Genomic DNA, 139,112 nt, shown 5'->3' on the forward strand with positions numbered 1-139,112 from the left:
GCCTGCCTCAGACCAATAGTAGAACAGTTAAGTGCGTCATTAAATGTTTTTTTGCCCTCCTGCATTACTTAAAACCTCTTAAGGATCGGACCCTATTTTTCAATTTTCGCCTGAAATGACATACCCAAATCTAACTGCCTGTAGCTCAGGGCCTGAAGCAAGGATGTGCATATTCTTGATACCATTTGAAAAGGAAACACTTTGAAGTTTGTGGAAATGTGAAATTAATGTAGGACTAGGATAATATAACACATTAGATCTGGTAAAATATCATACAAATAAGAAAACATTCCTATTATTTTTTGTTCCATCATCTTTGAAATGCAAGAGAAAGCCCAATATCTGATGTAGAAATCTAGGTGCAATTTAGATTTTGGCCAATTGATGGAAGCAGTGTATGTGCATAGTTTAAGACTAATTTAATGAAGCATTGCATTTCTGTTCAAAATGTTGTATCAAGACTGCCCAAATGTGCCAGATTGGTTTATTAATACATTTTCTGTAACTGTGCACTCTCCTCAAACAATAGCATGGGATTCTTTCACTGTAATAGCTACTGTAAATTGGACAGTGCAGTTAGATTAACAAGAATTTAAGCTTTCTGCCTATATCAGAAATGTCTATGTCCTGGGAAATCTTCTTGTTACCTACAACCTCATGCTAATTATATTAGGTTACGTTAGCTCAACCGTCCCACTGGGAGGACACCGATCCTGTAGAGGTTTTTTAATACACAGATCTCAGCTACACATAGAATCACATGGTTAATCCATCTCTCTGTGACCGCGGATAACATCAGAACAAAAGATGACTACAAATCAAATCAAATGTTAATAGTCACATGCGCCGAATACAATACCTTACAATTGTTTAACTTGGGTCAAATGTTTCGGGGAGCCTTCCACAAGTTTCCCACAATAAGTTGGGTGAATTTTGGCCCATTCCTCCTGACACAGCTGGTGTAACTGATTCAGGTTTGTAGGCCTCCTTTCTCACTTACGCTTTTTCCTTTCTGCCACAAATGTTCTATGGGATTGAGGTCAGGGCTTTGTGATGGCCACTGTTTCATCGGACCTGTGGACATTTCTCCAAAAATTACGATCTTTGTCCCCATGTGCATTTGCAAACCGTAGTCTGTCTTTTTATGGCGGTTTTGGAGCAGTGGCTTCTTCCTTGCTGAGCAGCCTTTCAGGTTACATCGATATAGGACTCGTTTTACTGTGGATATAGATACTTTTGTACCTGTTTCCTGTTTTGTACCTGCATCTTCACACGGCCCTTTGCTGTTGTTCTGGGATTGATTTGCACTTTCGCACCAAAGTGCGTTCAGAACGCGTCTCCTTCCTGAGATGTATGACGGCTGCGTGGTCTCATGATGTTTATACTTACGCACAATTGTTTGTACAGATGAACGTGGTACCTTTAGGTGTTTGGAAATTGCTCCCAAGGATGAACCAGACTCGTGGAGGTCTACAATTGAGTTTGAAGGTAGGCCTTGAAATACATCCACAGGTACACATCCAATTGACCCAGATTATGTCAATTAGCCTATCAGAAGCTTCTAATGCCATGCCATCATTTTCTGGAATTTTCCAAGCTGTTTGAAGGCACAGTCAGTTTAGTGTATGTAAACTTCTGACCCACTGGAATTGTGATACAGTAAAATATAAGTGAAATAATCTGTCTGTAAACAATTGTCGGAAAAATTACTTGTGTCATGCACAAAGTAGATGCCCTAACCGACTTGCCAAAACTATAGTTAGTTAACATCTTCTACAACCAAGCCATAAGACTCCTGAACATCTAATCAAATGGCTACCCAGACTATTTGCATTGCCCCCCCTCTTTTATACCGCAGCTATTCTCTGTTGTTATCATCTATGCATAGTCACTTTAATAACTATACCTACATGTACATATTACCTCAACTAACTGGTGCCCCCGCACATGACTCTGTATTGTTACCCCCCTGTATATAGTCTCTCTGTTGTTATTTTACTGCTGCTCTTGTATTTCTTATTCTTATCTGTACTTTTTTTAAACTGGATTGTTGGTTAAGAAGTCTCTTGGAGCTAGACTTGGCGCTTCGGTACCGCTTGCGGTGGGGTAGCAGAGAGAACAGTCTATGACTAGGGTGGCTGGAGTCTTTGACCATTTTTAAGGCCTTCCTCTGACACCGCCTGGTATAGAGGTCCTGGATGGCAGGAAGCTTGGACCCAGTGATATACTGGGCCATTCGCACTACCCTCTGTAGTGCCTTGCAGTTGCCGTACCAGGCAGTGATGCAACCAGTCATGATGCTCTCGATGTTGCAGCTGTTAAACCTTTTGAGGATCTGAGGACCCATGCCAAATCTTTTCAGTCTCTTGAGGGGGAATAGGTTTTGTTGTGCACTCTTCACGACTGTCTTGGTGTGCTTGGACCATGTTAGTTTGTTGGTGATGTGGACACCAAGGATCTTGAAGCTCTCAACCTGCTCCACTGCAGCCCCATCGATGAGAATGGGGGCATGCTCGGTCCTCTTTTTCCTGTAGTCCACAATCATCTCCTTTCTCTTGATCACGTTGAGGGGGAGGTTATTGTCCTCGCACCACACGGCCAGGTCTCTGACCTCCACCCTATAGGCTGTCTCGTTCTTGAGGCAAATACAAAGTTGTTGATGTTTTTGCAATTGATAGACCTATTAACAAGCAACATACAAAAATATGCTTCAAATGAAAACCGATATGACTGCATTAAAATATAAACAGTAGGCTATAGGTGTTTTTAATCATATTGAAATAGATTTCATGTTCAATCAATTGAGTTTTATTTTGCTAAATGTAGGCTACTTTCTGTGATTTGTCTCAATATGTTCCTTATGTGTATCTTGCTCAATGATGTTCGAAATCAGTGATTTTGTGCATTTTTATTGTGTAAATATTAAAATAAGCCACCTCAATATTTGCAGCCATAGGTGGTAATATCGCTCTATATGAGCTGATCCATCCTCAGTATTGTGAAATAATTAAAATATTTGAATTGAGAAAGCTGATCTGAGAGCAGCGCGTACTTTCTTTTGATCCTATCAGTATTGAGGCGTCCGCATGCTTCATGTACGAAACAGTTCGGAACAGTTCCTGCATAAATTATATAATGACATTTTGTGATGTCTTGGTCTTCAGAAAAAAAATAATTTGAACGTTTGTGCACACATATTTTTTTCTTGAGGCAAGCCGAAATTCGGAGCCGAAGTCCATTCCCCTTCCTCTGTCATTGGTCAACAGTAGGGATTCTTCAATTTAGTATTTGTTGTCGTTCAAAGATAGATACAGTAAAGAGGTCAATCGAGCCTTTATTCCCCTCAAACTCAACTCGACTAGGAATGGAAGAACCAGAGTTACCTCTGATGCAGAGAATAGGTTCATGAGTTACCAGCCTAAAAATTTGCAGCTCAAATAAATGCTTCATGTTCAAGTAACAGACACATCTCAACATCAACTGTTTAGAGGAGACTGCATGAATCAAGCCATCATGGTTTAATTGCTGCAAACAAGCCACTACTAAAGGACCCAAATAAGAAGAAGAGACTTGCTTGGGCCAAGAAACACGAGCAATGGACATTAGACCAGTGGAAATCTGTCCTTTGGTCTGGAGTCCAAATTGGAGATTTTTGGTTACAACCTCCGTGTCTTTGTGAGACGCGGTGTGGATGAGCGGATGATCCCTGCATGTGTATTTCCCACCGTAAAGCATGAGGAGGTGTGATGGTGCTTTGCTGGTGACACTATCTGTGATTTATTTAGAATTCAAGGCACACTTAACCATCATTGCTACCACAGCATTCAGCAGCGAAACGCCATCTGGTTTGGGCTTAGTGGGACTATCATTTGTTTTTCAATAGGACAATGACCCAACACACCTCCAGGCTGTGTAAGGGCTATTTGACCAAGAAGGAGAGTGATGGAGTGCTGCATCTGCAATCACCCGACCTCAACCAAATTGAGATGGTTTGGGATGAGTCGAACGGCAGAGTGAAGGAAAAGCAGCCAAGTGCTCAGCATATGTGGTAACTCCTTCAAGACTGTTGGAACTGGAGAATGCCAGAATGTGCAAAGCTATCATCAAGACAAAGGGTGGCTATTTGAAGATTCTCAAATATAAAATACATTTTGATTTGTTTAACACTTTTTTGCTACTACATGATTCCATGTGTTATTTCATAGATGTCTTCACTAATTATTCTACAATGTAGAAAATAGCAAAAATAAAGAAAAACTCTTGAATGAGTAGGGGTTCTAAAACTTTTGTCCGGTAGTGTACATACAAACCATATACACACACTCACTACTACATTGACACTCCCACACACATTCACACACTTTGACACTCATAAGTAGCTGCTGCTGCTCTGTTCTTTATTTTAAACATATTATTACCTATCCTGATGCCTAGTTACTTTACCCTGCCTTCATGTACATACACAATATATACTAAAGTATGTGGACACACCTTCAAATTAATGGATTTGGCTATTTCAGCCACATCCATTGCTGACAGGTGTATAAAATTGAGCAGAACCATTCAATCTCCATAGAGAAACATTGATAGTAGAATGGCCCGTACTGAAGAGCTCAGTGACTTTCAACGTGGCACCGTCATGGGATGCCACCCTTCCAACAAGTCAGTTTGTTAAATGTCTGCCCTGCTAGAGCTGCCCCAGTCAACTGTAAGGCCTGTAAAGTGGAAACGTCTCTGAGCAACAGCGGCTCAGCCGCAAAGTGGTAGGTCACACAAGCTCACAGAACGGGACAGCAGAGTGCTGAAGCATGTAGTGCTTAATAATTGTCTGTACTCAGTTGCAACACTCACTACTGAGTTCCAAACTGCCTCTAGAAGCAATATCAGCACAAGAACTGTTCGCCGGGAGCTTTATGAAATAGGTTACCATGGCTGAACAGCCGCACACAAGCCTAAGATCACCATTCGCAATGCCAAGCGTCGGCTAGAGTGGTGTAAAGGTTCTCTGGAGTGATGAATCACTCTTCACCATCTGGCAGTCCGACGGTCGACTCTGGGTTTGGTGGATGCCAGGAGAACGCTACTTGCCCCAATGCATAGTGCCAACTGTAAAGTTTGGTGGAGGAGGAATGGGGCTATTTTTCATTGTTTGGGCTAGGCCCCTTAGTTCCAGTGAAGATAAATCTTAACACTACAGCATACAATGACATTCTAGATGATTCTGTGCTTCCAACTTTGTGACAAGAGTTTGTGGAAGGCCCTTTTCTGTTTCAGCATGACAATGCCCCTGTGCACAAAGTGAGATCAATACAGAAATGGTTTGTCGAGATAGGTGTGGAAGAACTTGACTGGCCTTTACAGAGTCCTGACCTCAACCCCGTCAAACACCTTTGGGATGAATTGGAATGTCGACTGGGAACCAGGCCTAACTGCTCAACATCAGTGCCCAACCTCACTAATGCTCTTGTGGCTGAATGGAAGCATGTCCCCGCAGCAATGTTCCAACATCTAGTGGAAAGTCTTCCCAGAAGAGTGAAGGCTGTTGTAGCTGTTTTGCTCACAAAGATGCTTTCTCAGGTGACATGTAATAGTTTCAGAAGTGAGGTGTAACGTTCGTCTTCGTCCTCCTCTGGCGAGGAGTAAGAAATGTCAGACCAATGCGCAGCGGGGTAAGTGTTCATCCTTTTAATAAACTGAACTGAACACTAAAGACAAAGTAACAAAAGAGAACAAACGAAACAGCTCCGTCAGGTGCAACACACACTAAACAGAAACTAATCACCCACAACTCAAAGGCTCCCTAAATATGGTTCTCAATCAGGGACAACGATAAACAGCTGCCTCTGATTGAGAACCATACCAGGCCTAACACAGAAATCCCAAAACATAGAAAAAAGAACATAGACAACCCACCCAACTCACGCCCTGACCATACTAAAACAAAAACATAATAAAAGAACTAAGGTCAGAACGTGACACGAGGAAGAAGCAAGCGAGAGGGCTCACTCTCGCCAAACTGTCCAGAATAATCCCAATGCGTCTCTATGGGCATAATATGCAGACTTAAAATTGTCACCGGCCTTCCCGCTTTTTGGACAAAGACTCCCCTTATTAGGGCGGAGACATGAGTATCTCGTCATTATATACAGATCTATGGTTTCAGCCTCTTGCGAATTGGAAAGGAGAGTTAGCGGGTGCACAGTGCACTGTTAGAATGCTGGACTCCCCTAAAGTAAATTGATGTTTTGCCAAAATTATATAATTACTCCTGTCTAAATAAAATCCTTCTTCAAAATAATCCTCCTTCAAAATAATTCACCAGGGATCATTAGCTTCTTTTTTCATAGCTGTGGATTGTTTCAAATCCCAAGTGTGTTGGCCTATGCCTATTTGGGAGCAGTGGTGAAACTAGAATTTTATACATGGGGTGGCCAAGGCTAGTTCAGGGAGACCCCAACAGAAAATGTGTGTGTAACCCTAACCTGGCATCTAACAAGCATGAATGAATCCTATGATTGCTGATTAGAGGTAGAAGTGATAATTCACTTAACCCCGGAGTTCTTCAATGTGACAGATAGTGTGGTCCAAAAGGGTTACTTCACTAGAATTCTTTAACATACTATGAATAGTCAGTGTCTCTACCTCAGAACTGCAGCTCAATTTCTTTCTTTCTCTCTCACACACACATGCACATGTGCACACACACACACACACTGTACTCACATACTGCAGAGACTTGAGTCACTGTTTTCATGAATATATAATCTGGGTCTACGTGTTCAACATCAAAATATTTTCAGAAAATAAAGCTCAAGCCCCAAGGAGATAAGATAGCATTTGTGTGTTACATAAATTCCATAGTTAATTTACTTTTTAATTTTTTTTTTAAACACTGCAATTTGACATAACAGGTATCCATCAGAAATGGATTTGAAAATTAAAATAATTTGTGTCCATCAATATTACAAACTTACCGTATCATATTTAATGCTCATATATATTATGTTTACTAATAGCAAAGAAACGTTTTGGAATTGGGCTAATCAAGACCAAATTAAATCTGTGACATGCTACCTTTGGAATTTATCATTTTAAAACGTCAGTGTACTTGATAGTACACAGCTCAGGTTTTAATCATGACCAGAGGGACCTCCAAAGTGCTAAATTATCCTAGGTAGATTTAAAACAGCATAATTCTGCGGTTCTGGTGAGAACTGGCTAAATGTTTCACAAACATGTTGAGGGAGCATGCCCGCCTTGACTCAACACTGAGAATTCCGAGGTGACTTAACCTGTCATCAACCATTATTGTCTTAAGGTGGGTTTAATCCGTTTTAATGCTAAGAAGCGTCTCTCGCAAGAAGCACTGCTGACTGGTGTAAGAACAGAAATCTTACAGTCGAAATAGCCCATGGAAGACCTCTTTATAAGGTTCTAGAAACACAACAAAGTAAAGAAGAGTAGACGGTTTCTCTCTCCTATCAAGAAGCCACTTGGTTTGATGAACCTCATGTTTGAGGTCCTCTAAATCTGACTCAAAGGTCTGAGCAAAGGCAAACAGAGGCTCCTCATTCAAGAATGTTGTACTCTTTGGGTTGTGAGACTGGACCCCTTGCATTATCTCGCAATTCTTCTTTGAAAAACGTCTCTGCAGCTCAGCTGTGAGACTGTCAAGCACCTGATAAAAGAGAGCTCGTTGGAAGCTCTCACCATCACTTTGGTCACTATTTTTCTGTCCTACGGTGCTCATCATCAATGATTTGTAAAATCTTAAGCTTGTTTTAGGCTGTATTTTACACACTGTTTGTATACTTATTTTGCAGTGATTCTCTGCCTTCGAATGGAGCTTAAACCCAGAATCTTTGAACATGACCGTTTTCCAGTTACAAATATTCAAGCCATGAATTGTCCTTGTACCAGGAGCTGTTGAAAGCCCTTTTCCTAGTAGTACCATTCTGAGTTCTGGGAAATGTTTTCAAATTCTGCTGTACAGGACCCTCTTCTCTGGATCTTGAAATGTCTGAAATACATGTTAAATAATGTGTCATATCTCTATGGAAATGTATAATTAAGGGATCCACAAGATTAGATACTAACAGCTGCTAACTAAAATGTGTAGTTTAAAGTATAGGCCTGGCCTACCATTGGGTCCTTTTGGAACAGCATATCTGGTGCTTAACGCAGTTGCAAGGGGCTCGATGACATCTCCTGGCAGCTCTGGCTCACTGTCTTGCTCAGAGCCAGAGGTCTCTGTGGCATCCCTTGATACATCAATTACATTAAAATAACACAAGAACCATTAGTGTATAATAAAAATGGCACAGCCATCAAAACAATAACCCACATGAATCATCAGCCATAATTTTGAAGTGAGGCTTAATCTGACAAAATTACCTATTACAAACTGAAGCTAAACTTAAATTCTGAACTGGGCATGTGACTGACTGTCTGGTATCTCTCCCTTTCTTTTAATGTTTAATTGACACTGCAAAAAAAGACAGCCTATGGTTACATCTAAGCATCCAATTACCCACATTTTTGTCCAATCTCAATCTTAATTACAAATCCCCATTATCATGACTGTACTTTAAAATCAACTACCAGCCTAAATTACAAGTCAGATCATGGCTAACGTTAGCCCTACTCTGCAGTAAGTAATTTAGCTAGCTATAATTTCTTACACTTCTTTTACGATAGCAAACAGGCTATCTGCAAGTTGTGGTAATCTTTTGAGTAACGTTAACAGATTGATAATAAACAATTGTTCGTTTTGTGTTCAAGTAAGAACATCTAACTGAGTTCATGGATTTCAAATTGCTGAATGTTAACTTTCTTAACACTGTAGCCTAGTAGGTACCCCACATTAGCTAAACATTCGTATACTGTAACTTACAACACTGCACTGTATATGTGTGTATTACTAGCACAGATGTAAACATAATGTTAGGCTAACAGGCTGTTAACAGTCTGTTAATGGAGCCAAAGGTAACGTTAATTTACACATCGACTCAACTTTCGTAAAAGCTGTTCAGGAAACCTAAACCTGATGCTAAACCTTAAAACTTACTACAAATATCATGCTTTCGCCAATCGCGAAAAAAAGCTCATGGAGCTGTGTAAATATTCTCTCTTGTTCTTCTGTATGTTATACTAATTCTTCTGTATCTCGCAACCAACTAGAGCCGGCTCTTGTAGGTGAACGTTGGGAGCAGGCTCGCATACGCGAAGAGACGAATCTAGTTATAAAAATATTAAAACATTAATATATGAATAATCAAACGATTTAAATTAATATAATTAACTAATTCAAAGAACGAAAGAAGAAATAAAATTATATTGTAGCGACCCGCACAGACAGCTGTGTGTCATGTGTTAGGCTATCGGTTGTGTTGTACTTACTAGTAGTACCCAGTGTTCGCGGGCTCTGACATGCCAACCAACCTGCTACCTGCCAATCACGGGAATGCCTGGAATGTTCTCATACCGGGCATCCTGGTGGTTGGCGGAGTGGCGTGGAGGGGGGTTGGGAAGGGGGATGGAGCATTGGTTTTAAGACCAGGTTTAACCATTGTTCTTTCTCTTATGTCTGGGCTTCACAAGAGAAGGTCACGGTTGGTTTGTGGGGGTGTCTTTCATTTATTTGGCGTGGGCTACGGCCAAACAGTAGCCTGTGTAAAGTTGGGTTAATAAACCGTCAATTCGTAAACTCTATCTTCTGTCTGGACAATTATTCCTTTATGATCTAGTCAGGTCATTACAATATAGCCCTAAATGCTCAAGTGCACACACATTCGTTCTGACTGTCTGCTCAGACTAACAGTCTCACCTGTTGTTCCTGTCAATTAGAAACGCAATGTCAACCAATGAACCAAAGATGCGCGAGGGAGGGCCGAGCCAACTCACTCACAGTCACACACTTAGCAGCCGAGGAGTGTGAGGAAAGACAGCTGTGAAAACAACAGCTGGAAAATGAGTCGGAAGCACAGTAGCATTTGAATAATGTAGACAATGTTCGAGCACAGTGTATAATTTGCCAAAACAAAATCTCATATAAAGCCGGTTCTACGCACAACCTACACCAGCATATGCGAACTGTGCACCCAACTGTGAAGCTAGCTGTAGCGGAGCTTCGAAATATCATGATCTGATGATTCCATATATCCAGTGGAAACTTCATAAAAACAGCAGTCTGTCATGAGCCACTGGTGCTGGAAACTCTGAATAGGCTAGTTGATACAATGTTGCAAGTTCGCTAGGAACAAGTCAAGACAGATAGAAAGGGGTGCAGACAGGCAGAGTAGAGATATGTGTGATTGAAAGATCCATCACTTATCAGGATAAACAAAAACGTTATTCTTGAAATTAAACTGTTCCACGAAAATGCGCATATAACAACAATCATAATTGGCACGTAGAAATGGTAGGATACATTGTTATCTTCCACAACCTTGAAACTCACGAGCTGCCTATGGTCTTTCATATTAACACCCGAGGTCTCGTGAAAAAACGTGTTCACCTATGGAAATCAAAGGCCCATCCAACTGATTCGTTCTAGCGGCCCTACTTGATTGTAGTCTAATTGGGTGGCCCAGCCTAACCGAAGCATGCACAAGCATTTAGAGTCCGTTCTCATGGTGTTTTGTGATCTTCGGCAGTTGTAGGGAAGATACATCTTTCAAACACTTATAAACCTAAATTACATCACTATCGGGAAACTGGGCTCTGAACAATCGAGAATAGGTCTACCATATAACTGTTATGTACAACAGCAATACAATTAAGTTGAATCCGATTTGCACATTCAGAAATGAGACCATCCTTTATAATGAACGGGGGACACCTTTTCAAACGTTATGTTCTTGGTTAGTGATTAACGAATAGCTTTATTCAAATTCTTCAAATCGTTTGAACGTACTGGAGAATTTAAATTTGGTAGGTGGTTTTGGTATTCATGATTTGCGGGGAATGTAGTGCAAAAACCCAACTATTGGATATGAACGAATGAAAACTGTATGACAAATACACTACATATACCAGCATAACAATCATTAATTGCGCATGCCCATTGGCTCAGAATTTGACGTCATGTTGGATGTCATCAAGGAAAGAATTTGTCAACGACATTGGCAGAAGGAAATACGTGTCCGAATCTACTATCATCTGGTTGTATATACTAATTAATATAAAATGATTTACTAAATTAATTTCAACTAACAATCGGCCATTACAGGGTCTGCGATTTGGATGCTGTTAAGACTCACATAGGCGAAACAACTACGCCATTTGTTTCTAATCTGAATTTTCCTTGAGGTATCGTTAGTCCGAGAAGAACGGCCCAGTCACAGGAACTCTGATTGTTGTGCCCTCTGATAGCGAAAACCACAGCTTTCTCGTTTTTATAGCGAGAAGATATTGTGAACGGAATGGCTTGTGGGGCTACTTTGAAAAGGACTATGGATTTCGATCCATTGATTAACCAGGCGTCCCCCAAAAGGAGGAGATGCGCCCCAATGTCTCCAGCCGCGTACACCTCATCACCCCAGAAATATCTGCGTATGGAGCCCTCGCCATTTGGAGAAGTGTCGTCCAGACTCACAACCGGTTAGCAACATTTCATAGCTACTAGATTTGAGGCAGGCATGGGAATTTATTCATGAAATGTGTTGTTAGCGTACCTTCGTGTGAAGTTAACTGACAAATCGTTAGCTGGCTAGGAAACTCAATTGGTTTAACGTTACAACTAGTAATTTACATACTGATAAGCTTGTAAACACTGCATGTGTTGTTGGCTAGCTTGTGGTAGCGACAGACATACTAACTGTCCATAAATGTTGTTTGCTAGCCACTTAGCATGACAGCTAGGTCGGTCATAAACCTTCAACCAACAAACTAAGCTAACTACTGTAGCTAACGTTAGATATTTTAAATGAGCATCATTTTACATTTAGCTGAAACACTTTACCAGCAACATAGGATGATGCCATGTCACCATATTTTGGCAGTATAATACTCTTAACATGGCTAGGATTGGCACACCCCTTGTTCTCTCAAATGGCTGTGCACAGGAACTGCCTCGGGAGTGTTTGGGATTGTGTTCTCATTTGCTAGGGAAGTGGCTAACTAGAGTTTTACTGCTTCTCTTCTCAAATTAAGGTCATATTGTGGTTAGTTACTTTAAGTATAACTACACTAACAAAGTATATTACTAGAGTATGTTGTGCAAATGATATTTGGAATAATTTAACTTGCCCTAACCAACTATTGCCCTTGTTCTCCAATCCAGAGCAAATCCTGCACAATATCAAACAAGAGTACAAACGGATGCAGAAGCGAAGGCACCTGGAGAACAGCATTCAGCAGACAGAGGTCTGTTGTCCCCTGGAGTCACAATCGCATAGCTCCATCCTTAGTGGATCCAGTCTGCCAGGTATGTCCAGTCTGCCAGGTATGTCCAGTCTGCTTTTACTCAGGAAGGACATCTTAGGGTCTTCAACTGGATACCATTGGTTGTCCCACAACAATTTCTATCCCTTTTGTTAGCTTGCAGTTGTATGCCCCTTGGCTTCATTTAATGTCAGAATTATTTTAGGGTAAGTGGTTTTGCGAACGTTCTCCCTGATAATATACTCATTCTCCATACAGGTACTATCTCCCCATCTAGAAAAGAGCAGCCTCTGTTTACCTTGAGACAGGTTGGGATGATATGTGAACGACTGCTTAAAGAACGAGAGGAGAAGATAAAGGAAGAGTATGATGAGATATTGACAACAAAACTAGCAGGTATGTCGGAGAAACTTTCTGTGACTTGTTTTCTGCAGAAGAAGGTATGGCACACTCCATTTGTCTGACCTTTTGCTCTTTCTGCAGAGCAATATGATGCTTTCGTTAAGTTCACTCACGATCAGCTAATGCGGCGATTTGGAGAGCAACCTGCTAGCTGTGAGTAACAAACTTTATTAGCAACATGCCTCCCCTTGATAAACACCCCTGTCAATTCTGTACCATGCTGAATGTTAACCTTTGTTTCCATTAATCTGTATTTATAGTTGCTCTCTCTCCCTCTCCAGATGTTTCCTGAGTGAAACCCGATGTTTGATGGAATACCAGTTTCCCCTTTTTTTTTTTTTTTTTAAATCGCTGAAAACTCCTCAGCTGATTCTCTGCCAACTGTATTCTCCAGGGACTCAGTGGGTCTAGTTGAACTCGTAGCAGTGCCATCTCTCCTGTGGGCACAGGCTGCCTCAAACTTCTGTCAGTGGCAACTACGTTCTCTTCCTCTGGAATTTGGTATGTGTCCCAAATGGCACCCAATTTCCTGTATTATAGTGCACTACAAATGATTAGTGCCCATATGGCTCTTGTCAAAATTAGTGCACTATATAGAGGGAATATAGGGTGCAATTTTGGATGAAGCCTTGGCCTGCTCCTGGCAACACATCTGGACCTCTGCTACCTATTATTCTACCAGTGGCCTGTTTTCATTGCTGTATTGATATTTATTCAGGGTTTTTTCTGATGCCTTTTTTGTTAGTGACCTGCCATTCCCAACTCTGCTAGGCTTGTCACAGATGTTTGTGCTCTTGCCAAGGACAGCAATGAATAACAAGTTGGCATTATAGCCCAAACAGACTGGCACAGGCTGACTCTTCTGCCAGTTTTTGTTCCATAAATGTTTGTTGCAAAGATGCCACATTTTTTAGCAAATCAACATGCATCTTTGCAGGGGTGGTGGTCACAACAAAATAAATCAAAGAAGCTTCTGGCCTAGACTCCAGAAGAGAACATCCTGGCCTTTTATCAGTTGTGGTTAGATTGTACTGGTAAATGACTATGTACATTATGTAGTTTTGCTTGACTTTTGTTCACCATGTAGATTAATGGACTTGGGTTGGGAAAAGCTAAATAATAAAAGCTATACATTAAAGGGTGTTCTGATTTGACATTGTGGTATTTTTTATAAATTGTAGTTAACATCTCTGGCAATGCATAACAGTTCAGATTTATTGCCATTAACATTGAGGGTCAACAAATGTATTTTGAATGTTCAAAACAGACGACCCAAGACTGTATTATAGATAATGACAGCTACAACAATGACATGATTGTCAGCTGTGTATATACATTTAGTACTGTGACAAGTGGAATGACTGACAGCAGTAACACAGTCAACAAAAACAGGTCATTTCTTTGACTCAGCTCCACAGAATATTGAAGTGTATTTTAAAATCCCTTCCCTTAATTTCTGCTCCAGCATTAATAAATTAAAGTTCCTTGCCGACACTCTTAATCTATACGCAACAGAGGGCCTCGGGCAGGTCCAGCTCAGTGGTCAGGAAAGGCCATAAATGTTTAAGTTCTTCCAGGCCTCAAACAGTGATCAGTTTCTGCTTGGCATCATTGTCTGCTCTTGGAAGCTTGGTGGTGTCTTGTTTTGGGAGTCCATACAGGTATATGGAGATACACACTAGCATTGCTCCACTGGCAAAGTTAACAGCTGAAAGAAAAGAGAATGGTTACTGAAAACCTGCAATGGACTATAAATTCACTCAGCCAAAATATGTTGGTCAGATTCTTATATTAACACGAGTGTCAAAGCCCAGTGTCTGAACAGTAACTCATGATAGTCCCTGCCCACAGAGATCTGATTGATCAACTCACTTATCTGTAGCCCAAACAGAGCGACAGATGCCACAGTAGAGAGAACGATGGCGGCTGCAGCAGAGAAGCCTTTCATGATATTGTCTGTGTACTTCACCACCACTGATGTGTACAAACCACCCACACTGGCCAGAACTGGAAGGATAAAATAACAAATGTAACTTCAATGTACAAATTCAGGTTAGGAAAATAAAAAAACATCCCCAGGCATGGTAGAAAAGCAAGAAAACCTTAATTGCATAAAAATCTGCTTTGCTCTTTGGGGTTTTGGGATGGGTATCTATATAGCACTTTGACAACTGCTGCTGAAAAAAAAAAAACATGATTGTGTTTATGTATCAAGCTTAAAATTTGACTCACAAACTGCAAAGCACACCCAAGGCGTGTAACCGTAGAAGAAGCCTTTCTGTATAACCTGAGTACCCTCAGTCATGTAAACAACAGCGAAGGTGACCACGATGCCAGACAGGTACATCTGGATGTTCCGCACCCATAGGGATGTGTCTGAGCTCTTCAGGACCTTCTCAAAGTACACACCTGTTCAAACACAAAGTGACAGCATTAAATAACCTGCCATTATCATCATGTAATATTAAAGGTATGAAGATAATTAAGATACATTACCTGCAAATCCAGAGCAGAATACAGCGATAGCAATGGCCATGAACCCCCAAAAAGGGTTCTGCTCAACCTGATAAGATTAGAACATGTGTAACATCCTTATCAAATCCTTGGATTCTAAACAAGCCATTATGAACCTTGAATGCTGATTGGCTTATATCAAACTATATACCACAGGTATGACAAAACAAATATTTGTACTGTTCTAATTGCTTTGGTAACCAGTTTATAATAGCAATAAGACACCTCAGGGGTTTGTGGTATATTGCCAATATACTATGGCTAAGGGCTGTAACTAGGCCTTCCGCGTTGCGTCGCGCATAAGAAAATCCCTTAGCTGTGGTATAACTGCCATAGAGTGCATTCAGAACGTATTCAGATCCCTTCACTCTTTCCACATTGTTAGGTTACAGCCTTATTCTAAAATATAGATTTAAAACAAATTATCCACACACAATATCCCATAATGACAAAGCGAAAACAGAAAATAAAAACGTATTCAGACCCTTTGCTATACTGTTTCCATTGATCATCCTTGAGATGTTTCTACAACTTCGAGTCCACCTGTGGTAAATTCAATTGATTGGACATGATTTGGAAAGTCTATCTGTACAAGGTCCCACAGTTGACAGTGCATGTCTGAGCAAAAACCAAGCCATGAGGTCGGAGGAATTGAGCTCGAAGACAGGATTGTGTTGAGGCACAGATCTGGGGAAGGGTACCAATAAATGTCTGCAGCATTGAAGGTCCCCTAAAACAAAGTGGCCTCCATCATTCTTAAATGGAAACCGTTTGGAACAACCAAGACTCTTCCTAGAGCTGGCACCCAGCCAAACTGAGCAATTGGGGGAGAAGGACCTTGGTCAGGGAGGTGACCAAGAAACTGATGGTCACTGACAAAACTCCAAACTTCCTCTGCGGAGATGGGAGAACCTTCCAGAAAGACAACCATCTCTGCAGCACTCCACCAATCAGGCCTTTATGGTAGACGGAAGCCACTCCTCAGTAAAAAGGTACATGACAGCCCACTTGGAGTTTGCCAAAAGGCACCTAAAAAACCATGTGGAACAAGATTGTCTGGTCTGATGAAACCAAGATTGAACTCTTTGGCCTGAATGCCAAGCGTCACATCTGGAGGAAACCTGGCACCATCCCTGCGGTGAAGCACGGTGGCAGCACCATGCTGTGGGAATATTTTTTAATAGCAGGGACTGGGAGTCTAGTCAGGATCGAGGGAAAGATGAACGGAACAAAGTACAGAGAGATCCTTGATGAAAACCTGCTCCCGAGCGCTCAGGACCTCAGACTTGGGTGAAGGTTCACCTTTCAACAGGACAAAAACCCTAAGCACACAACCAAGACAACGCAGGAGTGGATTCGGGACAAGTCTCAATGTCCTTGAGTGGCCCAGTCAGAGCTGGACTTGAACCCAATCTAACATCTCAGGTGAGACCTGAAAATAGCTGTGCAGCGACGCTCCCCTTCCAACCTGACAGAGCTTGAGAGGATCTGCAGAGAAGAATGGGAGAAACTCCCCAAATACAGATGTGCCAAGCTTGTAGCGTCATACCAAAGAAGACTCGAGGGTGTAATCACTGCCAAAAGATGCTTCAACAAAGTACTGAGTAAAGGGTCTGAATTGTGTTTTTTTTATCAACTTGCAAACATTTCTAAAAACCTGTTTTTGCTTTGTCATTATGGGGTATTGTGTAGACTGAGAAAAAAAAACAATTTCATCAATTTTAAAATAAGGCTGTAACATAACAAAATATGGAAAAAGTGAAGGGGTCTGAATACTTTACAAAAGCCCTATATACCACACCCCCACGTGCCTTATTGCTTAATAAGATCATCAATGAACTCATCAATACACTTGACATGCCCATTGGCAAGGTCTCCCTTGTACAATAAGTATTCTGACATCAAATGGGTGTTTTTAGATTAATGCAGGTTAAATTTAAAAAATAATGCTAGAAAAATACCAAGGGTACCTGGACTTTAGTGGCCTCTGCAGGTTTCCACTGGACCAAAGCAACACCCCCACACAGCATGCAGACAGACAACCACTGCAGCCTGCTGAGAGAGCGGTTCAGCATTAGGACCATGCATAGGGCTGTGCACGGGATCTTCAACTGATAGGTCACCTTGGTAGGGAGATGCAGTGGAACAGTGAGCATATGAACCAGGAAGGAAGTAATACAAGTCAATTATTAATGTGCAGTTTTCCGAAGAAATCATTTAATTTCAAGTTAATACCTGATACACAGCTGCATCAAGATTGCTCAGGGCTATGAAGGCCATGTTATTCTGAATCGCATAGACCACAGAGGGAACACTCAGTTTCAGCAGCTCTTTTGGACACTGAAACACATGTTCAACTATGGATGCTTTTAACCTGCCAAAGCTGCCAGCTTCTCTGCAAGGTAAAAATTAAAACAAACATATACAAAAGTTGAGCAACTAGGGCATTAATTCTTTCAACAAAATACTCAATACAAGGCAGAGATTGACATTTAATGTCTGAAAGGCACTCCCCTATCGGGCAAGTCAGGAGTATTCTTTGGTTGCTCGAAGATTATGATCAGTTTAATTAAAGTAGCTATTTTCACCTACACACAGGAGGAGGAACAAATAGGACTACTGGAATACTTTGCATGTTGGTAATCAGTGTAACAAAAAAAAAAGATATATATAATCTGCCTAATGGGGCTACCAGAGGGCAAGGCTCAACTTACTTGCCCGGGCAATATGGCAAACTATTATGTCAATCCATTCAAGGGTATTCTATATATTTATTCAAGGCTGAGACCACTTGGATAGCAATCACTTGTTTAGTTTACACATGGATTATGGACATTATTTGGTCTGTCATGAAAACACAGGATATAGAATAGGTGGCAAAGCTGGGCCCTAGATAAAGCCTACTTACTTGGTCAACATCCCAAGGCTCAAGAACAATTTAATAACCTCTGTGACGCATACTGCTGTTGTAGAGAAGTACATAGCTGTTGATGATATGGTCCTTGTGTATCGTAATACCACAGTGTAAGTTGCTGCCACCATTGTCATCACTGACAGACAGTACACCTTGAACACCACACTCACTGGCTCTGTGGAGAGAGGACAGAGTCTTGACAGCAGAAAGTGTAAAGTTGACAGCAAGTAGGTCAGTGAGGCAAGGAACCAGAAATCACACATACTAGGCATGTTCACACTGCACCTTAGCCCAGGGCTAAGAGCCTACTTAGTCCTGGGCTAAGGGAGATTTTAGCCTGGGGCTAAGTGTGTTCACACTTGGAACATTCTAAAATGGGCTAGTACCAACCTTAGTCCAGGGCTAGTTGGCTCTGCTCAGGAGGAAGGTTAGCACTGACTTTTCGGGACTTGCCCCAGAAACACGATGCAAAAATAGCCAGTGTGAAAAGGGGTCAGAATAACTAATTTTCATTGTCCAATCAGAAAAGCTGCACGTTCACTTAATTTGCATAGGCTTGTGATGCCTCTGTAGCTATTTTGATAAGTAAATGTATACCCTTTCATCCTTCCATCTGAGGACAAAAACCTGACAAAAAAAACACAATACTTTCATCTGTGCAAATACATTGGTTGCTATGGCCAACAAAAACAGGTGTTATGCAGGCTGGCTAACATCTTCTCACATAGGCAGCTAGCCAACTGAAGCAATAAACTCCCAAGTATGGGTAGCAGGCGAGTGGGTGTGTCGAAAGTCTCCCAACTCTACAGCTGGAAGGGCAGCAAACGCTCAATATCACCTGTGTGAAGCTAGCCACAATAAGGAAGTCACAATAGTAGAATTTGGTTTTCGCATTAAAAATGAATGTCCCCCATTGAAAGTGATGCACACCTTTATTTAACTAGGGAAGTCAGTTAAGAACAAATTCTTATTTATAATGAAAGCCTACCCCGGCCAAACCTGGACGACACTGGGCCAATTGTGGGACTCCAAATACAGCCGGATGTGATACAGCCTGGATACAAACCAGGGATTGTAGTGACGCCTCTTGCACGGAGATGCAGTGAGTTAGACCGCTGCACCACGCAGGAGCCTTCCAAACAGAATCAAGCCATATTGTGCACCCATGAAATGGGGTATCAGCCTACTCGGTGACACCCACAGAACACAACTGAGTTTACACAAAGTAAAGCATACAGTGCAACTCTAAAACCAGTGTGAAATTAACCACATTAAGCCTATAATACGTGTCGACTGTTGAACTCATATTGGACAGTAGAGCCTAAGCTAGAGATTGTTCACCCATGAAATGGGGTATCGGTCTATATAAAGTGACACCCACTGAACATAACTGAAGAGTTTTCACAAATATTATGGTCAATGCACTTATTGGGGGGACTTTGAAAACGGTGTGAAACTAGCCACATTAAGTTCACTACTCAACCAACAGTGTATTTGAACATTCACCTTGCAATGTACAGCCTTACCTATGGATCTTAGGTCCACGGATATCAGCCTACTCGGTGACAGTATTTAACATACCCAATAATAAACAAATTGCAACAGAAATGTTTTATTCAGTATTTATTTAAAGAAACAAATTTCCAGAGAGAAGTAAAAAACAGTAACCAATTTGAGCCAATATAGGAGAAACTGACAAATTTGTCCCTGTTCTCTTTTTAATAAGACAACCGAGCCAGCTCCTGGAAAATACACAAATCAACATACACCCATGAAATATTTACAAGAAAATGTAGAATAAAGTAGATTGAAGAATAACAGTTCACCCATTTGGGCTTCTCTTCACCTATCAGGGCTGCCCCCACCTGCTCTTTACGAGCTGCAGGCTGTTCTACATTTTGTTCTCACCAGATTCTAATACTCTTGGTAATGTTGAGCAGTTGATTAGTAAAAAAAAAAAAAGATTGGTGTGGTAGAAAGGTGGCTGAACGTCCACCTCCCTGTCACACTGACCATCAAGGGTGATCCTGGGGCTGCAGATAACCGCACTGTTCACTTTACCCTGTAATCATATGGATATTTTAGGTGTCGCATTGATTACTAAATACTTTTCAACACATGCACACTTAAACATATATTGATGACATTTCTACCAATAACAGTAAATAACATACCCTGCGAGTCGGCTGAAAGTACTTATTTGCCTCCACATGGCTGAACTGATGGAACGACAGCCGCCGGGTGTCCAACCTTGCCTCTGCCCCCATGCTGTAATAATAGAGGTATTAGACACCTATAATTTCTGGTCTGGATAGTGCACAAGTGCAGAGAAAATAAGGAACAATCACATTCAATTCTAACATCTTACACTGTGGATCACAAGGCCAGCCATTGGAGGAGCAGGTGGTGCTGCAAGAGGGGGTCCTGCTGGGGGTGCACTAGAAGTAGTTGTCTTGGAAATCTGGCAAATCTTGCCTTCACTCCCATCCTGAAATGAATGCATTAGACACTTCATTTGACTGGACTATGCATAAATGCAGAAAAAAAGAGAAAAAAGTGATGATTAAAATGAGAAGTTATCTTCTTACACTTTAAATCCCAGCAGAAGTAGGCCTAGCAGCAGCCATGCATCGCAGTCTCTCAAACAAAGTGTCTGATCAGCGTGGCCAAAATTGCAATCCCATAATCATCACTCAGGTGTACTTTATTGTGGGACCAGGGGAACCAGTGGGAAGGCACAAGTCACACCTAGCTCCCATGCTTGGTCTTCATACTCCAATGCCAGCTGCTACTGGTACTTTGGATCCTTTACGACGTCAATGCGACGTGGGAAGTAATGTACAAAGACCTGCAAATAATTACATGTGACATTCCAGGGTTTTAGTCCTTTGCAAAACATGGTCGTGGAAATTGTGATTTTCACTTACGTCATTCCTTTATACTACTAGTAATGGTAATTAAGGATTTACTCAGTCCACTTGAACAGAGCATCATGGAGGAGTTCTTTAAACCTTTTCCCTGCCTGATCGATGGATGGCCAAAGGCAGGGACAAGGCCTTGTGGTAACACAATCCCATAAACATCTGCCTCCAGATGTGGAGCTCTGGCTCCAGGAGAGTGGACATGAAGCCAAGTCTGGTCAGCATGACCTGTGCTACCAGCTCGGTTTGACATGGGCACAATATTATCCACTAAGGCATGAAGATTAGAAATACCGACCACCAGGACAAACTAAGGAAATACATTTTTTGTAACAAACATTTTAGAAATGCATATCCTCAAACTAAATTAAGATTGTGGACTGTAGGTGTTGCTGTGAAATGCAAATAATAAGGGGGGAATAAAACCAAGTAACATGCAATACAAAAGAGAACATTCTTATTTCTAGTCTGTCAATTTTTTTAAAGCATTTAAACAGTTATGCAAATTAAAACAATTCTTGCCTCTTCACCCAAGATCTCTCAGCCATGGCAAGTGCGTCTTGTGGCGGGGGTTGTGTGGTGATTGGGGCCTATTGTTAGCTCTATGGCGGGAACCATATGCATACATGAAGTCTTGCATGATTGAAAGATGAAATGTCATTAAACATGATTTTGGGCTACATATCACTGACTACATGTCAAATCAAGCTTTACCACTTGCCCTATAATAAGAGTAGTATTTTGATTTAAGTAACAATTTTCTTACATGACTAAAAATAAATATTTTGAATGGGAATGTTACAATATAATGTTGAACATACTCTACAGGCATATCAAATTTCCAGACTTAGATCTCTGCTAGTTTTAAAGTTATGCCAATTTCTCTCTATAAAATGGATCATAGTAGGCAATCACAGCCATTCTTTTACGTGTAATCATTGCACATCCTGCAAATCACCAGCAGAGGGTACCAAATACCGTAGGCCTGTACATTTTGAATGACTAATAAAGAAACGAACTATTGATAACTGTCTACTTGAACAGAGTAAAACTGTAAATGAAGGTGAATTGGAGAGCCTATGGAACCATAATGGATGTTGCGCAGTGTGATCCTCATCTAAGTGTTGAATTTAAGCCTCAGGGTTGGGGTCAATTTGAGAAATTATATTCCAATTCAATAATTTAAGAGGTAGGTTCATCCATTTCCATTTACTTCTAAATAAGCGGACAAGGAGAAGCGATTTATGTCAAGTTCTCTCCATTTTGTAAATTCCAATCACTTCCTGAATTGACTGACTTCAATTCACATTGACCCCAACTCATGTCACGGTTAGAGCTACAAACATAAGCATTTCACTACACCCGCAATAACATCTGCTAAATGTGTATGTTACCAATACAATTTAATGTAGGCCTATTAAATTAACATAGGCCAACATACAAAGAGTACTAGTTACAACAAAATTGACCAATAACAAAAGCACCATTGACACCCTTCATACCTAATAAAGCAATGAGGCCTCTCTCCAATAATTGAGATCAAGCTGAAAGTAGCATTGCCAAGCTGAGTCAACCAAGGTATGAGTTCAACCAAAGTGTGTGTAAATGTTGTCCCATTTCTCTGGTTAAGGGGATACGACACCCCTTCCATTTTACAGGTAGGCCTATCAAATTAGAGATAGGAAGGGATGTTGTGTAACTGGAGGAGCACAAATTAAAGTCCTACTCCAGTCTCCTTTTCACTTGATTTACTTAAAAGGGGGGAGGGGCTTCTTATTTTGTTCCTCAAGCAAAGGGGGAGGCCGATGACATTAGCAGGCACCATCTGATCAACTCGGAATGCCCTGGCCTATTCTTTGAAGTCTGCAGTTGTGCTTTTTATTTTTTAAACAATTTTTCTTACATGTTTTTTTTACTCTTTAGTGTGTACTTTACTGTATCTATACTTATATCAGGCCAAGCGATTGACTTGATGCATTTTTGGCACATTTTTATTTTACCTTTATTTTACGAGGCAAGTCAGTTAAGAACAAATTCTTATTTTCAATGACGGCCTAGGAACAGTGGGTTAACTGCCTGTTCAGGGGCAGAACGACAAATTTGTACCTTGTCAGCTCGGGGATTCGAACTTGCAACCTTTCGGTTACTAGTCCAACACTAACCACTAGGCTACCCTGCCGCCCCAAGGCGGGCGTTGTGCTGATTTAAATGTGTAAAGGTGCATCACCATTAGGATAATATAGGTAATTAACAACTATGGCAGTCCATCATGGATTACATGGTCTTCGAAGCAGTTCGTTTTTCAAATAATTAGCTAAGATGCGAATATTTGTTTACAAACTCTACAGTTGTGTTCGGTGAGTGTCACCGAGTAGCATACCTTGTCCCGGACCTGCTGTTTTCCCTACTCTCTCTAACGCAAATTCCACTTGTGGCTAGCTTCACACAGGTCTCAATTTCCGTTGGTTTTCAATAATTTATTATGTTAACATTTATCCAGATATTACCATCCATGATAATGTTGTTGCATGCTTTTGCCTGGATCAGAAAAGTTGATGTCTCGTCCGTGAACAACATTCTCTGTGCAGGGGCAAGATCACATTTCGAAAGTGAAACCTTGTTTCCAAACATTCATTATTGGAAACAAAATGCTATGCTAGCAGCAAGGGGACCTAATATGCAAATAAATGCCTTGCATGTAACAAATGGTCGCATCAGCAAGTTACGTTTGTCCAGGGCTTTGGAATACACAAGTGTGAATCCAGGGATAAAAGCTTAACAATGCAGTTTGAAAAGGGCTGTGGACAGACACTTGACGTGATTCGTTATTTTCTGAATTCGTTTACAAAAACAATCTTTGCAGCCGGGGGATTGGTTTAGCAAGATCCACCTTGCTAAATCTGCACCTGGCTAACTAGCTAGCTACATAGCATTTGCGCTTCCATGATTCAGAGACGACTCTTTTCCGTTCGCAACATAAAAACACACTTTTTAACTTGCTAGCAAATAAATTCAAACTCAATAATATTACTGATTTAAACGCTAGCTTACTGTGTTTAGTTTCGAAACATTAAAGACTAGCTAGCCATCTAACGTTAGCATTACAAGTAGCTAAGAATTGCAAATTTCACTTACCGTTAGCCATGGTTAGCTAACTTGATTGTTATGGTGCGTTGTAAAATGAATGGGTATTTAACGTTGAACGAACCAGACTTCAAACCATTGTCATCGGTCTGCATCTAAGATGCATCCAGCTGCAGTCCCGGAGCCGAGCCGCCTGTCACCAAGCGAATCACAAATAGAACAATGAGACTGATTTTTTCACCGGATGTATAAATTTCAAGCATTCGCTTGATGTTTGTCAATTATATAATGGCAGTCCGCAAACCAACGTTAAATGTGCATGCCGCCAACTGTATTAATCTTTATTTAACTAGGCAAGTCAGTTAAGAACAAAATCGTATTTACAATGACGGCCTAACCCTGACAACGCTGGTCCAATTGTGCACCGCCCTGTGTGACTGCACATCAAATTCAGGAACTTAAACACCTGCTCCTGTATGCCCACTAACTGGGTCCTTGGATCCATCTGTGAAATGTAGAAATGGGATGCTCAACCTCACAACCTTACCCGAAAAGCTGACAATTTTTTTTACGGCATATATCCAAAAGCATCTCACCTGCCTCCACTAGTAAAGCACATACAGATGTTGATTTAAACGCATCAATACATATCCTTAAAGCTATTTACTGGATTCTGTCCAGTTTCTGAAGCCAAGTCTTCGCCGCCGTTCCATAAACGATACACCTGCAATCAATTGTAGTCCTGATCAGAGCTCTATAAATATCCATTAACGATGGTCTGTCAGCACCCCATTCGTAACCAGAGACCGAGGGCATAAGATTCACCACCTTCTTACACTTTGTTTCAACATGTATGACATGACCTTTCCATATATATATATATATCACTCATTGAACCATAGACCCAAATATTTGTACTTAGAAATCCTCCCCCATAGGCTGCCCATACAGAAACACCTGTATATTATCAGCAACTTTCTTCTTCGAGAAGAACATTCAAAGACGTCACCACTGACAATTTAAAATCCCAGTCTATCGACACTCTTTCAACATCCACTGCAGCTTGTTGAATAGATTTGATCACAAGATACATTCCTTCCCCTCTTCCATATAGCTCCATCAGCATATAGGGAAGCCCCAATACCCCTACCTACATTCAAAACACATTAATCATAATGTTGAACAAAATAGGACTGATAGCACTGCTTTGAGGAATACAATTGTCAACTCCATAGGCATCAGATAAAATTGATCCTATTTTAACTTGAAGAGCAATTAAATAAGGCGGCCAAAACCCAGTTATATAATCTCCACCAATACCAAGTCTCATTTTAAATTAGTAGGCCTTCTCTCCATAGCGTCATAAGCCTTTTCAATGTCAAAAAAGACAGTAGCCACTACTTCTTTCATTACCAGAGTTTTTTCAACTTCATTTCTCACCTTTACTAATGCATCCAAAGTAGATCTACCTTTACAGAATCCACTTTGACATCGACTCAATAAACCTCTATCAATCATCTTTTCCATCAGTTCACACAAGTTAGAGGTCAGTGCTATTGGTCTGTAACTATCAGTGCATGAAGGGTCCTTACCAGGCTTTACAAAAGGTGATATGACTCCACTTTTCCAACCAGAAGGTCTAAGCACCTCACTCCAAATCTTATTAAATAAGCCCAGGAAAACATATTTGACCTCATCAGGTAGATGCTTAAACATCACAATTGATCATGACCTGGGGCTGTATATACAGCCTATTAAGGCTGAACGCATCTCATGTATGGTAAAAACAGCATCCAAGGAAGAGTCAACAGTATCCCTTTTCTTATACACATTAACATGAGCATTTAAAAACTCCCACCTGCGTTGCTTATATACTTCAGCCAAATTAACCCAACTATGTACCCTAGCAAATGTCTTCCCCAACAAGTCAGCTTTTTCTATCAGTTCCGAACATTTTTTGACCCACAACCAAAACTATTGGGCTTGCTTCTTCCAGTCATCTTCTTCAACATAGACCATACATCCCCCAGTTCAGTACCCCTGCCGATTGTAGAGCAGAACTCTTGACAGACTTAATGATCCTGCGTTCTAAAAGCGCTCTTCCTTTGAAAATCAACATATTAACATCACAGTTCATGGTACACAAAATCAGAAAATGATCACTTCCAACAGTAGAATCATTCATTCCATTCACACAGATGCAAGAGTTAGAAGCCATTGTGAGGTCCAGGCAGTGTGTAACCCCTCTAACAACAACTCTTGTACCAGACCCATCATTAAGACATATGTTCTTGTCTCCATCATATCTTCGACAATAGTACCATTAGCATCTACATTGCCTTGCAAAAGTATTCACCCCCCCGTCACATTTTTCCTATTTTGTTACGTTACAACCTGTAATTTAAATGGATTTTGACTTGTATTTCATGTAATGGACCCCTCAATGAAGCACAAAATTCAAAATTGGTGAAGTGAAAAAAAAATACTGAACCCCCCAAGAAAAGTGGTGCGTGCATATGTATTCACCCCCTTTGCAATGAAGCACCTAAATAAGATCTGGTGCAACCAATTACCTTCAGAAGTCACGGAATTAGTTAAATTCCACCTGTGTGAAATCTAAGTGTCACATGATCGGTCACACATATACACTGCTCAAAAAAATAAAGGTAACACTAAAATAACATCCTAGATCTGAACGAATGAAATATTCTTATTAAATACTTTTTTCTTTACACAGTTGAATGTGCTGACAACAAAATCACACAAAAATTATCAATGGAAATCAAATTTATCAACCCATGGAGGTCTGGATTTGGAGTAGCTTTTTGGCCATCAAGGAAAATGCTGTCTGGCGCAAACCCAACACCTCATCACCCCAAGAACCCCATCCCCAGTGAAGCATTGTGGTGGCAGCATCATGCTGTGGGGATGTTTTTCCATCGGCAGGGACTGGGAAACTGTCCAATTGAGAAACTCAATCCAATGGAGAATTTGTACACTAGCGGAACCCATCCAACTTGAAGGAGCTAGAGCAGTTTTGCCTTCAAGAATAGGCAAGAAAATCCGAGTTGCTAGATGTGGGGGGTTCATGTTCAAGTTCTGTTATTAGTCTTATTTGTTTCACAATAAAAAAAATAAACATTTTTGCTTCTTCAAAGTGATACAAACCCCCCCAAAAAATATATTTTAATTCCAGGTTGTAAGGCAACAAGATAGAAAAAATGCCAAAAGAGGTGAAGACTTTCGCAAGCCACTATGTGTGCGTCCCCATAAAATATGTGCATTAAAGTCGCAGCACAATATCTCTCGAGCCCAATTTCATCAACATCGCTACAGATCATTTTTACAACACTTGTCAAATAACTTTATTACGACCTGCACTGTAGATTTCCGCCATCACACATTCATATGGGACAGTAATATTACAATATACAAGACCTTCCCTTATGTACGTAGCACACCTGCCATCCTGTCCAGTTGATATATCAAATCTGATTGAACAATAATAAAATCAAGATGTGGTCTAAGCAATGTTTCTTGAACACATATCACATCAGAATTGATCTCTAAATCTATTACATATTTGTTAAACTCCTGACCGTTAGCAATAAAACTTTTGTCGTTCCACTGAAGGATAACAAAAAACTTAATTCTATGGGCTCCTGAGTGGTGCATCAGTCTAAGGCACTGCATCTCAGTGCTGGAGGCGTCACTACAAACCCTGGTTCGATTCCAGACTATCATCACCGACCGTGATTGGGAGTACCATAGCGCGGCGCACAATTGGCCCAGCGCCGGGGTAGGCAGTCATTGTAATTAAGAATTTGTTCTTAACTGACTTTCCAGGTTAAATAAAAATTACATTTGATTTGATTTAGTTCCACCAATCTGCCCTGCAGACTCTGCATAAGATACATGAGTGATTATATATCTTTGGGCCTCTAGCCTTTTACTGCACCCCAGCATACATCCATCCCATCCCCCATCATTTTGTTCCCCTCCACACTTGGCACATATTTTCTTCCCTTTGCAGAGCCGCTACATGTCCCATTCTTTGGCATTTAAAACACCTTAGAGGTCGGACAAACACTTCAACAGGCAGAAATGACTCTGGATTGTCGTTTAACTACTATACACAAACAGTTTGTTCTAAGCATTTGTATGGTTGAAATCAAGATGTAGGATAATGTACATTATAATACGAATTTTAGGACGTACGACTGCTATTCCATTGATATGCTATCAATAGAATAAAGCTAATGTAATGCAACCTAACGTAATATATCATACTAAAGCATTGAACCACAATATATAATACTAAACGGGTCAATTCATACTGGTGCAAACATTATGTAAGATACTGTACGTCCTATAATTCATATTGTACGACCACTATTCCATTGGCAGCCTAATGTAATCAAACATGACATGCAATACTAAAGCATTCAACCGTAATATATAATACTGAATGAGTCAAAGCATACTGATGCAATTAAGACATCCAGAGCTGCAGCTGGATACTAGTTTGTCACTGAATGTGCTAGCTAATGACAGCTCCTGCAACCTTCTCCCAGGATGTAATGAGGAGCGGGGTGTTTTGGGTGCATTTGTTTTCAAGTCGGAGTTTGCCGTGCCACCGGAGGTCATGCCCCTCGAACTTGGCCTATGACAGGCTGTGTGTCTTGTGCACATAACTGACTGTAGGAGCAGGCATGTGGACAGTTTTGGCAGACACTGTTTTGACAAAGTGTAACCCACTATGTTATCCTTCCTCAGTTCAAACATTATGACATGTTTCTTTTACTGGCATACAACAATTTTCTGTGGGCATTAACAACCCTAGGACAATGTCAAAGCATTTTTAAAAACAAATAGACTGGCACTTCCATCAAAGTTATCTTTATTGCTTGAAGATAGACAGTTATTCACTTACTGATCTGGTCAAGTTTGTTTTGTTCATATGTGTAGTCTTGGTTTTCCCTCCTCGAAGACCAGCCAGGTAAACCTGAGGCTTGGGGACATTGCTATTGCCATCCCTCTTGCTCTGGCATGCAACATCTGCGAGGTGGTAGGTTTGGGTGACGTTATCCCTCCTCATGTGACTTAGATTAGTCTGCATTGAGTGGGTCACTTTACTACGAAGATTGGCCTGAAGAAACAACATACCCATTGCCAAAGGCAGGACATAAAAGTGAACCTTTTTGAATAAAAAAGATCCATGCAAGAAGACTATGGAAACCTACCACTGATAAAATGAAACAGTACACTCGAGTCAATTAAAATCACATACCAATTTGATTGCTTTTCTCCTCAGCTCCCACTCATTCCACTCATATGACTTCACAATGTTGGTCTCCAACAAATGAGTGTCTGTCTGAGTGCTGCTGTCACACTTTGTAATGGGTTTTACCAGCAATCTCTCCCCTGACTGCATCTACAGAGACAAAAATTTAAGTGAACAGTGGGTAAAAAAATATTACTGCAAGTTCTGAAGATGCTATGGAAGAATTATGACTGTTAGTGAACATACAGTACCTTCGGAAAGTACTCAGATCCCTTGACTTCTTCCACATTTTGTTAAGTTACATCCTTATTCTAAAATTGATTAAATCGTTTTTTTCCCCCCACATCAATCTACACACAATACTCCATAATGACAAAGCAAAAACAGATTTAGAAATGTTTGTTTATTTATTTAAATATATATATAAAATCACATTTACATAAGTATTCAGCCCCTTTACAGTACTTTGTTGAAGCACCTATGTCAGCAATTACAGCCTTACGTCTTCTTGAGTATAACAACACAAGCTTTAAACACCTGTATTTGGAGAGTTTCTCCCATTCTTCTCTGCAGATCCTCAAGCTCTGTGAGGTTGGATAGGGAGCGTTACTGCACAGCTATTTTCAGGTCTCTCCAGAGATGTTCGATCAGGTTCAAGTCCGGGCTCTGGCAGGGCCACAGAGAATTGGCCCGAAACCACTCCTGTGTTGCCTTGGCTGTGTGCTTAGGGTCATTGTCCTGTTGGAAGGTGAACCGTCGCCACAGTCTGAGGTCCCAAATGCTCTGGAGCAGGTTTTCCTCAAGGATCTCTCTGTACTTTGCACCGTTCATCTTTGCCTCGATCCTGACTAGCCTCCCAGTCCCTGCCGCTGAAAAACATCCCCACAGCATGATGCTGCCACCACCATGCTTGACTGTAGGGATGGTGCCAGGTTTCCACCAGACGTGACGCTTGGTATTCAGGCCAATCTGGTTTCTCATGGTCTGAGTCTTTACGTTCCTTTTGGCAAACTCTAAGCGAGCTGTCATGTACTGAGGAGTGGCTTCCGTCTGGCCACTCTACCATTAAGGCCTGATTGGTGGAGTGCTGCATTGATGGTTGCCCTTCTGGAAGGTTCTCCCATCTCCACAGAGGAACTCTGGAGCTCTGTCAGAGTGACCATCGGGTTCTTAGTCACCTCCCTGACCAAGGCCCTTCTCCCCCGATTGGTCGGTTTGGCTGGGCGGACAGTTTTAGGAAGAGTCTAGGTGGTTCCAAACTTCTTCCATTTAAGAATGATTGAGGCAACTATGTTCTTGGGGACCTTCAATGCTACAGAAATGTTTTGGTACGCTTCCCCAGATCTGTGCCTCAACACAATCCTGTCTCGGAGCTCTACGGACAATTCCTTCAACCCCATGGCTTAGTTTTTGCTCTGACATGCACTGTCAACTGTGGGGCCTTACATACAGATGTGTGCCTTTCAAATCATGTCCAATCAATTGAATTTACCACAGGTGGACTCCAATGAAGTTGTAGAAACATCTCAAGGATGATCAATGGAAACAGCACGCACCTGAGCTCAATTTTGAGTCTCAAAGCAAAGTGTCTGAATAATTATGTATGATATATGTTTTCTATTTTTTATAGATTTGCTAACTTTTCTAAAAACCTGTTTTTGCTTTGTCATTATGGGATAGTGTGTGTAGGTAGATTGCTAAGGATTTTATGTAATCCATTTTAGAATAAGGCTGTAAAGTAACAAAATGTGGGAAAAAGTCAGGGGGTCTGAATACTTTCCGAAGGCACTGTACCTCAGGATATGGAGTGACACAGGCAAACTGTTGGTGGAGTTGGAGGAGCTGGATAAGCTCAGGGGACTGCTTTGCTTTCTCTGCCACATGGGCAATGTACTCATCTGGCTTGGATCCAAATCTTAAAGCTGCCTCCTTGGAGCTGAAAACATAGTATTTCTCCCTATGTTTCAGGACTCCTATGCTTGGGTTGCCTGAAACAACAGTCTTATTTTATATGCAGCATTGGAATGTTCAGTTAGATGAAGACAAGTTGGCATATTACATCAATTCTGGTGAATATTTTCAATAAGGGGGGGAATGAACATTAGTTGTACAACAACGTATACAATTGCCACATCCAAAACTCCACATACCTGGCAGTAAAAGCCCATCCTTCTTCACAAGTGTATAACCACAAATTCCATTGTACTGCAGTGGTAATTTGTCAAAGTTGGCTGTTGTCTCAGGCAAGAGCCACTCTTGTGTTTTGATCTCATAGGGGCCAATACGGTTTTCTGACAAGGTGAATAACAAACAAAACAATTTATCTACTACAAATGAAACATGTAAAATCATTAGCTAATGATAGAGCTGTAGGAAATGCAGTGCTTTACTGTGATAGCCTGTGTTTATACCACCACAGTCAATGTCCTAAATAGTATCCTATTCCCTATGTAGTGCACAACTTTATACTAGGCCCCATAGGAAATAGTATACCATTTGGGATGCACACAGAGTACTTACCTGAAGACTCCTTCATTCTCTGCTCGTACTTCTTGATCTCCAACCCCAGTATGTCCTCCAACTGACCATCAGGGAAGAGCCGGGACTGAGCAGCCAGGAAGGGCTGCAGGTTCTCCATTATGTTACTCAGGATGCTCAACAGCACCATCTCATCTTGAAGACCTGACCAGAACTTTGCCAGAGCTGTGAAATGGGGCTGGAAGAGGATACATAGTACACGAGTTGAGGATTAGACATTGAAAGGCCCTTTTTCCAGACACAGGTTAATCCTAGTCCTGGACTAAAAAGCACTTTCTAATGGAGATGATCTATCGAGTAAGCTTTTGAGTCTAGGACTAGGTGTAATCTGTGTCCGGGAAACCGCCCCATAACAAAACAGCTCAAATATATATGTGCAAGATACTGTACTTACAAAAACCTGTGCAGTGGGTACTGCAGTCTTTGAATGTACAGTGACCCTCAAAAGCTTCATACGTGTCGCTAGTTCAGTCTGTAGGGTTTCAACTTGCTTTGCACATAGAATGACATCTGCCTGGTGAGGAATTTAATCAGAATATGGGTAAAATTATTATGCAAATCAATACTCTTGAAGAACTGCTCATAGGGACAATTTCATGTACTGACTTGAAGTCATGACGCCCATCACCTTCTAGCTAACTCACCAAAATAACTTTGAGAAAGGCTTCATGTTGTCGTACATTATAGAGAGCCTGTTTAAGCATGTCCAGGGGAACAATACATTCTCTGGTCTCAACCTCAGGGTCCAGGAGCCTCTCCAGCCAGGATGTGTACTGCCAGGCCAAACTCTGAGAAAGCTCCAGCTCCCATTCAATGTCTTTACTGGTGGATGGAATGGCTTCATTCAGAATAGCTGGCACTATATGGAAGTCGTGGACAAAATTGAAACACACATTTGGAGCTCTGAGAAATTGTTTCAGTTATCAAGGTCTATCAAAATATATATATGTGATGTTTTGGAACTTACAGTCGTCTATGCCCTCTCCTCCTTTCCTGCTATCTTTGTTGAAGAGACGGATGCCAGTCACAATCATGCTGAGGTCATTGAGCTGTTGCTCCTTGTCCTTCTTGATGAGGGACAGGAAGGTCCCCAGCTCTGACTGGGGAAAGACGCTCTGTAAGGCAGCTGCAAAACCACACACACAGTCAGTTGTGAGCAAAATAGAAACAAACTGATCAATGCTGGAAAATGTGATGATTCCCACATTGTAAAAACTCACTTCGATGGACAGTAATTACAATTGACCATTTCCTTTCCCATCTTTGTGAATAGTGATCCTTAAATTGTGGTACAAATTACAATACAATAGTCCTTACGATTACCTGTAGCCTCTCGCACTGTGGTGATGTCTGTGGAAGAGCCCAGGCCCGAGCGCAGCAGAACATAGCTGACGATCTTACGGTAAAGGCCCTCCAGATCCTCACGTGTTTTCACTCTGCTGTCAGTGATTTCTCGACTCACTGGGACTAGCCTTGACTGTAGTACCCGCTGGTGCTCCTCAATGAACTCACCTGGGACACAAAACAAGACCTTTGAAGCTAAACTGATGAATGGGTACAATACCAGTATCCCATGCCCTTAGACGTTACACATGTCCCAACAGCTAGGGTTTAGTTAGTACGCCTTATACATAATAAGTTAATGCATTCTTTGAGCATTTTAAAGCAACCACTTACGTCGAGATGTGTAATTCATGTCGAAGTAGACTTGCATCTTAATTGTGTCAAGGGAAGGGCTCCCCTGGTCCATGAGTTTGTCCACACACAACTGCAAAGGAATAACAGACGTCGAGCCCATTGCGCAAAGATCTCAGGCATGCTACCAGCCAAACCGGACACAGGGTCTTAGTTATAATTAAATGCACTTACTTCCACAAGTTTCCTAACATCTTGCTTGGTAAGAGTCCGATCAACGTTAAATAGATTTCGTGGGTCCAACACAACAGCTTTTACCTAATAGAAAAATCATTGATTAGACAACGTAAAACACCGACACATTACCACACACGGCTAGTTACCGAACGCTTGCTACGTTCCTAATTAGTAAGCCAGGTACCTACCATGAAAGCCACTAATGTTTCCGACACAGCATGCCCTTTTCCGGCACATTCTTGGGCGATTTCGCGAATTATGTTTTTTATCACACTTTCTGCTTGAGCACGAGACATGTTTCAAGCTACGGAGATCATGCAAATTCCCCACCGCGTCCTCCGAGTTCCCCGTCGGTTGCCATGGACACAAATGAAACACTGCCACAGGATGTAACAGTGGTATGTTTGTAATGCACATCTGACTGGTGAATCTTCAGTAACTCAGTGTTATTACTTTGCAGGTATTTTTTATGGAGGATGTAATGGAGAAATGCAACAGTCAAATAAATAAAAAATATTTATTCTAAAAAAAAAAAGACCTGACATACAACTTGGTTTAAGTAAATCATAGCAAGACTCGAGCATGGAATATACCATCAAAAAACGAGGCTGGGACTTCAATTCTACCTCTGACCACCAAGAACTAACAAATGAGCCGACTATTCATCCCTCTCCAAATTTAAGCCCTCTTAGGGCCTTTCCATTTCCCACAGGGAACACTTCAGACCTCCATTTAAAAAGACCTGTGATTAAGATCACATGGCAACCCCACTTCTTTAGAGCAGAAAAACATGGCAGTTCTAAAAACACATTGAAGAGAACAAGCAAAAATCGTGCCAAAATCAAAGGGCAGCTATGTAATGAGTGAGTCACACTAGATACTAGTAAGTCTACTGTAAATACAATGGGGTTGATCAAAATAAGTTAACTAATAAGGCCAATTGCTTGTCCATAGTATCCATAGGAAGTCAAAGAAAGCAAAAAAATGGTAAGGGCATAGCCAACATGGCTAACAGGTAGCCTCAATGAAACAAAAGTCAACATTCTCATCAAGTTCAGGTATTTGCTGTCAAAATAGTTAGAAAAACCATGCATTTAAGTCAGATATGACCCATTCATAAAAGTTGAAAGATCACTCAATATTAATAAGTCAAAAAAGTCAATATATTGTGAACAAACATGTAAAGTCAAATATGAAAATAAATAAATGTGAACAAACAAATCATACCAGTCAAGAATAGAGGTTGTTAGTACATTGAATCAAGGGCCAAATCAAACAAAAATGTATGTTAAGGATCAATGCACAATAAACAGTGATTGTATACAGCTGAATAATGACACTAAATTCAGGACTTGCGCAATATAGGCCTTATACTTGGTACATGAAACATACCCTAATCAACACTAAGTGCAGACTCAAGACAGAAGGAAAACTCAAATGGATAAGTAAAATGAACAGTCAGTCTACCATTCAGGCATGGTGGCATCAACATACTAAACTCTTCACCTGCATTGATTGAGCTACAAGTCTTGGAGGGAAAACTACAGTATCTCACCAAGTGGACACAGAAAATGTAACGTGGACATGTTAGGTTAAGTTATTCCAAGACAACTTTAGAAAGCCAATTTAAAACAGAAATATTTACAGACAATTTCAAGATTAACTTTAGAAAGCTCATCTTAATATAGGAAAATGAACTGAGAAACTATACTCAAATTGGGGGCATTACATACAGTTCTGGTCATTGACCTTGCTAGAGCAGTGGCATTGTCGTAGTAACTCCTCAGAAACTGAAAAGATTGCTCAAAATGGGCCCTTAAATAAAACAGATCGGTTTCCCTACCATCACCAAAATACCTGGTTCAAGTGCCTTGTCATATTCCTAAAAATAAAATATAAAAGGTGGAGAAAAGGGTAGAAAACACCCTAATATTTCAAGAGGCACACCGATCCCAGTTACTCTTTTTTAGGAGTCATTCAGAGGAGAATCAGTCACCTTTCTTTACATAAGGCCAGATCCTGATCAGGGGATTCATGACAAGCACTATAGCTGCTAGAAAGTAAGTTAATCTTCCTTTGACAGGATTTCTGCCACAGTAAGCATAAAACGGAACATTCAAGTATTGTCTGATCCGACAACAGTAGAAAATTTTATATCACACTCAAAGTACCAAATCGTTGGAAGTGTCAGTGCAAAACATCAGTAATGAAAAACGTAGTACAAAAACAACAATTGAAAACGATAAAAAAAGGTTTAAAAAACACAGACATAGAAACTAGGCACTATACTCTATTGCACATGTGTAAGAACTTGCACCCATACATTTCAGGCGAGTCCAGCTCAGAAGCACTTCCTGAAAACAATCTGGGGGCCATATTCCTCGTATTCCTCTTGGCTGATCCAAGCAGAGGCAAAGGAAGACAAGTTGGCCAGCACTGCACCTCCACTCCATACAGAGAAATCTCTGTCCTTAGGGCTTGTCACCCGCACACACTCCCCCAAGTCTGTAGGCACCATGGTTCTAATTTCACTCTGAAGCCGCTCAGGCAGGCCAGCCAACAGGGTATTTCCACCTTCACAGGGGAAATAAATACATTCAGACATTGGCAGATGAGTGGACAAGTATTCAGCAACTAATAAAACATAAACTATGTACCTGAAAGGACAATGTTCCCCAAAAAACTCCGCCGGAGGTCAATGTCTGAACTAAGGATAGACTTGAAAATACTCTCGTGCATCCCGTAATGGTCTCGTCCAATCAGCTCTGGCTTAAACAGAATCTCAGGAGCCCTGTGGATGGAAGACGCCACCGATTAACAGATCTTAGCCAACCCTTGGTGGCTATCCAAAAGCTTACTTGGTAGCACCATAATCAAAACTGAACAATAAATGGCACTGTTTGCAAAGGGAAACACTTTTTTCACAGTTCTTAGTCTCAATTACCTCAGACAAAGCAGAACACTTAATTATCCAAACTCATTAGGGTGAGTGTTTAGTCTTCAGAGTGAGGATACAGTGGCCCTGTTAGATGGTTACCTGAACCGCTCTGTGCTGAGGTGAACGACCTGGCCATCAGGCATGGTGTAATTCATCGCATTGCTGGCCGACCCTCCACAGGTTAGCTCAGATTCATAGTCCTGGGACACCCGGCAGCATTTCTCCTTCATCTCCCTCACAATCTCCATCTCGGCAGAAGTGCGCATGCAGAACCCCTGCTCCTGCAGAAGCTGGTACACAGGACAGTGGCACACAATACAGGCAATGGACATTGTTTTCAAGTGATCATCATTTGAACTATTGTTTTAGACCAAATCCCTGTCCCAAATACATACAGATAATTATGCGTTAATCTCAAATACCTTTTTAAGGTGCATTGTAACATCATGGCCAGCCAAGGTGCAGCGCTGCACTGCGTGTGGTAAACAGTATCCCTCAAACACTGGCACACTATGGCTCACTCCATCCCCAGAGTCAAACACTACACCTAGTAGGAGAAACAGATAATCAATTGAGTATCTGCCATATTCAAAATTATTCAACCAAATAGTAGATGTATAGTAACCAGTCTTATATTCTAGCTTTAAACAGGTCTTTGAAAGCATACTGTCCTCTACTCTGGGATACAACTGCCTTAAATATGTTAACTGACTAGACATATTTGTATATAATCGTGCTCGTTTTACCTGTGGTTCTCCCTGCTGCATAAAGTGCCAGCACTGCCTGCATGGCCACGTAGGTGAGAGGAACATTGAAGCACTCAAACATGAGTTCCACCATGCGCTGACGGATCGCCAGTGGGTTCATGGCTGCCTCGGTCAGTAGGACAGGGTGATCGTCTGGTTCCACATGCAACTGCTGGAATGTGTGGTGCCAAATCTGAAACCAATCAATTGAGCAGTGAGGTCAAAACCACCACAGTCTGATACTATGGCTTCATCAGTACTCCCAAACACACCACTAAAGCACATACAGAATATTGGATAAAAATAAGGTCAACAATACATCACCAACCTTTTCCATTTCATCCCAGTTGCGTATAATTCCGTTCTTCATGGGATACTTCAGTGCCAGGACTCCTCTCATATGTTGAGCCTCATGTCCAATATAGGTCTCCCGTTCCAAGTAGCCATTCATTATTTCCTGATGGCAAATTATAAAGAAAGTCTGCACATAGGGAAAGACATTGTGGCCAATACGACCGTAACTTGATGAAAAACAACACAGCCCAAGTGTATAGATGCCACATACTTGGCTGTTGCCTTACCTCGTATTTTGGCAGCCCAATGATATTTGGGAATATCGTATTCGGGAGGTCCTGATCGGCAAACCCTGCTTTCATCAAACCAGACCCTGTGTCCAGCACAATAGGGGTCTTGAAATTGGTCATCTAAAAAAAAAAATAAAACCTAACAATTCACATTTTCCCGAAAGATAAAGTATAATAATCAGGTCTATGGTGAATAATGTGGACGTCTAACTAAAGCCTTACGTCTCTGGTGGGGATGTGGTGATTGGGTTGATTGACAGGTGATCTCCTGGCAGTACCACACCTCTGAAACCCATCAGGGACATCTACTTCTCTCCACTCATCAGCTCCACTTGGTTCACATGATCCAGATGTTACCTCAGCAGACATATGAGATTGCTCTTCAGAATTAGACCCCAAATGTGTTAACACATCCTCAGATTTCTGGGAGCAGTGGATTTCTATCTGAACACAGTCAGAGTCAACAAGCGTTAATGTTGATCCCATAGAGCAGCCGCCTAGTGTTGACTGTTCATGGAACTCCAAAGGGTCATTACATAAGGATACCTGTTGATCAGCGAAGGGTTTGTCATTGTTGTCACTTCTGTGTTTATTCACATCCGGACTCAGAACAGGATTAGGAGAACTGTTTGTAGGTTTGAGGTTTCGCTCTTTAGGCTTCAGGTGAGTATTGAGCGCAACTTGCGGTGTGAGCCTAGGGTTAGGGTCAGAATCACTATCAGGGCAGAGGGTTCTATATATGGGTTTGGTTGGAATTTTGAGTTCTTGACCTTTATCATTCACAGGAACAGATGCCTTTCTTGGTTTAGGCACAGGGGTGTTGGCATTAGCCCCTGGGTCAAATGCTCCATGTTCAGGGCACATTTCACATATAAAGGAGGTAGTCTCTGGTGTGCAACTTTGAAAGGCTTCCCCAGATCTTACATCTTTCTCTGTACCCTCATGGCTTTGGAATCCAACCTCTTCAATAGAGTCATTGGGATCAGAAGTGATTTGTGGTAGAGTTAAAACTTGTGAATTGTGCTCAGTAAGATCACAGTAGCTGGGGGTGTCAACTACCATGGCATCACCACAGCCGGATATATTAACGTCAACATGTGGGGAATGACCATTTACACTTTGAACACATGTTTGTGATACAGGGGTTTTGGCATAATCTGGACATGGGGTTGCAGTAATACTGAGGGATTCATTAGGATCCAGGTTTATGGAGTGTTGGGGTAAGGATGGCAAGTGCTTCACTTTGTGGTGTTGGCTCCTATTGTCTGATATAAGATTATCACAGAGTGCACGGTCCTCCAAGTTAAGTTTAGAAGTCCTTTCCATTACTGAGCATTTCACTACTTTTCTGTTCCTGCTCATCCTCTTGAGTTGACATTCTTTTGTTATCTCTTTGTCTAGGCTATTTTCCATCCCCTCCACTTCCCTTTTCTCCCTTGCTAGTTCTAATAGAAACTCCTGCCTCTCCTTGCTCGTACTTCGGGAAACCACAGATTGAGTGGGCTTTTCATCAAGGCACTGCTTCTCAGCCCGTCGAAGCTGGTGGATCTTGAGGTTCTCCTCCATGATAAGCTCATCCAGAACATGCAGTCCTCTCAGCTCCTTCAGCAACTCTCCCCTGCTGCTTTGAGGGCACATCAGACCAGTCAACTCAGTCTCAGTCAGCCGGCCATTGTGGCCCATGCTGTGTTCTGAGGCCACAGTTTCACTAGTTGCCTCTGGTGACCTGCATTCACTCTGGTTGTCAGTGTCTGCAGAGGCAAGACTGTCATCAAGGCCCAGGACACCATGTGCCTTAAGGTCACTGGAGGACATCTAGAAAACAAAAACATTGTTATTATTAATAACAGAAACAAAAGTGGAGATTCCCATCAGCTGATTATCTAGTACGATTTAAAGTCTGCCAAACAAAATAAACTTAGCTTGTATTAAATTAAATATATTTTCAATCTTGTAAAAACAATACTTTCTTACAAATCTCTTGTTGACAAGTGCATTTAGTTAATGCGAAAATATAAAAACTAATTTCTAGAATCCAATTTGTAATGTATGGACAGTGGTCTATGTTGTTCATAGTTCACCAGCTTAAATGGTTCCATGATCCACATCTGACCTAGAGGTACACATTTATATTATGACCTACCACACCTACCTGCACCTCACTGCCCCATGATTCCCACGGTTTGCTCGTGCTCTCAGTCTTCAGAAGGACAGCCAATATCTGCTCCTGTACCATCACATTCTCTTCCTCCTGTAAAAAAAAAACAAAGTTAGAGAAGTGTTTACAAATGCAAGCTATTGGCCTACGCCATGGTTTAGGGAGGGCTGCAAAATTCCAGGAAATCAAATTGCCTGGATTTCAAGAAATCCTGGTTGAGAATTATGATTTCCTGCTTATTCCCTCCTGATTCTGGGAATCCTCCATCCGGGATTTCTGGAACACCAGGAAATTTATTGAACTTTCCTGGAATTTCACAACCCTAGGTTAAGGTCACTTAACAATCTCAGTAATGTGCAAATCTGAGGAGCCAAACCATTTATTGCATCGGCAATGAAGACAAACCATTTAACATTTGTACCAACATGCCTCTAGTATTCCAGCTGCCCGGTCCAAGATCTCCTCTACCTTCCTGAGACCCTCCTGCTCCTTCAGGTCCCAGTCATTTAACGAGACTTCAGTCATGGAGCTGGTTATCCTGCAAACATCAAACAGCAACAAGATGAGTGCTTTGGCTTTCATAGTTTACTAACTAGGCACAATGGGCACCTATGAGGACCATGTCAGGAGACAAGAGCATAATGTGTCATTACCTTTCACCGCTGTCCTGTTTGGGGTTGTGAAAGTCATACGTATCCCAGAGGAGAGTGGGGCTGCTCTCTGCAGTGTAGTTGGGCCCATCTCTTGCATCTGTGATGGTGCTTGAAAGGGGATCCCGAATGGCACTCAGTTCCGAGTCAAAGCTGTCCTGTGCCTGTAGGATACGGTCGCTGGGCTGTGCCCCTCTGCTCTGAGGGTTGGTTTGTACCTCCGTCTGTGTGGGCTGGTCTCTGGACCAGTTGGATAATTGGTCACTGTGGTGGTAGTACTCTGAAGGGTTTGGGTTCTTAACATCCCGCAACTGTGGTGACTGTGATGGGTTCTGAGTGATGGTGACCGTGTAGGAGTTCTCAAGGTCTTCCACAGGCAGACTGAGCCATGGATTATGGGGCAGGGTAGCCGAACGCTTCAGCTTGATCTCAAAATGCATCGAGTCCACAGTTATCTTTGGGATGATCTGAATGCTGGCCCTTGAGGTGCTGCCCATGGAGCCAAAGTCAAAATCCTCCCTGCGCTCCTCAACATCAGACACGCTGGAGATGTTCTCCTCATGGATCTTGGGCTGCCTGGTGATGGGCCTGATGGAGTCCCTGGTGCCTGGTACCCTGGACGGCCCCTCCCATCCCTCTCGCCCAGCTCCTGTCTCCATGTGGCCACTTCCTGCTCCATCAAAGCCAGAGTCAAAGGAGCTGAGGGAGGGAGGCTTCCCCACAGCAGACACAGCCCCAGAGACGGCACTGGAGGGAGACGTACCCAGAGGGGCCTGATGGTGCTTGAGGTTGGAGAGAGAGCCGTGGCTGTGCATGTTGTCCTTAGTGTGGCAGTCAGATCTGGAACCAGAGGTTCCACTGTGACTAAGCGTCACATCTGGAATGTTGAGACTGGCCTCAGGTACTCTGCCTACAGCAAGGTTAGTGTGTGGCCTAGGTCCTTCCCTGTGGCTGGCTCTCAGAAACTCATACTGCCACTGCAGCGCTGACTGGAGGTCGTTGATAGGTACTACACCTGGACAGGTCAGAAGTTTACACAGATTCATGCATCTGAAAGAAAGAAAGCGCCAGGGTCAAAGCAAAAACAGTTATAAGTCACTAGATCAAATACACTGCTCAAAAAATAAAAGGGAACACTTAAACAACACAATGTAACTCCAAGTCAGTCAATCACACTTCTGTGAAATCAAACTGTCCCTTTAAGAAGCAACACTAATTGACAATAAATTTCACATGCTGTTGTGCAAATGGAAGACAACAGGTGGAAATTAGGCAATTAGCAAGACACCCCCAATAAAGGAGTGGTTCTGCAGGTGGGGACCACAGACCACTTCTCAGTTCCTGAGAAGCTTCCTGGCTGATGCTTCCTGGCTGATGTTTTGGTCACTTTTGCATGCTGGCGGTGCTTTCACTCTAGTGGTAGCATGAGACGGAGTCTACAACCCACACAAGTGGCTCCGGTAGTGCAGCTCATACATCAATGCGAGCTGTGGCAAGAAGGTGTGCTGTGTCTGTCAGCGAAGTGTCCAGAGCATGGAGGCACTACCAGGAGACAGTCCAGTACATCAGGAGACGTGGAAGAGGCCGTAGGAGGGCAACAACCCAGCAGCAGGACCGCTACCTCCGCCTTTGTGCAATGAGGAGCACTGCCAGAGCCCTGCAAAATGACCTCCAGCAGGCCACAAATGTGCATGTGTCTGCTCAAACGGTCAGAAACAGACTCCATGAGGGTGGTATGAGGGCCCGACGTCCACAGGTGGGGATTGTGCTTACAGCCCAACACCGTGCAGGACGTTTTTCATTTGCCAGAGAACACCAAGATTGGAAAATTTGCCACTGGCGCCCTGTGCTCTTCACAGATGTGCTCAGTGTGAACCTGCTTTCATGTGACAGACGTGACAGTCTGGAGACGCCGTGGAGAACGTTCTGCTGCCTGCGACATCCTCCAGCATGACCGGTTTGGCGGTGGATCATGGTGTGGGATGGCATTTCTTTGGTTGGGGCCGCACAGCCCTCCATGTGCTCGCCAGAGGTAGTCTGACTGCCATTAGGTACCGAGATGAAATCCTCAGACCCCTTGTGAGACCATATGCTGGTGTGGTTGGCCTTGGGTTCCTCCTAATGCAAGACAATGCTAGACCTCATGTGGCTGGAGTGTGTCAGCAGTTCCTGCAAGAGGAAGGCATTGATGCTATGGACTGGCCCGCCCGTTCCCCACACCTGAATCCAATTGAGCACATCATGTCTCGCTCCATCCACCAACGCCACGTTGCACCACAGACTGTCCAGGAGTTGGCGGATGCTTTAGTCCAGGTATGGGAGGAGATCCCTCAGGAGACCATCCGCGACCTCATCAGGAGCATGCCCAGGCGTTGTAGTGAGGTTATACAGGCACGTGGAGGCCACACACACACACTACTGAGCCTCATTTTGACTTGTTTTAAGGACGTTATATCAAAGTTGGATCGGCCTGTAGTGTGGTTTTCTACTTTAATTTTGAGTGTGACTCCAAATCCAGACCTCCATGGGTTGATAAATTTGATTTCCATTGATAATTTGTGTGATTTTGTTGTCAGCACATTCAACTATATGTAAAGAAAAAAGTATTTAAGAATAATATTTCATTCATTCAGATCTAGGATGTTTTATTATAGTGTTCCCTTTATTTTTTTGAGTAGTGTACCTACGGAAGTCTGTAGTTAATACCCTCCTAAAGCATTTCAAATCGCACTGTGGTATAAAACACAGCCCTTTAACTTCCAGCACCGACAGAGATGGCCGCCTCGCTTCGTGTTACTAGGAAACTATGCAGTTTTGTTTTTTTACGTGTTATTTCTTACATTAGTACCCCAGGTCATCTTAGGTTTCATTACATACAGTCGAGAAGAACTACTGTATATAAGATCAGCGTCAACTCACCATCAGTACGACCAAGAATATGTTTTTCGCGACGCGGATCCTGTGTTCTGCCTTAAAAACAGGACAACGGAATGGATCGCATGCAGCGACCCAAAAAAACTACTCAGAAAAAGAGGGAAACGTAGCGGTCTTCTGGTCAGACTACGGAGACGGGCACATCGTGCCCCACTTCCTAGCATTCTTCTTGCCAATGTCCAGTCTCTTGACAACAAGGTTGATGAAATCCGAGCAAGGGTAGCATTCCAGAGGGACATCAGAGACTAACGTTCTGTGCTTCACGGAAACATGGCTCACTGGAGAGACGCTATCCGATGCGGTGCAGCCAGCGGGTTTCTCCACACATCGCGCCGACAGAAACAAACACCTTTCTGGTAAGAAGAGGGGTGGGGGTGTATGCCTTATGGCTAATGAGGCATGGTGCGATGAAAGAAACATACAGGAACTCAAATCCTTCTGTTCACCTGATTTAGAATTCCTCACAATCAAATGTAGACCGCATTATCTAACAAGAGAATTCTCTTCGATTATAATCACAGCCGTATATATCCCCCCCCAAGCAGACACATCGATGGCTCTGAACGAACTTTATTTAACTCTTTGCAAACTGGAAACCATTTATCCGGAGGCTGCATTCATTGTTGTTGGGGATTTTAACAAGGCTAATCTGAAAACAATCTGAAAACAAGAACAAACAAATTTTATCAGCATATCGATTGCGCAACCAGGGGCGGAAAAACCTTGGATCACTGTTACTCTAACTTACGCGACGCATATAAGGCCCTGCCCCGCCCCCCTTTCGGAAAAGCTGACCACGACTCCATTTTGCTGATACCTGCCTACAGACAAAAGCTAAAAAAAAGAAGCTCCCACGCTGAGGTCTGTCCAACGCTGGTCCGACCAAGCTGACTCCACACTCCAAGACTGCTTCCATCACGTGGACTGGGACATGTTTCGTATTGCGTCAGATAACAACATTGACGAATACGCTGATTCGGTGTGCGAGTTCATTAGAAGGTGCGTTGAAGATGTCGTTCCCATAGCAACGATTAAAACATTCCCTAACCAGAAACCTTGGATTGATGGCAGCATTCGCGTGAAACTGAAAGCGCGAACCACTGCTTTCAATCAGGGCAAGGTGTCTGGTAACATGACTGAATACAAACAATGCAGCTATTCCCTCCGTAAGGCTATCAAACAAGCTAAGCGTCAGTACAGAGACAAAGTAGAATCCCAATTCAACGGCTCAGACACAAGAGGCATGTGGCAGGGTCTACAGTCAATCACGGACTACAGGAAGAAATCCAGCCCAGTCACGGACCAGGATGTCTTGCTCCCAGGCAGACTAAATAACTTTTTTCCGCTTTGAGGACAATACAGTGCCACTGACACTGCCTGCAACGGAAAAATGCGGTCTCTCCTTCACTGCAGCCGAGGTGAGTAAAACATTTAAACGTGTTAACCCTCGCAAGGCTGCAGGCCCAGACGGCATCCCCAGCCGCGCCCTCAGAGCATGCGCAGACCAGCTGGCTGGTGTGTTTACGGACATATTCAATCAATCCCTATACCAGTCTGCTGTTCCCACATGCTTCAAGAGGGCCACCATTGTTCCTGTTCCCAAGAAAGCTAAGGTAACTGAGCTAAACAACTACCGCCCCGTAGCACTCACTTCCGTCATCATGAAGTGCTTTGAGAGACTAGTCAAGGACCATATCACCTCCACCCTACCTGACACCCTAGACCCACTCCAATTTGCTTACCGCTCAAATAGGTCCACAGACGATGCAATCTCAACCACACTGCACACTGCCCTAACCCATCTGGACAAGAGGAATACCTATGTGAGAATGCTGTTCGACTACAGCTCGGCATTCAACACCATAGTACCCTCCAAGCTCGTCATCAAGCTCGAGACCCTGGGTCTCGACCCCGCCCTGTGCAACTGGGTACTGGACTTCCTGACGGGCCGCCCCCAGGTGGTGAGGGTAGGTAACAACATCTCCCCCCCGCTGATGCTCAACACTGGGGCCCCACAAGGGTGCGTTCTGAGCCCTCTCCTGTACTCCCTGTTCACCCACGACTGCGTGGCCACGCACGCCTCCAACTCAATCATCAAGTTTGCGAACGACACAACAGTGGTAGGCTTGATTACCAACAACGACGAGACGGCCTACAGGGAGGAGGTGAGGGCCCACGGAGTGCGGTGTCAGGAAAATAACCTCACACTCAACGTCAACAAAACTAAGGAGATGATTGTGGACTTCAGGAAACAGCAGAGGGAACACCCCCCTATCCACATCGATGGAACAGTAGTGGAGAGAGTAGCAAGTTTTAAGTTCCTCGGCATACACATCACAGACAAACTGAATTGGTCCACTCACACAGACAGCATCGTGAAGAAGGCGCAGCAGCGCCTCTTCAACCTCAGGAGGCTGAAAAATTTGGCTTGTCACCAAAAGCACTCACAAACTTCTACAGATGCACAATCGAGAGCATCCTGGCGGGCTGTATCACCGCCTGGTACGGCAACTGCTCCGCCCTCAACCGTAAGGCTCTCCAGAGGGTAGTGAGGTCTGCACAACGCATCACCGGGGGCAAACTACCTGCCCTCCAGGACACCTACACCACCCGATGTTACAGGAAGGCCATAAAGATCATCAAGGACATCAACCACCCGAGCCACTGCCTGTTCACCCCGCTATCATCCAGAAGGCGAGGTCAGTACAGGTGCATCAAAGCTGGGACCGAGAGACTGAAAAACAGCTTCTATCTCAAGGCCATCAGACTGTTAAACAGCCACCACTAACATTGAGTGGCTGCTGCCAACACACTGACACTGACTCAACTCCAGCCACTTTAATAATGGGAATTGATGGGAAATGAGGTAAATATATCACTAGCCACTTTAAACAATGCATACGTATATACTGTACTCTATATCATCGACTGCATCCTTATGTAATACATGTAATCACTAGCCACTTTAACTATGCCACTTTGTTTACATACTCATCTCATACTCATCTCATACTCATCTCATATGTATATACTGTACTCGATACCATCTACTGTATCTTGCCTATGCTGCTCTGTACCATCACTCATTCATATATCCTTATGTACATATTCTTTATCCCCTTACACTGTGTATAAGACAGTAGTTTAGGAATTGTTAGTTAGATTACTTGTTGGTTATTACTGCATTGTCGGAACTAGAAGCACAAGCATTTCGCTACACTCACATTAACATCTGCTAACCATGTGTATGTGACAAATAACATTTGATTTGAAAACAGTATTATGAAACAGTAGTTTCTCACCTTTGTGATAGCCGTTTGCCAGTCTGCTGTAGGTGGGCGTCAGGGATGACGTTGGCCAGGTGAGCAAGCTGGACCAGCTCCTCCATGTCCGGGGAGGGGTTGTTTCTCAGGAAGTCACAGACTGCCTGCCTCCACACAGGGACAGGGCCATGCTTCTCCAGCAGGTGGCGCCGCCTGGGGAGGGGGTCATAGTTCACACCCCACAGAAGGTCTTGGAGAAAGTTCTCACACAGGACTATGTTGTACCAACTATTGGCCTGTTGAGATGAAATAAATTGAGTTCATGACGTCAGATTAAATTGACAATGTCTAACCACAACACAAACCACATGCACATCACAGGAGCTAAACATGTAAAATGTTGTCATTTCAAGAATTTCTAATTGTAGTCTATTTCAATTACATCACCACACGCATGCACAATCAGGTATCATAAGACCTTAGTGAAAGGGTTGGAGCGAGCGGGTTGGAGCGAGCGGTCGCATCTACACTTCGGTTCGCAGGTAGTATAACTTTTCATTACATTTTCATTACATTTCATTATAGTACAACGGTTTGATTTGTCTAATCTTAGCAACTTCTTCTTAGCTAGCTACATAGCCGTCTTTGTATCAAAGATAATTGCGTAATTATCGTATTTCGTCGTCCTAACGTAGTCTACACTGCTATCTGCCCAGCAGCTAGCTAACGCCCACCGTCCAACAGCACTGTAGAAACTATTACACTCAACTGAACGACTCGATTAGTGTAGTGTTAGCTAGCTACATAGTTGTCTTTGCTGTCTTCGTATCCAAGATAATTGTGTAGTTTAGAGTGTGTAGACTTAGAGTGATTATTTTAATTTACCGAGGTTAGCTAGCCAGCTAGCCAACCTCTACCGAATAGAACTTCAACTACCCGGTCAACATTCCGCTTCGCTCCACAGGTAGTATCACATTTTCAATTCACTTCATTACAGTACAACGGTTTGATTTGTTTGATCGTAGCTAGCTAGCTACATAGCCGTCTTTGTATCTAAGACAATTGTGTAGTCTAGAGCGATTTTCTAGGTTTAGCTAGCCAGCTATTGTCGTTCTTTTAACGTAACGTAACGCAATCAATACTGCTAGCTAGCCAGCTAGCCCCCAAATAGCAGCACTGTAGAAACTATTACACTCGACGGAACGACTTGATTAGTGTAGTGATTGGTGTAGTGTCAACAACGCAGCCACTGCCAGCTAGCCTACTCCAGCAGTACTGTATCATTTCAATCATTTTAGTCAATAAGATTCTTGCTACGTAAGCTTAACTTTCTGAACATTCGAGACGTGTAGTCCACTTGTCATTCCAATCTCCTTTGCATTAGCGTAGCCTCTTCTGTAGCCTGTCAACTATGTCTCTATCTATCCCTGTTCTCTCCTCTCTGCACAGACCATACAAACGCTCCACACCGCGTGGCCGCGGCCACCCTAATCTGGTGGTCCCAGCGCGCACGACCCACGTGGAGTTCCAGGTCTCCGGTAGCCTCTGGAACTGCCGATCTGCGGCCAACAAGGCAGAGTTCATCTCAGCCTATGCCTCCCTCCAGTCCCTCGACTTCTTGGCACTGACGGAAACATGGATCACCACAGATAAAACTGCTACTCCTACTGCTCTCTCTTCGTCCGCCCACGTGTTCTCGCACACCCCGAGAGCTTCTGGTCAGCGGGGTGGTGGCACCGGGATCCTCATCTCTCCCAAGTGGTCATTCTCTCTTTCTCCCCTTACCCATCTGTCTATCGCCTCCTTTGAATTCCATGCTGTCACAGTTACCAGCCCTTTCAAGCTTAACATCCTTATCATTTATCGCCCTCCAGGTTCCCTCGGAGAGTTCATCAATGAGCTTGATGCCTTGATAAGCTCCTTTCCTGAGGACGGCTCACCTCTCACAGTCCTGGGCGACTTTAACCTCCCCACGTCTACCTTTGACTCATTCCTCTCTGCCTCCTTTCCACTCCTCTCCTCTTTTGACCTCACCCTCTCACCTTCCCCCCCCTACTCACAAGGCAGGCAATACGCTCGACCTCATCTTTACTAGATGCTGTTCTTCCACTAACCTCATTGCAACTCCCCTCCAAGTCTCCGACCACTACCTTGTATCCTTTTCCCTCTCATCCAACACTTCCCACACTGCCCCTACTCGGATGGTATCGCGCCGTCCCAACCTTCGCTCTCTCTCCCCCGCTACTCTCTCCTCTTCCATCCTATCATCTCTTCCCTCTGCTCATACCTTCTCCAACCTATCTCCTGATTCTGCCTCCTCAACCCTCCTCTCTTCCCTTTCTGCATCCTTTGACTCTCTATGTCCCCTATCCTCCAGGCCGGCTCGGTCCTCCCCTCCCGCTCCGTGGCTCGACGACTCATTGCGAGCTCACAGAACAGTGCTCCGGGCAGCCGAGCGGAAATGGAGGAAAACTCGCCTCCCTGCGGACCTGGCATCCTTTCACTCCCTCCTCTCTACATTTTCCTCCTCTGTCTCTGCTGCTAAAGCCACTTTCTACCACTCTAAATTCCAAGCATCTGCCTCTAACCCTAGGAAGCTCTTTGCCACCTTCTCCTCCCTCCTGAATCCTCCTCCCCCCTCCCTCTCTGCAGATGACTTCGTCAACCATTTTGAAAAGAAGGTCGACGACATCCGATCCTCGTTTGCTAAGTCAAACGACAACGCTGGTTCTGCTCACACTGCCCTACCTTGTGCTCTGACCTCTTTCTCCCCTCTCTCTCCAGATGAAATCTCACTTCTTGTGACGGCCGGCCGCCCAACAACCTGCCCGCTTGACCCTATCCCCTCCTCTCTTCTCCAGACCATTTCCGAAGACCTTCTCCCTTACCTCACCTCGCTCATCAACTCATCCCTGACCGCTGGCTACGTCCCTTCCGTCTTCAAGAGAGCGAGAGTTGCACCCCTTCTGAAAAAACCTACACTCGATCCCTCCGATGTCAACAACTACAGACCAGTATCCCTTCTTTCTTTTCTCTCCAAAACTCTTGAACGTGCCGTCCTTGGCCAGCTCTCCCGCTATCTCTCTCAGAATGACCTTCTTGATCCAAATCAGTCAGGTTTCAAGACTAGTCATTCAACTGAGACTGCTCTTCTCTGTATCACGGAGGCGCTCCGCACTGCTAAAGCTAACTCTCTCTCCTCTGCTCTCATCCTTCTAGACCTATCGGCTGCCTTCGATACTGTGAACCATCAGATCCTCCTCTCCACCCTCTCCGAGTTGGGCATCTCCGGCGCGGCCCACGCTTGGATTGCGTCCTACCTGACAGGTCGCTCCTACCAGGTGGCGTGGCGAGAATCTGTCTCCTCGCCACGCGCTCTCACCACTGGTGTCTCCCAGGGCTCTGTTCTAGGCCCTCTCCTATTCTCGCTATACACCAAGTCACTTGGCTCTGTCATAACCTCACATGGTCTCTCCTATCATTGCTACGCAGACGACACACAATTAATCTTCTCCTTTCCCCCTTCTGATGACCAGGTGGCGAATCGCACCTCTGCATGTCTGGCAGACATATCAGTGTGGATGACGGATCACCACCTCAAGCTGAACCTCGGCAAGACGGAGCTGCTCTTCCTCCCGGGGAAGGACTGCCCGTTCCATGATCTCGCCATCACGGTTGACAACTCCATTGTGTCCTCCTCCCAGAGCGCTAAGAACCTTGGCGTGATCCTGGACAACACCCTGTCGTTCTCAACCAACATCATGGCGGTGGCCCGTTCCTGTAGGTTCATGCTCTACAACATCCGCAGAATACGACCCTGCCTCACACAGGAAGCGGCGCAGGTCCTAATCCAGGCACTTGTCATCTCCCGTCTGGATTACTGCAACTCGCTGTTGGCTGGGCTCCCTGCCTGTGCCATTAAACCCCTACAACTCATCCAGAACGCCGCAGCACGTCTGGTGTTCAACCTTCCCAAGTTCTCTCACGTCACCCCGCTCCTCCGCTCTCCACTGGCTTCCAGTTGAAGCTCGCATCCGCTACAAGACCATGGTGCTTGCCTACGGAGCTGTGAGGGGAACGGCACCGCAGTACCTCCAGGCTCTGATCAGGCCCTACACCCAAACAAGGGCACTGCGTTCATCCACCTCTGGCCTGCTCGCCTCCCTACCACTGAGGAAGTACAGTTCCCGCTCAGCCCAGTCAAAACTGTTCGCTGCTCTGGCCCCCAATGGTGGAACAAACCCCCTCACGACGCCAGGACAGCGGAGTCAATCACCACCTTCCGGAGACACCTGAAACCCCACCTCTTCAAGGAATACCTAGGATAGGATAAATAATCCTTCTCACCCCCCCTTAAATGATTTAGATGCACTATTGTAAAGTGGCTGTTCCACTGGATGTCAGAAGGTGAATTCACCAATTTGTAAGTCCCTCTGGATAAGAGCGTCTGCTAAATGACTTAAATGTAAATGTGAACAACTACCTTTCTGTAGTAGTGGTAGAAGTCAGAGACTGCTCGGAGGGTCTGATGAGGGAGCTCTACAGCAGCGTGGAAGTTCTCCTTCAGTCTGTCCAGATCCTGCACCCACTCTTCCCTGGTCTGGACATCACCAGGAGGCAGAACCTCAGCTAATGTGTGGATCACATCTTCAGAACAGCGAACCAGGGCCTGACAAGACGGAGGACAAACCACCGCTGTGTCATTAAGGATCCATACAGCAGCTCGAATACGGCAATGACCCAATCTTAAAAGAAAAATATCAGAGTAGCCTAGATTTACCATGGCAGGGGTATAGATCGATGCCTCGAATTCTGACGTTAACATCTCAGCCCTTCTGGCATCTTTAGAGATCTCTATTCTGTAAGGCTGAAGCTTCTCTTTCTGAAGGCTTTTAATCTGTTCTGTTAACTGTAAGTGAGGTAAATAAAGCAAAATAATTAAACATTTAAATAAGCCTCTGAAAATGGAAAAAGGCAAGACAACTGGGTCATGTTCATTAGGCACCAAATGGAAGAATGACAAACAGGAAAGGCCTAGACAAAAGACCAATTTTTGTTTTCAGTTGCAAAGCATTTTAAAATGTTTTTTGTTTTGTGCCCTAATTAACAACATTTTAGAGTAATTGTTGTTGTTATGCATTATAACAAACCTGCTGTGCCTCATTACGCAGCTGGAAGACCTGTAGCTGGAGGTGGGCCTTGGAAAAGGCCTGTTGCCACAGCAACTCAATTTTTTCCACAGCCACAGTTATCCTGTCAACAAAGACAACAATAAGATACCTTCAACCTGGGGAAAAGACTCAATGTAGCAGAATACTATGAACCTTGAAATAGAACAGTTCTGTGTACATTACTTGCATAATATCTATCCATTGACAGATTTGTCTAGATAGAAAGTCATTCGGTGTCAAATATGCAAGTCTATACTTCAAAAACAAATAAAATGCAGTGTCCGTGCCTACCGCACAGTAAAGTACCTGCTGTAGTTCTGCAGCATGTCGAAGGCTGTGTTGGTGAAGAGGGCTGTCCCAACCATGGCCTGATAGCACGAGTTCTTCTCGGGGTGGCGCATCTTCTCCACCACACACTCACAGTGCCTTAGCAGCTCATCCAACCCCAGCTCCCTACACACCACAAGGATAGTAGAGTTCAACATGTCCTCTGTACATAATATGTACATATGCAGTCACTCAGCCTTTGCAGGGGCACAAGAGTCCATAGATTCAAGGAAATAGTCAAGGAAATCCTTCAAAAGGCGTTGCAACTTTAGGCAGGTAACTTAAGCCATTAAAAACACTTAGAAAGTGTGCATATGTACAGCAGCTTTATGTGTAGAGCAACTCGGCTTACACATGTACTACCCAAAGTAGGCATTTGTTATGTCCAACTGAATGAGAGTCCAATGGTGAAAACGGAGTCTCTTACCGCCGAAGCATATGGAACTTGGCCTCGTTGGTGTAACAGAAGGCCTTCAGCTCAGTGAAGGCAGAGGGGACAGGCTGTCTGGAGAGGGTCTGCAGGGTGGAGATGGAGGACGGGAGCCTCTGGACCACCGAGAGAAACTCCTGAACAAAGCCATCTATCTCCTACATAAACAGTCCAAGAAGCTAGTTAGAAGGATAATGAGGGTGAGATGAAGTAGAACGAAAAAAACAATAAAGTAAATCCTTTTGCATCAAAAAAGCATTATTCACATGCTTGTCACAAGTTGTACAACCACCAACCAATAGGCAAAGACAACCAAAATCTACAACAAAGTTTGCTCACCTACTCAATCTACAAAGAATGTCCATTTAGTTAGTGTAACAGCACAACATTGTAACAGAAAACATTATAGCATCTCAAAACAGACTGCACTCATCAGTACTAATGAATAGTCAACATGGGTGAATACCCAGTCAAACATGAGTGAATATGATCAAATGGTTAGAGGAGGCCGCCTTTCACTTGGTAATGAGGTCCACTGATTGCACTCTGCAATTGCGCAAGCTTCACCAAGGTAACAATGGGTCAGGGGCCACATCACTGAAACTCATGAATGGATTCGCAAATGAAAAATCTCTACCCACAGATGACACAGTTGAGTCACTAACTGCACACTCATCTCTCCAGATAGATTCATTAACTGAATCTACCACAGATGTTCACTAGTGGAAGAAATAAGAAAATAGCTTGGGTTGGAAGCAGAGTTCTCCCGCTCTCTTATTCATTTCATCCTTAAGACAGGAAACAAATCAAAAGCAGAGGACAGGAGTCAGTGAGGTCATCCTTTGACCCCTGACGGGGAAAGGAGGACAATGCTGCCGTGTATTAAAACTATTAGTGGAGTTATGACTGATCCTAAGACCATCTACTGCCAAAGCTCGCTGTGGCAAACAAGACTGTCCTTTTAAGAAGATCACATTACACGCACGACATGACTAGTCATGTACTGCCTAAGATTAATCATGAGAAAAGTCCAGTGTGATTATTTTACAGAACGAGTTGTGGCGCTAGTAGTCAATGGAATTCTTTGAAAGAAACCTCAGGAGAATTGTGGTGAGATTACATGCCAATGAATGGACACAAGCTTTTTACAGCTGGCATAACTTTACACTTGACCAATAAGCAAAATACCACAGGATGAAATGACAACAGTCCGTGTATTTGATTGTAAGAAACAAACCTTGACAAAGGAAACCCAACTCCGATGACAGTAAACCAGGTAGCCGCCTAAAGATGCAGTCAACTGGCTTCTATCAATGTAGTTGGAAAGGTCAAAGACCGCTTTCAGCAGAACTCTCTGTTGGTATTAAAAGGATGTTTAGACACACCCCACGCACACACAATATGAAAGGTGAAGATAGCGAACCCATCTTACCTTAAAGAGAGCCACATAAGACTTTGATGGTACCAGCAGTTTCAACAATAGTTTCAGAACATCTTTCTTTTTCGGTTGAATTATGTATACAGTGTGCACTGTCCTCCTATGAAGCTAGATGGGGCGAGAAATTAATGTTACACTTTCATCAATATTACTTAATGACAAGTCAAAATCACACCTAGTAGTACAACTTGGGTGGGGCACACAAACGTCTTCCCCGATTTGGAATTTTAGTGAGCACCACGGTTCGGTCAGTGGCCATGACAAATGAGGACAAACTGACATTAAGACTCACTGCACCATTATCAAAAATGACTAAATCAAATGTACACATTAGTATGCTTGTGGACATAAAGAATCTACCATTTGATTGTCAAAATGATATGGAATCAGACAAAGAGCCACAGACCACTGAATGGTATGGCAGATTTCCAAACACCTTAACCAATTTAGCTCAGATAATGCAATTCCTCATTCAATTCTACTAGAGCTTAATAAATAACTGAAGGCATATGATCCAGCATGTGATCTCCCTACCCGCCATCGCTTCAGTATTTTAGCCCATAACCATCATCCAAGCGGGAAGTGACGCACTTCGCATTATGCCCTAAAGAGCCACATCAGACAAGAACACTTAATGAGCTAGGAGTACCAGAAAGGCCAAGCCGAGGTGGAGCTATGAAGTGCTTTACAACATCACTGTGGTTGAACTGGGCACAGCAATACAAGAAACTGAGACTCACTGTCAACACTTCCAAGACATAATCAACTTATTATTTTTAATTGTGCAAAAGTGGATTGAGATGTACTAAATAACACTACTTTAAGAACCAACTATGACCATTACTGTAAAGCAATGCCTACAAGCCATCTAAAACATTCAATCCTTGTCTGTACAAAATATGAAATGTTGCCTCAAATAATTCAAAATATGGATGTTTTTTTGCAAAATGATAGAATAGATACCTCAAGGAGAAGAAGTGTTTCAGCGATGAACCTTGTTGTATTAAGAGTGGCTTGTCTCAAATCAGCCACAACTGAAACCAAGCTCTCCTTCTCCTGTTTCTTACTAAAAAACAAAGTGGCATCAGTGAGGCTCAACATGACTTCCAGTTGAACAATCTTAAATAGACATCCGTAAAAATAAAAAATAAACACTTGTAGGTACACACTTGTACAAACAGAGAAAGTAGTGTATGAAGTCAACCACTTCAGATTTGCTTAGATCTGAAAGACTGCCATGAGAATCCACAGGGAACAGAACCAGAGGACATCCATGCTGATCAAAGGCACCTGTTGACAGAAATACAATAATTTCATGCGCACATTGTTACAGTTCATGATTTGTTATTGTTTTGTTACATTTTGCACATTGTATCATACAAATAATGAATCGAGTGTTTATTATAGCCTACCAGGGAAAACTACTGCTCCCGAGTTCAACACATGATCTGGAGGCAGCGGAAGGGAGGGGGAGGCCCCTTGGAATTCTGAAAGTATTTGTGCGAAACGAATATTTACATTAGAAACATGCCTGGGTACAATTTCATCGGTGTGTTCGCACTAACCTTAGAAACCAGAGCGTCCGGTGCCTTCCAATCCCCCTCCCCACTTAACTGCAGCCAATAAGTAGCAAAACTACCCTCACTACAATACATCGGAACAGAGCTTATTTGCAAGCACATTTTACACACACTTCATTTACCACAAACACAAAGTGCTACCATAACACGTGATATTAGATTGCAACATCATAATAACTTCGTAAATATGTAACAAATTCTCACGCTGCAGCGTGCACTTGACTCGATTGTTACCTGTTGCTTGGCGGTGGCTCATTGTGGAGTTCTCAGCCCTTTCCAAATGTTGAAGCTTTCGTTGTTATTTTTCCTGCCGGAATGCAAAAAAATTATTTTGAATCGATCCTCTCATATTTCCTAACTAAACAATCTAAAAGATAGCATTATATCTGAGTGTCGGTTGGACAAGAGACGTGGGATCTAGTCCACTTGTTTCCGCCATATTGAGTTCATTCCGAACAGGGCATCATGCGGTTGAGCAATTCCATTGAATGGAAGCTGCAAGCCCTCATTTATAACTTCAAATATCGGAGGGCGGGGAAAGATAACGAGAACGTGACTTGCATGGAGAGACGCCTCGTTGTTAACATTCTGTGAATTGATGGCAATCAATGCAATGCTGTATTTATATTTTATTATTTTGAGATTCATGATCATGCAATGCTAATAAAATAAACCATCGAACAATAAATGGCACGCACAGATTAATTCAAAGAGATGTAACACAGTTCAACCTAATGAGAACGTAAATCATTCCTGGCATTACAGATTATGAAAGGCACTTTTACCTACCAAAGTTTTGTTGTTGAAATCAACATGTGACCTGCCTATATGACAGATACTTGTGATGCCTGGCATAATCACATGATCAGATATCAAACAGACAAAAGTACTGCAATTATTACACAAAGAAATAGCATGTGGATAATCAGATTTATTACAGTTGACCAATTGTGATGAGCCAAAGAGAGCATGCTTTTCTGGGCTTCTATTCGTTCACTTGTCATTCAACCTGTACATTTCTTTGATGGTAGGATAAAGTCAGCTTGATCAGGCTTCAATTCTTTAAACTGCTGATTGATGAAATGTTGAAATGCTGCCCTTGTTTCTTCCAGGTCATCCATATATACTTGCTTATCGGCTACAGCTGTACGGAGGTCCCTGATGGTCTTGTCCAGCAGAGTCTCCAGTGCTTGTGATGACTCCTTCAAGGTAGTTAGTTCTGCCTTGTACCGCCCCTCCGCCTTGTCTATCTTGCGTTGGGCAATATCCATCTCCTCCCTTCGGGTTCTCTCGATGTTGCCAGCGATGCTGGATATCATCACTGCCCTCACTTCCACCAGTACCTCATCTTTTTTCTTGCTGGCCACAGTCTTCGCATCCTCCGGTTGCAGCATGAAGTCCCTGTTGTAAACATATCACATAATGAGTTTGTGAACCACAATAGGAAAATCATTAGCAGGTCACAGATCCATTTGAGATTTTGCCTACTCCTCCGTTGTCATCATTGTCAAGTCAAGCATGTTTGCCACGACAATTCCAAGATGGCAAAAACAGACAGGCAACCAAGCTAGAAAACTATGACTATAAAAAGCACACAAATCTCACTCATTACACCAATTTACACCCATGAGCTGCTTTTGAAATACTGTAGCTATCACTCTGATCACATATGTCTACCAACATCTCCAAGATAGTGGCAGCGTGTGCAGTAGTTTGTTCCTCTTCTCTTTGGGTTCTCACAACACTCTTAGCATGGCGCTGGGCTATCTTCTCTATGGCCCTTCGGATCTCCTGAGTGGCCCTCTCTTCGTTTCGTTTGCGCAGTTTCTCAATGTCGGACCTGACCTTGCGCTTTGTTTTGATATCATACTCAACCAAGGTATCCTGAGGATGTCATGAGGCAATTCAATTGATTACATAGGCTTACACATAGCCAACCCTACACTCTATTAAAAGCTCTGAGCATCATGGCAATTGTGGGTCTACAGCTTTTTATAAAACAATTTATATAGTAGGCTACTCTATCAATTTGTACATGTCTATAGACATGTACAAATGACAATTGTTTTCCTTTGATAAGTGTTCTCATACCTGCAAGTAAGAGTTAGCATTTTCCACTTTCCTCCTCAAGAGCTCTCTCTCCTTTCTGGCCCACTGAAGTGTCTGTAACACTATTTTCTCAATTTCCATGTCAGCCTGAAAGCAAGACATATCATTAACAAAACCTCTTGCAATGTATTGCAGTCCAGACCTAACGCAATGTTCAACAACAAAAAGCAGCACATTTTTGTACCTTGCCCCACGCCTTCTCAGTAGCAGCTCTAATACACTCCTCCTTCTCTTTTTGAAACTCTGTCATGTAATACTGGTGTATGTTTTCTCCTATATCTGCAATTCAATGTGACACAGTCACTTAAACATCTGTTACAGGCTGCTACCATTGATACATGGAGTGGATGTAGTAAAGGAGGAGTGGGCATACCAATGATGTTTGAGTGAGTACTCAACTGCTTCAGCTCTTTCATTGGGTCTCCATACAAAGCTGTGAGAGCACAGCTTGTGGGCTCTCGCTTTCTTGCAGTGCATCTATGACCTCCTTTAGATAGAGTGGCAGGATGCTGTGAAGCTTTGAGGGTTCCCACGTTGGGTTTCCATTGCTCTTTGAGTGTGTCCATTTGAGCTTTTACAGTGGACCTCACAAAGCATGCAATTATTGTAGCTTTGACTCACCCCATGGGGCGGGATATCTTGCTTTAATCAAATCTAGTTACATAGATTTGTTGGAAGTACTAAAAAGGTTTCCTTGCTGAAGAAAACAACTAAGAATTTATGACTCCAAATGCATGTGCCAGAAAAAATAATAATCAATTGTGATGCTATTTGGAACGCACGTGGCTCATTGAGAGACATTCCAATTACTGGGGCTGTTTTCGCACTGGTCAGCTCCTAAGCCCAATAATGGTGCCTAAAGTAACTCCATCGAACATAAATCGATTCTCAATTGCGGTACTCTACTTTCATATCAAAATAATTCCACAAATGCAAAATACACACTTGCGGCATACTGTTTTAATTTAACCTGTTAAAACAACAGTTGCAGCCGACTGTATTTTTCAGTGACAACACGTTTGTGGCGTCCATCTGCCGTTTACAGTGTTAAGAGACGCACAAATATCATTTGCAAAGGTATTCCACTCTTGTTTTCAGTTTAAAAAAGCCCTGAACATGGAAATATGGTCGTGTGGGAACCCTAAACCTACAAAGGTGTGTAGTCATTTAAACTTTTGTTTATACATGTTTTTTTATGCTGCTAATATAAAATATACATTCCTTGTTTCCATTACCGCACACCAAGAGATGAGTGTTAACGTTTAAAGCGAAGTGTCTGCGGAGGCTCTTAACAAAATTCCCCCCTTCAGAAGATACTGTAATGAAATAGCAGGGAGCAGGTCTCGAACCCTCGACTTTCTAGCCCGAAGTCCAGTGCGCTATCCACCGTGCCTCAAAAGCATGCTCATGCGGCAGAGTCGATATCCGCGCGTATAAACCCAGGGTCGTTACAATACTATCGTCAGTTTTCAGTGGCGCGTCTATGACTTGGGTATTCAGCTCTTTGCTTGATGCTAATTGCTCAATATGCTTTTATGAGTTTTAAATTCTTACCCTTACTCTATGGTAAATTGTTATTTCAATAGTTTCATAAATGAATCCAAGAGCTATTGCCTAATTGTAACAATATTTAATAACCATCGTCATTACATAGATCCAGTGCTTTCAAGCAAAGCCATTTTTACCACAATAATGTTCAGGATATATTGCACATCTGATTTGATCAGTCCCATTTAGACGTTTTCCTCCCCTTCACTGTCAATAACTTCATACAGCTGCGGGTCGTTCTCTTTGGTGGCATGAAGGTATCCCAGGTAGCACACACACAAGGAAATTGTCACAAGTCCAAATGCCATCACTGGCTTGTTCTGTAAAGAAACACAATTTGCATCGACAATATAACAGACGATACCGATGAACAAGCAGACTCATTGTCCGTAATATAATTGTGACCAGTGAGTTAGGCCTTACGGGTCTAACGGTGAGCTCAGGGTTGACAGATCGGAAAAGCGTGGTGGTCTTCGCTCCTCTAAGGCCAGGCATCCTGAAGTCCCCTTCTTTCGGAGCCTCCAACCGCTTCCAGATGCCATTGTGCAATTAGTTGAGGAGATGGATAAGGTTTACATTTACTGTATAAAGAAGTGCAACGCGTTTGGGGAAACGCTATTAATGATGGAAAACATTTGGAACGACCAATAGCGCATCCACAACAACGCGTCCACTTGTTTTGGAAGTCATGGCTAACAGTCAACAAACTCCAAGAAAAAACACATTGTTTGCATGTTATAATAGTAGCGTCCTTATAATAGTAGAGCGCCACCTTGTGGATGGAGTAGGCTACACTATGGTTTCTGTATTTTTTTAAATTGAACCTTTATTTAATTAACAAGGCAAGTCAGAAGCATTTCAGTCACTGTTAGTCAGACCCTTGGTTTGGCATTTTGCTTACAGTATACAAGACACCCATCATAAAATATTGTATATGAACGTGGTTTCCCCGAATTCAGAAAAAAAAGTGTAATAGCTTGCTAGCCTTGAACATGGGGAAAGGTGAGCCTATCCATTACTACCACTCAAGTCATAGGACACCTGAAATACCTATAAAAAATGCATGGCACAAGTTGTAATTCATGACCAATATAGCTACAAAGAAGTCAACATTTGCAAGGGACATTCAAATAACCATTGAACTTAGATACAATTCTATATATTTTTATTCGTTCAGCAACGCAACATGAACTCATGGACTTACATATCCTACCACGGGTGACAGGTTCAGTGTTTAATGTGACCATGGTGACGCTGTCTGTCCCAGAACAAACTGTAGGGTTGACGACAGATGAATCAATGCACATAGCGACTCATGAATGGTAGCTACAGGCTTTAAAGCATATTGGAAATAGACATACTATAGTGTTAAATACAAGATGCTTTCCCTTTTAAAAAAAAAAAACCTTTCAGAAACAGTCTTTCATCTTAAACCTACCCAACAATCTAATAAAAACAATTATAGGACATAGGCTAATATAAAAATACACATAGCCTACAGGGTATATTTAACTATACTTATGGTATTTGCATAGTGCTGCTCGCCTGCAATAGACTATCCAAACAAGCCCTCTGGGTACAAAATAGGTGTGGCCTCTCAGACAGGTGTGTTCGACGTGCAAATCGACTGCAGTAGCCAGCATCGGAAAATTAGCCCCCAAACACATAACACAAGCAGAAAAAACTGGAATAGCCTGTTTATAATCGGTGAGTTAATTATTGTATTTTCTTTCAATATTGTATTTGTCTGAACATAATAGCGTTCTTAAAATAGGTTTAGCCTATTCTATTGGAAAATGCGCACCATCAAAGTTTTGATAGCCTAGGCTACTTGAAATAAATGAGTTAATCAATTGCGTTTATTCACTGGAGAGCAATTGTAAAAATAGAAGCTTTCTGTTTTTGTAAAATACGACTTAACCTATACATGATATGATGCTACTGTACTGCTACCCAGGAAACACAGAACCAGCAGATGTTGTCATTGTAAAAGCGTAATAAAAAATATATTCCTTCCTCAGTAATTATAGCCTACACAGATTTGTTATCAACATGATATTTGCCCTTTCCATTAATTTGCTATCAAAATAAATGTTAATTTGATAACACTGCACTACATTGTCCTTATTACACGGTCATATTTACAAGTAGCCTACAGTGTAACAAGTATAAACAATAATACCTGTTACTATTTATAGTGGAGAGAATGATGAATATAGAAATGTAGCCTAGCCTCCTATGGGCAATGTATGATTGGAATATATTTATATTGTCAGATGATGCCCTCTTCATCATAACAGGCAGAATTGAGTATTGGCCTTGTATCTACAGGGTTGTGTCCTTGTGTCACAAATGGCACCCTATTCTCTACAACATAGTGCATTTCTTTTGAACAGCCTGGTCAAAAGTAGTGCACTATTTAGGGAATAATATTGGTTCCATTTGGGACAGAGCCCCATATCTACAGTTTCTCCCTTCTCCACAGGCTCATGTAATCAGAGAGATGTCAAACTGGGGGTTTCTGGAGAACGTCCTGAGTGGGGTGAACAAGTACTCCACAGTCATCGGCCGCATCTGGCTCTCCATCGTCTTCATCTTCCGCATCCTGGTGTACGTGGCGGCTGCTGAGCAGGTCTGGAAGGATGAGCACAATGACTTTGTCTGCAACACCCAGCAGCCTGGCTGTGAGAATGTGTGCTTCGACCACTTCTTCCCTATCTCCCAGATCCGCCTGTGGGCCCTCCAGCTCATCATGGTGTCCACTCCATCCCTGTTGGTGGCTCTACACGTGGCCTACCGTGAGAACAGGGAGAGCAGGCATGGCAAGAAGCTGTATGAGGACAAAGGTAGGATTGACGGAGGTCTGCTCTGCACCTATATCCTCAGCCTCGTCTTCAAGACTACCTTCGAGGTAGGCTCCCTCCTGGCCTTCTACTTCCTCTACAGTGGCTTTGACGTTCCCAGACTGCTTCGCTGCAGCCTGGACCCTTGCCCTAACACCGTAGACTGCTACATCTCCAAAGCCACTGAGAAGATGGTCTTCCTCTACATCATGGGCTGCACGTCCATATTGTGTATTGCACTGAATGTCTCGGAGATGGTATACATCCTATCTAAACAGTGCTGGAAGTGTTTTAGCAAGCGGTATATCCCCATTGAAGAGAGAGCTCACTGGCATTGTAATCACACTGTCCCAATCAGCAACAGTTCCTCAATCCTTCATCCCACACCAAACAAAGATACAATGGGCTCACAAGATCCAGCAACAAAGGGAAACCAACCCTTTCCCTCTTAAATTGCATTAAATTACCTAATAATTTATTGTGAGCAGAATTCAGGATGTCTTTTAACTTAAATGATTTCAGAAACTATGTAGAACTTGTAGTTATTCACCTTGAACCTTTTTGTTGTTTTCAGATATGAGAACAGAAAAACAGTACAACCCCATCCCCTCATTCCCCCATCCATCCACCCCTCCCTCCCTCCACAAAGCACCTTTAACCTTTTAACAGATACTGTTACTTTTAGCGTTAGGATCGTATTTAAGGCCTTTATGTCTCAAAACTGTCTGCTAATTAAATCTAGTATAATTTATATAATCACCTTCAACCCAAAAATAGAATGAAAATGGTAGGCCATATATGCTTATAGAAAATAAACATGTAGGCTATTCTTAACTTTACTTAGGCTATTTGTATAGTGCTGCTCGTCGGCAATCAACTCTCCAAATAATCCATCGGGATAGGCTACATAATAGGTGGCCTCTGACAGGTGTTTGACATGCAAATCGACTGCAGTAGGATCATTTCATAAAATTACTGCTTTTGCATCCCTTTGATGTTTTTGGTAGAAATTGTGCACAGACGTTTAAAAGCCTGTCATATCAAATGAAGTGCTCTTTAATATAGACAATATGGAAATTACAATCAATTAGATTTTTAATATGAAAAACACTTTTGACGTGTCCCTCTGTGCACCCTCTGCAACTCCTAGGAACATTTGAACCCACTTAGCCAACATTTCTCAAATATTTCACCATTATTGTAAAGCCCTAGTCATTGCATTACTTTGACAGTCATTTCAGACTTTGGTATTATGATTAAAAAAATAAATTAAAAAATAATTCAAGCTTTACATCTCTACGTTCAGTGCTGGACTGCATTCATACATAGACCATGCCTTTTTCCCTACTGATATCACAGCATTCATTTTGTGTTCGTGTCATGGTCCCCAGTGGAGCCCATTTATGTAAATATGACCGTCAGTGTAATTCTAATCTATAAATTGGCAGATTCATTCCATTGCTTTCATCTTACATGGGAGAGAGTGAGTGTGCTAGCCTTAAGAAGTTTATCACATCAATATAAAATGTTGAATTTCAGGTCATGCAGAACTCTGATCTTTCTAGATTAATGAAGAGAAATCCATACAACTTGATTTCAACAATTGAGAATTTAGTGATCATGTTATATCACAAATCTATTAAAAGGCATTACTTTTTTACAACAAGCACATAACTGACCCCTTTCTGATTGTAGAAGCTCCAGCATTCTTCCGTGTGTAATGTATCCCTTGTACTTAAAAAAAGAAAATGTTATATAGACAATTCTACCAATTTCTCTCAATCATTTTCCTCTGGGAGGGGAGTATAAATTGGGGCAGCAGGTAGCCTAATGGTTAGAGCGTTGGGCCAGTAACCAAAAGATTGCTAGATCGAATCCCAGAGCTGACATCTGTCATTCTGCCCCTAAACAAGGCAGTTAACCCACTGTTTCTATGCCGTCATTGTAAATAAAGAATTTGTTCTAAAATTACTTGCCTACTTTAATTTTAAAAATTAAGTTCTCTACTAGCCTTGTAATTTAAACAAAATGACACATCTGAACACATGTGAAAGAAACACCAGTGAGAAATGCAATCTGTAACAAAATTGTTTATCTCAATTAAGTTAGACTGCTGGTGGCAGTAATTCATTGAAAAAAAAAATAATATTTACACAACATTGTCTACGTACAAAGGAACATTTACAAGGCATATTGAAACAACAACATTCACAAACTATACACATCACATTCCGTTTGTTTAAAGGACCATTTCATTGTCTCATGGGGATACACATGACATTGTAATGTTTTTCGCCTTCAATTTTAAATTTAGTTTGCAAAGGCAATGTGCTGGGAAGATAAATACAAACATGCTTAAATTTATCCTACCAATAATACATATAATATAAAATGAGATCAATATATAGAGACAAAAGATATTTACAGACTCAAGGTTACAGTAAATAATGTATCATTTTAAAACAACTTCCACATAGTCAACTGAAAAACCGTGGATTTATATTTTGCGGTGAAAAAACAAAATCAAAAGTATTATTGTTTTGGGCAACATTCTGCAGCAGGTTGAAAACCATTCTAATCCTGAGTTACGGTGTTCTGACAAGAAAAACATTTAGCCAGTCACTTAAATACTACATCGGAATCTATTTTTCTAATATTACTGTGGGTCGCATTTCCTGGAGCTGCTTCAGCAGAGTATCAGCTACGTCCGAAAAGGATTTGTCCACTACAATTTTAACATTTTTAAGTGACGTCAGCTTCTGAGGGTTCCTGAACTCAAGGGTATCAAAGCCTTTTGGGTAGTGCAAGTGCGTGTCTGACCTTTTGCACAACACTGTAGCGTTTCTCAGTCGAATCCTCTTCTTCAGAGCGTTTTTAGATGGGCTTGATTGCTCCAAGAACTTTAAGAAAGATACCTCGAATCCCATGGGCTTAAAGGAGGTTAAGGTTTCACTTTGATCGTTCATTTCATCCTGGGTAAGGGCAGTGCTAGAGGAGTCGTAGTCAGATCCATTTTCTCCACAGTAAACCGCATTACTCCTTGTCAGCCTCTTGCGTTTTACAATTTTTTCAAAAACACTTTTCCGTGGACTTCCTCTCTTGCGTTTCACCACCACAGAACCATCAGATGCAGTTTCTGAGCTTTCATCGTACGAAGGTTTGGTGTCACACAGTTCGCCCTTCCCCTTTCTCCGTAACACAGGTTTTGAATACTCGTCAAACTCACTTCCTTCTAGGCCCGTGTCTGCTGTGTCCTCGCTGTCGGATATCTCTGAGGAGGTCTCAGACTTAGAGTCATCGCTCCTGGCAGTGCGGAGGTTTCTACGTCTTGGGTATTTCTTGCAAAATATGAAGTGGCTTCTCTGCTCTTCTAAGTATCGCTCAGACAGTCCGTGACCCATGTAGTGCTTCATGATACTCCGTTCAGACTTCATCACTGAATCACAGCCCTTTATCATGCAGGGGTATTGCAACTTGCATTTCTTAATGCACATTGCAGACGCTTCATCCTTAGTTTTCAAGGAGGGTTTTCCATATTTCGTCCAACTATTTTTTTCTGTCTTGTCAGTTTTCTTTTTGTCACCTCCCTTCTGTGTAATCTTTTTGTTGCCCTCTATGTTTTCTTTCCCATCGCTTGATTTAGTTATTTGGTAATGTGAATTCTTGGAGTCAGATTTTTCACAATCTTCACTTTTCCGTTGGTTCATCAGTTGGAGTTTGTAAAGGTCATGATGCTTTTTCATGGTGTGCCTCAGCAGGTTTGACTTTGTAGCGTAAGCACGGTCACAGCCTTCGACATCGCATTGGAACATCCCATCCACAGGCTCCATTTTTGCAAGTTTTGCCTTGTCATGTTCTTTTTCAATATGTCCGATGTACTTCCAGAAAGCAATGAAGGATGCTGTGCACCCTTGCTGATCACATCGGAATCTGCCTAGGTTGATGTTTGACATCAGAGATCCTGCTTTATCCAGGCTGAACTTGTGAAGCTGGAGGTAATGCTGCAACATGTTCGGAACGTCTTGGAATACTCTCGAGCAGTCGCTCACTTGACATCTGAGTTCTGTTACCTGGGTTACTTCAACCTCTGGTTCCTCCTCCATAACCCCATCCTGCTTGATTCCGTTTCTCTCATCATGTTCCTCATTTTGATCATTTTCATTTTTCATTTCACATATAGATAAAGCAGACTGATGGACAGCCCTGTAATGGAGGATTAAATTATGCTGAATTGTAAAGGCTGCTGCACATCCTTGATGAACACAGCGATATGGCCTGTATGGACTGAAAGAATCATTTGCCTCAGACTTCTTCTCTTTCGTCTTCTTGGGAATTTCGACTTTAGGCTTTTCTACTTTAGGCTTTGGTACTCTCTGCAGCTTGATTTTGGATGTCTTTTCTAGCAAGGGAGCACAAACCTGAAGGGGATCTGATGGAGCAGGCGTCATTGAGTCAGCTCTTTCTGCCAGGTAGCCTCCAGATTGTTGACTGTAATGAGTAGGCATAGGCCGAGATGGAGCTGGTATGTGTTGTCCATTGGACCATTGATCTGCATCAGGAGGGGTCATTAAAGGCTGTTGGGGTATTGTTGAGTAGTGTGCGTTAATTTGATATTCAGACATTAGCATTAATGGTGTCTGATCATGCATGGGCATCCTTTGCATTGGCTGCATTCCCATGGAGAGGCTATTATCATGATATCTCTGGTCAGCTATGCCTTGAGAAGTTTGCTGTTTGAAAGGATGTGGGTGGTAGTCTTGTTTAATCCTTTCTCCTGAAGCAAACACATTTTTTACAGTCATATCTTGATTTTGGCTCACATCCGGGAGTGAATGTTGACGTCTAATATTCTCCATTATTGAGTGGGGCGCTTTGGCAATCTGACCAGACAAAGGAGGCTCTGAAGGCACACGTGGTTTGTCTTCGTTATTAGCAAATCCAACCGTGTTGCTTGACTTGCGCTTCATGATTAGTTCTGCAATCTCCCGCTGTGTCAATCTGTGAGCTGTCTGACAGTGTGCCTTAAGGTTTGAATTGCGGGTAAAAGTCTTATCACACATTTGACAAGAGAATGGGGCAAATTTCCCATGGCTTTTCTTAATCGAATTGATCATCTCATTGGTGTAATTGTGAGTCTTGATGAGGTGTTTTAAAATAGCATCTTTTGTCATGGCCCTGTATGTGCAGTTGTCACTCTCACAGGCAAACAGCTTTCTACAGCCATCAGGAATCTGTGTGTCCTTCTCTTTTGAGACATTAGGCTGGAATGATTCAGTATCATTGCAAATATCAGTGCAGCTAGGTTTTGTGGAGGAATATGTTGGAGTAGAATCACACACCTGTTGTTTGTCTAAGTCTAGCCTCTCTAATGCAGTCTGAATGTCCATTATCCAATGCTGTTGGTTTGCAGGTGTTAGATTTGGACCAAGATCAACATCATTCGCAACAATGCAGGTAGGTGCAGGTACGTCGTGGTGTCGAGAGGAAGCCTCTCTAAAATTAGTAAAGCTCTTCATGGGTGCTGCTCCGTTCATTTGGGCAAATGATACAGAGGGGATTCCGTGATCAATCATCTTGGAAGGCTGAGGACTTTGACATACTCCAAAATGTTGTACATCCTTGGTTGTTGGATTGGATGACACCAGATTCAAACTGGCATGTGTGTCAGTGCTGCTTGTCCCAGATACACTGCTTCTTCTTTGGAAGTCTCCAGCTAAAATCTGTTCACGCAATCTTTTCTTGACATTATGTTCCGCACTCTTCCTCCGTGTCTCCACCGGTTTGATACTTGTTGCTGCTGGACTGTGTTGAGGCCGAGGGTCTGGTGAGGTGATCTGCAACATGGGGTTTGTCATAAGGTTTTCCGCCAAACTAGCCATTGCAGCCAGAAGTCCATCATTAGACAGCCCTCCCGAATTGGAGGCAGAATCAGAATTCCCCTTCACTTCTTTCATCTTCATCAGTGTTTCTGCTCTGAGTAAATTATCAATATGGTCTGTGGGAAGTCTGTGAAGTGAGACGGTGGGGTTGTTTTCTGCAAGCACCTGAGTGAGAAGTGGCTCATAGAATGCACTACTGCCAAACCCAGGGTCACATGACTGCTGAAGATAACCATCTGTATACGATTCATTTTCCGTCTTCACTTGGACATTTCCTGTGTGCTGTATGACTGTGCTTTCTGGCAAGCGTCCAGCAGGTCCGTAGGGGCCATAAGGATTTTGGAACGTTGGCTGGGGAATTGCTGAGGGCTCAAACATATTGGGAATATTTGGGGTAACCATAATTTGTTTAAGAATCTCATCGGGTTGTTCGCCATCATTTGCATACGGTGCAGCAGGGTTATACTGTGAAGATGGTGGAGGCTGACTATTGAGAAGTTGCTCTGAATTGAGAAGATCAAGAAATGATGAAGGCAAGTCTGCTGTCAGGAGCTCAGTGTCATATGCTTTGCAGTGTAAACGTTTGGACAAATGGCCTCCAAGTGATTTGGGATTTGTAAATTCTCTACCACACCTAGAGCAAATGAACTTTCCGTCTTTAACAATGGCAGGCCACTTTGTTCTTTTGTTGCGCTTGACTTTTTTGCCCATCTGGTTTTTTTCAGCAACGTTTTTGGTGCCGTCTTGAGATTCACTGTTGTTTCTAGCTAGCAATTGGTTTCCTGCAAGGACATGTGATTCCATGTTGGTTTTCTGCATTCTTCGACTCCTTTCAGGGGGATTGAAATTAGAACGCAAATTACTTTGAGTCTGCGGTGTGTAGGGAAGTGCAGCATTTCCCAGCTGATTTGAGAGACTTGAGTCCTTCAGAATGTCCACATAAGAGGGGAAAACAGGCTGAAGAACGTTATCCATAGTTGTTGGAAGCAGTGACTCTGCTGGTCTTTCCACAATAGGTCGCATCATATGACCGGATGGAATAACATGAACATCCATTCCTCCACCACCCATTTGTGGCATCCCTTGCAGATTTGAGGAGGGATATACTTGTGGGTGATAATTCTGGATTTGGTTGCTTCCTGGTGTTTGTTGCCATGGCATACTAGGTGGTGCATATTGATTGGGGTTGTTTCCTAGCTGGGAGAGTACAATGGGATCTAAGATATTGTCCATTTGGTTGGGGAAAGCTTGGCTTTGGACAGCAGCTGAATGGGAAGCGTAAGAGTGGTTTGAGTTTGAGTACAGGGGCGGGGTTGGCTGAATGACCTGTTGATGTTGTATTGGAGCAACAGAATTATGGTTCCCGATCAGAGGCAGACTCGACGGGGCAGCTTTTCTTGCTTTTTCATGTTCCCTTGTTTTTCTCTTAACAAGTTTCCATTCTGTATAAAACTCTGGGTGAGCTGCTTTCATATGCTTGGTAACACTTCTGTAGGAGCTGTAGTTGCGATCGCATGACTCCAAAGCACAGTGGTGTCGCTCTCCTTGGGGTGGGGCAGGAGTAGCTGGTAATGGGTGTTGCTGTGGGGCAGGAGTAGCTGGTAATGGGTGTTGCTGTGGGGCAGGAGTAGCTGGTAATGCGTGTTGCTGTGGGGCAGGAGTAGCTGGTAATGGGTGTTGCTGTGGGGCAGGAGTAGCTGGTAATTGGTGGTGCAGTGGGGCAGGAGTGCTTGCTAACGGGCCCTGTGTATTCTCTGCTCTGCAACCAGTGGCTGGCAAACAAGTTACTAGTGGAAGAAGTGTGTGAGAGACCGATGGGAGAATTTGAGGCATTGAAGTTGACATGTAATGGGAGGTCTGGCTTGATGCTGACATGTTAACAGACATGTGTGGATGTTGTTGTTCTTGCACTGGTACTCGGTAGTCAGAATTGTAGTTCCTGGATTCATAATTTCCATCTTTGAGAAAATTCTGGACCTGACCTTGAAACACACTTGGTTGTTGGGCATGATGCAAATCCCCAGGATATTGGTATGAAGCTAATGGAGGATTATGTGGTTTGGGTCTCATATAGTCATATGCAGCAGTCACTGAGGGGTCTTGGTGTCTATGTCTCAGCTGATTTGGGTCATGTGTTTGTGCATTTGTGGTAGACCGAATAACAGATCTTTCTGAATATGGGTACAGTTCTTTTACTGGTGGCTCACTTTGAATCATGTATCGTCGATCATTCTCAACAGGACCTTGAGAAGCATTCAGCAGGTTGTCAATCGAGTGCTTCACCTCAACAGATGCTGATGGATGAGAAGCCTCATCAACATCCTCTGAGAAGGAAGCCTGATCAGAAAGCATCCTCTGTTCAAGAAAATGAGAAAGGTCAGTGTCTGTAGCTGGGTATTCCTCCTCTTTTGTGACATGTTCCTCCTGGTGCAGATCCAACTGTGACTGAGAATGGAACACTTTTCCACAGTTAGAGACTTTGCAGGTGAACGTTTTGTAATGCTGTGACTCATGGTCGTAAAGCTTATAGGCTTCATTGAAAATCTTCCCACATCTAGGAAACATGCATCTGGCTTTAAATACGACATGTTCTTTTCTGTGTACAAGCAGCTCTGTGTTGGAGAGAAAGCTGGCCTTGCAGTTCAACTGTATGCAAATGTACGGTCGGACACCACAGTGCACTTGCAAATGATCGTTAAGGTGTGTGACATTAACAAATTGGCGACGACAATACTGACAAGTCACCTTTTTGTTCTGCATTTCAAGGAAGCGCTTTGCTTCATCATTATCTCTATGTGCTTTCACATGAACAAGAAGATTTCGGAAATACTTGAATCCCTTTTTGCAGTTTACAACAGGGCATGTGTTTTCCTCAGTGCTGCTTTCGGTCTTAAGTCCAGAGACTTTAGTCTGAACTGATTCTGTCTGAAGCGACTCCCCATTGTGTTCTTGGGAATCACTGTTTGCATCTTTTTTCCAAAGTAGATTTTCAGTCTTAGCTTTCAGAGCCGCAATAACAGGAGCAGCCGTTTTGGGATTAGCTAATTTTTTATTTGTTTTAATTGCAGCTAGTCTTTCCTTGCATGATAGCTTTACGTGTGATGCCACGTGTGGTTCCAATGTGTCTTTTGAGGTGAAGGTCTCTGCGCATATAGGGCATCTATAAAGTCCATCTTTGTAGTGAGTCTGTGCATGACGTACAATCCTGTGCCCCAGAAACTCCTTGTCACACAGAACACAGTACTGCATGTATGCCTGCCAGTTTCGAAACCTGGCCGAGATGAACCCTTTCTCTCTCAGTTTCTTTGTCTCTCGGATTTTCCGTCTTTTATCTGTTATTTCATTCAGTTCATGTGTGGTGTCCACGAAGTAGTCTGTGACGTCTCTGAACACTTCCTCACCCTGGGCTGTGTCCTCCTCCTCCTCAGGGGCCTCTGGGATGTCATTGTCATTCAGCAAGTCAATGGAGGACACAATGGAGGCCTCCTCACCCATAAGGGTCAGGCAGTGACGCTTCAGTGTCTTCCAGTCCCAGAACTCAGGGTCAAAGGGCCACTGGGTCTTGAACACCAGCAGGAGCTCACAGCGGAGCGAGTTAGACACAGGAAGATTCTCCTCCTCCAGCTTCTGGTCTGGCTCGTTGTACAGAGTCTCCACGGCGTAGTAGGAGTCCACTGTGGGTTCCAGGAGGAACTCTGTCAGCTGGCAGGCCCGCTTTACCTCCAGATCAGTGGGCAGCAAACAGGAGATGGTTTTGCAAATGGTGGCCTTGTTGTTTGCGTCACTTGATTCCAACTGTAGAGCCCGTATGCACATGTCAACACACACTGGCAGTCCAACCTTACCCACCTGTAAAAAACAAACAAAAAAACAGGGTTTTAGAGGGAAACGCACTAAATATTAATTGACTATCAATGAAACAATAGAGCATATGGAATAAAAAAGGTGGAGTGCTTACTATACAAAGCAAAAATTATAGTGTGCCATGTTCAGTCTATATACACCCAGAAAAAAATGAATGTATCAGGGCAGAAGCTTACCTCTGATTGAATGACTTTGATGAAGAAGAGGATGTGGAAGACCGTTGTGGACAGCAAAGACATCTGACGACAACTGTCCAGGAACGTCTCTTCAGAGGACTCCATCCGCTTCAGCAGTTTGCTCCAAAACAGTGTCAGCTCCCTGGAGAGAAAATAAATAAACCAAATAGATTAATAGTCACAATATATTCTATAATACCTAAATTATCTGAAGAACTAAACAAGAGATTGCACAGCGTGTTTTATTTTATGACTACTGTAAGTTGAAACAGGTAATAACACAATAGATATACATTTCATAAGTCAAACAGATAGGAGGGGTGGGCTTTAATGCAAGAAACGTAGCGCCGTGATCTTACCAGGCACAATAAGTGTCTCCTTGGAGAAGCTGACGTGTTAGAAAGGCTGAGCATAAGCTGAAGGCTCCCCTCTCATCCCCCTCCGACTCCAGGTTACAGATCATTTCTAGTGCATCACGGCAATCAACCTCGGAGAGCTGTCGATAAAAAGGAAGAGCTGCATTGCATTCAAATTATATTTCAATGTGGTATGCAACAGGTCTGCCTCAAGCCGCAATTACACCTTTTCCATTGAATGGTCTGCCTTTTGTTGATGAAAGTCTCAATTTCATACACTAGAAAACAATAGCGAGGACAGAAATTCTGATTGGTGCAATGAATCCACAGAGGCCTGACAGTTAAATAATTAAAGTATATATGGGCCCTGTTAAAAAGTTGCGGACTATATAGGGAATAGGCTGCCATTTGGGACTCAACCTGTTTCTAGCAGACTGTCCCAACCTACCTCCTCCATTAGTGGTTCCTGTGCTGAGGCAGAGCACAGGCAGACCAGGTACATCTGCTTAAAGATGTGCCCTTTTCCTTCAAACTCAGGACACTCTGCACAAGCCCTTGCCAGCAGTGCAGCCCTCTCCATGTGGTTCTCCTTAATAAGGTACTTTACTCTCATCTCCAGCAGAATGGGTCCCTCAAGTCGAAGGAACTTGTGAACTAAAGAAGAGGATATTGAGATTCATACAGACACAATACAAATAGAGTACTGATATAAAATGCTGGTGCAAATGTACAAGACTTGAATAACAACTAGTATCAAAAGTTGTTCCTGGATCTAGACACACTGTTGTGCACAGGGTTTTCTTCCTTTATTGTTGTAAAAGAAAACTCACCCTCCTCTGTTTGTGGAGACTCATTAGAGAGGAGACTACGCAGGGTGTTGTTCGTCCACACACCAGTCTCCTGGGCCACAGCAGACAGGAGGGCCAGCTGTGTGATGCCATTCTCCTGCAGCTGGGAGTGTGCTGACTGCAACACACACAATTCACTCAGTGACAGTATTCTCAAAGCCATAGGTACTTTTAGAAGCAATTACGCATTCAAATTAATGGTGCCTCCTTGCAACATATATAATATTATGTAGTACATTTCAGAAAGAGACCAAATGGAATCTTATCTTAAAAGACTATCCTGAACAGATAAAGCAACTCAATCAGGAATACAGTAACCTACAAGTGTAGTTTACAAGACCTCATTGCATATAAAAAGTAAACATTTCATCCTCTGTGTGACATGACTAAGCATTTTACCTGAACAGATGACTTGAACTCTTCCCACAAGGCATCTGGGAAGTTTTCTGGCAGGGAGAGCAGCAGCTCTATACAGCTCCTGCACAACCAATAGGAAATCAAATGAGCTACCCAAACGTGATTACTAAAGCCTTTGTATTTTGTGCAGTGATTTAAACATAATCTGAAGAATAAAGGCAAGTCTGATTTGTAATGATCAATAATGTTAACAAAGCACTGTAAAGCAAATTGCTGGAGATGGTGTTAGGTAACATCATCCAATGTTTCATTCTACATGTAGGGTGTATCATACAATTCTACATCTGAGATAATGTATAGTACAGTATTTAATCTGATGTGCATTTCAAATGATGTTCTTCTGAAAATCTCATGGGTACTAATCTTGCAGGCACATGGAGAACAACATGCAGGTTAAACCCCTCCACAAATTAGACAGGCGTACTCACAGTGAGAGACGTTCAACTACGAGGGGGACGTTTTCACACTGAGAGGAGAGGCAGGAGGAGACCTGGGCATAGCTCAGCAGGGCCACTGTATACACCTCCACCAGGGGCAAGGGCTCCTCCTCCATCCTCCATCGACCAGCATACTCCACCAGAGTCTAGAAAAAGAGACAGAGGTTGTTACACTCACCTTTCTCTTATGCACCAATGAAGTCATCCACAGAGAGCTATAAAGGCAGATGTTTGATATCTTTAGACGCAATATAGTGCCTAACACTACTACTGCTGAAATTAATTTGCAACAAGAGGGGGGCGAAATTTCTATAATTAGCCTAAATGTTTGCATGTGAAATGACAAGCAGTTGTAATACATCCTGTTTAGACCAGTAGAATAAATGTAAAATGCTACCAGCCACTTCATTCATGTTGGATATGGTTTATGAGTCTACATTTCTCCAACATCCTACAGAATAGATGTGTTGCTCCTTTCCATCAAAGCAGAGGGGGCTGGGCAGATGCCCACACACAGAGAGCAGTGAGACTCTGGAGAGCGCAGACAGACAGATGGGCCTGGAGGAGAAGCCCTGTTCTGAGCAGCATCAAAAGACAAGTAGTTCTGACAGCTTCTCTCGGTCAGGCAACTCCTCAGAGAGAATTAGGTTATAAAAAGGTTCACGAGAACTGTGCAATGACGAATAAATCTGATTTAAGTGAGAAACCACAACTTTATTCTGCTCATGATGGAGAGAGAACCTTTCATGGCCTATGCTACATGTGTGTTATTAGCTACCTCAGTATTGTTGAATTATTCACAATCTCAGTGTACCTTGGCATAGAAACAACAGTCTACGTTACTGTTAAAGTCACTGCATGGATGGTTGGCTGCACTTTGTCTCAGACGGCTCAGTAACAAGAGCCTACTAGTGGAAAAAACCTTCGCAGGTTGGTGAGGTTATGAGGACTTCTCTCCAGTAACAGCTTCCTCTTTTGCTCTTCAGGAAATAAATGCTAGCTGGAGACAGGGCTGAGGCTAGTTGGATGCTAGAACGAAGGAGTGGCTTCGTAAGATGCATTTCAAGGTCCTGGAGTGGCCTAGCAAGTCTCCAGATCTCAACCCCATAGAAAATCTTTGGAGGGAGTTGAAAGTCCGTGTGGCCCAGCAACAGCCCCAAAACATCACTGCTCTAGAGGAGATCTGCATGGAGGAATGGGCCAAAATACCAGCAGCAGTGTGTGAAAACCTTGTGAAGACTTACAGAAAACATTTGACCTTTGTCATTGCCAACAAAGGGTAAATAACAAAGTATTGAGAAACTTTTGTTATTGACCAAATACTTATTTTACACCATACTTTGCAAATAAATTCATAAAAAATCCTACAATGTGATTCAGGATTTTTTTCTCATTTTGTCTGTCATTTTTTTTATTTTACCTTTATTTAACCAGGCAAGTCAGTTAAGAACAAATTCTTATTTTCAATGACGGCCTGGGAACAGTGGGTTAACATCCTGTTCAGGGGCAGAACGACAGATTTGTACCTTGTCAGCTCGGGGGTTTGAACTCGCAACCTTCCGGTTACTAGTCCAACGCTCTAACCACTAGGCTACACTGCCGCCTCTCATAGTTGAAGTGTACCTATGATGAAAATTACAGGCCTCATCTTTTTAAGGGGGAAAACTTGCACAATTGGTGGCTGACTAAATACTTTTTTGCCCCACTGTATGTAAATAAGATATATTTCTGCATTTAGTTTTTAATTACATTTTTTTTTTCAATAAATGTGCAACCTTTTCTAAAAGACTGTGTGTCATTATCGTGTGTATGTGTATTTGGTTGAAAACACATATTACATTTTTAATTCAGGTTGTAACAAAATGCGGAATAAGTCCAGGGGTAAGAATAGAGTATTCAGACCCCTTGACTTTTTCCACATTTTGTTACGTTACAGCCTTATTCTAACATGTCCTCAAATCTACACATAATACCTCATAATGACAAGCAAAAAAATGTATATATTTTATAAAAACTGCAATTTCACATTTACATAAGTATTCGGACCCTTTTCTCAGTACTATGTTGAAGTAGCTTTGGCAGCGAAAACAGCCGCAAGTCTTCTTGGGTATGACGTTACGAGCTTGGCACACCTGTATTTGTGGAGTTTCTCGCATTCTTCTCTGCAGATTCTCTCAAGCTCTGTCAGGGTGAATTGGGAGCGTTGCTGCACAGCTATTTTCAGGTCTCTCCAAAGATGTTCGATCAGGTTCAAGTCTGGGATCTGACTGGGCCACTCAAGGACATTTGTTGTCCTATTGGAAGGTGAACCCCCCCAGTCTGAGGTCCTGAGCGCTCTGGAGCAGGTTGTCATCAAGGATTGCTGTACTTTTCTCCGTTCATCGGTGCCTCGATCCTGACTCGTCTCTGCCGCTGAAAATCATCCCCACAATATGACGCTGCCACCGCCATACTTCACCGTAGGGATTGGTGCCAGGTTTCCTCCAGACGCGACGCTTGGCATTCAGGCCAAATAGTTCAATTAGAGCGTTTCATCAGACCAGGCAATCTTTCTTCTCATGGTCTGAGTCCTTAAGGTGCCTTTTGGCAAACTCCAAGCGGAATGTCATGTGCTTTTTACTGATGAGTGGCTTCAGTCTCGCCACTACCATAAAGGCATGATTGATGGAGGGCTGCAAAGATGGGAGAACCTTCCAGAAGGACAACCATCTCCCCCAGAGGAACTCTGGAGCGCCGTCAGAGTGACCATTGGGTTCTTGGTCACCTCCCTGACCAAGGCCCTTATCCCCCCGATGCCTAAAGCTGGCCGCAGTTTGGCTAGGCGGCCAGCTTTAGGAAGAGTCTTGGTAGTTCTAAACTTCTACACTTTAAGAATGATGGAGATCGCTGTGTTCTTTGGGACTTTCAATGCTGCAGAAATGTTTTGGACCCTTCCCCAGATCTGTGCCTCAACACAATCCTGTCTCTGAGCTCTACAGACAATGCCTTTGACCTCATGGCCTGGTTTTTGCTCTGACATGCACAGGCAACTGTGGGACCTTATATAGACAGATGTGTGCCTTCCCAAATCATGTCCAATCAATTGAATTTACCACAGTTGGACTCCAATCAAGTTGTAGAAATCTCTCAAGGATGATCAATGGAAACAGGATGCACTTGAGCTCAATTTCGAGTCTTATAGAAAAGTGTCTGAATATTTATGTAATTTTTTACAATTTATTTGTAATACATTTGTCATTATGGGGTATTGTGTGTAGATTGATGAGGAAAAAGTTGAAGTTTGAATACTTTCCGAATGCACTGTACTTTCTGAAGGCACTGTAAGCCTCCACAACCATAAGACCCACTAATAATTGTATTTTTCCAAATAGTTTAACCTGCCAATGGCAGTAAGGATTGTGCCTTACTGCCTTTCGACAGTAGAAGAACAAATGTTGGTTTCAATGGCATATCAGGAAGTCACATTTTTCCTATGGTCGGATTTTGTCTGTAGGCTGTTAAAAGCAAGATAAGATATGCGAAGATATGGAAATGTATAATATTAGAAAATCATTCCAATGTTGGGCAAATAGGTCTATTAGTTGCTAGCCATAGCCTACAGATGTGCATTCTATGGTAATCTCCCTGGCCTGAACCGATTGTACACTGAGATACAAATCTAAGCTTGCTCCCCAAGCCGACTGGTCTTTCGTGTTATCGGTTGGGTTGCCAGAGACGCAACCCAGTCATTAAGTCTTTTTGTTCTGTATCTATGGACGCGACCCTGGAATAGAAAATGTGCGCTCATCAGGACACTGTTGTTCAGAGGAGCTAGCCAACACAGCTAACACTTCAAACTGAAGCTAGAAAGACTGCATACTAGCTGCATCTCATTTTACCTGTTTTTTTGCTGACTTTTTTGTACAGTATATATCCATTAAAATGATGCCAGTTGATTCATGATTTTGACCTGCTGATGAAAGCTGTGCCTCGTCCCGACAAACAGGAGATGGTTTCAATATTGAAATTCATTGTTGCAAATGTCAGAGAAAGAGTGTGCAAGGTTTATACAAATCTCTGCTGTTGAAAACCGAATGCTAGTTCAAAAGAAAAATGGGAGATTAATGTCTCGATTTTTATAGTGGAGATCAAGTTTATAAATTGCCTTGCTGGGAGTGAGACAGTGGATTGCACAGTGAGATGGAACAGTGAATAGGCATTTCAACATCATAGCTTAAGCTGGTGGCAACTTGTGGAATAGACACCGGCTGGAATGCCTTTTTAACCAATCAACATCCAGGATTAGACCTACCCGTTGTATAAGGCTTTTTACTACAGGGTGAATGTGTTACCTTGTCGGGCAATGATGAATGCCCCAAAATGTCAAGCCCCAACTTGGGCATCATCTTGACGTGTCTCGAAATCCCCAGGACCAAGAATCCAACAGTTCCTGGAAGATGTTGGACCAGAGAAGACGGCCTTCAGAAATGTGCCACTGCAGAAAAGAAAATGACGACGCTGCCTTCTGGGAAGTGAGAGAAGCTTGTGGATGACTGTCATTTTGTGTCTAAGCATTTTGGAAACCTGTAAATGGGGATCTTGAATGTCTCCACTCTCTTTGACCACTCCAGCTGGCCAGATTACCTCAATGTACTCACTATTTTTGGCCTGGAGGAGCTGAAGTTGTTCACAGACCACTTTAGCCACATCCTGGAGGAATGTCAGGACTTCAAGTCCTCCACACATGCAACGTGTGAGCGGCTGGAGCTCAAGGTAGACGTCCACCACTTCAGACACCTTCAGCCACAGGTGCTGTGGCAGCGCCTGCTGCAAGCTACTGTTGCGAGGCTAGACCAGATCTCCCACATCAGGGTAATGGTAAAGATAATGCTGGTCTTTCCCATGAGCTCATACAGCTGTGAGCGAGGGTTCTCGGCCATGAAGTGCATCAAGTCAGACTTGAGGTCCAGCCTGTCTACCAGCATGATGAACAGTCTGCTGCTGATCTCTGCCCATGGCCCGGAGACTGAGCACTATATGGCAGAGAGGGCTGGTAGCAAGTGGTGAAACTCAAAATGGGCAAGACTAATAAATTGCCAATTTGATCAAATTTTGCTGTGAGACTGGAATTGTCTATTTAGGCGCACCAGTGCGTCGAAAAAATTAAGGATTCTAGCTTTAATACCTGAAATATTTTTTCATAGTCCTTGTAAAAAAAGGTAATTGTAGAGCCCTGCAATTTTAAACGTGATAATGATACTATAGTTGAATCATTGAAAAAGTTAATCCATTCTTTGCTCTAAAAAAAAAACTAAACAATCTCACTCCCTAATTTCTGAATAACACTAACATCAGTAGGCAATAGTAGACTATGCTTCGTAGGGGGAGGTAGCCTGCACACACATACATACAAACAAAGATTTTCAGCTGGCAGTCTGACACTGAAAAAAGTTGTGACATAGTGAGGGCTTTATAGGCACTTTGTTTTTTTTGTGGGACTAGGAGAAAGAAATGAAAATGCCCGGAATGTAAAATAACAGTATTAACCGGTTCCCATGTTAATGGTTATGTTCCTGAAACAGTATAGATTACTTTCGTTCCCAGTTCTGATTCTGTTCCTCAAAAAAAATGTACAAATAATTCTGGTTCCGTTCTCTGAACTGATTCCAACCCCTGGCGGTAGACATAACTTCATTGACCGGCACTAGAATTCATACATACACAACAGGACCATTGTTCTTCAATGTGAATAGACTACGAATTTTATGATTTCATCTTATCGTTTTAATGGAAAACTAATCCCCCCCCCCCAAAAAAAGTGCTTAAACATTAAGCAAAATTGTCCATTTGTCACATCCCTAACATATCCTATATTGTTTACTTAATCTACTTACATTAAATATTAATGTATTCCGTGTGGCGCGGGTGAAACAGATGACATGACATTCAAATCAAAATCAATGACATTTCCTGCTGCTGGATCAGCCAACCTGTGCCCGGCAGTAATAAGGGATTTTATTGGAAGTGCATGAGAGGTGAATTTGGCGAATGCACACTTGGTCTAAAACAATACTTAAGATTCTTTCCAGACAAGGCATTTTTTCAGTTGCATGTAACTTTTTACTTAGACTTTTTTTTGGAAGTACATACCGGATGTAACGGCAGTAATGACGATAGTTACTCAGCGAAACTCCTTTAATAAGTACCATACGCATTTTGAAATTATTAAGCTTAAAAAGCTGGTGAATGGCTTCTTCCTGGACATAAATGAGAAACGCAATATTCAATGTCTCTTGTCAATCCAGATTCTGGTTCAGTCCTCATCCTGTCAATTTAGAGTAGCATTATTACTTGATAACAAAAACCAGGTTCCATGTCGCAGATCAGATCCACAGATAAGTTGTAAACACAACACACTGACACATGCACCAACCCACACATGCTGATAAAATTATAGATTTTCAGTGTCAGCACAGGGATATACTCCATCAACATCCATCAAACCCTCAGAGCGAAAGACATAGCATAGCTGTCAGACACGGAAGGAATCCCTATTCCCTATATAGCGCACTACATTTGACATGAGCCCCATGGGCCTTGGTCAGAAGCAGTGCAATATAAAGGGAAAAGGGTGCCATTTGGGGCGCACGCACAGCTGAGGTCAGAGGTCATGTGTATTTGATTTCATTGTATGCTGCGACTGGGATGTGTAGGAGGATCTGCTGTTCCCCTGGCTCTCCACAACCTCTACACCTTGGTAGATATCACAGTAGACCTTTAACAAATGCACTGGCCAACATAATCCAAACAACCAGTTATAATTTATTACAACTTTCTTTAGACTGGAATCTAAAGAAAAAGTAGCCTTAGAATTGCAAATGAATTAAACCATCAAGTGTTTTTCTTAGCTAGGCTAAATAACCCATCTAGAGTATATAATGTAATACAGTCTAATAATGTATTGTGATTGTATTTATGTAACAATGCCTCAACAAGACACTTTCCTCATGAGAGGCGCTAACTAAATACATAGAATCCCATTCACCCCTCCATTTTGATCTGGTCCTAATTAGAGAGAAGGGAGGCAGGAGGGGGACCTGGCCTGCCTGGTAGACATCTGGTAGAAAGCACACTGCCAGTCCAGCCAGACTAACACCAACAGTAGAGTAGGATCATCCATATTCATCACCATCCATCATCCATGCTGTGACCAGGGGCAGTGGCTTGTCTCATGTCTTCAATCTCCAGACAACACATGGCATCCTGAGACCGAGCCGGGGTCGGGTGGGAGGAGGCGATTTACAACACTCGGCTGCGCGGATGGTAGTCTAATAACACCACCATACACTCACTCTGCTAGATGAGCTGAGCGGAGGCTGGGGAGCCATGCATATCTAGGAACCCAGCTGGGCACCTGGGAATAGTGCTCTTTCAAGCATCATGCAGCTGAGTGTGGATGGCAGAAAACAAGCAGTTCTTCCAGACAGACAGAAAAGGAAAATGCAAAACAATGTATGCTGTTTGAAAAATAATACTGGATTGTCATGAATAGCCAACAGATACTTTTTTTAAAGATGTCATTTTGTAAACACACTACTGAATTCAAATGTACATGCTGGAAGATGAATGACAATTTAAGTGTGAAGATGAAGAACCATGCCTACTGCAGTGGCGCTCATCCGTTCTCTCTGTCCTTCCATCCTCCCACACAGCGCAAGGACAGTCGTTGCCTCTAGCCACAGATATTCACACATGCTTGATATTCTACTGCAACAATGGCTGGCACATCAAAGTCCAAAAACTCTGTATGCAACTAGATTCAACAGAATTATTAACAGCATGCTAATGAGACCTGCTACTGTTCGTTTAGACCTCTGTTCATGTGTTACAATGCAAATCATTATTGTTACAGCAATTAAAGTAGGTTTAGCCAGGGCTGGCTCCATGCATAAACAGTCACTTAGGGGCCCAGGCCGCCAGGGGCCCCTAACCCCCCAAAAATAGACACGTTTTTGGGGGTGGGAACTCAGTCAGGGTCTCAACTTACTGTTGAGCGTTATAATGGCAGAACACACAAGGTGCAAGTTAGAAATTTGGTTGTGCATGAGCAATTCTTGTCTTATAGTCTATTGGTAAATAGCCCACCCATTTTCACCTACCTCATCCCCATACTGTTTTCATTTATTTACTTTCTACTCTTTTGCACACCAATATCTCTATCTGTACATGACCATCTGATCATTTATCACTCCAGTGCTAATCTGAAAAATTGTAATCATTCGCCTACCTCCCCATGCCTTTTGCACACAATGTATATAGACTCCCCTTTTTTTGTACTGTGTTATTGACTTGTTAATTGTTTACTCCATGTGTAACTCTGTGTTGTCTGTTCACACTGCTAAGCTTTATCTTGGCCAGGTCGCAGTTGCAAATGAGAACTTGTTCTCAACTAGCCTACCTGGTTAAATAAAGGTGAAGAAAAAAAAAAAAAAAAAAAATTATGTCAGTCACTCAATTAGCCATGTCAGCGAACATTTTTTGGATTGGCAAGTCTGTCTAGCCAGCTATCTAAAGTTGTCGTAATCATGGCCAAATACCCAGGGGCCCTGTACTACAGGGGGCCCCTATTGATTGTGTTAGTCACTCTCACTCAGATATCATTAACATAAGGCAACATAAACATATGGCATAAGTACTGTATATTTGCAGGGAATTAGCTTTAAAAATGCAAAACTATTTACCACATGGCAAAATGAATAGAATAGCATTAAAATTAGCTGTAAAACAGATTTGTTTTGCTCTATGGCAAAATTAGTAGAATTTAATTTAATGTGTTGTAAAATTGCCAAACTCTCCACCCCTTGGCAAAATGTGTATTACCGCATTAAATCTGCTTTAAAAAGGCAACATTTTCTCCACACCCCATAACCAAATGTGTAGGATTGCAGGAAATTTAAACGCATGTTTCTCTCTGCCTTCAAGAGGGGTCCATGTTTTGTCATTGAGGACTTATAAAGTAATTTTACTATCATCGCCTCAGTCATGAATGGTACAAGCCCTTGACTAGGAGCAAAACATATATATATTTTTTTTTACATGAAACTCAGGTGTATGGTAAGTAACAGTTCATTGTTCTTCATCTGACACTACCCAGTCGACTGAAAACTTGGCCAGATGAAATATGGGTCAGTAAACCAATAGCTACGTGAAAGGCACAAGAAAGTAAAAGTGGAGCAGCCTCAGTAGTGCATCAAACTTGATGGGAAAATGTGTTCAACGATTTCAAAAGGAGTTCACACTGTGACAGAATAGCCTAACTCAGGTGTTTCAAACCTTTCCTCTGGGACCTCCAACAGTCCATGTAGTTTACCTAGCCTATACCACAGCTATGACACACCCGATTCAAACTTGTCAACTAATTTTAAACCCTTTGAATAGGTGTATGAGGGCTACAAAACAATTGTGAAATGTCTGGGGGTCCACGAGAAGAGGTTTGAAAACTACCGTCCTAGTTAACTCAATCATTTGTTATATAACCCACATTTAGGAACAATGGCTAAATGGGTACAGTTTCAGTTTGACAATCCGAGACCATGCATGGACACAAACACCCCACATTTATTTGAGACCTGTCAGCAAAAGATGCGGTGTAGTGTGTGCGAGGCCTGTCCCATTGCAGTGAAGGCAGAACAAAGCCATTTGTTCACTAGTTAGCTACTAGCTAGCTAGCTAGCTGCTTCATTATCGTTAGCATAGTAAATTAGTTGCTAGCCAACTACAAAGATGAGACAGTCATGGATAGTTTAACGTTAACTTTATCAACGGCCGTAAAGTCAGCGTCTCTGCGTAAACTATACATGACAAAGCAAGGCTGATGGACCTCCTCATTGCGCCTATGATAATTCAATAAGCTAGCTATGTCAGCACACAGTATCAAAAAGGGTAGCTAAGCTACGGACAGTGTCAACATCAAATCATTTAGCTGTTTAACGTTACCGCAACGTGCGAAAGTCAGTCACATAACACAATAGCACCAGCTAGTGTTACAACAAGTATACGTTCGCTTATTTGACATAAATCATTAAACCATGTCCACATTGACAATGGCAACATTATCCAGGATTGTAAACTAGCTTAAGCTAGCTATGCTAATGCAAGGCTCGAGGGTTATTTTGGAATCGCCAGCGCGCACAGCGAAAGAAAGAACTAACCTGGCAAAAGTGTTGACAATACTGAGTTGACGACTGAGTCGGAGATTCCGTACTGTTCTTCAGTGCAATTGCTAATTTTAGCAATTTCTCTCGGAGCGCCACAATCGTTGCACTGGTATCGGTCTGTGCACTGAGGTTTTGTTCGGCCTCTTCGTCCGCCATCTTCACACCCAACTCGGTCGCGTACCACTGCCGCGTACGCAGACAGCATGTGACCAGAATAATTAACGCACGCAGAATCAAATGCCACTGTAGTCCACCGAGGGTCGTAGCAGTTTTGAACTCTGTGGTAGGTAGCAGGCTGCGCGTATGTTTTTTTTTTGCGTGCAGGCACTTAAACATCAACTAAACTTGAAGACATCAAGAGGACAATAAATAATGAACATTAGGTTATCAGTTCAAAACGTAATTTTAGTGATTGCATTTATCGCAATCAGGTAAGGTAATCATCTATCAGTCTTACCAGGCCCTTTAAAAAATGTATGGGTGCAGAAGTCAGTTTCTTATCCAGGTCTTTGGTCACTCACATACCGTTTATTTCAGCCTAGTATGGAGGGATATATACCTACATTGAAATCAGTGAGGGGGAGGACGCCTCATAATAATGTCTGTAATGGAGCAAATGGAATGTGATTTAGAATTATATTTTGCAGGAGTGCCTGGTGTAGTAAAACCAATTGAGACAAAAACATTGAATATTTACTTAAACGCCACATTGGTAAAAATGTAATTAATTCACAAAGCCATAAAATTTTTATGTATGTGCATTTATAAGCCATGATTATTCATGGTCAAAGTTTGTGTTTATGTAAAGAGCAAGAAGCAATACTTCAAAAAAATAAAAAATAACTTTTATTTTGAAAAGCACAACATCACATAGACAATGGACACACTGCATGTAACTTTCCTTCATACTTTCCCCGATGGGACTATTCTGTACGTTCAACCTGGGCCTGCAAATCTATGCATGCTCCTTTCGTCTGAGCAGTTTCTTAAAGGCCAACTTAAAATCCTCATTGAAGCTGGTGTAAAGTAGAGGATTAATAAGTGAGTTGATGTAGCCCAGCCAGGTTAGGAATTCTGACACCTGGGGTGAGGCAGTTATGACCTGTAGGCCCACAAGGAGCTCCTTCAGAAAGAAAGGCAGCCAGCAGAGGATAAAAGCCCCGAGGATGAGGCCCAGGATACGTGCTGCCTTCCTCTCCCTGGAGGTACAGATCTGGCTCCTCTCATCTGCCCCGTCCATATCAGTCTCAAATGAGGGGATACGGATGGTGGCATTGAGCCTGTCAAACTCCAGAGTGGGGTCTGAGGTGGATAGGTCCGATACGCAGAAGGTGTGTGCCATACGGCAGTGGTTCAGAGAGTTCTGGCTATCAGTCTTCGTCTGGCTTCGGCTGCTGAAGTGCCGCGATGAGCCCCGTTTCTGATAGAGTGTCTTAGCAGCATTGTAAATCCTATAGTACAAGATGAGAATAAGGGTCATGGGGATGTAAAAGGCCCCGAAGGTGGAGTAAATAGTGTAGCCCACGTGGTCATGCTCTATGATGCACTGTTTTGGGCCGTGGCTACCGGGCCTGTGTCTCCAGAAGAGGGGTGGAATGGATATGAAGACTGAGATGACCCAGATGATGCCCACCATGACAGCTGCCCGGCGGGCCGACCTCTTACGGGCATACTCGATGGCCTTGGTGATAGCCCAGTAGCGGTCCAGCGCTATGACACACAGGTGTAGGATGGAGCAGGTGCAGCAGGTCATGTCCACACTCAGCCAGGCCTCACACACCACCTGGCCCAACGACCAGTACTCTGTGCCAATGTATAGGATGCTGATTGGCATGACCAGGATAGCTACCAGGAAGTCTGTGAACGCCAGGGAGCAGATGAGGTAGTTGGCGGGAAGGTGGAGCTTCTTGGTGGTGCAGATGGCTGTGATGACAGCACTGTTAGCGAGCACAGTGAGGAGGGTGAGTAGCGCCAGGATAACCACCAGCACCACCATCCTGTCTGTGAACACCACCACAGGGAGAGTGCTGTCTGGAGCTCCTGTGCTGTTGGTGATATTGGGCCCTGTGGAGCTGTCCCCAAGGTCCCTCTCCATCTCCATCTTCCCCAGACAGAGCCAGCTCTCCCCCACTGATGGGCACACTCTGTCCCAGGAATAGGATCCACACTATAGGTCAGTGGTCACACTGTAACACACAAAACAGACATATATGGTACATTAGAAAGTGCATAAAGATTAATATTTCATAATAGAACATTTACACAGACTGTCACAGTGACCTTGGTGAAAACTTGTTTTCAGTAGGATACTTTCATTAGAACTCAAACAAGTACACTTGACGTAATATTATGTCATATCTTTTGTATAATAGGCACTTAACACTGGAGGGCACATTGTTTCTTTGCTCTAGCAAACTTTAAATTAGTCTTTGTATTTTTCACCTGCCTTTTAATCAACAGAGCTGCCCTTGGCAATTGGAGGTTGTTATACAATAGAATAAAGATAGACAATAAAGGTAAAATAGTGCAGCCCATGGCAGTAGTTGAGCTTTTGAAAGGTGAGGGATTTGGATTTATATTGGAGACTTTATAATCCAATGTTATTTGGGAGATGAAAGCCACTTAACACAGCAAGTACTTATAAAACTGAGGGGTCCTAAAGTCCTAAAATGGAGGACACACTGATAATTGTCACTGATATATTTTTTTGTTTTGTCTACAATTAAACACATATAAAGATATATTACTGTACCAATAAGGGGGAAACTGTTAAAACACTCTGGAAGAGAATACAGAGGAAAATATACAGAACAGTGAGTGAATATAATAAAAATAACAATTCCAGCATTCTGGTGATCTTGATGCTCCCAACAATTTAATAGATAATTTTGACCAAGGTTTCAGTCTAAATCAACCTTCATCGGGGTGAGTGAACGTAGCATGTGGCAAGTGTAAATGAGGCCTAATGATGTAAAAAGGTTTATCTATCTCATACAATGTCTCTCGTCCACTCTGAGAGGCAGAAATATAAGCCTTTATATCTGCAGGCAGGCTTGAGAGACTGCTGAAGGACACTGCTTGAGGAGGCAAATTAATTTAGCTAGACTCGGTAGATAGAACATTTCAATGTCAGCTGTCAGCATTGAGATGGTTCACTACTGTCCCTAGTGCACCTCTTAGCACAGACCTCGCCTGAGTCAATATAATTACTGACAGATGGTCCATGCCAGGTTGCCCAGGCTGGTAATGATTTGCATTAGTTAATAAAGCAGAATGAAATTACTAAGACCATCTACTTGGTGAGAGTACAGGGAAACACAGCAAGAATAGCTGAGAAAAAATAGTGTTGGAATTTATAATACAACTCATTCAAGATTATCTAATTTTAGAGGTCTGAAATGACTTTAGAGGTCAATCTAAATGTCACACAAAAACATTCCTGGTAAATGAGAAATATTAATTTTTCTCCATAGTTGTATTTATTTTTAAAGCTACCAAAATATAATGATAAAGAGCTAAACATGTTATTTTATTTGTCACATGTGCCGAATACAACAGGTGTAGACCTTACTTACAAACACTTAACCAACAATGCAGTTTTAAGAAAAATAAGTACAAAATTAAATAACAAGTAATTAAAGAGCAGCAGTAAAATAACAGCGGGGGCACAGGTTCGTCAGGTAATTGAGGTAATATGTACATGTAGGTAGAGTTAAAGTGACTATGCATAGATAATAAACAGAGACTGGCAGCAGCGTAAAAGAGAGAGGGGGGGGGGGGTGTAGCCAGGGTAGCCATTTGATTAGCTGTTCAGGAGTCTTATGGCTTGGGGGTAGAAGCTGTTAAGAATTAATGGACTACACCTATTTAAAAAAAGGAATCTAAATTACCAGTAAGATATGTCTACCTCTGTATTACTCAGCCTGAAGCAATGGTTTCAGACAATTTAGTCAACACTGCAGGTGTCCAGAGGCTTGAAACCAGTTTCTTTTCAAAGAATTCTTCCCTCGACCACGCCCACAAATTGGGGGAAAACAAACTTTTTTTCTATTGACCCCCATTGTAAAAGAGACAACTTCGTTGTCGATATTTAGTTATACAGAAATAAACAAAACATGCCAAACAGCTGCTGTGTTGTTCAATTTACATGTAACCAGGTCAGAAATCCAAACCTACAGTTTGCAATGCTCCCACGTAGGGAAATAGAGCCTGCGAGAAGAGCCCTATGGCTCCAGGTTACTCGGCGTGGTAAATGTGGGGACCCTGGTGTCCAAGTAGGCTACACGTAGCTATGTGTGTGTGGGGAAACATTTAATCACAGGTAATATATTTAACTTGTTTAGTATACTGTAGTCTTTTTGTAACTCCACTGACTACTTGTAGCTGTATTGTTTGTTTGTGTTGTTGGTCTTGGCTAGCTGGTCGCCAGCTAGCTAGCACTCACATGGCTGTTAGCACTGTCATCAAAAGGTGCACAGAGGGAAGCCGTACAATATAACTTCTTTCTAAGTAATGAGAACTCTCGGTTGAAGGCAATGTTGAAAAGTAATCTTTAGACATGTTTAACCTTTCCTGAATGTTGTTTTGTATTTGAATAAAACAAGCAGACAAAAAAATTGACACACATATCAACTGTAAATGTTGTTCAGGCTCTGGTCTTGTCCTACTTTGATTACTGTCCGGTAGTATGGTCATGTGCAGCAAAGGAATACCTAGCAAAACTGCGCTTGCTCAAAACAGAGCAGCACACCTTGTCCTTAACTGCACATACAGAACTAACATCAACAACATGAATGCCAGTCTTTCCTGGTTGAGGGTTGACAAGAGATTCACTGCTTCTCTTCTAGTTTTTACAATAAGTATTACTGTAATGAAATGTACAGATTGTCTGCCTAATAAAATAACATTCAGCTCAGACACCCATACATACCCCACGAGACATGTCACCAGAGGTTTCTTCACAGTTCACGGCAACGCACAGTATTATATAGAGCCATGATCACACGGAACTCCCTTCCATCTCCAATTACTCAAGCAAACAGCAAAATTACCTTCAAAAAATATTAAACAGCATCTCATTGAACAGCGGGGACTATGAGGACACACACACACACACACACACATCATTTGTTTTAGTTGTATTGTTTGTATATCGTATTAACATTTTTTGTGACTTTTCTTGTCTCTTAGTGTACCAGTGTTTTGTTACTTGTCATGCTTTGTGTTTTTTGTGGACCCCAAAAAGAGTAACTACTGCCTCTGCAAAAGCTAATGGGGATCCAAATAAATAAATGGACAACAAGAAAATGTAGGTTTGAAAAAGATCAGGTTTTTGCTGTGAGCCAATGGGGTAACCTAGGTAACCACATGTTGTTTTCACCAAAGGCAGGCGGGGCCGGGACTTTCTATCTAATACCGACTGGGACTATGCCTTTCAAAGACGCTTTCCCCTCATCACTGGCTTCACCTCTCCAGCACTCTCTGAGAGAATACAGAGCTGTGTGTACAATGCATCCTAGTGCCTACCCCTCAGAGCCGACGAGAGCTCCCTTCATGTAACCACTCAGTCTGGCATCTGAAAGGCAATTTTCACTGAGGAATAGGGTCAGCACACCACTGCCACATCATTTATGGTAGAGGAGAGCCAAGAGCTAGCACATTTTGATTTTATCCATGGCTCTGATGACATTCCTTTGTTGCTGATATTTCATTAAAGTATTTCAGGTAGAACTTGGTTCAGTGCTACTGCTTGTTACTTAATAGCCTCTATGGGATCAGTCCCCCCCCCCCATGGGACAGTTAAGCTAACGCAGGCTAATGTGTTAAAGCATGAGGTTGTAAGTAACATGAACATTTCCCAGGATATAGACATTTCTGATATGGGCAGAAAGCTTAAATGATTGTTAATCTTACTGCACTGTCCAATTTACAGTAGCTATTACAGTGAAATAATACCATGCCATTGTTTGAGGAGAGTGCACAGTTATGAACTTGAAAATGTATTAATAAACCAATTAGGCACATTTGGGCAGTCTTGATACAACATTTTGAACAGAAATGCAATAGTTCATTGAATCAGTATAAAACTTTGCACCTACACTGCTGCCATCTTGGGCCAAAATCTATAATGTGCCTAACCTGGAATAGTACATTATGGCCTTTCTCTTGTATTTCAAAGACACATGTTTTTTTCTTTGTATTACCTTTTACCAGATCTAATGTGTTATATTCTCCTACATTAATTTAACATTTCCACAAACTTCAAGGCGTTTCCTTTCAAATGGTGTCAAGAATATGCATATCCTTGCTTCAGGTCCTGAGCTACAGGCAGTTAGATTTGGGTATGTCATTTTAGGCGAAAATTTAAAAAAATGGTCCGATCCTTAATCAATAAGCCTTGACTCAATTCATATGAATATTAATCTTTAATCTCACTTTGTAGACAACAACCAGCAACCACTTCCTCAAAATGCTTTTCATGTTTCTTGAGAATGAATAATTGCATATTGGCTCAATAAAGATATCACTCAGACTCATTGAACATTACACTCCTTTACTCTGTGTGTAGTGTGTATTAATCATTCTTCTGGCAGGGAATAGAGACCCATTTCCTCTCATTGAGAGTTATGATATAATGCCATTTGAACATCTGTTGCTTTACTATACTCTATCTCCCTTGGGAATGAACACATCTCAAACACTCCCATCACGTTGTATTACATAGAATCAGTCAGTGGCTTTGAGATTGTCACACACTAAATAATATTGTTTTCCTTTTGGAGTCTTGCCCTCTCTGATTCAAGCAACGATGCTGCAAGGCTGTCATTCAAAACCTTTTACTGCAGTGGGCTAAATCAGGGTCACACAGAGTGTTGCTTGGTACTCTTATACAACTGTACTTTGAAAGTATACACCTCACACACATGGTTATGGGCTTAGAAAAAGAGGCACTTGTATCATGTCAGATATAGACTTGAAATGTATTCCATTTTGAGTTTGAATCCCAATATTACACTTTATATACATCACAGAAGACTGACATATAACAAAACCCACAAGGCTGTCATTAAATTAGAATTAGAATGGGAATTAAAGAAGCATTTAGTCGTTCTTCTGAAGAATTACAAGTCCCTCTCAAATGTAATGCACAAACTCTGCCTTGGACTCGGATGCCCCATTAGTTTCCACTGGAAAGGAAGTAACAAAACTCCAAAGCCACAAATCTCTACCGCATGCCATATGCTAACCCATGTCCATGACCTGCCTACTAGCCTAAAACAGAATCTGGGCCAACCCATTACTGAGGTCAGCTTCAGCATCACATACCCAATGTAATGCTGTTGTTGATCTTTCAAGAAATGGGCACAAATCCCGCAATTTGGCAGTTTCAGATGAAGTGACAGACAGAGTAGGCCTATGATGCATTGGGGCATAGAGTCCTAATTTGCTATTACTTTTTTATGTAGTCAGAGTCAAGAATCATAGGGAATAAATAAGCCATCGTTGTCATCACATTTTAATCACAAACTGATACATTACTGTAGTGTAATAATACTGACAGTAGTGTATAAATTGGACCACAATGTATATAGACTCTTTTTTTTTTTTTTCTACTGTGTTATTGACTTGTTAATTGTTTACTCCATGTGTAACTCTGTGGTGTCTGTTCACACTGCTATGCTTTATCTTGGCCAGGTCGCAGTTGCAAATGAGAACTTGTTCTCAACTAGCCTAATAATTCAACAGGGCACAGTATTGGATCACACATGACCATGGTAACATTCACAACAACACTTTATAATGCCAACTGCTGTGGAGAACATTAACACCTTCCATTTCTCATTGAAAGCAGCAATCAGCAGTTTAAACAATAACAACGCGTTTTCCCTGCCCCTGTTTCTGTAAAAAGTTGAGGAATGGAGCTGGAGAAATGTAACCACTTTCAAATTCGTAGATAGAGCTATGGATACAAGGATTGAGCATTCATGAAATCAACATTATAGTTTTAACCATAATATATAGTGTTTGTTTACATTTACTTTGTTTACAAACATTGGAGTTAAACAAGCATATATTTTTAGGTTCTGATGAGTTATGACAGTTGAACTAACCTCATGAGGCATTTATAAATTATATTCTTCAAGCATCAATGTTCTCTACAGAACTTGGCATTATAAAGGGTTGTTGTGAATGTTACCCTGGTAATGTGTGATACAAAACAGTAGCCTGTTGAAAAATGAATTAAGTTGTAAGCAAGTAAGGTCTAAAAAAAACAGATTTTCATCAAGTCAAATTAATTTATTGTGTTAGAGGATTCATGATGTTTGTATCTAAACCAAGGCAATTCATTTTAAGATTGTTCTATACATCAGTTGGGGTCTCTGTAAGTTTCAGGTCCTTAATCTGGCATGAAAGTGCATCCTTGTAGCTGTGTGTGTTAATATAGTCAAAATGCTTGCCTTGGGTAAATTGAGCCAATGGCCTTGGGGTAAATTTAAGTGTTTTCTTTCCAGGCATAATGCAAGGCATTATAGCTGGGATTTGAGGTAACAAGGGCCTATTTTCAAAGTGTGTGTTTGTTAGGTGTTAAGCCTGTGTTAAAATATGCTTAAAATTATTAAAAGACAAAAAAGGGATTGTGTTGAATTGTGTTTGAGAAATAGAGATAGACATGGTTTTAAAAAGGTAGTGGTAATATTTCATTCAGTACAGAAATGTGTAGGTGGCTTAACTTACCCTGTCCCGTGGCTTAACTTACCCTGTCCCGTGGCTTAACCTACCCTGTCCCGTGGCTTAATTTACCCTGTCCCATGGCTCAATTTACCCTGTCCCGTGGCTCAACTTACCCAATACCCGGGGTAAACTGTCAAGAGACCACTTTGGTTGGACAAGATATGTTTTTAAAATAAATGTTTACATGAATTCAGATATTTTTCAGGGATACACAACATCCTGAAAATATGTAGATATCTTTGTTAGAAGGAATACTATACTTCCTCTTGACCAGAGTGATGCTGAATGTAAAACCCTCAACGTACCCCACTCTCCCCTACATATTATTCATTTATAAGTACAAAAAATGGTTAGAGCAACTGCAGATTTCCCCTTTAATACTGTTCTACAAACACAGAGCCAGAACTCAGAACTGTGCTGTGTAACATACAATCATTTCTAGTAGGGAAATGACAAAGTACTGTAATTCAGAGCCATGATAAAACACAATTTATGTGACCCAATGGCACCCTATTCCTGATTTAGTGCACTACTTTTGAATGGGCCCTGGTCAAAGTAGTGCACATTATAAGGTATAGGGTGCCATTTGGGACATAACCAACTGGCTTTTACAGCTTTGGTACATTCCAGGTAGAAGACTGAAGGATGACATCTAAATCATTCACTGACTATGCTGACTGGGCTTGATTTTGTAGGGAGCCAGGAAAGTCACACTCAGGAAGTCGGCAAACGATGCTGTTACTCACCAGAGAAATGGATGGCTTTTCAGGAGTGGAGATTGCAATGGTGATCTTGCATTATCATAAAACTGCCTGTATCACAAGTTGTGGGGGAACAATCCATCATCAACATACATTGGAAACCCATCATAGCCAAAAATGGTCTGATTATATTATTCAAATCTGTTAATGATCTCTTTGCTAAGCCCATTGCTAGAGATAGGGGAAAATGAATGCAAAATTGATAAGGAAAATTAAGATAGACATATGCGTGTGTTATCTGAAGAAAAGAGCCTAGAGTAAAGAGATGAGGGGAAATAGAAATGGAAAGATAACTATGATAGGCCAGGGGAAAGGTCAATGCATCTCCATTTTCAATTCATATCCAATTAGATATGTTATGACATCCAGGCATATTATTGGCACCTCCACTAGCATCCTGCTCTGGAATGCATTCTTCCTATTAGTGAGCTTAGACACAATGTGCATCCCAAATGGTACACTAATCCCTATGTTGTGCACACCAGAGCACTACATAGGGATTAGGGTGACATTTCAGACACAGGAAGAGGATCTGAGTATGATGGATCATAAAGAGGGAACAACTGTTCATGACAGGTAGAGGCCTTATTTTTGGCTGGCGCTAAGGAGGCGCAAGTGTCAAACGCATGTCCGTTTGCAACTTTGTCATGTACAAACTGGGTCAATGGCATTTTCAAGCCCTAACGCCAGGTTCGGAAATATACCTGTCTAATATCAGCTAGCTTGCACTGACATAGGAGGGGAGGCACTATCTGAGGTGTGTCCTTAAACAGGAGTGCAAAAGTGACAATTTCATGCAGTGCTAATGGGAAGTTTTAAGTATCACAAAAAGCAAGTCTTAACGGTAACACAGTTGATAATTCCATGGATTGTGAGAGCGGAAGCGCAGCCTATCCAGCCATGATGGACAGTGCCCATGGAAGGAGAGATGTGCCTTTTGTGCCGGTGAATCTCGTATTGAGAAACATACGATTGGTTTTACCCCATTTCATTTAATTTGATTAAAAACAAAAGTATAGCCTACCCTCCTCTTAATCTAGGCTGGTTTAGCAGGTGCATATTTTTATCCTGGCCACCAGCCTAAAATGGCCTATAAATAAATGGGTTTTAAATGGTCTACTGAGAGTACTCATTTTCAAAAGAGCGCCCCTCGTCCGATTACCAAAGACAGGCTTCTCCAAACTATTCAGTCCTCCTATAATGCCACATCAATGGCAGATTATTTTTTGAAAATCTGCAAAAATCTGTCTTGTACATAGGCAACAATACAATAGACAGGAGCCTAGTATTTTGTATAGATGTGCAAATGTTTTGCAAAAAGATATTTAGGTCTACGTGTTCTGTGCACACACTGCCATGGAACGAGAGAAGCAATTCATGATATCATGCTTCTGACCTGATCTTATTTAGAAATGTTGTTATTGGTTTGAAAATCAGATTGATTGTCTTTCGTTTAATTTGATTAAAAAACAAACTTATTTGAATGATTCACCACGGGTTTATGGTGAGAACGTACATGCAATGTAATTTCATCTGCTATTTCAGGAGAAGTGCAAATATGATCTGTAAGATGGTTCCATGATGTTAACGATTAAAATAAATGTACATATTGAAGCAATGCAATTAGAACAATGTGGACTGCAAACATGTTAAACATATTTAGTAAATATGGGGCAGGCTATTTAACTAACTAAGCTAGAACAGACTAACATTAAAATTGGAGTTGATGACAACACAATGCATAAAAGCAACCACACATTTAGCCATAGAGCACATTATGATTGAAAACCTGGCTCATTCGCGCCACCGCCAGCTACTGCACCCATAATTCCCATTGTGAAAATAGAACAAATATTTCTGACAAACTCATGAACCGATAACACTACCGCCAGCGCTAAGATTGCACATTATTGCATTGTGTGTGTTAAAATAGAGCCCAGAGAGATGCTGTATGCAGGAGAGCTCATACTTTATGGGCCAAACTGGTTATCTTATTCTGGGCTTTGGCGGAGGTAGAATAGGGGGTATTCTCTTTGGGACCCTTCATGTTTCTGCAAGACGGGCTGTGTAAGGAAGGTTGGCACCTCTATTGGTCAAGAACGCAATTCCTGTCCAGTATAAATATATATCCCATTTAGCAGACGCTTTTGTCCAAAGCGACTTACAAGTCGGCTGGGGCCACTACTTTTTGCATATGGGTGGCCCCAGTGGGAATCGAACCCACGACGCTTGGCGTTGCAAGCGCCATGCTCTACCGACTGAGCCACACAGGACCCAAGCAACTGATGTACCCTTCCAGAGAAGCAATAAATCAAATGTGACCGCCTTGAGCACCATTTTTCACCTTGTCTGACATCATAAACACTTACTTGCCAATTACTCATTACTCACCCCTGAACCATGAGACGGTGAACTGAAACATAATGTTCTCAATGTAGTAAGAACAGCTAGAATAACTGTAGAATAACAACCAGCTGTGACCCTTCACGATGGAACATCAGCAACAATATATGACTGTGTAGGAAGGAGAAGGACATTGAATGAAGCTCCAAGGAAGAGGCCTCTGCCCCCACAATCACCCAATCTGTCACATAGACATTGACTGACAGCTGCCTTCAGGATGCAATTCTTGGTGTGATTGAGAGGACAGACAACTGTTCACCAGGAAGGGTATATGGGGTGCTGTCAAAGGTCCTGAAATCACTATGATGCCAATGCCATGTTACTACTTTAAACATATCCAAGATCACAATCTTCAAATGCTTTGGTTTTAACTCCTGTTTTTGATCATAACGGTTTCGCTTGTCATCAGAACATCAGGTAGTAATGTCACCATATGAACGCACTGTCAAAGTTGTGGCAAACAGTATCACATGCTGTCCTCCTAAACGTCCACAGTGCCATGTCTTTGCTCAGAATGGTGTGATTAAAAAAAAAATCAAAACATTGTTAATGTCACCATCTTACTGCACTGTGAAAGTTGTGATGTAAATCTTGCTGTGATGGAGGAGTGGACAGACAACCGTCTACCACGAAAGGGTGCTGTCCAAGGACCTCAAATCCCATCTGGCACTGCCATAACTCTGATTAGCTTTAAACCCAGCCAGATAACAATCTTTTGAATGCTTTGGTATAAACTCCTGTTTCGCTTGTCTTCCAAATGCCAGGCAGTAATGTCACCATATAAATCCACTGTCAAAGTTGTGATGAACAATGTTTGTGAGATTATACTTTTTATTAATTGCCTCCAATGTCTGTTAAAGGAATAATGTCCCTCCCTGGGAGAGAATGAATATTTCTTGAATAACTTTCTGTCTGCATCCCAAATGGCACACTATTCCTTACTGTAGTGCATTTTGACCACGGACCATAGGGTTCCGGTCAAAAGCAGTGCACGATGTAGGGAATAGGGTTCCATTTGGTAAACAGCCTCTCTTTCCTGCTGTCCTAAACCTTTGCTTATCTGTTGTTCTATACATCTGGCTGTTGATGAAACTTCCCGCTCCTAAAATATAATAACATTTGACCATGATGGGAAGTCAGCCACACAGCAGCACTAAGACATTATTTAATACTGATGCCCCTGATCTGTCCTTGTTATTGTCTAGTTCTCTGTCGACCTAAAAAATGCGCAGGATAAGAATTACAGACTTGAATACATAATCAAGCTCTGTCTCTTTGTGTGGATGTCAATAGTTTAATTGGATTTGCTGTGATACAGGAACCTTGCTGTGTACGCCCTTTGTGTTTCTCCAGCTCTTGACAGCACTTGAATTGTTTCCTTTGCAAGTTACCCTTTCCACTCTGGCTTCAATTAATTACTGTTACTTTCTCTCAAGTCAACACCTGAAGAATCCCAAACAATAGAGACCACCCTTGAGATCACCCTGGCCTGTGGTCGTCAGAGACGATAAAGGAGAGTGGCAGAGGGAGGTTTTAGTGAGTAAACACAGAGCTTGAGTTTATGTGGTGGTTGAGAATGACGACCGACAAAATGCAAGGCCATGAGTCGTTTGTCTGGACTGCTGTAATAAAGGGTGCCTTGGGAGGAATAAAAGTAGCAGACTATTGATTTTCACCTGAGGGCTCAACCGAGCTGCTATAGTGGTCTTCCTCAGGTAGTACTAGGAACGAGGCACAACATCAGTAACTTATTTAGATTGAACAAAGTGTGGGCACACAGTGACAGACAGAGCCTCGACTTTCAAACAAACTTTGGTCTCAGGCAACAGATATTTTAACACAAATGAACATTTACCTTTTTTCAGCAACAAGTTTACTGTTGAGTCAAACAATGTCCAACATGCTGTCCTAGAAAAAGGCTTCCAAAAGTGTTCTACAGCTATCACAATAGGAGAAGCCTTTTTGGTTCCAGGTAAAAACCCTTTTGGGTTCCCGGTAGAATCCTCTCAGGAAAGGGTTCTACATGGAACCAAAAAGGTTCTACCTTGAAGCAAAGTGGGTTCTTCAAAGGGTTCTCCTATGGGGACAGCAGAAGAACCCTTTTAGGATCTAGAGTGTTCTAAGAGTGTACTAAATAGCTCAGAATTTGAAAAAGAGAAGTGAGACAAGTGGAATCAATTAGGATCCTCTCAGATTCAGCATTAAATATCGCAGTACTTTCACCTCTAGCCACACTCACACTCAACAGTTGATGATTGAGGCTATTTATCTTCAGCTGTCTGGCAGAATCTCAAATATTAAAAGGTCTAATCACTGCACTAGCAGCAAGGTTAAATATGACTTGGGCCCTAAACCATTCCAATCCTTAAAGATTAAATTGTATCTCTGTTATGATTCACAGCATAGGCTATGGAGTTGGCAAATGTTACAGGCGTAATAAATTATGAGAACATGACATCTTAACTCAAAATGATATTCTAAAAACATTTATCAAATTAAACAGTTATACTGTTTTCATAGACAGACTATTTTTAAGGGAGATAGACCATGTATAATCCAGCACCTTGTCTAAATCGGACATTCTTAGTGCATTTAAATGAAGAGATATGATGCACATCCCAAATGGCACCTTATTACCTACACAGTGCACAACGTTTGACCAGAGCCCTAGAGCCCTGGTCAAATGCACTATACAGGGAATAGAGTGCCAATTGCCACGCAGCTATAATCACAAACATCTGCTTCCTTTCTTTAATGTAATTGGCTGGGCCTTGTGAGCTGTTTCATTACTCCTGGAGAGGGATAAGTACACATTACAGGTGTGCTAGCTGGTAGGTGTGTGCTAACACACACACACACACACACACACGCGCACGCACGCGCACGCACACACGCACGCACGCACGCACGCACGCACACACACACACACACACACACACACACACACACACACACACACACACACACACACACACACACACACACACACACACACTCAGATAGGCTGGCGATATAATATGTGTCCCAAATGGCATCCTATTAACTATATAGTGCACTACATTTGACCTGAACCAAATGGGTCCTGGTCAAAAGTAGTGCACTATGTAAGGTATAGGGTGCCATTTTGGACTAATTCATACTGTACAGTAGCTCAACAGAGTGCAGCTGTCGGACTTTGCAAAGAGGCATGTGAGACCTAGGTGCGACTAATGCTGATCCTGATCATCTGGGCATTAAATACAATATTATGTGATTTGTGCGAGAAGCTTACCTATCATTCCTGTGAGGCTAAGCACAAGGTAGGGTGATTTATGGAATGAGATTATGCTGTTCCAGTGCCAGGATGCACTCATCTCAGAGTTCATCTGTGTTCATCTAGTAAACATTGTGGCTCCAGTGAGGCGGGTTTGACTAGGCTGAAGCCCCCTCAAGAATAGGTCTAGCACCCCCAACAAAATATTTTATTAGTACCACAATTTTATTAGCTATCCCAGTGGAAATTTCCTGGTCCCGCTAGTGTTAGCAAAGGTGAATTCTTGGGGCCAGAGCCATATGCCTATTCTAAGATCTTCATACTTGTGTTCTCTTTCCTGTCACATGCAGCTTTTGTTTAGATCATTAACAGAACAGGAGTGCAAACACACTTGATGGTGACTGATCTCCAAAGAGAGAGAGAAGAGGTTACAGGCTACCAGTCCCATCCCAACCTCACTCCAAGCTTTGGGTTCACAGATATGAGTATACTACAGTCGTGGCCAAAAGTTTTGAGAATGACACAATTAAATTTTCACAAAGTCTGCTGCCTCAGTTTGTATGATGGCAATTTGCATATACTCCAGAATGTTATGACAACGATTAAAACATTCCCAAACCAGAAACCGTGGATTGATGGCAGCATTTGCGTGAAACTGAAAGCGCGAACCACTGCTTTTAAAAAGGGCAAGGTGACCGGAAACATGGTGACCGAATACAAACAGTGCAGCTATTCCGTCTGCAAGGCAACAAACAAGTTAAGCGTCAGTATAGAGACAAAGTAGAATCTCAATTCAACGGCTCAGACACAAGAGGTATGTGGCAGGGTCTACAGTCAATCACGGATTACAAAGAGAAAACCAGCCCAGTCACGGACCAGGATGTCTTGCTCTCAGGCAGACGCGCCCTCAGAGCATGTGCAGACCAGCTGGCTGGTGTGTTTACGGACATATTCAATCAATCCCTATCCCAGTCTGCTGTTCCCACATGCTTCAAGAGGGCCACCATTGTTCCTGTTCCCAAGAAAGCTAAGGTAACTGAGTTAAACGACTACCGCCCCGTAGCACTCACTTCCGTCATCATGAAGTGCGTTGAGAGACTAGTCAAGGACCATATCACCTCCACCCTACCTGACACCTTAGAACCACTCCAATTTGCTTACCGCCCAAATAGGTCCACAGACGATGCAATCTCAACCACACTGCACACTGCCCTAACCCATCTGAACAAGAGGAATACCTATGTGAGAATGCTGTTCATCGACTACAGCTCGGCATTTAACACCATAGTACCCTCCAAGCTCGTCATCAAGCTCGAGACCCTGGGTCTCGACCCTGCCCTGTGCAACTGGGTACTGGACTTCCTGACGGGCCGCCCCCAGGTGGTGAGGGTAGGCAACAACATCTCCACCCCGCTGATCCTCAACACTGGGGCCCCACAAGGGTGCGTTCTGAGCCCTCTCCTGTACTCCCTGTTCACCCACGACTGCGTGGCCACGCACGCCTCCAACTCAATCATCAAGTTTGCGAACGACACAACAGTGGTAGGCTTGATTACCAACAACGACGAGACGGCCTACAGGGAGGAGGTGAGGGCCCACGGAGTGCGGTGTCAGGAAAATAACCTCACACTCAACGTCAACAAAACTAAGGAGATGATTGTGGACTTCAGGAAACAGCAGAGGGAACACCACCTATCCACATCGATGGAACAGTAGTGGAGAGGGTAGTAAGTTTTAAGTTCCTCGGCATACACATCACAGACAAACTGAATTGGTCCACCCACACAGACAGCATCGTGAAGAAGGAGCAGCAGCGCCTCTTCAACCTCAGGAGGCTGAAGAAATTCGGCTTGTCACCAAAAGCACTCACAAACTTCTACAGATGCACAATCGAGAGCATCCTGGCGGGCTGTATCACCGCCTGGTACGGCAACTGCTCCGCCCACAACCGTAAGGCTCTCCAGAGGGTAGTGAGGTCTGAACAACGCATCACCGGGGGCAAACTACCTGCCCTCCAGGACACCTACACCACCCGATGTTACAGGAAGGCCATAAATATCATCAAGGACAACAACCACCCGAGCCACTGTCTGTTCACCCCGCTATCATCCAGAAGGCGAGGTCAGTACAGGTGCATCAAAGCTGGGACCAAGAGACTGAAAAACAGCTTCTATCTCAAGGCCATCAGACTGTTAAACAGCCACCACTAACATCGAGTGGCTGCTGCAAACACACTGACTCAACTCCAGCCACTTTAATAATGGGAATTGATGGGAAATTATGTAAAATATATCACTAGCCACTTTAAACAATGCTACCTAATATAATGTTTACATACCCTACATTATTCATCTCATATGTATACATATATACTGTACTCTATATCATCTACCGCATCTTTATGTAATACATGTATCACTAGCCACTTTAACTATGCCACTCTGTTTACATACTCATCTCATATGTATATACTGTACTCGAGACCATCTACTGTGTCTTGCCTATGCTGCTCTGTACCATCACTCATTCATATATCTTTATGTACATATTCTTTATCCCCTTACACTTGTGTGTATAAGACAGTAGTTTTGGAATTGTTAGTTAGATTACTTGTTGGTTATTACTGCATTGTCGGAACTAGAAGCACAAGCATTTCGCTACACTCGCATTAACATCTGCTAACCATGTGTATGTGACAAATAACATTTGATTTGATTTGAAGAGTGATAAGATGAATGGCAATTAATTGCAAAGTCCCTATTTGCCATGCATTTCCACTGTATTTCAGCCCTGCCACAAAAGGACCAGCTGACATCATGTCAGTGATTCTCTCGTTAACACAGGTGTGAGTGTTGACAAGGACAAGGCTGGAGATCACTCTGTCATGCTGATTGAGTTCGAATAACAGACTGGAAGCTTCAAAAGGAGGGTGGTGCTTGGAATCATTGTTCTTCCTCTGTCAATTCTTCTTCTGATGGCATTGAAGAGTACCACACATCAGTCACTGGCTTCATCAAGTGCATCGGTGACATCATCCCCACAGGGACTGTACGTACATACCCCAACCAGAAGCCATGGATTACAGGCAACATCTGCACTGAGCTAAAGGGTAGATCTGCCTCGTTCAAGGAGCGGGACTCAAACCTGGAAGCTTATAAGAAATCCCGTTATGCCCTCTGACGAACCATCAAACAGGCAAGGTGTCAATACAGGACTAAGATCGAATCATTCTACACCGGCTCCGACGCTTGTCAGATGTGGCAGGGCTTGCAAACTATTACAGACTACCAAGGGTAGCACAGCCGAGAGCTGCCCAGTGACACAAGCCTACCAGACCAGCTAACTCACTTCTATGCTTGCTTCGAGGCAAGAAACACTGAAACATGCATGAGAGCATCGGCTGTTCCGGACGATTGTGTGATCAGAATCTCCGCAGCCGATGTGAGTAGGACCTTTAAACAGATCAACATTCACAAGGCCGCAGGGCCAGATAAATTACCAGGACGTGTATTCCGAGCATGCAATGACCAACTGGCAAGTGTCTTCACTGACATTTTCAACCTCTCCCTGTCTGAGTCTGTAATACCAACATGTTTCAAGCAGACCACCATAGTCCATGTGCCCAAGAATACTAAGGTAACCCGCCTAAATGACTACCGACCCTGTAGCACTCACGTCTGTAGTCATGAAGTGCTTTGAAAGGCTGGTCATGGCTCACATCAACTCCATTATCCTAGAAATCCTAGACCCACTCCAATTTGCAAACCGCCCTAACATCCACAGATGATGCAATCTCAATTGCACTCCACACTACCCATTCCCACCTGGACAACAGGAACACCTATGTGAGAATGCTATTCATTGACTACAGCTTAGCATTCAACACCATAGTGCCCTCAAAGTTCATCACTAAGCTTAGGACCCTGGGACTAAACACCTCCCTTCGCAACTGGATCCTGGACTTACTGATGGGCCTCCCCCAGGTGGTAAGCGTAGGCAACAACACATCCGCCACGCTGATCCTCAACAAAGGTGCCCCTCAGGGGTGCGTGCTCAATCCCCTCCTGTACTCCCTGTTCACTCATGACTGCACGGCCAGGCACGACTCCAACACCATCATTAATTTTGCCGATGACAAAATCTAATCGTACTACACCGGCTCCGACGCTCAGACTCCGAAGCGGTAGGCCTGATCATCAACAACAACAAGGCAGCCTATAGGGAGGAGGTCAGAGACCTGGCAGTGTGGTGCCAGGACAACAACCTCTCCCTCAATGTGATCAAGACAAAGGAGATGATTGTGGACTACAGGAAAAGGAGGACCGAGCACGCCCCAATTCTCATCGACAGGGCAGTAGTGAAGCAGGTTGAGAGCTTCAAGTTCCTTGGTGTCCACATCACCAAGAAACTAATATGGTCCAAGCACACCAAGACAGTCGTGAAGAGGGCACAACAAAACCTACTCCCTCTCAGGAGACTGAAAAGATTTGTCATGGGTCTTCAGATCCTCAAAAGGTTCTACAGCTGCACCATCGAGAGCATCCTGACTGGTTGCATCACTGCCTGGTATGGCAACTGCTCTGCCTCTGACCACAAGGCACTGCAGAGGGTCGTGTGTATGGCTCAGTACATCACTGGGTCCAAGCTTCCTGCCATCCAGGACCTCTATACCAGGTTGTGTGAGGAAGGCCCTAAAAATTGTCAAAGACTCCAGCCACCCTAGTCATAGACTGTTCTCTCTGCTATTGCACGTCAAGCGGTACCGGAGCACCAAGTCTAGGTCCAAAAGGCTTCTTAACAGCTTCTACCCCCAAGCCATAAGACTCCTGAACAGCTAATCAAATGGCTACCCAGACCCCTCTTTTACAATGCTGCTACTCTCTGTTTATTATCTATGCATTGTCACTTTAACTCTACCTACATATACATATTACCTCAATTACCTCATACTTGCACCCTCTGTGTATAGCCTCTCTATTGTAATTTTACTGCTGCTGTTAAATTATTTGTTACTCTAATTTAAAAGTAATTTTACTCAACACTTATTTTTCTTAAGACTTCTTAAAGGATTGTTGGTTAAGGGCTTATAAGTAAGTATTTCACTGTAAGATCTACATCTGTTGTATTCCGGCATGTGACAAATAACATTTGATTTGATTTGAATAGGAAAGTATTTATTTTTAATTGCAGGCAGCCTATAGACTACCTTTTCAAAGGGATTGGCAATAGGCCTATGCATCAATGAAGGGAAATCATGCATTCTGTTGAGCATTATTCAATTTAAACACATTTACCTTAGATTGCTTGCTTTTCTGGAGAAATACACCCATGATCCCTTTTATTTTATATATAAGATATGGTATGAGCGACATATTCATATATCAGTGAGACAGATCATATCTTAAGAATGAGCCAAATATAGCTTGGCTTATTTGTGAAAATTGTTATTTGGATCATAGACAAGTAATTTCCACTGATCATTTCAACACAAGTTAAAGAAATCAAAACGCAGCTATTCTAAATGTAATCGAGTAGTGGATAAGCAAAAAGCCAATATTTACCTGCAGAAAGCCGTGACTGCTCAGGAGACTAATACAAAGGCATCCCTCATTAAGAAGTGCTTGTACGTTTTGTGCGCTGCGCATCACTTACCGTGGATTGGTTTTCCAAAGTCTTTTGGACTGTCATGATTTCCAATTTTTCACGGAAATGGATAAAGCGAAAACATATATTTTTTTATTCTCTGTGGTTGTCCTCAGGCGGTGGAATTTAGAGTGCAATTTCCCACGCGCTGAACCGTTCATCAGGTGTCCTCACATTGCCCACCGAAGATTTTCGACTGAGGGTCGGTAGAACCTTGGAATAATCCGCGCCATTAGTCCTGGACATAGAAGTGCACTGATGTCATTGTTCTAAAATTGTCAAGTTTATCGGGAGAATCCATTAAAGTCATTCTGACGGTTTCTACAGCCACTTGGTTGCCTTTGGTTTTTGTCTCCCTCCAAATATCAAGGTTGTCAGTGAGTCGCACTGAAATAAAACCACTGTAACACTAGGGGGCACATTTTGCTAGAAGCAGTTGCACATCACCAGGCAACATAAGAATCAGATGATAAAAAAGGCTATTTACTGCATGATGTCCATCTACCTTAGTAATGTTTCCAACTCAATAGGTTTTCACTGATCAAATTAATAGGCCTATGGAAAGTACTGTAGGGGTTGAGGTCTGGTGATAAGGACCAAAGGCCCCTTTAAAGGTCACCAGAACATCAGTAAGCCTATTGGTGAGGATTGGAACATTTGACAAAGCAGTATCAGTAAGATCTATGTAAATCATAGGCCTACTACTAACCAGATGGACTATAGGCCAAGTTCCTCTGTGTGACTGATTCTGCTTCTGTGTGTCGGCCTATGAGTTTCAAATTGTTACATATAAATGAATTATGATATCTGATAAGGGCACACAATCATTATAGAAGCCTGGGGGGACTGATGTAAATCATTTGTTACTTACACACAAATGCACACAGTCATTTTTTATGCATGACAGGGTAAGCGATAAAGCAATTAATAATAATAATAAAAACAAATTGCTACTTTAAGCCCCCCCCCCTTAAGGACCTCATTAGAATATGAATAATGATATAAACTAACAGCTGTTCAGTGTGTGGACTCAGAAAGGCTGAGATGGGGGGACCTGCTCTTACCATAGGGTTTATGGCCTATCCTTTATCGGGAATCTTCTCACAGTCAGAAATACAGGCTCAATTGATTCAAAATTCAAAATGAATACTTCCTCCTTAATTTCCTTAATTCCTCTACCACACAATAATAAATACACAATGAGTAATGATAACTTGGCTACATACATGGTGTACCAGTACTGAGTCAATGTGCAGGGGTACGAGGTAATTGAGGTAGATGTGTACATATGACTAGAAATAAAGTGACAGCTATTAAACAGTAGTGGCAGCATATGTGATGAGCCAAAAAAAGTTCAATAAAGTGTAATGACGTTGGCCTGGGGGTTAGGGTTATGACAGTCATAAATACTTCTTCCCCCCTTTTTCCTCTCTCTACCCTACTGAGGTTACATTTGCAAAACCCTTGGTTAACATAGAGATTCTGGGAACATCCGTAGGTGGGGGGAAATTAACTATATTCTGGTAATCCGAACAATTGAACATATACGGTGGTACTTAATGAATATGATGTCAGTTCGGTTGACATCTGAGACATTCTCATCAATGATAAGATGACATCAACTCTACAGTGGAAAGTCTACACATCAGAGTTATCGGATTCACATTGAATTGTTGTTCAATTTAAATGTTTGAATATGAAATTATTTGTGATGGGATGAAATGTGATTTTAGCTTCGAAAATGTGAGATTTGGGTTTTCATAAGATAGGGCTGCTCAATCAGTGGCCCGCCCCTGAGAAGGGACATGAGCTATAAAATTTTCAAACACGCCCTCCTCTCCCTTCCTATATAAGCCCTTGACGACAATATAACTTCCTGTTCCGAGGATGTAGGACGACGGTCCGATGTCAGAATGGTTCAGATAATAACTACAGAATGAAGCTAACATCAGCGTGAGCTTTGGTTGCCAATGGTATGAACTTTGAACTCTTATTCACTGCAGAAGTGATACCTCCTCGCCTTTGAGTTAGCAACAGCAGATGCAACAAGGGTTAGGAAGGAACAGACAGAGTATCCCGTCTATCACCCAACGACGTTACTACAATGTATCCAATTGACAACCAGAGACATTCTTCAAAGGACTCGGTTTGGCAACACGGCCTTCCATCTACCACCAACCTACCGAAGCGCAGCTCAGAGTAAATATTTATTGCATTTTCCTTTTCCAAATGGGCGGTAATTTAGAAGGCATCAGATACTGTATTTACGATAGCACAGCTTCGCCCTGTGTCCCTCATTCTTCCCGTTCTTTCACTCAAACCCAGCCCTTTTCCTTTGTGTAACAAGCTGTCATATCTGTTCCGCCCGCCAGGGACGTTTTCCTGTATGACGTAATTTGTAATCAAGTTATGATTTAATTATGTGTATGTGTAACTGTGTAATTAGTTAGGTATTTAGTAAATAAATAATTAAACCAAATTTTGAATTGCTGATTCAAATTGTTAGCCAGGGTTCGTGCAGATAACTAAGAATTCACAACTTTCAGATGAGACTGAATTAAGATGATGATTAATGTTGACTGCTATTGATGTAAAATATTACTAGGTCTTTAAGAGTTTATTTGGAAGATAACAGCTCTATAAATATTATTTTGTGGTTCTCTCTACTCTCTAGTTAATTACATTTCCATGATAAGCTCAATCAGGTGATATTAATTACGGAGAAATTATTTGATAGAATAGCATGTCATGTCACTTAATCCGGCATAGCCAAAGACACAACAGAAGATAGTCCAGGTAGCTATTTGGTTAACTATTTTACTAACTATTTAGCAGTCTTATGGCTTGGGGATAGAAGCTGTTCAGGGTCCTGTTGGTTCCAGACTGCATCAGTACCGTTTGCCATGAGATAGCAGAGAGAACAGTCTATGGCTGGAGTCTTTGACAATTTTAGGTTCTTCCTCTGACACTGCCTGGTACAGAGGTCCTGGATTGCAAGGGAGCTCACCCCCATTGATGTACTAGGCCATATGCAGTACCCTTTGTCGTGCCTTGCAGTCGGATGCCAAGCAGTTGCCATACCAAGCAGTGATGCTACCAGTCAAGATGCTCTCAATGGTGCAGCTGTAAAACTTTTTGATGATCTGAGGGCCCATGCCAAATCTTTTCAGTTCCTGAGGGGGAAGAGGTGTTGTCGTGCCCTCTTCACGACTGTGTTGGTGTGAGTGGACCATGATTGATCCTTAGTGATGTGGACACCAATGAACTTGAAGCTCTCGACCCCACTGCACAACAGCCCCGTTGATGTGAATGGAGGCATGTTTGGCCCGCCCTTTCATGTAGTCCACGATCAGCACACATCACGACAAGAGAGACACCACAACAATACATAACGAGAGACCTAAGACAACAACACACGATAGCAGCAACCACAGGAGGTCGGTGGCACCTTGATTGGGGAGGGTGGGCTCCTGGTAATGACTGGAGCGGTATCAGTGGAGCGGTATCAGTGGAATGGTATCAAATACATGAAATACATGGAAACCATGTGTTTGATGCCATTCCATTCACTCTGTTCCAGACATTATTATGAGCTGTCCTCCCCTCAGCAGCCACCACTCGCAGCAACATATGACAACACAGTATGGTAGCAAAACAACATGACAACAACACGGTAGCAACACAACATGGCAGCAGAACAACATGTTAGCAGCATGGTACAATCATGGTATAGCAGCATGGTACAAACATGGTACAATCATTGTCAGGCACAGACAACAGCACAAAGGGCAAAAAGGTAGAGACAGCAATACATCACGGGAAGCAGCTACAAGCGTCGTCGGCAAACTTAATGATGTTGTTGGAGTCGTGTGCGACCATGCTGTCGTGGGTGAACAAGAAGTACTGGAGGGGACTAAGCATGCACCCGTGAGGGGCCTTCGTGTTGAGGATCAGCATGGCGGATGTGTATTGGCTTGCCCTCACCACTTGTCGGCGGCCTGTCAGGAAGTCCAGGATACAGTTTCAGTGGGAGGTGTTCTGTCTCACGGTCCTTAGCTTAGTGATGAGCTTGAAGGGCACTATGCTGTTGAAAGCTGAGCTGTAGTAAATTAACAACATTCTCCCATACACTATATAGACAAAGTATATGGACACCCCTTCAAAGTAGTGGGTTTAGCGATTTCAACCACAGTCATTGCTGACACGTCTATAAAACCGAGAACACAGCCATGCAATCTCCATGGGAAAACATTGGCAGTAGAATGGCCTTACTTGAGAGCTCAGTGACTTTCAACATGGCACCGTCATAGGCTGCCACCTTTCCAATAAATAGGTTCCTGAAATATCTGCCATGCTTGAGCTTCCCCAATCAACTGTAAGTACTGTTATTGTGAAGTGGAAACATCTAGGAGCAACAATGGCTCAGACGTGAAGTGGTAGGCTACACAAGCTGACCAGACGGGACCGTGGAGTGCTGAAGCGCATAGCGCGTAGAACTTGTCTGTCCTCGGTTGCATCACTCAGTACCGAGTTCCAAACTGCGCCTGGAAGCAAAGTCAGCACAAGAACTGTTCATCAAGAGCTTCATGTAATGGGTTCTCATGGCCGAGGAGCCGCAAACAAGCCTAATATCACCATGCGTACTGCCAAGTGCCGGCTGGAGTGGTGTAAAGCTCACTGCCATTAACCTCTACAGTGATGACTCACGCTTCACCACCTGGCAGTCTGACGGACGAATCTGGGTTTGGCGGGTGCCAGGAGAACGCTACCTGCTCCAAAGTTTGGTGGAGGAGGAATATTGGTCTGGGGCTGTTTTTCATGGTTTGGGCTAGGCCCCTTTGTTCCAGTGAAGGGAAATCTTAACGCAACGGCATACAATGACATTCTAGACGATTCTGTGACAACAGTTTGGGGAAGGCCCTTGCCTGTTTCAGGGGGAATGCCCCCATGCACAAAGTGAGGTCTATACAGAAATGGTTTGTCAAGATTGGTGTTGAAGAACTTGATTGGCCTGCACAGATGAATTGGAATGCTGACTGCGAGCCAGGCCTCATCGCCCAACATCACTGCCCAACCTCTCTTGTGGCTGAATAGAAGCAAGTCCCCACAGCAATGTTCCAACATCTAGTGGAAAGCCTTCAGAGAAGAGTGGAGGCTGTTAAAGCAGCAAAGGGGGGACCAACTCCATATTAATGCCCATAATTTTGTAATGAGATGTTCGACAAGCAGGTGTCCACATACCTTCGGTCATGTAGTGGAGGTGTTCCTCTTGTCTAGGTGGGAAAGGGCAGTGTGGAGTGCAATCGAGATTGCGTCATCTGTGCATCCACTCAGGTTTCCCCTTTAATTTGTTGAAGTACTTTATAAACACTGTACATGTACAGTGACACACGTTGAAAAACTGATAGAATGATGACTCACTTGCATACTTTAAATTCGCGGAAGTGCTTTATCACAGTGGTGTAGGCATTGTGTAGTGAAGGTGGAAAAACATTCCTGATGTTCAATGGACTAGACTGAGTAGATTCTCTCTCCGGCTGTAGAGATTTCAATTTAACACAATCTACCTACTATGTCATCTCTTCCTCCGGAACAGCCTTGCCATTATACTTCCTGCTCCAGGTGGTATTTGCACTGCGTAAGTTATTGGTGCTCGAAACTGACATTGTACTACTACATGACTTTGATGAATGCTGTTACAGCAATGACGTCGCATAAAGATGGAGGTCTGAAAGGGAGATGTACCTTGAGGTCTGAAAGGGTGGGAGCTGAGGGCGACAAGTTGTGAGTGCATTCCAGCAAGTCGTTAAAAGCCCAGGCTTGCGTCCCAAATGGCACTCTATTCCCACTGGGGCCTGGTCAAAAGTAGTACACTATGTAGGGAATAAGGTGCCATTTGGGATGCAGACCAGGGCCATGGATCAGATCAGAACACATTAATCCTACCTTGGTGTCCCGACCCGGAAACATCCCCTTGGGAGTGCCAGGGGAGTAGGGGACTTGTCACCATTAATCGATGTTGTGTAACATTGGATGATATGATGCTATCCAGAGAAGTGTGTTTGGTGTAGTAGGATATTAATTTCAGGCTGCTACAGGTTGGAATGCGGACTGAGCTATTGAAACTCTTCACAGATTATGAAATAAGGTTAAAAGGACCCAAACGATTTGACACAGCACTAGATCCAACTCAGAATAGAAGAACTTTCCTCCAGTATCTGTATTTTTCAGTTCCAATTCAGAGAGGAGATCAAAGATTACTTTATTGTCCGTTGTCCACAGGAAAAGTAAATGTTCCTCTCTGCAGTATACCATCTTCACCAAGACACACACACATACACCACCCCCACAAATAGGTTTGAGCACAAGGTCAAAAAACAGTGCAGCACCCCTGCAGCAGCTTACTGAATACCAAACGATTCTTGGAAGCAAACATGTCACCATAGAAGGGTAACATATCTGATGTGAGGAGACTCCATTTAATAGGTTACCCAAGGTCAAAGACACACAGCAGCAAGAGAGAGAGATGCTACGACCAAACCACTGTGGGAATGTAGAGATGAGACAGTGCTGCTGTGCAGTGCGAAGATTAACAATTTCTAACACAATGCCTGGAGGGTGTTCAGTCATCAGAACCTCTACTCAGCACTGTTAGCAGACTACCGAGTCATCTTTAGGTGTCTGGCAGCGAGCCATCCCCCATCCAACTTAATGAAGCCATCTGGCATGTCGCCGGAGTGTGAAACAGTGAAACGGCACCCTGCACAGAGAGATAATTGGACAAATAAAGATCTGCCATCTGCCAGCCTTTTGCCCATCAGTCCTGGGTAGACTCTATGCCAGGCTAGCTTAGAAGATGTGTACTGTATGTCACATCACGGCCCTGTACATACCACAACAACAACACTAAGACAGTTTCAATCATTAGCAGAGCAGTAAAGCTGTGTACCGGAGACATGCATTTTGGCATTAAATAATCTGTTTTTCTTAGAGACCATTAGTTGGCTGTAGCTTCTGTAGTGCACCCCACTCCTGTACTAAGACAAAGCTCCCTAGGTTACTTGAGGCTGTGGAGTTGTTTCAGCAAATTGGTGTCTGTGAAGCATTTAGCTTCCCCTGAAAAAACCTGTGTGAGGAATCTGTCATTACAGAGAGCCCTCTCTCTTCTCCCTGTTTCAGGATAAGGGCTTTTATGCTGATTGCTCTACCCTCACTCCAGACAGATGGTCAAATTGGCTATGAGAAGATGAGACCCCCGTCAGCCTCATGGTAACAAATACTTTTGCACACATCTTCAGTGACTGGGCTGGGTCACGTAGTCTTGGAGACAGGGGCATGTCAGCTTGATTGGATCAGTTGTGACTGGTATAAGAGGGATATTTCCGCTGGGTAGTGTGTGTGTGTGTGGGGGGGGGGGGGGGGGGCTCTCTCTGCCTCATACTGAGTAAAGATTCCTCCAGATGGTAGAGTTGTAATCTGTTATGTCTCTCTTTGCTCTGCAATAATACTTTATGTCTGAAGCTTAGCAAACAGCCATGAGGCAGGTTCAGAGTCAGATGTTCAGAATGAGACTAATGTATACTACAAGAACGTATCTCAGTTCAGACACTGCCAACACACTGCCTGCTACTGTGATTCAGCACTATAAATACAGGACTTTTGGTATGAATTCAGATTTTCACAATGTCCTTTTAAATGACTATTGCCTTTAGTCTAGTGCTGCAGGCCGGGTGTTAACAACCAATCCCCATTCACTAGCTGATAATGTGATAAAGTGTGACACTTTTGAGGTGGTCCATCCATAGGCATTCAATATTGCCCTGTCACTGGAGGACCTTTCCTCTTTAACATGCTAATTAGACTGTCCAGGATTAATTTATTTGGCACTGGGGAACAAAAATAACACATACTGTATGTTTATTTACTGAGAAGCAAAGCTCTAGAGCAAGTCTTTGAAATGAATGAATCTAGAAACACAGTAGGTTTATAGAAAATGTTAATCCGGCAACAGCCTTGTAGTTAACCAACAGCTGGTGGGAGATTATATTGGAGCAAAACAAGAAGACCATTATTAATGTCATGGCATCATCTCATTATTGAAAAATAATCTTTAAACAGGTCTTCACATGTGTGGGTGTTAACAGTGTGAAAATGAAAGCTTGAGATTGTGTGAAGTGACTAAGCAAAGCTCATGTTTCCTTATTTACCAACTTTAGACAGTGAGTTAAAGTGTATCTGTGGTACTTCCTCTACCTACAGTATTACCATTAAGATACAGCCCATGTGTGGGCAGAGGATGCAGGAAAATATTCAAGCCGCAAAAAGACGAGACAGTGGGAAATGTTGGTTGAAATACTAAACAGTAAACTTTTTAATCATCTGATTACAATTGCAAATGAGGATTTAAAGGTATTTTCAAGTGAATAAAATAAAATGCTGCTTCCCCCTGTAATATTGAACATCAATGGAAGAGGAGAGGAGAGGCAGAAAGCCCTCTTAGTCCATCTCTCATATGAGATTATCATGATCATGTCTTGGTGATTATCTGAAGCAAGATGGCTTTTGCTAATGAAAAGTGCTATATTATGTCCCAATATTTCACATATTACGCAATCCAGTCAAGGAAAAACAAGTTAATGGTGTTATGAATATCTTGATTTTAAAACTCTTAAAAGCATCAAAGTGATCCAGCTGGTTCAATCCAGAAAATTGCTTCAGCCCCATCCAATTAAACTTATTGAAGCACATCTTGGAGGGACTCTAGGAATCCCTATTTCCAAGTAAAACAAAATCAGAGGAATGAAAAATCTGGGTTTGCATACATGACCCATGGGGCCATGTGTGTTATGTGCCAGCAGCATGTGCATGGTTGAACTACCTCGGTGATAAGATCCCTTGGGAGACTTTCATTAGAAAGCCATATCAGGAAGTCAATCTATGGCATCTTAATTCTCTCACAGTAACATGTATATTAACTTCCCTTTCAAAACTGGATATTAAAACTGGAACACAATATGCTGCAAAGTATTCAATAACAGTCGTCTAAGAAGTCACTGTCCATCTTGAAATAGTTCACATGGGGACAGAGTAGGCGAGGAGTTAGTTGTCCACATTGGGACCGGACTGCAGTGATGCCTTTGATCCCTTAAGAAATAATATACGCCAGTGAGCAGACACTTTATCCAAAGCAACTTGCAGTCATAAGTGCATGCCTTTTACATATGGATGGTCGCGGGAATTGAACCCACTGCCCTGATGTGAGCAACATGTTCTACCAATTGAGCTACAAAGGACTGATCATAGCATGTCCTTGTTGACGTGGCCCAGATGGAATGGAGAGATGTTCCAGTGGAGCAGACAGTCACCTTTAGTCCTCCAGCTGGTCTAGTGGGTGTATGACGAGCTTGGGCTTGGAATGGGCGTGTGCTTCATAGCGATAGCTTTGACAAAGAGCGAGTCTGACATTACAGTTTTTCTCAATTGCTAAAACACAATTTCTGAAACCTTGCTCCATTTCCTGAAAACATTCAACACAAAACATTCAACATAAACAAAGTGATCAAAATGATATACACTCTCAAGCAGTCAGTAAACAATACACCGAAAAATAGTAAACACACAAAACATACAATTCTCAGGGAGAAGTACATTTTTAATCTAAAAAAAATATTCATATTTTTCCATCATTGCCTTTTGATGAACGAAAACATGTTCTATCATAGTAGCTCAACATTGATCAGAAATTACTACTCTGCTTTGCTCTTTGCAATTTTGTTCTCCTCCTCCTTGTACCCCTATTTTTACAGTACTGCACCCTGCATCTCACAAACTTGTCCTTTGTCTCTGTGATACTGTAATTCTTGTTCTATGTTGATATGAACCTGCAACCAGTCAAAATCTATTGAGCAGTCAGTACTGTTACAGTTTTTCTCAATTGCTAAAACACTAAAAACCCATTTGGCTGAACAAAGTTCTCAGTTGCCCGGACTCATTTAGCTAATTATGCAGTCTGTTGTCAATACCTTCAACCATTTCACATGGTAAAACACAGTCTGTTGTCAATACCTTCAACCATTTCACATGATAAAACACCATTTGCAGATCTCACTTAGACTTTTCAGCAAAACTCCACACGCACATTCTCATTCTCAAAACACATTCTGCACTCTCATGCACATGTCATCCATACTGGTAAACACAAGTGGCAACAATCAAATACAAATAGAGAAGACATGTCATTGATTGAACACAACCACTCAAAATTGATTTAACCTGTTTCAAATGATGCGACATAACCAATATAAGCCAGTTCAGAGAGCAAACAGGTTGTTGAAGGTGGGAAGGAGAAAGTCAGAATGGATACTGTAGTACAGTGCATTGTAGGCTGTATACTGTACAATGGATGAATTGTATGGCCCTGAACATTGTGCTTTCCATTTATTACAGTTTTTCTCAATTGCTAAAACACAATTTCTGAAACCTTGCTCCATTTCCTGAAAACATTCAACACAAAACGTCATCTTCAAGCACTATTTACATAACCTCTGACTCCTCTCGCAAAATGAAACATTCGCCTCAAAACAGTTTTACCTGTGTTCAAAATCAAACACTGTGTTCAAAATCAAAAACAAAGTGATCAAAATGATATACACTCTCAAGCAGTCAGTAAACAATACACCGAAAAATAGAAAACACATTGTTCAAAACATACAATTCTCAGGGAGAAGTACATTTTTAATCTAACATTTTTTTAACATTTTTTTTTTTAATTTAACAATCTAACATTGACAATTAACAGACGGCATAATTAGCTGAATGAGTCCAGGCAACTGAGAACTTTGTTCAGCCAAATGGGTTTTAGTGTTTTAGCAATTGAGAAAAACTGTAAGTAGACCCTCATCCATCCCTATCAAGTGAATTGCTATTTTTTATGGTTCATTAGGTCAGCGACAGGTTTCTGTGCGTCTAATTGGGTGCCTTGGGACAGGAGGGCCACGTAGGGATAAATGCCACCTGTCGACAGCAGGTTTCTATTAGTTATCCATGGGTCAACAATCGCAAGGATTCCACAGAAACATAAACCTCTGGCAGGGCAATCAGACCACACTCTGTACATGAGTGATTGCTTGATCTAAACCCATTCTGAGTCCCAAAATGCACCCTATTCCCTATGCATTCCCTATAACTTCTGCCCAAGGCCCTGGTCAAAAGTAGTGCACTATGTAGGGAATAGGGTGCCATTTGGGATACAGATCTTAACTCCACATCGGGAATGGCATGCTGAAGAGAGCTCATTACATCGATTAGATTGTTTCGATTCTCGTCTTTAATTTGTCTGGTTTTATTATGATGTATGATGTAATGGCCATACTTGACATTGATGTGATGTAACAGAAGAGAAACATACTTAAGGCATAGACATAGAATGAGTAGAAAATTCTTGGAACCTCTGACCATTATGGTATAGTTGACCTGAATGGGGTCACCTGTTCTATTTACTCTAATTCTGTGTCTTTAGTAACCCTCCTCTGCTGTGGATTAATCAAAAGAAGTCACATGTAGAGCAGTGGCCACAACTGTGTCATCATTGGTGCTGCCATGCATCATGTTTCCATGGAGATTGAATGAAACTATATTTTGAAGTTGAAACAGTAATACTGTCTGACAACATCACCAGCATTTGATGCAAATAAACTTGGGGTTTTACAAAAAGTCCACCGCTAACTGAGTCATACCAAAGTAAAGGTCTCTTATCAAGCTTATTTTTTATTGGCTTTAGTCATTTTGTGCATGAAGAGCCCTTACCTAACCTCTAATTATTACGTAAGATGTTCAAAAATGGCTTTTCTTCATCTTTAAAAACCTGATCGGCTGTTCTCTTGTTCTCTACTCTCCCTCCTCCTGTATCCTTGCATCACCCAAATCTACGACCATCTCATTACATAGAACAGGACATCCAGCGTAGGATAATCGATTAAGAATGACCAGGCTAAAACAAAACCACAATAATGGTAACATTATCTAAACACAACCATGCTAAACAAAACAGCCCATTGTCTATTGCACAAGTATTGCCTTGATTATCTCTCAGGAACTAGACTGGAGCTGCTCAACTAGACTAGAGCTGCTCTACTAGTCTAGAGCCCTTGAGTGCCAGGACTGCTCCACCCAGCTTCCTTAGAACTCCAACTTTGTTTTGAACAGTAGGGGTCTTCAATATGAATCATGCATTTAGATATTTTGAGTTAATTTCTCTTCTGTCTTGTGGCCATCACTAATAGGTTCTGGCTCCCCAGGGGGAATATGTCATTAGGCTACAGGTCTGTTACAGGTCTGATAGTCCCCCTTTTTCTGTCATTACCAACAAACAATGGCACTACTTGACAGTGGAATAGATCAGTGTGCGAGTAGAACATCTAACAAGTGCCTCAGATGCAGATAGAAAAATAATAAGTAGGTTAGCATAGTAAATGTTGTTGCATTATTCACATGGATTCAGACCCACGACCTCTCAGTGTGTGAAAATAATATTAATTTTACTCGGGAAGTCAGTTAAGAACAAATACTTAATTACAACGATGGCCTAGGAACAGTGGGTTAACTGCCTTGTTCAGGGACAGAACTACAAATATTTACCTTGTCAACTTGAGGATTTGATCCAGTAACCTTTCGGTACACTGGCCCAATGCTCTAACCACCAGGCTACCTTCTGCCCCAAATAGGAACCTATGTAGTTAGTAATTGTTGCTGAATTATTTGAACAGTTTTAGACCCACAACTTCTCAGAGTGTGAATTTAATATGAACCTATGACATTTCCTTACTAAAACATTTAAAGGAAAAGTTCCAAGTTGATGAGAAATGTTGTGTTATATTTTCGATAGACGGGAGGTTTGGAACTCTTGATCAGCCACCTGTTGGAAGGAAATCAGGAAAAGAGGCATGAGCAGAGTACAAGGACCTCAGCAGATAACATATTGGGGAGCAGTACTGTCAGGACCCGGTTACGAACCTGGGTCTCCGGAGTGAGAAACAGTCACTTAACCAACTGAGCCACGAATAGTCAGCAGAACCCAGAAGATGAGGCAGACACAGCAGTACTTAAGACGGTGTATTTAATAAAGAAAAAAGGAGAAGTCCTTCAATACAAAAATAGTAAATCCAAAAGATGGTAGGAATAGCACAAAAAAAGCCTTAAGAGATCCTCAAAAACAGAACTCCACAAGAGCATCCACCGGAATCGACAAGAATACACAGAACACTAGGGCTGGGTGCTAACATACAAACACAGAGCACAGAACTGAGGGAAACTAAGGGTTTAAATACAATCAGGGGAAAACGAGGCACAGGTGCAAATAATAATGGGGAACAAAGGAAAAAACATAAGGTCAAAAAGCACAATGGGGGCATCTAGTGACCAAAACCCGGAACAACCCTGGCCAAATCCTGACAAGTACTCCTCTAGATATGGAAGTCTGCATCAGACAGATGCTACACTAAAAAGCATGTGGAAACCCCTGAGTGGATTTGGCTATTTCAGCCACACCTAAATCAAATCAAATCAAATTTTATTTGTCACATACACATGGTTAGCAGATGTTAATGCGAGTGTAGCGAAATGCTTGTGCTTCTAGTTCCGACAATGCAGTAATAACCAACAAGTAATCTAACTAACAATTCCTAATCTACTGTCTTATACACAGTGTAAGGGGATAAAGAATATGTACATAAGGATATATGAATGAGTGATGGTACAGAGCAGCATAGCCAAGATACAGTAGATGGTATCGAGTACAGTATATACATATGAGATGAGTATGTAAACAAAGTGGCATAGTTAAAGTGGCTAGTGATACATGTATTACATAAGGATGCAGTCGATGATATAGAGTACAGTATATACGTATGCATATGAGATGAATAATGTAGGGTAAGTAACATTATATAAGGTAGCATTGTTTAAAGTGGCTAGTGATATATTTACATAATTTCCCATCAGTTTCCATTATTAAAGTGGCTGGAGTTGAGTCAGTGTCAGTGTGTTGGCAGCAGCCACTCGATGTTAGTGGTGGCTGTTTAACAGTCTGATGGCCTTGAGATAGAAGCTGTTTTTCAGTCTCTCGGTCCCAGCTTTGATGCACCTGTACTGACCTCGCCTTCTGGATGATAGCGGGGTGAACAGACAGTGGCTCGGGTGGTTGTTGTCCTTGATGATCTTTATGGCCTTCCTGTAACATCGGGTGGTGTAGGTGTCCTGGAGGGCAGGTAGTTTGCCCCCGGTGATGCGTTGTGCAGACCTCACTACCCTCTGGAGAGCCTTACGGTTGTGGGCGGAGCAGTTGCCGTACCAGGCGGTGATACAGCCCGCCAGGATGCTCTCGATTGTGCATCTGTAGAAGTTTGTGAGTGCTTTTGGTGACACGCCTTCTTCACGATGCTGTCTGTGTGAGTGGACCAATTCAGTTTGTCTGTGATGTGTATGCCGAGGAACTTAAAACTTGATACTCTCTCCACTACTGTTCCATCGATGTGGATAGGGGGGTGTTCCCTCTGCTGTTTCCTGAAGTCCACAATCATCTCCTTAGTTTTGTTGACTTTGAGTGTGAGGTTATTTTCCTGACACCACACTCCGAGGGCCCTCACCTCCTCCCTGTAGGCCGTCTCGTCATTGTTGGTAATCAAGCCTACCACTGTTGTGTCATCCGCAAACTTGATGATTGAGTTGGAGGCATGCGTGGCCACGCAGTCGTGGGCGAACAGGGAGTACAAGAGAGGGCTCAGAACGCACCCTTGTGGGGCCCCAGTGTTGAGGATCAGCGGGGAGGAGATGTTGTTACCTACCCCTCACCACCTGGGGGCGGCCCGTCAGGAAGTCCAGTACCCAGTTGCACAGGGCGGGGTCGAGACCCAGGGTCTCGAGCTTGATGACGAGCTTGGAGGGTACTATGGTGTTGAATGCCGAGCTGTAGTCGATGAACAGCATTCTCACATAGGTATTCCTCTTGTCCAGATGGGTTAGGGCAGTGTGCAGTGTGGTTGAGATTGCATCGTCTGTGGACCTATTTGAGCGGTAAGCAAATTGGAGTGGGTCTAGGGTGTCAGGTAGGGTGGAGGTGATATGGTCCTTGACTAGTCTCTCAAAGCACTTCATGATGACGGAAGTGAGTGCTACGGGGCGGTAGTCGTTTAGCTCAGTTACCTTAGCTTTCTTGGGAACAGGAACAATGGTGGCCCTCTTGAAGCATGTGGGAACAGCAGACTGATATAGGGATTGATTGAATATGTCCGTAAACACACCAGCCAGCTGGTCTGCGCATGCTCTGAGGGCGCGGCTGGGGATGCCGTCTGGGCCTGCAGCCTTGCGAGGGTTAACACATTTAAATGTTTTACTCACCTCGGCTGCAGTGAAGGAGAGACTGCATTTTTCCATTTTTCCGTTGCAGGCAGTGTCAGTGGCACTGTATTGTCCTCAAAGCGGGCAAAAAAGTTATTTAGTCTGCCTGGGAGCAAGACATCCTGGTCCGTGACTGGGCTGGATTTCTTCCTGTAGTCCGTGATTGACTGTAGACCCTGCCACATGCCTCTTGTGTCTGAGCCGTTGAATTGGGATTCTACTTTGTCTCTGTACTGACGCTTAGCTTGTTTGATAGCCTTACGGAGGGAATAGCTGCATTGTTTGTATTCAGTCATGTTACCAGACACCTTGCCCTGATTGAAAGCAGTGGTCCGCGCTTTCAGTTTCACGCGAATGCTGCCATCAATCCAAGGTTTCTGGTTACTATTAACCGAAAGGTTGCAAGATCGAATCCCCGAGCTGACAAGTTAAAAATCTTGTCTATGAACAAGGCAGTTAACCCACTGTTTTTAGGCTGTCATTGAAAATAAAAATGTGTTCTTAACTGACTTGCTTAGTTAAATGAAGGTCAAATATATATATTTTTTAATTTTCAATAAATATTCAAATATTTCTAAAAACATTTTTCATTTTAGCATTGAGGTATTGTTTGATGGGTGAGACATAGAAATGTTGAATTCAGGCTGTAACACAACAAAATGTGGAAGAAGTCATTGGGTATAAATACTTCTGAAGGCACCTCACTAAAGTTGCTGACTGTGCTGTTGGATGGAAGCTCTGCAGCAATGATGAGTGAGCGAGAGCCTTGGTCAGGATGGACAGGACAGGAGGCTGAGTGCCATGACACTGGCTTGAACCCCAAATGGCACCCTATTCCTTTTTTTAGTGCCCTACTTTTGACCAGGGCCCTGTCAAAAACATACTCTAGAAAAAAGGGTCCTGTGGCTGTCCTCATATGAGAACCCTTTTGGTAGAACCCCTCCTGTGGGGACAGACGAAGAACCCTTTTTGGTTCTAGATCTGCACCTTTTTTTCTTAATAGGATATAGCACCAGGAAATGGGTTCCATTTGGGACAAAGCCCGCAATAAATGGCTACTGCTGAACAAGATGAGGTGCGGATGAGTTCATCCTCACTGTTTATAACCAGTCCACTGTGATGTCAGATTAATTTACCTTCATGTACTGTACATGGGATTTCTAGACATCAGATTATCAGGGTCAGTGTCTTGAGTAACACGGAGGTCCTTCACGATTTTATTTGAGACGACTGTACAACCATCAAGTGTCACGCCCTGATCTGTTTCACCTGTTCCTGTTCCTCCACCTCCTCCAGGTGTCGCTTATTTTCCCCAGTGTATTTATCACTGTGTTTCCTGTCTCTCTTGTATGTTTAGTCAAGTCAACCAGCGTGTTTTTCCCGTACTCCTTTTGCTATTCTCCTTTTTCTAGTCCTCCCGGTTTTGACCCCTGCCTGTTTCTGGATTCTGTACCGGCCTGCCTGACCATTCTGCGTGCCTTGACCACGCCCCTGTCTTCCACTCTGTACCTCCTGGACTCTGAACTGGTTTTGACCTTTTGCCTGTCCACGACTAGTCTCTTGCCTACCCCTTTGGATTATTAAACATTGTAAGACTTCAATCATCTGCCTCCTGTGTCTGCATCTGGGTCTCGCCTTGTGCCTTGATATCAAGATTAATTGTCAGATCAAACAGCAGATCTTTTTGTTTTTTTGGGACCTAGAACGAGCATCCCTGTTTTGTCCAAGTTTAAAAGTAAAACATTTGCCACCATCCACTTTCTTATGTCTGAAACACAGGATTACAGGGTAGGCATATTTTGGGACTTCAACATGTTTAATTGAAATTTAGCTGTATGTCGTCCTCATAGCAGTGATAGTAAACATGGTTTCTGAATGACATCACCAAGAGGTAGAATATATCGTGAAAATAAGTGGTCCTAAAACGAGGAATGAGGAACATCAAAACAAACCATCCAAAGAGACTGATATATTTCCGACAGATCAGATCTAAACCAGGCACGAACTTGTCCGTGTAGACCAATTAGGGTTCCAAATTTCTCCAAAATAATGTGGTGATCAATGATGTAAAAAGCTTCACTAAGGTCTAGGAGCAGGAGGACAGATGCAGAGCCTTGGTCTGATGCCATTAAAAGGTAATTTACCACCTTCCCGAGTGCAGTCTAAGTACTATGATGGGGTCTAAAACCAGACTGATGCGTTTCATATATAATATTTGTCTTCGGGAAGGCAGTGAGTTGCTGCATAACTTATTTTTATAACATTTTTGAGAGGATTGGGAGATTTGATATAGGCCAATAGTTTTTAACATTTCCGGATCAAGATTTAGCTTTTTCTAGAGAGGCTTTATTACTGGCACTTTTAGTGAGTTTGGTACACATACGGAGGATAGGGAGCCGTTTATTATGTTTAACATAGGAGGGCCAAGCACAGGAAGTAACTCATTCAGTAGCTTAGTTGGAATAGCTCCAGTATGCAGCTGGAAGGTTTAGAGTCCATCAATATTTTTATGAATGTGTCAAGAGATACACGATTAAAAACCTAGGGTGTCTTCATTAATCCTAGGTCCTGGCAGTTCTGTGCAGACTCAGGACATCTGAGCTTTGGAGAAATATGCAGATTCAAAGAGAAGTCTTTAATTTGCTTTCTAATAATCATGATTTTTCATCACTTTCCTGAATTCATCACTGCTGAAGTGAAAGCCATCCTCTCTTGGAGAATGTTGCTTTTTAGTTATCTTTGCAACAGTATCAAAAAGATTATCCTCAATTAGGTTGGAAAACTAGGCTCATCGAGCAGCAGTGAGGGCTCTTTGATATTGCATGGCAGTGTCTTTCAAAGCTAGTCGGAAGACTTCCAGTTTGGAAGATTTTCTGGAATATTACTTTAGGGCTTGTGTATTTTCTGTGTAACAGGGAGCTAAGTTCTTGTGACAAATATATATTTTTTTGTTGGGGGGGTGCAACTATTTTTCTTAACAAAGCAGAAAAGGAAGACATTTCATCATTACTGTCTGAGCAGAATAATGGGGGATGAAATGTGGTTTCAGAAAGTGGATCCTCACATTTAGCATTTTGAAACATTCCATAGGCACAGAGCCATGAATTTAGATCTAAATATGTGGTTCTGCATAAGCATTGTTAGGCACAAACCTTTCATCTTCACTGCATTGAAGATGAAAACATTCCTTAGGGATATGTTTTTCATATTATGTTTGGATAATGTGACCTCAGAGTAGAGAGGAACTTGTGACTACAGCGAGAATGTGATAACGTGCTAACAGTAACTAGCTAAGACAGCGCCCGTCAGGGAACAGCAATAGCCCCTGCTTATTAAAGGTGTTGAGTTTATGTCCACTGCAGCTAATGTTCCAAACTGGCAGCAGTCCTGTGACTGGGACTCTGTCTGCTCCCGGATCCGTCATCACTGAAAGCGGCCACAGAAGGCCAGGCAGGAGGCAGGGCAAGTTCATTTCTGAATCACATGTCTGACATACAGTATCTTAGACCTCTGGCTGTGCCCAGAGATGGGAGTCTGCCAGGCTGCCACAGCTAAAGGTGGTCACACCCACTGTTACAGTGATGACGTGCCTAAGAAGGTAATTAGAGGCCTAGTCTGTCATCTTTGTGTAGTTTTCATACCGTGTGTGTCTCAAATGACAACTTATTCCCTATATAGTGCACTTTACGTAGTGCACTTATTTTGACCAGGGCCATATGGGCTGCATCTCTGAGGAATGCTCCATCGGGCTGATTAGGCTCTGTCTCAGGGGACCTGGAGAGGGAGTCAACAGTCAGCTAAATATAGACATTTCTGTAAGTCAACCAGCGCAAAAGAGGAAAAATGCCATGTCCATTTTCAGTTCAGTGGATTCATTTATGTAAATATTGGTAATATACAGTGCCTTGCGAAACTATTCGGCCCCCTTGAACTTTGCGACCTTTTGCCACATTTCAGGCTTCAAACATAAAGATATAAAACTGTATTTTTTTGTGAAGAATCAACAACAAGTGGGACACAATCATGAAGTGGAACGACATTTATTGGATATTTCAAACTTTTTTGACAAATCAAAAACTGAAAAATTGGGTGTGCAAAATTATTCAGCCCCTTTACTTTCAGTGCAGCAAACTCTCTCCAGAAGTTCAGTGAGGATCTCTGAATGATCCAATGTTGACCTAAATGACTAATGATGATAAATACAATCCACCTGTGTGTAATCAAGTCTCCGTATAAATGCACCTGCACTGTGATAGTCTCAGAGGTCCGTTAAAAGCGCAGAGAGCATCATGAAGAACAAGGAACACACCAGGCAGGTCCGAGATACTGTTGTGAAGAAGTTTAAAGCCGGATGTGGATACAAAAAGATTTCCCAAGCTTTAAATATCACAAGGAGCACTGTGCAAGCAATAATATTGAAATGGAAGGAGTATCAGACCACTGCAAATCTACCAAGACCAGGCCGTCCCTCTAAACTTTCAGCTCATACAAGGAGAAGACTGATCAGAGATGCAGCCAAGAGGCCCATGATCACTCTGGATGAACTGCAGAGATCTACAGCTGAGGTGGGAGACTCTGTCCATAGGACAACAATCAGTCGTATATTGCACAAATCTGGCCTTTATGGAAGAGTGGCAAGAAGAAAGCCATTTCTTAAAGATATCCATAAAAAGTGTTGTTTAAAGTTTGCCACACGCCACCTGGGAGACACACCAAACATGTGGAAGAAGGTGCTCTGGTCAGATGAAACCAAAATTGAACTTTTTGGCAACAATGCAAAACGTTATGTTTGGCGTAAAAGCAACACAGCTCATCACGCTGAACACACCATACCCACTGTCAAACATGGTGGTGGCAGCATCATGGTTTGGGCCTGCTTTTCTTCAGCAGGGACAGGGAAGATGGTTAAAATTGATGGGAAGATGGATGGAGCCAAATACAGGACCATTCTGGAAGAAAACCTGATGGAGTCTGCAAAAGACCTGCGACTGGGACGGAGATTTGTCTTCCAACAAGACAATGATCCAAAACATAAAGCAAAATCTACAATGGAATGGTTCAAAAATAAACATATCCAGGTGTTAGAATGGCCAAGTCAAAGTCCAGACCTGAATCCAATCGAGAATCTGTGGAAAGAACTGAAAACTGCTGTTCACAAATGCTCTCCATCCAACCTCACTGAGCTCGAGCTGTTTTGCAAGGAGGAATGGGAAAACATTCCAGTCTCTCGATGTGCAAAACTGATAGAGACATACCCCAAGCGACTTACAGCTGTAATCGCAGCAAAAGGTGGCGCTACAAAGTATTAACTTAAGGGGGCTGAATAATTTTGCACACCCAATTTTTCAGTTTTTGATTTGTCAAAAAAGTTTGAAATATCCAATAAATGTCGTTCCATTTCATGATTGTTTCCCACTTGTTGTTGATTCTTCACAAAAAAATACAGTTTTATATCTTTATGTTTGAAGCCTGAAATGTGGCAAAAGGTCGCAAAGTTCAAGGGGGCCGAATACTTTCGCAAGGCACTGTATATGTTGTGTTATTTACAAACTGAAAGGTGTGAGAGGCAATAGAATAACAAGTTCTCAGTGATCATTGTTTTAGAAGTCTCTCTTTAAAATCTACCTACGCAGAGATGTATTCAAAAATATTCTTGAGCATTATTTTTCAGTTCACACACTAAATAATTCCTAAACATCCAACCACAAGTAAAAAAGTGAATTTCAAAAGCTCCTTTCCCAAAATTAAACAGACTATATATACAAAAGTATGTGGAAACCCCTTCAAATTTGTGTATTTGGCTATTTCAACCACACCCGTTGCTGACAGGTGTATAAAATCGAGCACACAGCCATGCAATCTCCATAGACAAACATTGTCAGAAGAATGGCCTTACTGAAGAGCTCAGTAACTTTCAACGTGGCACCGTCATTGGATGCCAACTTTTCAACAAGTCAGTTCATTACATTTCTGCCCCGCTAGAGCTGCACTGTAAGTGCTGTTTTTGTGAAGTGGAAATGTCTAGGAGCAACAATGGCTCAAAAGCAAAGTGGTAGGCCACACAAGCTCACAGAACTGGACCGCCAAGTGCTGAAGCGCGTAGCATGTAAAAATCGTCTGTCCTCGGTTGCAACACTCACTACCGAGTTCCAGACTGTCTCCGGAAGCAATATCAGCACAAAAACTGTTTGTCGGGTGCTTCATGAAATGGGTTTCTATGGCTGAACAAGCATAAGATCACCATGCGCAATGTCAAGCTTTGGTTGGTGTGGTGTAAAGCCTGCCGTCATTGGACTCTGGAGCATTGGATATTCATCTGAAGAGATGAATTATGCTTCACCATCTGGCAGTCCGATGGATGAATCTGGGTTTGGCGGATACCAGAAGAATTTTACCAGCCCGAATCAATAGTTCCAACCATAAAGTTTGGTGGAGGAGGAATAATGGACTTGGGCTGTTTTTCATGGTTCAGGCTCGGACCCTTAGTTCCCGTGAAGGGAAATCTTAACACTACAGCATACAATGACATTCTAGACAATTATTTGTGCCTATAGTTTGGGGAAGCATGACAGTGTCCCTGTGCACAAAGCGAGCGCCATACAGAAATGGTTTGTCGAGATCGATCTGCACAGACTCCAAACAACACCTTGCGAGCCAATTCTAACGATGAACTTAGCTTTAAGATGCTTTTAGGCTGGTTGTGTAATAATTGGGCAAATTATAGAAATTGGGCTGGCTGTGTAAACGCTGCTGATGACACTGAATTGTGCGTCATCTTCGAAGAAAGATTTAAGTCTCATTTAGAGGTTGAATCTATTGGCTTTACATTTGTTCTACTGGACACTGTCCCTATAGCTTTGCACATATATACTTTCTATAACAATACAGAGATGTGTGGTTTGATGCATACAACACCACATGGTATTTAGAGGAAAAAGAAGCAAAGAAAGGAAGTTCTAAACAGTGGTATTGCGGTCCTCTGTAGCTCAATAGGTAGAGCATGGCGCTTGCAAAACCATGATAGTGGGTTTGATTCCTGGGACCACCCATATGTAAAATGTATGCAAGTTTAACATTTCTCATTTTCCCTCCATCTTTTTGTCTGGTTTCTGCTGGATTTTACACTCATTCTGTTTATTCAAACCCCCATGAATTATCCTTGATTCCAGAGCTTGTGAGGACAAAATGAGGCAATCACACAAAGGATTTAGATTTATGTAATAAAATACTGTCTTACAGAGCCAAATGAGTAAAGATCCTGAATTTAACAACACTGAATAATTGGCTCATCCAGATATGGGGTTTTGTCCAAAATTGAATTAGCCTGTGTTAAATTATCCATTCAGAAATTGGCAGTAGAAAGGCGTTATGGATCAATGATATTAACAGCCTCTTTGCAGCCCACTTCCATGAGTTTCCTTCCAATTCTGACTTCAAGTTCTCCTCCAAGAGCAAAGAATAATGTCCCCAAACAGACATTAACAGTATGACCGTTACTATGCCATTTGATGTTGTGGCTCTAAAATGTTTTACTATCTTTTGAAAAAAAATATTTGATTCAATGCAATTTCATTTTTGAGAACCGACAGTGCAGTAGCTATCACATAATCTGATAATAAAACTGTGTTGTTTATCCTCTTAAACTAGTTTGGTATCAGGATGCTGATATTAAAAATGATGGGTGAACTTTGTCCCAAATTTCCCCTGGGATCGTGGAACTTGCTTTCCCTTGGGAATTCAATGATTTGACAGGTCTAACATGAACCCTTTTTTTAACCCACAACATGAAACACACTCATGTAGTAGGCCTATATCCTACACGATAATGTCAAGTACAACTGAGCAACACAAACATTACAGTCACAGTACAGCAAACGAGTTGTCCTGTCTTCAAGATGTGTTTGAGCCAAGACCCTAGCCTAGATTGAGGTAGCTCATTCCAGAGATGATGAGAGACTCAAGCAAAAGCCCGGGGATATATTAAATGATCAAGGGTGTGTTTGTAAATTCAATCTGGAGTGCCAGAGTGCGCTCTGGCCGTTCGTAAATTCCTAGAGTTGTCAGATTGTCCGTTTGTAAATTATGAGTGTTTCACTCTTGGAGCGTTAAGAGCGCACATTGGACGCTCTGGCTGAGGAATATGGTTGATCTGAGCGTTCTGACAACACAACGGCTGTCAAGCACCCAAGCTAACTGGCTAATGTTGGCAAGCTTGCTATCTACTTCCAGACACAAATGAGAGAACACCTCACTCTGACAACTTTACTTGCACTAGCAGAGCTGATTAGGCTGTTTTCATGTTATCCAGAGCGTTGGTGACTGTAACTGTGCTGCTGGCAACAATTTAATTATGCTTTTTTTCTCCGACATTAGGTCCCAACTGTCATATTTGTTTACTCTATTACTGTTTGAGACCTGCAGTGTACATTTTAAAAGTGTCCGTTTTGGTTAGGCTTTCCTTTTGGTGATCCAGTCAAGTGTGGTGACTGATGTCATGCTTTGCGTTGGTGGCTTGGGCCTTGGGGGCTAATGAGCACGAATGGTCACGCAAGAATCATTAGCTGCTACATCCATTTTTTTAAATAAAAAATGATGATACCCATTGATTCTTGAAGAATATCACTTATAAATGCCCCATGAGCAAAGTTCAACTGGCATATCCCATCAGAACCCAAAATAGAAGCTTGTTTTAGGTTTGTAAAACAACGTCAATGTAAACAAACACTGTATAGCCTCAAACATGGTTAAAACTGTAAATGATGATCGTCAGTCCTTGCATCCACTCTGTCTATGAATTTAAGAGTGGTTACATTTCTTCAGGCCTATACCTCAGCTATTTACCAAAACAGAGGCAGAGTGCCTGCTTTGTCATTGTTCCAACAATAGCTTTAAAGGGTCATGATCCATCATCCAATCATTTTACATCGAAACAAATCCCTTGTTGTAATTTAAGGCTTAAAATCAAAGTTCAATCTGCAGCTGGATTTTGTGCATGAGCACTTATTGGTTGTTAAACATAAATAATGCCATTACAACATGCCAAACCTCGAAAATATAATTAGAATTAATCAAAACAAAGTCAAACAAAGTCAAAAACAAACATTTAGCTGTAGCTAAGAAAGCTGTTGTATTTTTTAAGCTTATAATTGAAGCTGAGAGAATTTGTGGTTGGAATTGCAGTATGTATTTAGTTTGAGAAATTTGATGTGAGCAAGCAACTTATGTGAGCTAGCAACACACAGCCTACATCGTTGTTACCATATTAGCTAAAGTAACAACATAGTCAGCATAGCTAATAGAACTCAGGCGTTAGTAAACCTGCTGCAATCATGCAGTACAGTGTACAGTCAGTAAGCAGTTTAGCAGTTACACCGGTGGGCCCCGGTGGCAATAAATTAGTAAAACCAAAAGCTTACATTGACTTGGAAGAGTACCAGTGTTGTGTTGGATATAGCCAGCTAGCTAACATAGCACCCCTCTGTTTGAGCAGGGTGTTTGAGTAGGCTAAACTAGCTAGCTGCATTTGCTAGCTAAGTAAGTGAAAATGAAAATAAATTACAAAATCTCTCTCTTGCTTCTCTTTCATTTTTGAAGAAATGAATTTGTTTAAACTATTGTCTTTCTCTCTCTTTGAGTCAACTACTCACCACATATTGTGCTCTGCAGTACTAGCTAGCTGTAGCTTATGCTTTCAGTACTAGATTCATTTTCTGATCGTTTGATTGGGTATACAACATGTGTTCATGCTGCAAGAGCTCTGATAGGATGGAGGACGTTGTCATAATTACTGTATAAGTCTATGGAAGGGGTTGAGAACCATGAGCATCCTAGGTTTTGTATTGAGGTCAAGTCCTCCCCTTCCTCCCCTGAGGAGCCTCCACTGCCTCAGACTCATAGGTGACGAAGCAGAACAAGCCTGAAGACAGAAGTGTTTGGGGAATAGATATGCAAACGCTTCATGGTGCACACTAGTTCACAAACAATTTGGAAAACAGGCAAGCTGAAAAGTTCTTGCTTGACCTTAGTCAACTCATTATGACAAATAACTCACTTCCCTTCAGTGTAAAATAGAGTTCTAGATTCTCCATATGCAGAAGGCATTGCATGTAATGTACAAGAGGGAGATTTCTTTGCTGTGATTCTGCAGCTCAAACAGCCTCAGGTTTGGTTCCTGCATACAGTAGGCTTCTACTATAATCAGTCTGCATCTGCTCTTAGAGCAAAAGGTTAAAGTGAGCTTGGGCATGTTTGACTTTTTGTTACATTTGCACTTTAATGTATTTATCGACATTCAACTCTATAGTCCATAAATACAATGCTAAATGTAGGTCTCCATTCTAATGGGAATGTGGAGTATTAATATTTGTTGGGAAGTGGGAAGTGCCACAGACAGTATAATGGAAAGCTCTCTGAGGTTTAAAAAAAAAAAAAGTATCCTCGCAGCATGTCAGGGCTCTGGTCAAAAGTAATGCACTATATAGGGAATAGTGTGCCATTTGGGATAGCACAAAAAAATAGTTTTTAGTTAGTTTCTCCTCTTTTTAGTTAGTTTCCCCTCTGTAACACAAAACTATTAAGGTCATGACCTTTAGAACAGAATTTGACTACCCTCACCCACTTCACTGATACTTCACCTCTGACCCACTTCACCGTTTCAAGCACGATATTCAGTTTCAAGCATGATATTCCAATAACATTTATCTTGGTTAAACCTGTATCATTTGATCATTTCATGAAGGTTGTTGAGAGATTAATAACACATGTGTTGCTGTGATATAAAAAGTTGTTAATCTCAAGCAATGCATTACCATTTATTTATTTGAAGGGACCAATTGTATTCCATTAATACAAAACATTAGGAACACCTGCTCTTTCCATGACATACAGTAGACTGACCAGGTGAATCAAGGTGAAAGCTATGATCCCTTATTGATGTTACTTCAATCAGTGTAGATGAAGGGGAGGAGACGGGTTAAAGGATTTTTAAGCATTGACACATGGATTGTGTATGTGTGCCATTCAGAGGGTGAATAGGCAAGACAAAAGATTTAAGTGGCTCTGAACGGGGTATGGTAGCAGGTATCTGGCTTGAGTGTGTCAAGAACTGCAATGCTGCTGGGGTTTTCTCACTCAACAGTTTTTATTTGTATTTATTTTTTTATTTCACCTTTATTTAACCAGGTAGGCCAGTTGAGAAAAAAGTATCATTTACAACTGCGACCTGGCCAAGATAAAGCAAAGCAGTGCGACAAAAACAACAATACAGAGATACACATGGGATAAACAAGCGTACAGTCAATAACACAATGGAAAATCTGTACACAGTGTGTGCAAAGAAAGTAAGGAGGTAAGGTAGTAAATAGGCCAAATGTGGCGAAGTAATTACAATTGAGCAATTTACACTGGAGAGATATATGTGCATATGAGGATGTGCAAGTAGAAATACTGGTGTGCAAAAGAGCAGAAAAACAAAAACAAATATGGGGATGAGGTTGGTAGTTGGATGGATGGGCTATTTACAGATGGGCTTATATCTGCAGCGATCGGTAAGCTGCTCTGACAGCTGACGCTTAAAGTTAGTGAGGGAGATATAAGTCTCCAACGTCAGTTATTTTTTACAATTCGTTCCAGTCATTTATTGGGGGGGTGCAGAGCTGTTGGCCAGGGTTGGTTGGGGTTGCCATGTGGAGAGTATGTCCAGCCGTAGAGAAATGCTTCTTGAAAGCACCACCACCCAAAGGACATCCAGAGAACTTGACACAACTGTGTCATTCTTTAAATGACATTGGGGATGATATCATAACATTTAATTAATATTCTGTGGCACCTCACCTCTATATTTACTCATTACCCAAACAAACCCCTCAGCCCACTTAGTTTTAACGGCAGACTTTACATTCTGCATTGCAAATCAGGTGTGAGCAGCTTCTCAATCTGTTTTGTGATCGCAGCGGGGTGGTAAACAAACTATTGAAAGAGATTATTAGTTTGGAAATGAAATGCAGAGGTGGAACAAATACGATTGTGACCTAAACACACCTCTCTAGTAAGTTAGGAAGCATGAATATGAAAATATTTCTGCAGTTGTTTGAAGGGTTTTGAAAAGCAACGAGGGTCCAATAAAACAATGTGTGGCCTGTGGGAGACGACCTATATCAACAATCTTCCCAATCAGACTGGGTAGCCTAGCAAACCCCAAGCTGAAAAAAAACATTCTAGGTTGGTGATGTTTTGCTTTAACTTGTAGAATTCTCAAACCCCACGACAAAAATATATAGACTATTGCTGTGTGTTCTTAGGGTATGACATACATTGTCCATCGGGTTAATTAGAGTGGCATATAGAGGGACACAGCACGTGAATTTGTCTTTGAGGCATATTGGGCCATAGAGATTTCGATTAAGGATGCTTCGTGGTACCTCGCAACTGTTTACTTTGATTGCGTGACGCAATACACACCATGATTGAGTCATAATAGCGTGACGCACACATGCAGCTTATATGGTTCACAACAACCTGTAACCGTCAGATACACTTTATCAATCAGGCAGAGCAGTAACAGTGTAATGTGGCTTTAACCCACGTTTGCTCTTGGAGCGCGCAACCACCAGAACAGAAATGGATCGAAGCTACATTCGTGGTTTCGCGGTAGAGCATTAAATAACGTTAGGGTGGTCATCATGGCGATGTGTGACTGAAGAAGGAAGATGTTAACATGTTTGCCACTGCAGTAAGTTACATGGGCCTCTGTGTGCCCAGGCTCCTACAAGTATCCGAGGAGGAGTTCGGTTCTGACGGGGTCATCGGGCTTCACCTTTTCCTGATTCTCCTCTCCATTCTCCTGCTCCTGTTCTGGGCCATCCATTTGTGTAAGGACGATGTAAGTGCGCGCCACCAGTAGGGAGAAGTTACTTCTTTACATAGTCTAATTGTGTTTGACTCGTGTGTGACAAATTGTCAGGGTGTGACAAACTGCCCACAAACCAGGGCTATATATTTAGAGAATTTTTAATATTCTAGACATTCAGTTACACAGGTTTTTTTTAAATATCCCCCATATAATTGTAATGGGGAGCTAACATTGCTGCCATAGAATGTTGAAGTGTTATGTAAATGCTCCATTATGCAGGAACCGCATTGGCCCAACTCTCTAAATACATGGGTCTGCCACAAACTGCCCCACTTCCCACAAACATTAAAACTCTATAGCTGGCTAGACAGTGGCGCTGTCCATTCAGCACTGCAGAGTGACTACCACTATTTATAAAGCAGGTGGTTGGAGCCCTGAATTCTGATTGGCTGAAAGCCTTAGTAGGTATATCAGACCATATAGACCACCATCAGACCACGGGCATTTATTTTTACTGCTCTAATTAGGTTGGTGACCAGTTTATAATAGTGATGGCACCTCTGGGGCGTGCCTTCATTTGGACTCATCAGACCAAAGGACAAATTTCCACCAGTCTAATGTCCATTGCTCATGTTTCTTGGCCCAAGCAAGTCTCTTCTTATTATTGGTGTTCTTTATTGGTTTCTTTGCTGCAATTTGACCATGAAGGCCTGATTCACGCAGTCTCCTCTGAACAGTTGATGTTGAGATGTGTCTGTTACTTGTGAAAACATTTATTTAGGCTGCAATCTGAGGTGCAACTAACTCTAATGAAGTTATCCTTTGCAGCAGAGGTAACTCTGGGTCTTCCCTTCCTGTGGCGGTCCACATTCACAGCCAGTTTCATCATAGCGCATTATGGTTTATACGACTGCACTTGAAGAAAGTTCTTGAAATGTTCTGGATTGACTGACCTTCATGTTTTAAAGTAGTGATGGACTGCCATTTCTCTTAGCTTATTTGAGCTGTTCTTGTCATAATATGGGACTTGGTATTTTACCAAATAGGTCTATCTTCTGTATACCACCCCTACCTTGTTACAACACAACTGATTAGCTCAAATGCATTAAGAAGGAAAGAAATTTCACAAATTAATGTTTAACAAGGCACACCTGTTAATTGAAATGCATTCCAGGTGACTACCTCATGAAGCTGGTTGAGAGAATTCCAAGAGTGTGCAAAACTGTCATCAAGACAAAGGGTGGCTACTTAGAAGAATCTGAAAATAAATGTTTATTTGTTTTACACTTTTTTGGTTACTACATGATTCCATATGTGTTATTTAATCATTTTGATGTCTTCACTATTATTCTACAATGTAGACTTTAGTAAAAATAAAGGTTAGGTGTGTCCAAATTTTTGACTGCTACTGTATATACAGTATACACGAGTGCTCTCCATTCAGTGGTGCTGAAGGTCGGCCATCTTAACTTCCTAATTTTGCCATTGTTTGCAATGTGTCATTGTACAGAATTTACAATTTATATATATTTCAAAATCCTTATCGTATACACATTTTTTTGTTTTTTTTAACAGGATGATGTCTTCGGCGACATTGACCAGTAAGTTTCATCCTTCATAATTCATTGGGATTTCAAGGAGATCTTTCATGTGGTTAAAACCTTTGTAAAAATCATGAAAATGGCTTAATTTTTGGGGCTTAATTTTTACCCAGTCTTTACCCATATGTAACTTAATTTTAACCCAGTCTTAAATGTTCTTTTGCAGAGCGCTGGTCAATAACTTCACAGAGGGAGTTCATCTCTACTACAGCTACCTCCAACGACTGGAGGAACTAACGTTACATATGGAGGACCTCACCTCTGAGGTGGACCTGGAATCCTGCTCTGACCCCCAATCGTGCTTTGACTCATGCTCATCCAGATCATCTTCTAGATCACATTCTAGATCACATTCTAGATCTTCTAGATCCTCCAGATTTAGTGACTGCAGCACATGCCGAACCTGCAATAAACGGCGGAAACGGCATCAACCTGACAGGTTTAAATTCCTGAAAGGCGGTGGTCCAGATAGTCGCTGTTCTTCAAGTAGTCCCAGCCCACTGGCTAAGCCCTGCCTCAAGCTACCAGGAGGTGGTGATGTTAAGGACAGTCACCATGGCTCCACACGCGCCTCCTGTAGCTCCTCCTGCAGCTCCTCTAGGTATGTGACTCCTTCTGGCTCCCCTCAACCTCTTAAATACCAGCCCTGCCCTCGTCAGCGTACTGCTATTGGTTGGAGGCTAAACTGGACTCTGATGGGGGCCAAACTGGACTCTCCTGTCGCTGTGCCTGTTGCTGCTGCTTCTACTGTCACTGGCTGTAAAGACAGAGCTACCGGCCGCACAGACCTCTCCAGGACTCCGACTGTGAGACATATTCAAATGGTGAGACAGCTGTTTGAGGTTGTGCCGCGGAATGGAGACCCTGCCGTCCTGTGCCGCTGGCACCGCAGACACTTGGAACTCAACGTGACACATAAGGTCTGTAAAAAAAAATCATTTTTACTGACCCTATTTCCTACATAGTGCACTATATAAGATATAGAGTGTCATTTGAGGCATCCACTTCTATTAAATGTCTAGTTGATGAGTTGCTGGTTAGGTGTTTGTCTGTCTAATTTCCTCCTTGGAGTTGAATTCATCCAATTTAATCTATAATCTAAGGTGGCCCGCAAGCGCTGGAGGATTGCCGTGCTGATGATCTCCATCGTTAGGTGGCTGATCCCAGAGAGACCGAAGAGGGGAGGCACCACCAGCTCAACCTCCACCTCTGCGTCCACCCCGACCACCACCACTACCACCACCACTACCACCTCTCAGGCCAAGAAAGGATCAAAGATCACCAGGAAAACTGCCAGTGTTCCAGCTTTCTGCCCTCAGGGTGCCAACCCTCCATCTCCATCCAAGGCTCCATGCCAGTCTCCAGGGTTAGAGGGTAAATCCAAGTCCATCATGATGTACGCTCAGGGTGCCAGGATCCCCTTCATTTGCCAGGAGGTCCGAGAGAAGCTTGAGTCTCATGTTTGCCGCAAGCAGAGCCAGCTCCTCTGGGGCTTCCCCAAGCTGGTCACCAGGTACGTGGGCAACCTTGCGCTCCAGCAGCTCCCTACCTCCGGCAGCGCAGGTGACAGGAAGATTATGGGCAATGTGACCGACCATCAGGCGGTGTTCTCTGGACGAGCGCACCGCAACACAGAGTTCAGGTTGAAGAATAAGACTACAAAGCCAGCGGAGGAGCCGCAGGCTACTGCAGCCGTAGCGAAGGACAGCTCACCAGCCACCAGACCTGTGGAGAAGACTACCACCAGCACCGTGCTCCAGCCAGCCGAGACCCACGCTACCAAACCCTCCCAGACCAGACACTCTCTGAATCAGACATCCCCTGTGAGGATCTTGACCCCGGAGAGATGCTGGCTGGAGGAGAAGGTGAGGAGTAAGTGTATGGAGGTGAAGCTCAAACACTTTCCCAGCATGGTGGCCCAGTCATACCACTCCGCCCTTGCTTTGGCAACCAGCCAGCCAACTAGGAAACCCACCCAGGTGGCAGGAGCCCCCGCTGTTGTTCTGAAACGCACTGCCCCACTCAGACGGCGGGATAAGGTGTTGTTCATGGGCCAGGAGGAGCTCAGGCACCTGGAGGACAACCTGATCATGAAACACATGGAGCACCTTCAGAGGCAGGGAGTGACCACCGCCTCGGCCCCCTCGGCCCACACCCAGGGAGTGACCACCGCCTCGACCCCCTCGGCCCACACCCAGGGAGTGACCACCGCCTCGGCCCCCTCGGCCCACACCCAGGGAGTGACCACCGCCTCGACCCCCTCGGCCCACACCCAGGGAGTGACCACCGCCTCGGCCCCCTCGGCCCACACCGAGGGAGTGACCACCGCCTCGGCCCCCTCGGCCCACTCCCAGGGAGTGACCACCGCCTCGGCCCCCTCGGCCCACACCCAGGGAGTGACCACCGCCTCGGCCCCCTTGGCCCACTCCCAGGGAGTGACCACCGCCTCGGCCCCCTCGGCCCACACCCAGGGAGTGACCACCGCCTCGGCCCCCTCGGCCCACACCCAGGGAGTGACCACCGCCTCGGCCCCCTCGGCCCACACCCAGGGAGTGACCACCGCCTCGGCCCACGCGCAAAGCTCACACAGCCTGGCTCTAGAGACCTCGACCCACACAGCTACTGTCTCACAACCCCATCCTGCCCTCATTAAACAGCAGGTGCTGATGAATGGTTTGGAAGGAGGCTTCGTGGAGCTCAAGACCCTGCTGGCTCCACAACAGCACGAGGTGAAACCTAGCTCAGCCACAGCCAAGGTGGTATCCGGACCAGCTGATTCTGCAGTATCATCCAAAACTGAGGACCAAAGCTCCAGCGGGCTCCCTCTGCCTCCTTTGATTAGGCTTCCCTCTCATTTTATTTCTGCATATTTTAACTAAAGATGTATTCAGAAGTGAATAGTATGTATTCTTTCTACCAAATACATTGTTTTGCATTTCACATGATTTGACTCTGTTTGTTCTATGAGTACAGTATGTGTCTGTTCCTAATGAATACATTTGGTATGCCTATTGGTTTGGGCTTATTAATTTTGGTTTGTTTTAAATACAACATGCATAGTTTAGGCTACAGAAAAAAAGTAAATATCATGGTGCACTGTTTAAAATAGACGATGTCAAAACGTGTCTTAGAACAGACACAAGCGAAACACAGCTGAATGGTGGTAAAATGGCAGGGATGTTGATGCTATAATACACTTTACAGTAACAAACTGACATGTTGAGCTATTTTGGTCTGAGGTGGTGCCTCTTGAAGTATTACTGCTGCTTACATTTCCATTGCAGAGGCCTTTTCCCAGTTAGCCTATGGGAATGACACTTGTAGATTCATTCCCCTGTGCTATTTTTCAGTCTATCTATGCTTGCTGATTCCTCTAGATGTCAGAAGAAAGCGAGACTACCTTGGAGACGGGGAGAGCAGAGATACAGAGCTATACTCCCACGCACTGATGCATAGCCCTACATTATACCACATGTCAGGCACATGGAGCAATACAGGAAGGAAGAGAGGAGCACATGCTAAATTATACCTGAACACTATAATTGGGGTGTTACTATAAATAGTCAGGATGCATCCCAAAATTGCACCCTATTTGTTTTATAGTGCGCTACTTTTTAACCAGGGCCCCTGGCTGCATCACCGCTTTTTATGGCAACTGCTTTGCCTCCGA

At 42.6% G+C, this 139,112-nt stretch overlaps 9 protein-coding genes and 1 long non-coding RNA gene across 16 annotated transcripts; 2 read left to right on the forward strand and 8 right to left on the reverse strand.

Annotated features, from left to right (window-relative positions):
* The first annotated feature begins 11,093 nt into the window (after nucleotides 1-11,093).
* LOC135506074 (akirin-2-like) lies at nucleotides 11,094-13,940 on the forward strand. The gene is made up of 5 exons (XM_064925468.1): nucleotides 11,094-11,601; nucleotides 12,284-12,427; nucleotides 12,643-12,780; nucleotides 12,868-12,939; nucleotides 13,068-13,940. Exons 1-5 carry the CDS (start codon nucleotides 11,424-11,426, stop codon nucleotides 13,076-13,078), a joined length of 543 nt encoding a protein of 180 aa, XP_064781540.1. The 5' UTR covers nucleotides 11,094-11,423; the 3' UTR covers nucleotides 13,079-13,940.
* A 40-nt stretch (nucleotides 13,941-13,980) lies between these two features.
* LOC135506073 (CMP-sialic acid transporter-like) lies at nucleotides 13,981-24,643 on the reverse strand. Of its 6 annotated transcripts, none has more exons than XM_064925463.1 (10): nucleotides 24,271-24,643; nucleotides 20,803-21,062; nucleotides 20,583-20,702; nucleotides 18,209-20,482; nucleotides 17,536-17,695; nucleotides 17,271-17,423; nucleotides 15,283-15,349; nucleotides 15,019-15,195; nucleotides 14,659-14,793; nucleotides 13,981-14,494 (listed from the first exon to the last, which is right to left on the reverse strand). In XM_064925463.1, the coding sequence occupies exons 4-10, from the start codon at nucleotides 18,484-18,486 to the stop codon at nucleotides 14,367-14,369; spliced, it is 1,098 nt and encodes a 365-aa protein (XP_064781535.1). In that variant the 5' UTR covers nucleotides 18,487-20,482; nucleotides 20,583-20,702; nucleotides 20,803-21,062; nucleotides 24,271-24,643; the 3' UTR covers nucleotides 13,981-14,366. The 6 variants fall into 6 exon arrangements, with proteins under 6 accessions (XP_064781535.1, XP_064781539.1, XP_064781536.1 ...); XM_064925467.1 differs by lacking the exon at nucleotides 24,271-24,643 and having other exon boundaries at nucleotides 18,209-18,389; nucleotides 20,389-20,482; nucleotides 20,803-23,636; XM_064925464.1 differs by lacking the exon at nucleotides 20,803-21,062.
* A 4,480-nt stretch (nucleotides 24,644-29,123) lies between these two features.
* Nucleotides 29,124-34,260, reverse strand: LOC135505581 (cilia- and flagella-associated protein 206-like). The gene is made up of 12 exons (XM_064924650.1): nucleotides 34,102-34,260; nucleotides 33,911-33,994; nucleotides 33,719-33,809; nucleotides 33,365-33,553; nucleotides 33,009-33,167; nucleotides 32,686-32,900; nucleotides 32,436-32,555; nucleotides 32,024-32,219; nucleotides 31,654-31,794; nucleotides 31,298-31,491; nucleotides 29,510-29,653; nucleotides 29,124-29,368 (listed from the first exon to the last, which is right to left on the reverse strand). The coding sequence occupies exons 1-12, from the start codon at nucleotides 34,207-34,209 to the stop codon at nucleotides 29,141-29,143; spliced, it is 1,869 nt and encodes a 622-aa protein (XP_064780722.1). The 5' UTR covers nucleotides 34,210-34,260; the 3' UTR covers nucleotides 29,124-29,140.
* A 156-nt stretch (nucleotides 34,261-34,416) lies between these two features.
* On the reverse strand, nucleotides 34,417-40,431 carry LOC135506077 (POTE ankyrin domain family member F-like). The gene is made up of 9 exons (XM_064925469.1): nucleotides 40,334-40,431; nucleotides 38,404-39,996; nucleotides 38,179-38,301; nucleotides 37,926-38,054; nucleotides 37,598-37,790; nucleotides 37,274-37,398; nucleotides 36,951-37,141; nucleotides 36,571-36,704; nucleotides 34,417-36,487 (listed from the first exon to the last, which is right to left on the reverse strand). Exons 1-9 carry the CDS (start codon nucleotides 40,415-40,417, stop codon nucleotides 36,255-36,257), a joined length of 2,805 nt encoding a protein of 934 aa, XP_064781541.1. The 5' UTR covers nucleotides 40,418-40,431; the 3' UTR covers nucleotides 34,417-36,254.
* Nucleotides 40,417-54,563, reverse strand: LOC135505640 (uncharacterized). Its single transcript, XM_064924690.1, has 11 exons — nucleotides 54,547-54,563; nucleotides 54,352-54,466; nucleotides 53,112-53,272; nucleotides 52,664-52,810; nucleotides 52,337-52,439; nucleotides 51,967-52,095; nucleotides 51,670-51,855; nucleotides 47,226-47,482; nucleotides 40,993-42,039; nucleotides 40,761-40,877; nucleotides 40,417-40,432 (listed from the first exon to the last, which is right to left on the reverse strand). The coding sequence occupies exons 1-11, from the start codon at nucleotides 54,561-54,563 to the stop codon at nucleotides 40,417-40,419; spliced, it is 2,295 nt and encodes a 764-aa protein (XP_064780762.1).
* A 1,186-nt stretch (nucleotides 54,564-55,749) lies between these two features.
* Nucleotides 55,750-56,587, reverse strand: LOC135505582 (uncharacterized). Its single transcript, XR_010450291.1, has 3 exons — nucleotides 56,367-56,587; nucleotides 55,965-56,039; nucleotides 55,750-55,842 (listed from the first exon to the last, which is right to left on the reverse strand). It is a non-coding gene; the product is annotated as an uncharacterized LOC135505582 (long non-coding RNA).
* A 182-nt stretch (nucleotides 56,588-56,769) lies between these two features.
* On the reverse strand, nucleotides 56,770-60,510 carry LOC135506080 (uncharacterized protein C6orf163 homolog). 2 transcript variants are annotated; one of them, XR_010450341.1, is made up of 3 exons: nucleotides 59,927-60,011; nucleotides 58,224-58,328; nucleotides 56,770-57,533 (listed from the first exon to the last, which is right to left on the reverse strand). XR_010450341.1 is itself a non-coding variant. In XM_064925473.1 (2 exons), the coding sequence occupies exons 1-2, from the start codon at nucleotides 60,329-60,331 to the stop codon at nucleotides 57,137-57,139; spliced, it is 516 nt and encodes a 171-aa protein (XP_064781545.1). In that variant the 5' UTR covers nucleotides 60,332-60,510; the 3' UTR covers nucleotides 56,770-57,136. The 2 variants fall into 2 exon arrangements, 1 of the variants encoding a protein (XP_064781545.1); XM_064925473.1 differs by lacking the exons at nucleotides 58,224-58,328; nucleotides 59,927-60,011 and adding an exon at nucleotides 60,213-60,510.
* An 870-nt stretch (nucleotides 60,511-61,380) lies between these two features.
* LOC135506079 (gap junction beta-7 protein-like) lies at nucleotides 61,381-64,680 on the forward strand. The gene is made up of 2 exons (XM_064925471.1): nucleotides 61,381-61,496; nucleotides 62,275-64,680. The coding sequence occupies exon 2, from the start codon at nucleotides 62,293-62,295 to the stop codon at nucleotides 63,082-63,084; it is 792 nt and encodes a 263-aa protein (XP_064781543.1). The 5' UTR covers nucleotides 61,381-61,496; nucleotides 62,275-62,292; the 3' UTR covers nucleotides 63,085-64,680.
* Nucleotides 64,681-64,707: 27 nt separating this feature from the next.
* Nucleotides 64,708-84,961, reverse strand: LOC135506078 (zinc finger protein 292-like). Its single transcript, XM_064925470.1, has 8 exons — nucleotides 84,800-84,961; nucleotides 74,601-74,755; nucleotides 74,155-74,233; nucleotides 73,738-73,873; nucleotides 73,356-73,561; nucleotides 72,911-73,047; nucleotides 72,552-72,693; nucleotides 64,708-72,360 (listed from the first exon to the last, which is right to left on the reverse strand). The coding sequence occupies exons 1-8, from the start codon at nucleotides 84,959-84,961 to the stop codon at nucleotides 65,275-65,277; spliced, it is 8,103 nt and encodes a 2,700-aa protein (XP_064781542.1). The 3' UTR covers nucleotides 64,708-65,274.
* A 741-nt stretch (nucleotides 84,962-85,702) lies between these two features.
* Nucleotides 85,703-105,686, reverse strand: LOC135505583 (5-hydroxytryptamine receptor 1E-like). The gene is made up of 2 exons (XM_064924651.1): nucleotides 105,608-105,686; nucleotides 85,703-86,991 (listed from the first exon to the last, which is right to left on the reverse strand). Exon 2 carries the CDS (start codon nucleotides 86,904-86,906, stop codon nucleotides 85,761-85,763), a length of 1,146 nt encoding a protein of 381 aa, XP_064780723.1. The 5' UTR covers nucleotides 86,907-86,991; nucleotides 105,608-105,686; the 3' UTR covers nucleotides 85,703-85,760.
* Nucleotides 105,687-139,112: the final 33,426 nt, after the last annotated feature.

This window comes from Oncorhynchus masou, chromosome 19, assembly GCF_036934945.1.
Source record: "Oncorhynchus masou masou isolate Uvic2021 chromosome 19, UVic_Omas_1.1, whole genome shotgun sequence".
Taxonomy (NCBI): Eukaryota; Metazoa; Chordata; class Actinopteri; order Salmoniformes; family Salmonidae; genus Oncorhynchus; species Oncorhynchus masou.

Bases quoted from the DNA above. Each gene is read 5' to 3' on its own strand.
- LOC135506074 (XM_064925468.1), top strand. From the start codon at position 11,424: ATGGCTTGTGGGGCTACTTTGAAAAGGACTATGGATTTCGATCCATTG. The intron at 11,602-12,283 runs GTTAGCAACATT...TCTCCAATCCAG, and splicing joins GTCGTCCAGACTCACAACCG to AGCAAATCCTGCACAATATC. The intron at 12,781-12,867 runs GTATGTCGGAGA...CTCTTTCTGCAG, and splicing joins ATTGACAACAAAACTAGCAG to AGCAATATGATGCTTTCGTT.
- LOC135506073 (XM_064925462.1), bottom strand. From the start codon at position 23,766: ATGTTTGGAAACAAGGTTTCACTTTCGAAATGTGATCTTGCCCCTGCA. The intron at 17,696-18,208 runs GTAAGTAGGCTT...TTTACCTTGCAG, and splicing joins AGCCTTGGGATGTTGACCAA to AGAAGCTGGCAGCTTTGGCA. The intron at 14,794-15,018 runs GTGAGTCAAATT...TTATCCTTCCAG, and splicing joins TTGGGTGTGCTTTGCAGTTT to TTCTGGCCAGTGTGGGTGGT.
- LOC135505581 (XM_064924650.1), bottom strand. From the start codon at position 34,209: ATGTCTCGTGCTCAAGCAGAAAGTGTGATAAAAAACATAATTCGCGAA. The intron at 33,168-33,364 runs GTAATCGTAAGG...GTGGTTTTGCAG, and splicing joins CACAGTGCGAGAGGCTACAG to CTGCCTTACAGAGCGTCTTT. The intron at 31,492-31,653 runs GTATGTGGAGTT...CTGTTGTTTCAG, and splicing joins GGATGGGCTTTTACTGCCAG to GCAACCCAAGCATAGGAGTC.
- LOC135506077 (XM_064925469.1), bottom strand. From the start codon at position 40,417: ATGGTACAGGAGCAGATATTGGCTGTCCTTCTGAAGACTGAGAGCACG. The intron at 39,997-40,333 runs GTAGGTGTGGTA...TTTGTTTTCTAG, and splicing joins CATGGGGCAGTGAGGTGCAG to ATGTCCTCCAGTGACCTTAA. The intron at 38,302-38,403 runs GTAAGGCTTTAG...TTTTTTTTTTAG, and splicing joins ACCACATCCCCACCAGAGAC to ATGACCAATTTCAAGACCCC.
- LOC135505640 (XM_064924690.1), bottom strand. The intron at 53,273-54,351 runs GTTTGTTTCTTA...CTGTTTATGTAG, and splicing joins GTTGGGTTTCCTTTGTCAAG to GAGATAGATGGCTTTGTTCA. The intron at 52,096-52,336 runs GTTTGTTATAAT...CCTCACTTACAG, and splicing joins TGCGTAATGAGGCACAGCAG to TTAACAGAACAGATTAAAAG.
- LOC135506080 (XM_064925473.1), bottom strand. From the start codon at position 60,331: ATGGCATCTGGAAGCGGTTGGAGGCTCCGAAAGAAGGGGACTTCAGGA. The intron at 57,534-60,212 runs GTAAGGCCTAAC...TGTTTACAACAG, and splicing joins CTGAGCTCACCGTTAGACCC to GGACTTCATGCTGCAACCGG.
- LOC135506079 (XM_064925471.1), top strand. From the start codon at position 62,293: ATGTCAAACTGGGGGTTTCTGGAGAACGTCCTGAGTGGGGTGAACAAG.
- LOC135506078 (XM_064925470.1), bottom strand. From the start codon at position 84,961: ATGGCGGACGAAGAGGCCGAACAAAACCTCAGTGCACAGACCGATACC. The intron at 74,756-84,799 runs GTTAGTTCTTTC...CTCTTTTTCTAG, and splicing joins ATTGTCAACACTTTTGCCAG to ACTCTGGTGGAGTATGCTGG. The intron at 73,874-74,154 runs GTAAAATGCTTA...TGTGTGTTGCAG, and splicing joins AGTTCAAGTCATCTGTTCAG to TCAGCACACTCCCAGCTGCA.
- LOC135505583 (XM_064924651.1), bottom strand. From the start codon at position 86,906: ATGGAGATGGAGAGGGACCTTGGGGACAGCTCCACAGGGCCCAATATC.